The 116,180-nt window shown below is 54.9% G+C and overlaps 7 protein-coding genes across 11 annotated transcripts; 1 reads left to right on the top strand and 6 right to left on the bottom strand.

The window, feature by feature from the left end:
• Positions 1–1,563: 1,563 nt before the first annotated feature.
• On the bottom strand, positions 1,564–19,114 carry SLC41A1 (solute carrier family 41 member 1). 2 transcript variants are annotated; one of them, XM_038162263.1, is made up of 12 exons: positions 18,981–19,114; positions 18,451–18,599; positions 17,480–18,367; positions 13,727–13,834; positions 9,815–9,886; positions 8,247–8,391; positions 7,975–8,154; positions 7,211–7,358; positions 7,049–7,128; positions 5,445–5,579; positions 3,339–3,487; positions 1,564–1,990 (listed from the first exon to the last, which is right to left on the bottom strand). In XM_038162263.1, exons 3-12 carry the CDS (start codon positions 17,846–17,848, stop codon positions 1,805–1,807), a joined length of 1,572 nt encoding a protein of 523 aa, XP_038018191.1. In that variant the 5' UTR covers positions 17,849–18,367; positions 18,451–18,599; positions 18,981–19,114; the 3' UTR covers positions 1,564–1,804. The 2 variants fall into 2 exon arrangements, with proteins under 2 accessions (XP_038018191.1, XP_038018192.1); XM_038162264.1 differs by having other exon boundaries at positions 8,008–8,154; positions 17,480–18,599.
• Positions 19,115–25,971: 6,857 nt separating this feature from the next.
• Positions 25,972–38,778, bottom strand: PM20D1 (peptidase M20 domain containing 1). The gene is made up of 13 exons (XM_038162246.1): positions 38,468–38,778; positions 36,605–36,691; positions 35,836–36,068; positions 33,971–34,057; positions 33,108–33,241; positions 32,571–32,690; positions 31,737–31,812; positions 31,470–31,531; positions 31,147–31,225; positions 30,043–30,114; positions 29,378–29,546; positions 28,451–28,550; positions 25,972–27,741 (listed from the first exon to the last, which is right to left on the bottom strand). The coding sequence occupies exons 1-13, from the start codon at positions 38,730–38,732 to the stop codon at positions 27,612–27,614; spliced, it is 1,614 nt and encodes a 537-aa protein (XP_038018174.1). The 5' UTR covers positions 38,733–38,778; the 3' UTR covers positions 25,972–27,611.
• Positions 38,779–40,050: 1,272 nt separating this feature from the next.
• SLC26A9 (solute carrier family 26 member 9) lies at positions 40,051–60,976 on the bottom strand. 4 transcript variants are annotated; one of them, XM_038162221.1, is made up of 21 exons: positions 60,918–60,976; positions 54,049–54,175; positions 53,300–53,439; positions 53,017–53,127; positions 52,634–52,809; positions 51,692–51,856; positions 50,796–50,948; positions 50,374–50,456; positions 49,978–50,125; positions 49,200–49,313; positions 48,709–48,786; positions 48,121–48,216; positions 46,066–46,172; positions 45,488–45,557; positions 45,307–45,399; positions 44,767–44,883; positions 43,916–44,233; positions 43,224–43,278; positions 42,693–42,838; positions 41,858–41,935; positions 40,051–41,349 (listed from the first exon to the last, which is right to left on the bottom strand). In XM_038162221.1, the coding sequence occupies exons 2-21, from the start codon at positions 54,171–54,173 to the stop codon at positions 41,302–41,304; spliced, it is 2,421 nt and encodes an 806-aa protein (XP_038018149.1). In that variant the 5' UTR covers positions 54,174–54,175; positions 60,918–60,976; the 3' UTR covers positions 40,051–41,301. The 4 variants fall into 4 exon arrangements, with proteins under 4 accessions (XP_038018149.1, XP_038018151.1, XP_038018150.1 ...); XM_038162223.1 differs by lacking the exon at positions 60,918–60,976 and adding an exon at positions 58,039–58,803; XM_038162222.1 differs by lacking the exon at positions 60,918–60,976 and adding an exon at positions 54,263–54,309.
• Positions 60,977–71,912: 10,936 nt separating this feature from the next.
• On the bottom strand, positions 71,913–75,792 carry RAB7B (RAB7B, member RAS oncogene family). Its single transcript, XM_038162286.1, has 6 exons — positions 75,406–75,792; positions 74,452–74,513; positions 74,222–74,348; positions 73,663–73,878; positions 72,899–73,024; positions 71,913–72,523 (listed from the first exon to the last, which is right to left on the bottom strand). The coding sequence occupies exons 1-6, from the start codon at positions 75,553–75,555 to the stop codon at positions 72,443–72,445; spliced, it is 762 nt and encodes a 253-aa protein (XP_038018214.1). The 5' UTR covers positions 75,556–75,792; the 3' UTR covers positions 71,913–72,442.
• A 2,866-nt stretch (positions 75,793–78,658) lies between these two features.
• Positions 78,659–83,361, bottom strand: CTSE (cathepsin E). Its single transcript, XM_038162277.1, has 9 exons — positions 83,234–83,361; positions 81,890–82,043; positions 81,185–81,302; positions 80,300–80,418; positions 80,009–80,208; positions 79,677–79,799; positions 79,445–79,586; positions 79,244–79,342; positions 78,659–79,047 (listed from the first exon to the last, which is right to left on the bottom strand). Exons 1-9 carry the CDS (start codon positions 83,290–83,292, stop codon positions 78,883–78,885), a joined length of 1,179 nt encoding a protein of 392 aa, XP_038018205.1. The 5' UTR covers positions 83,293–83,361; the 3' UTR covers positions 78,659–78,882.
• A 3,118-nt stretch (positions 83,362–86,479) lies between these two features.
• Positions 86,480–92,147, top strand: RHEX (regulator of hemoglobinization and erythroid cell expansion). Its single transcript, XM_038162293.1, has 6 exons — positions 86,480–86,623; positions 88,274–88,343; positions 88,794–88,882; positions 89,876–90,034; positions 90,365–90,423; positions 90,889–92,147. Exons 2-6 carry the CDS (start codon positions 88,327–88,329, stop codon positions 91,093–91,095), a joined length of 531 nt encoding a protein of 176 aa, XP_038018221.1. The 5' UTR covers positions 86,480–86,623; positions 88,274–88,326; the 3' UTR covers positions 91,096–92,147.
• A 1,531-nt stretch (positions 92,148–93,678) lies between these two features.
• On the bottom strand, positions 93,679–95,621 carry AVPR1B (arginine vasopressin receptor 1B). Its single transcript, XM_038162275.1, has 2 exons — positions 94,667–95,621; positions 93,679–93,977 (listed from the first exon to the last, which is right to left on the bottom strand). Exons 1-2 carry the CDS (start codon positions 95,619–95,621, stop codon positions 93,679–93,681), a joined length of 1,254 nt encoding a protein of 417 aa, XP_038018203.1.
• Between the last annotated feature and the right edge of the window lie 20,559 nt (positions 95,622–116,180).

Genomic DNA, 116,180 nt, shown 5'->3' with positions numbered 1-116,180 from the left:
GGAGGATCAGAGCTGCTGCCACACACGGAGCACAGGAGGAGGGGGCCTGATGCTGGATTAGCAAGGGAAAAAAGGGGGAAATCACCTCAAAAATACAACACCTGCTCCTGGGAGGGGCTGAGGAGGAGCAGCCAGCTCTGCCTCCTGCTCACCTCCAGCAGCAGGGAAGGGTTTGCAGAGCTCAGAGAGGGCCTGGAGCAGCCAGGAGCTCATCTTGGCTCCGTCTGCTCCCTGGATTTCCAGAATTCCATCCTCACCCTCCTCTCCAACAATCCAGAACTCCTCCTTCCTCACCCTCCTTCCCAGCAGCATCACCTGGAGCCAGGCCCAGCTCTGCACCCAGACCCCGGCCTGGCACAATGAGCCTGGCCTAACTTTGGTCTTGCTCTGCCCCCCTGGCCAGCCTGGCCTAACTTTGGTCTTGCTCTGCCCCCCTGGCCAGCCTGGCCTAACTTTGGTCTTGCTCTGCCCCCCTGGCCAGCCTGGCCTAACTTTGGTCTTGCTCTGCCCCCCTGGCGAGCCTGGCCTAACTTTGGTCTTGCTCTGCCCCCCTGGCGAGCCTGGCCTAACTTTGGTCTTGCTTTGCCCCCTGGGTGCACGAGCTGTGGGCTTTTCCCAGCAAGCTGAGGGGAAGAGCAGGAACTCCACAGAAAGCAGCAGGGGAAGCAGCAGAGGGGGAGCCCTGCCCTGCCCTCCCAGCTGGGCTGAGCCCCGATCCCAGACTTCACACGAGGGCAGGGGGTTCCTGCTCCTGCTCCAAGAGCCAGGCCCCTGTGACCCTGCATTTCCAGCTGGCACAGAAATCCCGTGGCCATCCTTCCCCAACAGAGACCAGGAGCAAAATGTTCCAGCTGGGAGCACCCCGGGCTCAGCTGGGGAGCTGCTGGGCGGCTTTTCCTGCCTGCAAGGGGCCCCTCAGCAGCACCCGGCAGCCAAAAGCGAACCTGGGCACAAACCCCAGGAGCCGTTTGTCCGTCCAGCCCTCTGGGAACGCCAGCTGCACCGAGGAGAGGCAGGGAGATGGAGCAGCACCAGGAGACAGCGCCCCGGAGGGCTCCAGCAGAGACCCCCGGCAGTGGGATGGGGTGAGGGGTGGGCAGAGCCCCCAGCCCCTCCGGGTGAGGCTCAGGGCAGCTGAGCTCGGCTCACCGAGGCAGCAGCAGCGTGCTGTGGTCTGGGCTGGGCGGCCAAAGGGAGCCTGAAGCTGCCAGCAGAGCCCAGCCAGGGGCCCAAATGAGCTCACTCGCATTCCTGGGGTGAGCACAGGAGCCTTCCTCACCATCCTCCTCATCCCCCTCGCAGACACTCCCCGGTTTTGGATGTGGGCCAGGCTGGAGCTTCAGAGGGTACCCCGTGCCCTGAGCCGGGGGGTTGCGCTTGGCTGGAAGGTGCCAGCCCAGCTGAACAAGCCTGAGCTCCACATGCAGGGGTTAAAACGCTTATGAAGCGAAAAAAGCAGCCCTTCACCTGGAGAGAGGGGCAGGGGGGGCTCCCTGCACGACCTGACCGAGCAGGAGCTTCTCTGGAACCTTGGTTCAGACATAACTGCTACGAAAATTGCACTTAGTGATTGTCTCGTTACACTTTTTGTTTGTTTGTTTGTTTGTCCCTCCCAAAACTAGAGCAAAGATTTTTTTTTTTCTGTACAAACTCGGCTCGAAATATAAACCAGGTAAAATTCCCATTGAAAATAATGAGAATCCAGTATCAAAGGTGAAATCTTCCAGGGGGGTGGGCAGGAGGGGGAAGCAAAGAAACAACAAATGGAAGGAGGAGAGCTGTGGGAAGGGAGGAGCAGGGAGATTTAATCCCCAACATCAGAGTCCCGGTCACCGATGAGCCAGAGCACGTGGAAGCTGAGGGCCAGCAGCCCTGTCCCGATCAGGTCCCCCAGGGCTGTCAGGTACGGGATGGAGAAGTTGTCGGGGTCCAGGTGCCTGCCCCACATCCAGTGCACCATCCAGTCAGCGATGTAGAGCAGGATCAGCACCTGCGAGAGCCACGGCAGGCACAGCCCTGAGCCCTCAGCGCCACAGCAGCTCTGCCTGGCCCAGGGGGGCACGGCCCCGTGGGCACCGCCACCCCACGGGCACAACCACCCTGTGGGCACAACCACCACCCCACGGGCACAACCACCCTGTGGGCACAACCACCACCCCACGGGCACAACAACCACCCCACAGGAACAACCACCCCACGGGCACAACCACCCCACGGGCACAACAACCACCCTGTGGGCACAACAGCCACCCCACAGGAACAACCACCCCACAGGCACAACAACCACCCTGTGGGCACAACAACCACCCCACGGGCACAACCACCCCACGGGCACAACAACCACCCTGCGGGCACAACAACCCCAGAGGAACAACCACCCCACGGGCACAACAACCACCCCATGTGGGCACAACTATCCCATAGGAACAACAACCCTGTGGGCACAACCACCACCCTGTGGGCACAACAACCACCCCACAGGAACAACCACCCCACGGGCACAACCTCCACCCTGTGGGCACAACCTCCACCCTGTGGGCACAACAACCACCCTGTGGGCACAACAACCACCCCACGGGCACAACCACCACCCCATGGGCACAACCACCACCCCGAGGGCACAACCACCACCCCGAGGGCACAACCATCCCATAGGAACAACAACCCCACGGGCACAACAGCCACCCCGTGGGCACAACAGCCACCCCGTGGGCACAACCATCCCATGGGAACAACAACCCCGTGGGAACAACCACCCCGTGGGCACAACCACCCCGTGGGCACAACCATCCTGTGAGAACAACCACCCCACAGGAATCCCATGGCCACAATTAACCCCAGGGGTACAATTAACCCCATAGGCCACAACCCCGAGCCACAACAATCCCACGGGACAGAACAACCCCGTGGCCACAACCAAATCTGCCGTGGATCCTCTCAAGTGGATCCTCTGCCTTTGTGTGTCCCCCACAGCCCTGGGGGCTCCCCCAGCTCCAGGAAATGCCAGGGCAAAGGGCAGCACAGGGCACACACTCCCAAAATTCCACATCCTCTTTTCATCCCCAGGCCTTTTCCAATTGCCAGATCACCCCCCAGGACACATCAGGACACTTTGGCTACCAAAAGGACTTCAAAGAGACAAAAGGCAGATTATGCAGTTCCCAGGAATGGCAGGATGGAAGAACTGTGTGCACAGGTGACCACGAAGGAGCTCCTGAGGGACCCCTCTGGACAAGATCCCTTGGCAGGGACAGGGCGTCTCCATCCGAGCAGTCCCCACTGCAGGTGCCACCCGTGTCCCCTGAGCCAGCCCAGCCCCCTGAGGGCTCCCAGCTCACCTGGAGCAGCGCTGCCGTCATGTAGAACACGATGAAGATGAGGGTGAGCGTGGTGTGTCCCCCCTGCATGGAGTGGATGGTGTAGAGGAACACCAGGTGCCCGGGCACCACCAGCAGGAAGAGCACGCGGGCAGAGCGGGAGTTGACGTCTGCAAAGGGGACAGCAGGCCTGGCTCAGACCCTGGCAGTGCCCAAGACCAGCTCGGGCAGGGCTCGGGAGCAAGCTGGGCTGCTGGAAGGTGTCCTGCCCACGGCAGGGGGTGGCACTGGGTGAGATTTAAGGTCCCCTCCCACCCAAACCATTCTGTGATTCCACGGCTGCAGGCTGGCAGGGATTTTGGGGGGTCTGTGCAGGGCCAGGAGCTGCACTGGGTGATCCTGTGCGTCCCGTCTGGAACAGGGGGTTGGAAATTTGACTCGGGGTAGAGACCAATTTTGGATTTTTGGTTTAGTCTTTTAACTTGTGTACTCACAAAACAACCTACAGAGGGAGAACAAAGATGACTCAAAACTACTCAGAAAAGAATACTAAAAAGAGATGAAAAGAGGCCCCCCAATAACCCTGAGACTAAAACAAAGAGAAAAACTAAATCTGAACTGTAAACACCACATTACAGCTACAGGACTAAAAAACCTGCACAGGCCCATAGAATTCATAAAACAGTGTAATGCACATGCATGTGTCTTCTAAGCATCTGCAACAGGTCAGAAGATAAAGCAGACTCCAGAATTTTCAGGAGTGCACATGTCCTTGGGGAGCATGTGTCCAGCACTGAAACAAATCACACCAACTTTACAACTTTTACAAGTTGTGGAGTTTTTTTTCCTCTGTCCCAGATCGCAAGGCACTGTGTGTGCTCTGTCCCCACGTGTCACAGCTGGGGCAGGGACCTGCTGCTCCTTGGGCAGCTTTCTGTATCGCTTCCACAGCCAATCCTGCCTCCAGGAGACATCTGCTGCTCATGGGCCATTGATTGTTAATGATCTTCTGTTCATGGGCCATTGATTGTTAATGATCTTCTGTTCATGGGCCATTGATTGTTAATGATCTTCTGTTCATGGGCCATTGATTGTTAATGATCTTCTGTTCATGGCCAGTGAGTGTTCCTGCATGGCTGAGAAAATTCCATCATCCCATGGAGAGATGCTCCGCCCAGGGGAGGAGACAAGAATTCCTACTTGGATACAATCTGAGACTGCAAACATTCCTACCTGGATACAATCTGGGATTTCAAACATTCCTACCTGAATACAACCTGAGATTTCAAACATTCCTACCTGAATACAATCTGAGATTGCCAACATTCCAACATTCCTGCCTGGATACAATCTGAGATTGCAAACATTCCTAGCTGGATACAATCTGGGATTTCCAACATTCCTACCTGGACACAATCTGAGCTTTCAAACATTCCTACCTGGACACAATCTGAGATTTCAAGCATTCCTACTCGGATAGAATCTGACCCTGGGAACACCCCAGCAGCCTTTTCCCCCTGCATTCCCAGAGCAGCAGCTTTCTCCTCCCCTGCATTCCCAGAGGAACACCAGGCCCCTCTCCAGCAGCCCTGGAGCTTCAGAGGGAAACTCCCCCCTTGTGCAGGATCCCTGCTCCAGCAGAGCCACAGCTGGCCCTGCAGGAGGGCTGAGCCCCCATGGAATGGCACTGCTGCCACCACCCTGACCCACAGGGCTCAGCTCCTGCCCTGACTCTGGCAGGGTTGTTTTGTTTTATTGCATTGTTTATTTTATTTTTATTTTTATTTTCTTCCCTAATAAAGAGCTGTTATTCCTGCTCCCATACCTTTGCCTGAGAGCCCCTTAATTTCAAAATCATAACAATTCAGAGCAGGGGGTTTACATTTCCCATTTCAGGGGAGGCTCCTGCCTTCCTCAGCAGAACCTGGCTGTTCAAACCAAGCCATCCACAGATCCCCCTCCAGCTCAGGACACCCCACACCCACATTTCCCCCCAGCAGAGCCCTGGATGGGGCAGGGAAGCTCCAGCCTGACCCCGAGCAGGGCTGGGCCCCCTCTGCTGTGCCAAGGCTGTCCCCAGGCCCAGGGAGCCCAGCTGGCACCGAGCCCTGCCCTCCAGGGCTGTACCTGAGCTGAAGAAGGTGCTGCAGGGGCTGGGGCACTTCCGAGGGGCTGTGCCAGGGCTGTCTCCGGGCTCCCCACTCATGTGCAGGTAGGTGGAGATGCGGCTGGCCTGCACTGCCACCAGGTTGCCACCCACACCTGTGGAAGAGGTTTTACAGTGACTTCTGTGAGCCAGTTCGAGAAGAGGATGCATGGTTAGCCCTGGAAGAATTTCCCACCAAGGCTGTTGACATAGAAACCAAGAAAGAAAGGAGAAGAGAAGGGGGAAAAGGAGAAGAGAAGGGGGGAAAAGGAGAAGAGAAGGGGGGAAAAGGAGAAGAGAAGGGGGGAAAAGGAGAAGAGAAGGGGGGAAAGGAGAAGAGAAGGGGGGAAAAGGAGAAGAGAAGGGGGAAAAGGAGAGGAGAAGGGGGAAAAGGAGAAGAGAAGGGGGGAAAAGGAGAAGAGAAGGGGGGAAAAGGAGAAGAGAAGGGGGAAAAGGAGAAGAGAAGGGGGAAAAGGAGAAGAGAAGGGGGAAAGGACAAGGGGGGAAAAGGAGAAGAGAAGGGGGAAAAGGAGAAGAGAAGGGGGAAAAGAAGGAGAAGGGGGAAAAAAAGGAGAAGGGAGGGAAGGAGAATAGAAACCTGCAACTGCCTGCTCCAATGAGCACTTTATTTATCCTTCCTGACCAATGAGTAAGGTGTAAAATTAATGAGTTTTGTAAGAATGTATAAAAAGCATGCACGCTAGAATAAAACTGGGTTTGAAGCCTTCTGGAAATGGAGTGTTGCTCTGTATTGTGACCATCTCAACTACCACAGACACCTGCAGGGCACAAACTGCACTCAGGGGATGGCCCAGACACCTCCAGGAGCTCCTCTCAGGAGCCAGCAGGTCTGGAGTGCCAGGTGCTGGAATTATGTAGGACAGTCTGGTTTTGACCCCAATTCTACCTTTGCAGGATGTGAGGAGCTGGACAAAGCTGTGCCTTTTCCCCTCAGGCCCCTGAGCGGAACTGAAGCAGTTCTGTTACTGCAGCTCAGGGGGGAAGAAAAATGATGAGCCAGGCACCAAAACACACAGAGGAAGTTCACAGCTATGATTTTTCACATGAAACTGTGAAAGCCACCAGCACAGGATGCACTGGCTGAGAATTAACTCCACCTACTGCAAAAAAAAAAAAAATAAAAAAATTAAATGGTCTTTCCGGGTTCTTGAGGCAAAAAGGAAGTGAAAACTTTACACCAGAACCAATCAGATTTCCTGACTCCAAGGCAAAAACACAAATCTTTGAGTTGCCAGGTGCCACAAGGCAAATATTTTAGGAGATGGGGGTGTTCCACCAGACAGGAGGAATAAAGAAATGAAGAAGTCCCTGGAAATGTAGTTTTTCAGAAAATAGCCTCCCAGGCCTGTCACTTGAAAAAGTGGCACAGGGGCAGCCAGACCTGTGTGCCCTAAAAGAGAATGAGTGTCCTGAAATCCCAGACCATCCCAGTTTGCCAAGAGCAAAGGTGACAGGGTGGCACAGGGGAGCCAGACCTGTGTGCCCCCGTGGAGGAGGAGTGTCCTGAAGTCCCATACCATCCCAGTTTGCCAAGAGGTGCAGCCCAGGGCGGGGCAGGACTCACCATTGATGACCGGGGTGAAAACTGCCATCCCAGCAAAGTTGGGGTCCGACACCGTCCTGTCCAAAATCAGCCCCCCGACGCTGCAGGGGGAGAGGGAGAGGGGGAGGTCAGTGCTGGGGTGACCCCGGGGGGCTCCGGGGCCAGGGCCAGGGCCAGGCTCACCTGCTGATGGCCATGGCGACGATGACGGGCTCCCAGCCCGAGTAGAGCACCTCCCTGGTGGCAGAATTCCTCCTGGCAATGATGATCCAGATGGGCAGCAGCGACAGGAAGAAGGCGCACACCAAGGGGTTCACGTAGGCTTTGCTCTCTGGGCAGGGGGGACAAGGAGAAAAAGAAGCAGAAAAGTCAAGGCCACGTCCCTCAGGAGCTCCAGGAGGAGCAGGGAAAGTCCAGGCCTGGGCTCTGCAGGATGAGATGGTTCCTGTCACAGCAGAACCCTGTAAAACACTGGGATGTGTTTGCCAGCAGATCTGAGTGAGATCTCTGCAGTTCCAGCTCTCATCCCCACTGCCCACTCCTGGGCAGGGTCTCCCAGTGCTGCTTCCTTCAGCCCTGGATGAACCCGGCTGGGTCCCAGCCCCACGTCCCAGGGAAGGAAGGAGGAGGAGGAAGGAAGGAGGAAACTGGGAGACTCCAGCTGCAGCCCTGCCCCGAGGATCCCCAGCTGGAGCTGACAGCTCAGCAGATGGAACCCAAATCTGCCTTCTCCCACTGCTCCAGCCCCAGGCACGCCCCTGGAAGGGGCCAGCCCCCCCCTGAGCCCCTCACCTGGAGAGGAAGAGGGGTACAAGGCAGTGAAGGCTCCATCCCCTCCCCTACCCTGAACCAGCCCCACTGAGGGAGCTCCAGAGCAGGAACCCCACACCCCAAGGAAGATGATTCCAGAGGAAGAGGGTGAAAGGACAGGGACACACAGCACGGACCAGGCAGAGACTGAGCCTGTTGCTGCTCCTCACCCAGCTCCTTGTACAAGCCCCAGCTGATCCCTGAGAGCAGAGCCAGGGTGATGAGGTCCCCCAGGCTGGCAGCAATCGGCGTGGCCACGTTGTCAGGATTGATCCCCATCTTCCTGGAGCCAATGATCACCCCAATCATAATCATGCCTGCGGGCAGAAAGAGGCAAAAAAACACCAGGGTTAGGCCGAGGGAAGGTGGATATTTCAGGAGGAGGTGCACACAGAGGGGTGACTCTCACCCAGGACGAGGGAAGCAATGAAGGCAGTGGCCACGCTGCTGGCACACAGCAGGACAGCGTGGTCCATGCTGAAGTGCCCGTCTGGGATCCACCCGAACACCACGGCTGCAATCGAGGCCAGGAAGCCAACCACGGTGGCCTGGACCTGGAAATGGAAAGCACAGGGTCACCAAGACACCAGGACAGCGCCAGGGGTGGGGAGAGCTTGAGCACATCCAGACGGGACAACGAGGCTGGAGAACACAAACCCTGTGAGGAACCCTGAGGGAGCTGGGGGTGTTTATCCTGGAGAAAAGGAGACTCAGGGCTGCCCTCATCACTCTCACAGCTCCTGAAAGGTGCCTGTGCTCAGCTGGGGCTGGGCTCTGTCTCCAGGAGCTGACAGAACCAGAGCACACAGCCTCGAGCTGCACCGAGGCAAATACAGGCTGGAGAGCAGGGAAAAGCTTTTCACAGACAGAGTGATAAAGTTCTGGAATGTTCTGCCCGGGGAGGTGGTGCAGCCACCATCCCTGGGGGTGTTTAACAAAGCCTGGATGTGGCTCTGGGTGCCAGGGCTGAGCTGAGGTGCTGGGGCTGGGCTGCACTCGCTGATCCTGAAGGTCTCTCCCAGCCTGGTGATTCTGGGATTCTGTGAGAGGCTGCCCAGAGCAGCTGTGGCTGCCTCATCCCTGGCAGTGCCATGGCCAGGCTGGAGCAGCCTGGGACAGGGAAGGTGTCAGTGCCCATGGGGATTGGATGAGCTTGCTGGAGTTCTGCATGCTGAGATTTTAAACTTTCTGTGCTGACAGACTCTGACCCCCAGGAGAGCACTGCATTCGACCCGGGGCTGTGGAGAAGCTTCCAGAACTGATTGACAGCACTGGGATTGTGGGTGTGGGGTTGGTTAGAAGAGTGCAGTGTCACAGGGTGGAAAACTTAGAGTTTGGGGTTTTAGAATACAGTAACAAATACGAAGCAAGATGGGGGTTTAGGTTGTTTTTCTTTATCTTCTTCTTTCTTCTCCATGGGTTTGGGTGGTGTTTTATAATTAGACAAATAAGTCTGCACTATGGACTTCAAGGGATCAGTGATTGGGTTGTGAAAGTGAAAATAATCTCGGTGTCAGTGCTTAATTAAACAGTTTAGCCTTAAAAGACCTTGCAACAAGAGATAGCTGGCCATGTTGTGCCTTGTTAATGAAAGGCTGCAGAACTCACTGCTGTGGGATTGTAACACAGATAAAAACAATAAACACCTGAGTCTGAACATGAACTATCCCCTCAAGCACCTTCAATCCTGACCCCAACAGACGTGGAAAAAGGAAGCCAAAAACTGGCACGAGCTTTAAGGTCCCTTCTAAGCCAAACCACTCCATGATTTCATTCCATGATTCCAAGAGGAAAACCCCACCCAGGGGGATCAGAATCCAGCGTGGCATCACCCCGTCCACCCTGCAGGGCCACAGAGGTGCCACCTGCCTCCCCATCAGGCACAAACAGCAATTCCCAGGCATTTAAATTAAACCTCCCACACCTGCCACAGCTGGGCTTGCCCCAGCTGCCAATATTCCCCTTCCCTCTGCTCACCTGTATCAGAGCCATGTTCCCTGTAATCATCTTCCAGAGCTCTTTGGGCGTATCCATTTGGCCAATATTAGCCTGTCAGAGGAAATCAGACACCATGACATGTTGCTTTGATTTTTTACGTTTTTCTAAGCCTTCTGATGTTTTACATTTATGTAACGAGCTTTCTCACACACTTTCTGTAAATAACTCGTTGCTCTGCATTCTTTTATGGAAGAAGAGAAATCTGATGGACTGTTGGTTCGCCCAGTGTCATTGGAGAGGTGACACTTTCACCCTCCAACCCACTGTCACTTTTGGAAATCTATTAATGTTAAAGTCAGAAATTTAAAATTCCCTTTTTACCTTGAAAGAGCAGCGTGTCTGCGTCGTGTTCTTTCATATCCCACAGTAACAACTACAGCCTGGCAGCACTTCCCACTGCTAACACCAAACTCCTGCCTGCCAGGAGCAGGAGGGGACCTCAAACCCTCAGCTCTTACAGGAGAATAATTCAGCAGAAAAGGGAGTGAGAAGGGGAGTCATCACCAAGCAAAAATCCAAGCATTTTGGTGTCACCAACCAAAATTCTGATGGGAATGCTGCAAAATCAGCGAGGTCTCTGTGTGCCCCTGCACCACACTCTGCATGCTCTCACTCTGCCCTGGCTGCTGGGTCAGGCTGCCCCAGGGCAGGGGCAGAGCCCCAGGGCAGCCCGTGCCCCCCAGAGCAGCAGCACAGCTGGCAGCAAACCTCCTGCTCCTGGGAAACGCTGAGCAAACAGGGCTGGGGACACGTGGGGACACGGGGAGGAGCGGCAGCCCCGGCACAGGGGGCACCTGGCGCCAGGAGAGGCTGAGCAGGATGACCAGGATAAAAAATAACCCAGCGAAAATCACTGCGGGTGACACCAGCCAGGAGCAGGAGGTGGAAATCGCTTTAATTCCTGGTGTAACATCCAAAATAATCACTGCAGAGCATGAATTCTGCTCCTCCCTGCCACCTCCAGGGCCTTTATGGGAAGAATGGGTAAATTTACACCCAATTTGCAGCATTAGAAGCTGATGAACTCAGGAAACAAGGGAGAGGCTCAAACACTGGAGTGGGAAACGCACGTGGGGGTGCATTTTGAAGGAATGCATTTTGAATTTTGAAGGAGTTAGAGATGGGACCTCTGAGTCTTTCAGGTGATGGGGTTTATTTTCCTTATCCTCTACACAGACAGGAAGGGTGAGTTCAGCTCACATCCTCACTGCATGGCTCAAAAGGTCTCAAGACTGCTAGTTACAAGACTTTTTAAAGATTTATTGACCAATAAAACACTGCCAACAAGGATATTTATGTTTTTGACCCAATCTTTAAATACTTCACCTTATGGACTCATGCTACAGCGTAAGCTTTCTTAGCTCATCATGCTATGACACACAAACCTACAGCACTGCATCCTAAACCTCTTCCAACTTGTGCACAGCAGCAATCTCCTCCTCCCAAAAGAAAACAAGAAATCCAGAAATCATTGATGAATGAATCCCCCTGCTCTCCTCGCTGGATGTGCTCTACTGAAATGCTCCCGTCCCTGGGGCAAATCATTCTGGGCAGAGAGGAGGAAGAAAAGGGGGAAAACAGAAGGAAAGGGGGAAAACCAACAAAAAGTTGACTGGAGCAGCACATCCAGCAGGGGAATTCGAGCTCCACACGAAGCCTGACCTTAAAATTCCAGCCCCAGGGCAATGAGGCTGGGATTAGCATAACCTGCTGGAGTCCCTTAATCCTTTAACTAATGGGGGAGTTTTGCCTCTTAATTGAGAAAGGAATTTCTGAGGCGCCTTAAAGCAGCACTAATTAGAAACCCACAGGCTGAGAGAGCACTCCAGGCTGTGGAGAGAGCTTGGGTTCCGTGTTTGTGGGGTGGGAATGGTGAATCTGACTCCGTGCTCTCAGAAGGGAATTCATTCTTTTAATACTCTGTATTGTATTAAAGAGTGCTTTACTGAACTGTACTAAAGAATATAAAAAAGATATTTACAGAAGGTTAAAAAGATAATAATAAAAACTCGTGACTCTTTCCAGAGTCCAACACAGCTTGGCCCTGACTGGCCAAGAAGTCAAAACAATCCACACGAAAGCAACGAAACAATCACCTGCTAGATAAACTCCAAACACATTCTAAAGCAGCGAAACACAGAGAAAACAATGAAATCATTATTGTTTTCCTTTTTCTCTGAAGAGATTCTTTGGAATCCCTTCCAAAGAGATTTTTTTGGAAAATAGGAATGCAACACTTGGGACCCACCCCGGGGAGCCCCGGGCAGGGAGGAGCCCCCAACACACCTGGGACCAGAGATGCTGCTGTGCCACCAGGCACGGGGAGGCTCTTGGATGCTCCTGGAGGTGTTCACAGCCTTCACGAGCCCTGATTCCAGCATTTTACGGAGGCAAGGCAGAGGCCAAAGCTGCTGGGGGTCAGCTTGGGGACAGGACCTGCACTGGTGTCCCCGTGTCCCTCCTGCAGCCACCAGGGCAGATGGGGCCAAGTTCTGCATTCCTGGCTTGCCACAGTCTGGTTCCTCTGCCCAAGCCACCCCAAAGCTGCTCCTGCCAGCCCCAGGAGGGGACACCAAGTGTGCCCCTGTCCCAGGCACTCCCCCTGAGCAGCCCGTGGCCAGGGCCAGGAGGGGCAGGTCCCTGTGGCCAGGACAGCAGGGATCCAAGGATCCCAGCGATGGAGGGGGACTCGAACAAAGGGAATTGTTTGTTTGTTTGTCTCCCAGAGAGAAGGGACAAACAAAGCTCAGCCTCTGTCCCTGCAGGCTGGCCCTGGAGGAGAGGGGAGGAGAGAAGAGGAGAGGAGAGAGGAGAAGGGAGAGGAGAGGAGAGGAGAGGAGAGGAGAGGAGAGGAGAGGAGAGGAGAGGAGAGGAGAGGAGAGGAGAGGAGAGGAGAGGAGAGGAGAGGAGAAGGCAGAGGAGAAGGCAGAGGAGAAGGCAGAGGAGAAGGCAGAGGAGAAGGCAGAGGAGAAGGCAGAGGAGAAGGCAGAGGAGAAGGCAGAGGAGAAGGCAGAGGAGAAGGCAGAGGAGAAGGCAGAGGAGAAGGCAGAGGAGAAGGCAGAGGAGAAGGCAGAGGAGAAGGCAGAGGAGAAGGCAGAGGAGAAGGCAGAGGAGCTGCCAGAGATGCAGAGAGAGCCCTGTGCAGCTCTGCTGTGCCTTCTCCTGCAGCAAGGGCCAGGCTCAGAGGAAGGGAATGAGCCCAGCAGAATTGGGTTATGGGATTTGGCAGCCCCACACCAATAATTGTCACAATTGGGTATCGGCCACTCCTTGGCTGGCACTGGCACACCCCCCAGACAGGTCACAAAGGGTTTGTCTGGGCTCCCTTGGTTAAACACACGGTGTTGGAGCCTGTTGGCTTGGCTAAAGCGACCCCAACACTGATTTTTGGTTGATCTACAGGCACATCTGCACGGCAAGAGGAAGTAAATAAAACTAACAAGTGCTGACAGATCATCTGATTCAAGCCCAGATTTGATTCGATTCAAGCCCACATTTGATTCGATTCACCTCCCTGGCCAGAGTGAATTCCAGCAGGACAAAGCCCAGCTGTGAGCTCCATCCCCCTGCCAGCTCCCCAGCTGTCCCCCCTGCTGCCCTGGCTCCTGCCAGCCTGCTCTGGTGACACTCCAGTGACACTCCAGTGACACTCCTGGGGGAACAGCTGGATCCCAGCCAGCTGCCAGCCCCAGCACAGACCTGAGCTGGCAGCAAAGCTCCAGGACCATTAACCCTTCAAAGCCCATCAGCCAGCAGGGTGCAAACACCTTCCCAGCAGCTGAACCCCAGGCTCTGGTGCCTGGCGTCACTCACCCAGGGAAATTTGGGAGTTTTACCTGCCCAGCCACCCCCCAACACACACAACCCATCCCAAAGCTCCTGGGCACTCACAGCTGTGGACAGGCGAGATGCCAGGGTCATCTCCAGGTTCCCCTTCAGGCCCAGCAGAGCAGGAACCAAGATGAACACCTCAGTGACGTGTTTGAAGACGTCCCAGTGCTGCAAAATTAAAGCACATCCAATAAACCAGCAGATCTCACCAAAACACAGTGAATAAAACCAGATCTCACCAAAACACAGTGAATAAAACCAGATCTCACCAAAACACAGTGAATAAAACCAGATCTCACCACAGCACATCCAATGAACCAGCAGATCTCACCAAAACACAGTGAATAAAACCAGCAGATCTCACCACAGCACATCCAATAGACCAGCAAATCTCACCACAACACACTGAATAAATCCAGATCTCACTGAAGCACATCCAATAAAACCAGCAGATCTCACCAAAGCACACTGAATAAATCCAGCAGATCTCACCACAGCACATCCACTGGCCCAGCAGATCCATATATATATGTAATAATTATATAGTCTACAAATATAATATATATATTTGCAAGACACAGCAAAGGCTCGTAGCCTTTATTTTATAAAATATAATAATAATAACAATAACAACAACAACAACAATAATAATAATTTGGTCTTAATAATAATAATAATAATAATAATAATAATAATAATAATAATAATAATAATAATAATTTGTTTTTGATCCAAAACCCAGCCCCCTGAGGGCACCTTTCCCTGCTCCCTGAGCTAACTCAGGCATTCCCAACTCCTCTGCCCCTCCAGCTGCCCTGGGTGAGGGACAGAGGCAGCCACAGCTATTTAGGGAAAAACCCAAAGAACAATCCCAGGGTAAGCAGCCTTACAGGGGAGCACTGAGAGCACAAAACCACTCCCCTGGGAGCCACCCAAACCTCACTGCCCTGCTTTTATTGCTGGGCCCACATTATTTTCATATACTTTATATTAAAAACAAAGTTAAATATTTTAAATAAATATTAAATATTAATAAAATTATTTATTAAATTATTAAATAATATTAATAGAAATTAAGTATTTTGAATAAATTATTTATTTTTTTTATTGCTGTGCCCAAAATCTCTGCTGGTCCCCGCCCTGCCAGGAGGACCCAGAGCTCAGCAATGGCAGCTGGGGACAGGCTGGATGTCCCCTGCAGCTTTCTGCCTGCAAACGTCACCTGTGCAAATATCTACAGAAATTTATATATGTATTTATATATATATATATATATATATATACACAATATTTTATATATATATAGTTAATATTATTAAAATATATATATTATATATAAATATATAAAATATATATATATAATATATACATAAATATATATAAATATATAAAATATATGAACATATATAAAAATATAAAATATATAAAAATATATAAGTATATATATATAAATATATATAAATATATAGAGATATATAAATATAAAACAAAAAAATATAATCTTAGCTCTAGGGGCTGCTCCCGGAGAAAGGAAGAAAAGGCACCTTTGGGGAAGGAAAATGAGATTTCTGCAGAGCTCAGCAGCTTGCTGGCCGCAAGGAGCAGGACCTGTGGGGCTCCTGCAGCTTTCTGCATGTAAATGTTATCAAACTCTGGGAGGCTGTGGGGGCTCAGCCAGAGCCAGGCTGCTGGGGGAAGTCAGGAAAAAAACGAAACTAAAAAAGCAAAAAAAAAAACAACCTAAAAAGGCAAAAAAAACCACCCCAAAAACCAAAAAAAAGGGCAAAAAAACTCCAAAAAAGCTAAAAAAAGGCAAAAAAAAAAGCCCTAAAATAAAAACTAAAAAAGGGCAACCCCTCCCAAAAACTAAAAAAGGAAAAAAAAAAAAAAAGGAAAAAAACCCAAAAGACTAGAAAAGGAAAAATGAAAAAGGCTAAAAAATAACCCCACCAAAACCAAAGGCAAAAAAACCCCAAACCTAAGAGAGGCAAAAAAAATCCCCTAAAAAAAGCAAAAAAAAAAGCCTAAAAGAGGCAAAAAAAGAACCACTGAAAAAAGGCAAAGAAAAACTCCCATCAAAACCTAGAAAAGGCAGAAAAAGAAAACCAAACCAAAAAACCCCAAACTAAAAACGGCCAAAAAAAAAAAAAAAAAAAAAAAAGGAAAGAAGAGGAAACAAGCATTTCAGTTCAGGACACGGAGGTGTTAAAATCCCCGTAACAGCTGCTCTGAGAAGCACAGAAATAGGGAAATAAATTGGTTTTAGGGAGGCAAACACAGAAGGATCCTTCAGGATCTGCCCAGGATCCCAGGCAGCGCTGGGGGGTGAGCTGGGGGTTCGGGAAGAATCATCCCCTTCCCGGGCACGGTTTAGGGCCAAGGCTGAAGGGAGCGGGAGGCGCTGGCAGCACAGGCTGTGGGACGCAGGAATTACAAAGTTTTCTTCCTAAATCCTTTCTTCCAGGGAGGATCAGCAAGCAGGGCAGCAGGAGACAGGGCCCGGCCTGGCCGCAAAGGCTGAGCCTGCTCCAGGAAAAACTCAGCTGGGGCTGAAATCACTCCGGGGAACTTCCACAAGAGCCAGGCAGGGACCGTGTGAGGGGAAAACATGCTTGAAATGTCCTTATTTTTCAGAGAACGATTCCAGTAAAGCTCCCCCGGGTTGGTTTCCCGCGTCCAGCCTTTCCTGTTGGCGGTGGCTTCCCAGCTGTCGCGGCAGGTCCCACCAAGAGAGGCCACAGGCATGAGCAGAGCCCAAAGGCACGCGGGGAACCGCTGATCTGGGCAGCTCAGCACCCACAAACCCCAAAAAAAAAACCCTCTGCCTTCCTGGCACCGCGCTGGGCTGCTCCAGCTGCCAGCGCTGACACCGGAGCCTCTCCCTGTCCACATCAGCAGCGCTTGTTTACTCAGCCCAGCACACCCAGCTCGCCCACAGCTCCCGAAGGGCCCGAGTGGCCGTGTCCCCATCCCAGAGCCCACTTCTGTGCCCCGAGGATGGGAGGCTGTGCACAGCTCCCGAAGGGCCCGAGTGGCCATGTCCCCATCCCAGAGCCCGCTCCTGTCCCCTGGGCACGGGAGGCTGTGCCCAGCCTGGCGCTCGGGGCATGGCAGGAGCCGCCAGGCGCGCTTGGGGAAGGCGGTGGGGAGCAGCACAGGAGCCTCGAGGCAGCGTTCCCGCATGGAAACACAGCCAGGCTGGCACATTCCCACAGGGAACACCGCGGTTTTCACCCAGGGGCAACTGCCAGCTGCCTGCTGGCCTTTCCTGCAAGTCACCTCCACAGCCCTCCTGTCATCCAGAGCACCAGGAAGAGCTGCAGGAAGCAATGGAAGGAGCCACACGGGAACATCAACCTGCCTGGCACCAGCCTGGGCCAGCACAGCAAGCACCTGGGGTGGCAAAGGGACGAGAGGAGCCAGTCCCCGGGGCTGGGGGGTCACCAGGCAGCAGCAGGGAAGGGATTTGTCCCCAGCTGTCTCAGTTCCCTGGCTGTGCCCTCTCCTCCCTCCATTCCTCACACCTCTCCCATGTCCTTAAATTAACTGAGCTTTATAGAGCCATGGCTGGCACAGGGTGCTGGAGGGTTCCCCATCTCCCATCTCCCATCTCCCCCTCCCCTCCCAGCACACCAGGGGAAAACTGCTTCCCCCCTCCCTGCTGCTGAAGCAGCCCTGGCATTACCACACTGCCAGAACATTCTAAACCATAACATGCACACACATGGCACACACATCCACAACACATACAGCGTGACAGCACTGCTGCCCCCAGCCCTGCCCCGCAGCGGGCCGGGGCAGCACCAGCCCTACCTGCACGATGTCCAGCACCATCCCCGCAGCGACCGTGCCAAAGCCTGCCAGCAGGAAGGGGAACAGCACCTGCAGCCCGATGGAAAACGAGGTCTCCTTGAGGGGCGAGGGGGGCTCGGGGCCCCGCTCCGTGCTGGTGTCATCGCTCTCGTTGCTCTGGCTGCCGTTTTCCAGCAGGGCATCCTCCTCCCGCACCCCCTTGGCGTTGGCACGGGACTCCAGCACCACCACCTCCACCCCGGGGCCGTCGGGCCGCAGGAAGGGCTCGGGCCCCGCGGGCTGCCCGCAGCCCGGGCTGGCCAGGCAGTCCCCGGGCAGCACGGCCCCGTTGGCCTGGGGGCTCTCCCTGTGCTCCAGCGTGGAAGTCATGCTGCGGGACACGCTCTCCCGACCCTTGGCTCGCTGGGCCTACAGCCAGCAGCTGCTCCAGGAGGGATCTTCTGCCAGCAGCTTATCCACACGGCCTCTCCAGCATCCAGGAGGGAGCTGTGCCAGCCCTGCTCGGCCGCCCGGGAGTGCGGAGCCTGCTCCTGCAGCAGAGATCCCCATCCGGGGACAGGGGCACGGAGCACGGGGACACGGCAGGAGCTGGGAAGGGCAGCAATTCCCTCTGGCTCTGCTCCTCTCCAGCACCGAGGCAGGATCCGAGCTTTCCTCCCGAGATGTCTTAGTGCATCTTCTACCAGTTTTTTTTTCCAGCAGATGTGACGGGGCAGAGGGAAAACCAGACGAAGTAAAGGATGCAGAAGCTTTAAAGGAACACTGAAGGAGAGGACTGGCTTTTAGACATGATCCCACTCAGGCTCTTCTTGCTGCCAGGGCTTTGCCACTTCCTCCAGCGGCACCGTCCCTCTGCAGAATTCCACTCTGAAGGCTCCTGCGGGCTTCCTGCCAGAACAGCCAGCGATTCCAGCAGGCTTCGAGTCTCACTGCCGCCCTCCTCCTCCTCCTCCCCCAGCAGAATTTCTCACCCAGCAGCACGAGGCGATCTCAGTTCTTGCTCAGAGGAACAGCAGCTCCCCAGCGGGGGTTACTCGCGGCGCTGGGCAGGCTGCAGGCTGCGGGCTGGCATTCGCACAGCCTGGCACCTAACGCGCTTTTCCAAGAACTCGCCCGTCACCTGAAACACACGGGAGGAAAGCCGATATTCCGGGGCGCCCCGCGGCAGCCCGCACCAGCGGCTCCATCCGTTTCCTCCAACCTTCGCCGTACCCCCACCTCTCCCCCGGCTGCTCTCCCGCACCCCCGGGCACCCTCCGCGGCTGAGCCGGGGGCTGCGGGGGCACAGCCGCCCCCGGGAAGGGGCACCCGGGACGGACCCGCAGGGCGATCCCCGCGGCCGGGGCTCCTCCCGCCTCCCGCAGCGGCGGAGCAGCCGCAGAGCCCCGCGAGCCGCCAGCTCCAGAGCGGATCCCCTCCGCGGCGGGGATGCGCGCAGCGGAGCGGAGCGGGGCTGCCGCCCGGCCGGCGGCCCCGCCGAGTGCCGGTGTGCCCACGGTACCGCCGCTCGTGTCCCCGCGGTGCCGGAACGGTGTCCCCGCGGTGCCGGTAGCGCCCGGTGCCGCTCGCTCCGCTCCCGCTGCGCACCCGCGGCTCCTCCGCCGCCCCGCGCTCTGCCCCGCCGGGCCCCGCCCCGCGCCGCCCTGACATCACCGCCGGCCAATGGCGACCGCGCCCGCCCCGCCGCGCCGCGCTCCCATTGGTCCGGCTCGCGTGGCGTCACGTCTGGCCCCGCCCCCGGCGCGGAGAGCGTCCCCGGTGCGGCAGGCCACGCCCCTTTGGCGGCGCGGGGGCGGGGCCTGTGCGTCACGCGCGGCTGAGCCCGCGCCGGGCGGGAGCGGTCCGTGTGTCTGTCCGGGCCGCCCTGCCGGCCATCCATCCATCCATCCATCCATCCATCCATCCATCCATCCATCCATCCATCCATCCATCCATCCATCCATCCATCCATCCATCCATCCATCCATCCATCCATCCATCCATCCATCCTTCTGTGTGTCCATCTGGCCATCCCTCCATCCATCATCCATCCACAATCTGTCCCACATCCACCCACCCATCCATCATCCATGGATGATCCATCCATCCATCCATGGATCTATGGATCCATCCATCCATCCATCCATCCATCCATGGATCCATCTATCCATCCATCCACAATCTGTCCCACATGCACCTACCCATCCATCATCCATAGATGGATCCATCCATCCATCCATCCATCCATGGATCCATCCATCCATCCATCCACAATCTGTCCCACATCCACCCACCCATCCATCATCCATAGATGGATCCATCCACCCATCCACCCATAATCTGTCCCACATGCACCTACCCATCCATCATCCATCATCCCCCCATCCCTCCCTTCCTCTATCCATCCCTCCATCCATGGATCCATCCCCTGTCCATCCATCCCTCCCTCCCCCCGTGGCTTCCCCTGCTCTCACCTGGCCGTGCGGGGTTCCCTCGTGGGGATCCCTCGTTGTGCCCCCCTGGGGACAGGGAGCTCACCGATGGCCAGAGGTGCCCGGCGATGCCACCCCAGGGAAACACGGCTGGATCCAGGCCAAGGAGCACCAAGGTGGCACCCCCTGGATTTCAGGGCTCTGCCAGGCCGAGGCAGCTCTGAGCAGGAGCTCAGCAATATTGTCACGTACTCCGCCTCTATTTATGCCAAACTGTCCCACAACAAATAAATAAAGAGCACAAAAACTCCTGCTGCAGAGGTCGGCTCCTTGTTGCTCTGTAGAATTCTGTGTTCCTGAATGAACCAGCTCCTCTGATTCACGCTTTCCTTTTATTTCCCCTTTTTTTTTTTTTTTGTTTTGTTTTTTTTCTAGTCATGAGTGGAAATTTTGAGCAGTTGTTTTTCCTTCCTGCCTTTCCTTTCCTCCCAGGAAAGAGCCGGCAGCGAGTTATTGCTCAGGGTGATGATGTGAGCCCGGCTCCAGGCCTTGGAGACAGTGAGGGTGTGGGGGCAGGGGAGGGCCCATTCCCACCTGGATCCAGGGCCAGTAAGGGTGTGGGGGCAGGGAGGGCACATTCCCACCTGGATCCAGGGCCAGTAAGGGTGGGGGGGCAGGGAGGGCTCATTCCCACCTGGATCCAGGGCCAGTAAGGGTGGGGGGGCAGGGAGGGCCCATTCCCACCTGGATCCAGGGCCAGTAAGGGTGTGGGGGCAGGGAGGGCACATTCCCACCTGGATCCAGGGACCCAGGCCCGCCTGGAGCTGCTGACTTCGTTCATTCCTGAAGGAAACAGAAGCAGCGGCAGGCAGGGATCCATCGTGACCCTCTGCTGCTCCAGTCCTGTCTGCCCTGCCCAGAGCCGGGCACAGCGAGCTGCTCTGCTGCTCCCCCGGGAGATTTGCTGCTCTTGGGGAAGAGGATGAGAGGAACCTGTGGAGAACAGGACAGATGAGAGAGAGCAGCGCTGAAAAGGGGCTTTTGATAGGGCAGAGGGTGACAGGACAAGGGGGAATGGATTCCCACTGCCAGAGGGCAGGGATAGATGGGATTTGGGAAGGAATTCCTCCCTGGGAGGGTGGGCAGGCCCTGGCACAGGGTGCCCAGAGCAGCTGTGGCTGCCCCTGGATCCCTGGCAGTGCCCAAGGCCAGGCTGGATGGGGCTTGGAGCAGCCTGGGACAGTGGAAGGTGTCCCTGCCATGGCAGGGGGTGGCAGCGTCCAAGGCCAGGTTGGACAGGGCTTGGAGCAGCCTGGGACAGTGGAAGGTGTCCCTGCCATGGCAGGGGGTGGCAGTGTCCAAGGCCAGGTTGGACAGGGCTTGGAGCAGCCTGGGACAGTGGAAGGTGTCCCTGACACGGCAGGGGTGAGGCTGGTGATCATTAATGTCCCTTCCAGCCCAAACCATCCTGGGATTCTGGGATTTCAAGGGATGAGGAGCCTTTGGGGTCATTTCACTCATTCTCAGGACCTCCACCAGCAACGAAACCTCATGGAAAACTTGAGACATCCAGAGACACAACTCCAGCCACAGCCACCTCCCATGCTGGGACTGCAGCTCCAAACCCTGCCTGCAGCCCAGCCTCCATCCTCCTTTGTCCAAACAAACCTGGCTGCAAGGCTCTGCTTCCACCTTCATCTTTCCTTCCTGACTGGGAAAATCCATCCCTCCCCCGGGACGGAGCCTCCATTCTTCCCTCCCCTCCCCAGAAACAACGTGCACCCAAATGTGACCTCACTGCTCCCCAGCTGCAGGCTCAGGAAGCGTGGGGACAAAAGCTGCCTGAGACAAGAACACAGAAATAGATAAAAACCGCCACCGGCGAGGCTGAGATCAAAAAAGCAGAGGATGAAAGGGCAGGAAATTGGGTTTCCAATTGCAGGGAGCAGGTAGCAAAGGCAACAAAAAGGTTTGGAAAGGAAGGAGTTGGCCGCTGAGCCGTGCTGGATCGGGGAATGTCTGGTGGAATGTGGTGCCCATGTGTTTTACAGCAGCCAGTGATTCTGGCACTGCTGAGCTGCCCAGCTCTGGGCCAGCACTCAGGAACGGCCTCAGGGATTCACAGGAGGATCCAGCACGATGAAAGGGTTTGGCCAAAGTCACTCAAAAACTCCTGAGAGGTGCCTTTGCTCCCTGTCCTGGCTCCACCACTGCCTGTCACAACCGACACGGAGCCCCAGCCGCTCCTCAGCAAGGATCCTGAGGGAACTGGGGTCTCAATTCCTTGCAAGCAAGAATCTCAGCAGGAAAACGAACCTGAGCAGGTTATGGAGCAGGACTCGCCCCTTCAGGTGTCACCGCAGGGCACCAGCAGCTCACGAGGGCAGGCAGCAATGTCAGCAGCTGGCCCTGAGCCGGGGCAGAAATGCAGATCCAGGAAGTCCTGCTTTGCCAGCCTGGAAGCAAACAAACCCATCTCCATCCTTTTTTCCAAGGTCCCAGCTGTGTTCCTGCATCCCCCACGTGCTGGGCCTGCTGTGACAAACACAGGGCAGCCCCTGGCAGGTCCCTCCCTGGGGCTGGTGGCCACGTGAGAGCACCTGGGCCTGGCTTTCCTGTGTTGCACAAGGTCAGCGGATCCGGTGGGGCAGCAGGGACAGGGACACCTGTCATGGAGCCACTGGGGATGTGCCTCACAGGGCAGCTTTGTTCCAGTTATGGGCTGGGGGGGAATTCATTTATAGTCGGAATTAGGCTGAGGAAAACACCGATACCACAAAGCTGGCCAGACCAGAGACTGATGAGAAAAAAAATACACAATAATCTCTTAATTCCCCCCTATTTCCTGCTCCATGAAGACACTCTCACTTCCCAAAATCCCAAAGAGGATTTTGGATTAACACGTTCATATACAGCAAGGCAGTCCTGCAGTACCAACATTTAAAACTCCAAGTGGAAGGATATCAGATGCAGAATATCTGAGCCAGGCCTCTCCATGGGCTCATCTGTGTAGTGCAAGGCCAGGCACAATGTTCAAGTGATCTGAGTACTTAGAAGCTGCAACAAACCACACCATTGTGCTGGGTTAAAAACATAAATCAAAAGAGGTGTGAAAAGCCCCCTGGGAAAAGCTGCATGATTTGGATGTCACTTGTAAGACCCCCTGCCCTGTGAGCAACCCCTCGGCAAATCCCCGAGCGCCAAAGAGCATTCTCCCTTTGTCCCCTGCCCCCTGCTCTAACCACCCTTCCATGTGGTCATTTTCCTTCCTGCTGAGAAGTGACTGCAGCTTCCTCTGGGCCCCCCACCACAGCTCTGAGCTCAGCTCTGCAATCAGCAGAGGGATCTGCAGGGAGCAGGGCCCTCCCTTCCCCAGCACGCTGAGCCCTTTATCTCTGCCTGCCGCTGCCCCGGGAAGCTGTGGGAGCGGAAAGCCGAGCCAGGCCCCCGCTCCGCTGTCACACAGCCCTCCCCGAGCTGCCAGCCAGGAAAACCATCCCCCGGGCAGCGCCTCTGCAGCACCGCGGGCCCCGAGATGGTGGCACAGAGCTGCCAATGCCGCAGAGACCTGACGGCGGCACATCTCCAAAGCGCTGATCCAACAGCCTGGATTTGGGACTGAAGGGACAAAAATTCTGTAAAAGCTCCAGAGCACCAGCAAGGAGCGAGGAGATTGGCAAGAATTTGTGCAGGGTTCGAGCGGCAGCGTGAGGAGCACTGAAAACCAGAGAATTCAGGGCCACAGGCTGAGCTGCAGCTGAGGAATGCTCCTCCCAGCCTGCAGGTTCTCAGAAGATGGCTCACTCCACAGCACTGAGCCAGGGAAATTTTCACAGCACCTGCTGGAGAAGATGGATTGCAGCAGCTCCACGGAATATCAAATGAAACAGCAAAAGAGGAGCCAAGAATCCAAGTGTCAAATGCAAAGCTGGAGGAAACAACTCTGTAAACACCTTGTTCCTCCAGCTCTGAGCCTGAACTCCCCACGGCCACTTGGGGCTGAAAATAAACCAAGTTCAGTTGAAGAGAGCCCAGCAACAGAGCTTTCTTTAGAAAATGCAGGTGTGGGAGGTGACCTTTTCCCCAGGGTGCAGCAGCCCCAGCTCAGCTGGCCCACAGCAGCCTGACAAGTGCACCCAGCTCACTTGGAGTCAGTGAGAATATCACCGGCACGAGAATATCAACGGTGGAGACTTGGGGAACAGCAGGGCAAAAAGGATGAACCACATTATTGTAAAAATCACGGGTGACTTCGGGCCCCGGACGAGGGGAGAGAAAAATTATGAGGCATCTGACTCTCGCTGTGTCCCCCGAGATTGCCAGCAGACAATCTGGACACAGACACACTCTAGGCCTCGATTGGCCAAGGGAAGAAAACATTTTCACTTTGGGTAAACAATCTCCACATTCCATTCTACTCTGGCACAACACAGGCACAGCAAGTGCTAAGAACTGTGTTTCTCTGATGTTCAGAGAAGGTGAGTCCCAGCTATATTCCTGGGAAAAGCTGTGCCTTGCTTTTCTCCGTGAGGAGAAATGTGGTGACACCACACGCTGGAATTGGGCTAACACAGGGCTCCAATCGTATCTGTCAGCGTGGCTGAGTTACCTGAATCCAGAGCAGAAAATCAGGCTCTTCCTTCCTTCTCTGAGTCAGAGCTAATTGCTCTCCCTGCTCGAGGCACAGTGACTCACTGCAACACAAAAAGAATAGCTCCTGGAGTCATTAATCCGTGCTTTCCTCATGGGCTTGGCACTCTCCTGTAACTGCTCACACCATGCGAGCTGGAGGTGATCTTAACATCATTCATCTTGTTGTTGTTATTGATGTGAATTTCACACTCCACTCAGGAAAAGATGTTTTCAGAAACATCTCCTGGACAGGGAGATGGGGTGGGAAGGGACCTGCTCTGTCAGGAGGTGTGTGCAGACACCAAATATTGAGTGGCTCCCTGGAACTGTGTCACACAACCACGACCTGGCAGCAAATGCGATAAAAGAAAGAGGCTTGAGAGCACAAAGGCAAAGCTGCCCCAGGGAAAAAGCAGGGATAATCATCAGAGGGGACTGGGAAAATGGGTAAAGATGGGAATGTGCTGTTTCCCCAGCGGATCCTGCAGGACAGGCTCTGTCTAAAGCACTTCAGTGGCCCCTGAGGTCGCAGCAAAGCCCTGCTGAGCACGTCCCCAGTGCAGAGGCACCGCAGGATCCCAGGCCTGGCTGATGAGCTGCACTTAATGAGCTCTGCAAGGAGCTGCCCCGGCCAAATCTCGTGGCACACATTCACACAGGAGCTGCCAAACCCAGCCCTGCCTTCCCAGCACCCTCTGCCCTTCACTGCTCCTTCAGCAGCAAAATGAATTTTCTTCCTTTAAAGAAACAATCCTCACCAGGACAGAGGTGAGGGGCTTCTGCCTGGGGGAAGAGTACAGAATATAAAGGATGCTTTACATCTTTAGGACATATTTGCTGGTACAACAGGAAAGAAATCCCTCCTCCCACACCCCAACAGCGTGAACCAGGTCAGGATTTTCACAACCTGTGCTCTCTCATGAGATTTTTCCCCATTTTCTCCCTGTTTTCCCATTTTTCCAGTCCCCCTGACCGGCAGCACAACCATCAGCTGTTCAACAATATTGCCCCCCTAGAGCCACAGCCAAAGCAAAGGCTTTAAACTCACTTTAAAGAGATTTGCCAGAGAAAAAACAACAACAAATCCTTCTGTGCACCTCCCACTGCCAGGGCTGTGCTCCATTCAGAGCTGTGCCCTGACACATCACTTTTGCTGTGCTTGCACGCAGGAGCTCACAGGAGCAGTGACACCTCCACAAAAGAGCCACAGACACGTGCCTGAACGAATCACAAAGCGCAGCAAAGCAGAAAAGATGCAAACTATTTACTGCCCAACAATGCCCGGCCTGGGCGAGCTGATTTTGTGTAGGAAAGGCAGCAAAGATGAAAGCTGGCTGGAAAATAGGTGGGTTTGTTTTGATGGAAACGGAACGGATTGCTCAGGTGTGGAAATGACTTCACTGCAATTACACAGCTACATAAAAAGATTAAATAATCATCAGAAAAGAATTCACATTCCTCGTTTTATTAGATGAAACTGTCAGTTTTGTTTCAATTATTCAGTGATACAGTTGGAGCCCTCTGGCCACGGTGATAAGATCAGACCACAAATAAATAAGAGAACGGTGAACGGAAAAAATCGGGATCACAGTTCCATCAGTGTTTTTCAGGACACGTTTCAGGGTATTTCCTGTACATTCCAGCACATTTCACAGTATGAATTTAGAGCAGAACATCCACCCATTCCAGTGCATAATTCAAGCTCTGAAAAACAGGCACATGTGTGCAGCAGGAGGTGCTGCACTGGTCCCTGCAGCACAGACACCGCCACTGTCACACAGCAGCTTTCAGGCTTTTCTTTGGCTAACATCACTTTGTTAACTATTTATTGATAGAATTAATTCCATTAATAAATTAATGATTAAATAAATGATTCAATAAATTATTTGTCTAATTAATACTGGTAACCCCAACTGCCAAGGCCAAAAGAATGCTGATCCCTTTAGTGCTGTCACAGGGAGGCAAGAAGTGCAAGATGAAGCAGAGTCCACATCCATGGCCTGCCTTCCCCAGGATTCCCAAAAAACTGAGCAGGAAAGTGGGAATTGCTTGACTGGCAGTGAAGGAACAAACCTCGGAGCCCTCTGAACTGGGAAAACTGAAGGGCTTCACATCTTTCACAATCAGGTTCTCAGAAGAGCAAAGGGGAAGCACAAAGTGATTCAGTGAGAAAAGAGATGAGCAGACAACAGGGATTTAATTCCTCATTTAAAGCTGCAATCCCTGGTTCTGACACCCAGCTGAAAACACACCCCGAGCCACAACAGGAGTCAGGGAGGGCAAAAAATCATCACTAAAATGATGGGAAGGAAAGTTTTCAGCACCTCCTCAGTTACAACAACACAGAAGTTCTGGAGTACCTGAAAACAGAGTCGGGAATCAGTGCAGCCACGGGAGTGAACACCGAGCCTGGCTCAGAGTACCATGGACCAGCCCCTGGGAGCAGCCTGGGAGAATCCCCTGGGAGAGTCCCCTGGGAAGGAGCCTGGGAGAATCCCCTGGGAGAATCCCCCGGGAGAATCCCCTGGGAAGCAGCCTGGGAGAATCCCCTGGGAGAGTCCCCTGGGAGAGTCCCGGGAGAGTCCCCTGGGAGAATCCCCTGGGAAGCAGCAGTGCCCAGCAGCAGTGCAAGAACCTCTCAGTGTGGCTGTACTGGTGACAGGAACCCTTTCACCACACCACAAACCCTGCCCGTGAGCTTCTGGCAGAGTGCTCACCTGAGAAAGATCCATCCACCACAAAAAAAGGAGTTTGTCAGAAGCACACAGGATGAGGCACCTTCTAGTGGTGAGTGCGTGCGTGCTGATTACAGCTTAGATTTTTAGTGATTACCAATTTCAGAGGTTTAAAGTGCTGAAAAAAATTAGTGTCAGATTAATGGCTGCACATCAGCCCACGGAGAGCAGAAATCAGGGTTATTCGTTGGGTTTGGCCAGGTTCCTATCACACAACCAGCACTTTTCCCATCTGTATGTAAACCACAATATAAAAAACCCCAAATTCCAGCTGTAGCTCAATACACAAGACACAACTGCATCTTCAGCCCCCTGTCCCAGAGTCCACCTGCAGCTGCTCTTCCCAGAAGTCCCTCAGAGCTCGTGGGAGTTGGCGTGGGGCTCTGGAAGTGCCTCAATGTCACAGTTCTGGATCAGCTGAAAGAGGAACTCCACCTGTTTCTCGTAATTCTCAATGGAGATTCTCTCATTCAACCCATGGATCCTGAAAGAAAAAGGACATTTTTCAGGCCAGGGGGAATTTCTGACCCAACTGTACAAACCCAGCACCCTGCTGGGCTGTTGGCTTCATAAAGCAGTGCACAGCAGAAAAACACAGCAATATAGACCAAAACCTGCACTGTAACCAAGCCAAATGTACTGATCCAAAGGCTCAGAGCCCGACAGCTCAGTCTGGAAAAAATCTAAAAGCTTAATCTTGAAAAAATCCTGATTTCTTGGTCCGTTTCTTGGCCATTCCTTTACAGCCAGAACACTCAAACCCGGCATCATCTGCACCTCAATAAAATGAGAAATCTGAATAAGCAAACAATCCCTAGCATGATGATGATGTCATCACATAACTTCAGGAATTTTCAAATCAATTCAAAGTGCAAGTGTCCAGATGTGTGGATAAATCTGCAGGACAAGGCCAACTACCAGAACAGCACCTCTCCCACCCTGCAGCACACAAAGGACCCACTCAGCACCACAGAATCAAACACCTAAACGGGTCCTGCCTGCATTTGAGGGAACAAAGAGCCAGGACTGACACTGTCCCAGGCCGATTTCCATCCCCAGCACCCAAATCTGCAGGAAATGGTGGCCTGACAGTGTGGGAGGCCAAGGTACACACGGCTGGGTTTCCTTCTGCTCATGGATCTCCTCTTTCCCTGGGCTCACCCCAAGAGCTGCCCCCGTGCAGAGCTCAGTACCTGGGGAGATCATCCTGCTTCAGGAGCAGAGGGTTGAACCTGTAAATGGCCTTGGTGACGTTGGTGAAGTGCCTGCTGTCCGTGTTTCCAATGCACGTGCCTGGAAAACAAAGCTCAGGTTTGTTCTGCAGGAGAGGAACAAGTGAAGTTCAAAAAGTGCCCACCTCTCCACAGGAGAGAGGAAAAACAAGTGAGAACAGTCCTGCACTGCCTGCAGCAAGAGCATCACTGCAAACACCAACTGGGACGTGCTGGAGAACGTTCTAGGAGAAGGAAAAACAAATGAGAACAGTCCTGCACTGCCTGCAGCAAGAGCATCACTGCAAACACCGACTGGGACGTGCTGGAGAACATTCTCTGTCCAGGAACAGGAGCTGAACACTCAACCAAGAACAACCAAGAGCTGAACAACCCAACCCAAGAACAACCAAGAGCTGAACAACCCAACCCAAGAACAGCTTTGACACTCGGGCTCCCCACAAATTAAAGCTCCAAACTTCAACAACTGCAGAGTTAGGAAGGAGCTGCAAGAAAGGGAAGGGGCTGGGATCATAAGGAACAATACAGAAAAGCAGGAATGGCTTTGCCAGCCACGAAAACAATAAAAGAAGAACTAAAGCAAGAAGACCTCCTCCTCTCCCTCACAATTCCTTTCTTCCCTGAAGAGATTCCTTTGTATGTGCAGAGAGCCCAATTCAAGGCTCATTGTTTCTGTCAGCTTCCTGTTTGCTTTTTTACTTCCACTACTAAAAAACAACATGAAAACTTTGAAAGCATAAAGAGGGAACGGAATAAAAAGAGGAAAAAACAGCTGTTTCCAGCAGTTAACAGCTGGGGTGGAGGAGTACACAGCAAATGGAAACAAGGCAGTGCTGGAGGAGGGAAAAGCAGAGGAGGAAACAATAATCATCATGTGCCTGCTGTCACCTGGGACTACACTGTCCACATCTGGGAAAGTGTCCAGGATGGTTCTTTGAAAAATATGGACTGCAAATGTCTGCTCATCCCAAGGACTGATGGGCAGGGGGTCAAAGGCCTCCACCACATCAATCTTCACTCTGTCATCAGCAATGGTGCTCCTGACTGCCTCCAGCACCTGGGGGTGAAACACAGAGACAAAAGCAGCTCAAGAAACGAGAAAGCAGCCCTCAGAGACATCAGCAAATGTTCAGCTTTCCAGAAAACATCTGTCTGTGAGCTGTCAGTTGTGGCTGCACACACAGGCTGAAAGTGTGCCAGTCCCTCTTCTGAGTGCAGGGCTGACACTTCAGCTGAATTTTTTAACCAGATGCACATCTCTGTCTCAAGGTACTCCTGAACTGCTTCAGCCCTGGAAGGCAGGAGCTCAGCCTGCTGCTCTTGGAAACAACGGCATCTAAATAATCCAGAGAAAGCTTCCAGAGGAGAAACCTCCAGCAAAGCCTTGGGGAAGGAAGAGCTTTGTTTCACAGCTGCCCTGGGCTGGACAGGCCTGTCAGACCTCCTGGGGTGTGCAAGATTCCCAAACCCTCCCAGGGCACAAAGCCATTCCATATCCCAGAGGAGCCACGTGCTCTGTGGCACAACAGCTGAGGACATGGGACCGGGGCTACCTCAGCAGCTGTCTCAGCTGAGTGGATCCTGAAGTTCACCGTGGCTCTTGCAGAGGAGGGGATGACATTCACCTGGCAAAAAGGAAGGGCCAAAGTTTAAAGGGAAGGGAAAACCAGAATAAAATGCCAGCTGCAAACTCAGAACTGCTCAAACAACTGCAGGCCTCGGGTGCTCCCCTGTTCCCACCAAGTGTGATGTCTCTTTCTGTGTTAAAACACTGTAAATCCTATCTAAAATGCAGGTAAATACACAAAGAAATATTTATCAAATCACAAGAAATGAAGTCAGCTGTTACTTCTATAGAAGTTTTTATCTTGAGTTCTCTCCTTTCAGGAAATTTCTACTAAGAAATTCTGAAACTCTGGATTTTTTTAAGTGATATTTTTACCTCATTGTCACATTACATGCTTCATATTTGGGTAAATGTAAGTTGCTGAACAACTGATTTTTATTGAACGCATAACTCTTCTTATCTACAGGCTGGATATTTACAACTTTGTTACACAAAAACGTGCAATCTTTAGAAAAAACCCCAAGGAAGCAGGGTGTCACTTCCCTCCTGGCCACTCTGTGTCACTGTTCAGCCACTGCATCTTTTCCTGTCCAGGGATGCTTTTCAATCACAGATTTCTTCAGGGACACACCAAACACAGCCTGTTTGTTTGCCAGAGCTCCAGGATTTTTGGACAGCTCCACCTCCTTATCAGGGCAGGATCTGGCTGTTATCTCTCAGTCCAAGGTGCGCATTTAACACACTTCAGGCAAACCCCAGACCTACGCTGCAAACGTCTGGGTCAGGGAAGTGTTTGTGGCTGTGACAGTTTCAAATATTGCCTTTGATACTTTGTAGGATTATGCAGAAGCCACATTTTCTTGTCTATGCTGAAATATTAAGAATTTTAACAGTGGTTGACAGAGATCAGATACTTCTGAAAGAGATTTTCAACCGTGATTTTCAAATCCAAGCCATATCTGAGGTAAGAACGAGACTGTGGCACCACACAGGGCCCACGCTGATCTCAGAACTGGATTTAAATAGGTGGACATTAAATGTCCTAATTGTCTCATCATGGTTCCATGGAGGAAAACCCACATGAAAGCACCTTGATTCCTGCATTAAACAGCGTGACTGCGGTGGTCGTTCGGATCAAGGCGTTGGTGGAAGGTTTCCAGGCAAGGACTCTACAAAAATAGAAACAAACAAACACCATTTTTCAAATAAGTTGAATATTGCTGAAAAACAAGTACTATAATTCCACAGGCAATAAGCTGAATGATGGCTTATTCCATTAACAAAGTGCTTATTAACAGGAAACCACTGAATTATCTAAACTACAAAATAACTGATTTCTTGGGAGGATTAGAAATGGCTTCATCTTTTAAGGGTGAGAGGCTGGGGATGTTTATCAAGGATCTCTTTTCTTACCTGCTGACAATAGGTGAGAACAGCCACAAATTGCTCATGATGATGTTGAGAGGAAACTTGAACTAAGGGGAAGAAACAAAGCCACGAATCAGAAAGTTCTCATTTGTCAAGAGCGCGGGGGAGTCACTTGAATATGGACAAAACAATTCCAGCAGCAACAATAATCTGGGAGCAAAACCAGCTTTTTTTATCCTTTCTACTCAACTACATTCTTCACTGGGTTACTGGCATGGAAACTGGGGAATGAAATCCTGCCTGTCTCCTCACCTCTGCTGCGAGGTGCTCCATGGTCATGAGCTCCGGGCCGTAGCCAAACAGGTTGCGCAAGGGATTCTGCTCCAGCCTACAAAACAAATTGTTAATGTTTTCAACGCTGAAAAGGTTAAAAAACAACTCTCTGGCTGTTACTGCTCCAGAAGGATGTCAGGAATTTGATTTGTGAAATGTATCCCTGTTATTGGAGATGCAATCACACTCTGCTCTCCTGGTGACCGCAAGCACAGCTCCACAGATTTCTGGGCATTCCAGTCACGCGCAAAGATTTCCTTTGAGAAAGAGCAGAAAAAATCCCAAAGCCTGGCTGCTATAAATACATGGAAATCCAGAAAAATAGCACACAAATCCCACCAGGTCTGGACACACTCAGTTCTTCTAAAATATGTATTTCTTAGCCAGTTCGGGATCTACACAGAGAGATGATTTCTGCAGTCACACTATGACTCTGTTCCACGTTCGTTGGCTTGGAGAATTCCCAGCTGAGGTAGCAGGGATGTGCAGGAACAAATTCCAGAGAAATCCTGCCACCCAAACAAAGGAATCTCTGTTGCCACAGAGGAAATTAGGGCAGACGGCACTGGCCTTGCTTCTAAAGAATTGGCTGACACTTGGAACAGCTGAAGTGCACAGACTCTGCAGCCACCTGGCAATTGTTCCCTGACTGGGAGTTTCATTTCTGCCCTTCAAAGCGAGCCACAAACTGCAATTTCAAATACAGAACAGCAGTTTGAAAAAGACTCTAAACACAAATATTTAAAAAGCCACATAGCAGTGATTTAGAGGTTTTTGACTTTTTTTCACATGGGCTGACAGGGAAGCTCTCACCTGGACATGGCTGCTGCCAGAATGCCAATACTTGTCTCCTTAGGAGGAAAGGATGAATGCCCTGGCTCTTTTTCCACAGTGAAGTTCAGTGTCATTGAACCTTTTTCTGTGACAGCAATCCTGGACAATGATAAATTAATCAATTAATTAACAAATAAATGACTAATGTAATTCTAAACACACACACACACAGACTGTTGATAAAAATAACTACTCTGCATAGTTTTAGTATGACAAAAACCACCCAAGCAGCAACAACAAATCATTAACACGGTGTTTAGATCTCTGCAGGAGTGATGTCTGGGCTGCTTCTGCAGCACGGAATTAAAATGCTCAGGGGAACATTGTGCCTCTGTCAGCATGACTGTGACGGACAGCAGCAGAGGCTGAAGGTCCCTGCCTTGCACTTTGTGCCACTGCTGCAGCTCCAGCAGCACCAACGCTGCCACACGTCCTGAAAGCATTCTGCAGGGACATCAGCACTGTCATTTATCACTAATTAATGATAATGAATCACGTTCTGGCGGTCACTCTTACATAGCCACCGGCTTCTTCACCCCTGCAATGATGCCATCCAGCACGGCGCTCCCCTCGTCCAGCAGGAAGGAGAGCTTCACTCCTCGGGCTTCCAGCAGAGCTGCCATTTTCTTTGCTCCCTTCAGCCCAGACACCTGTGCAATGCAGGTGAGGAACCGATCAGATCCAGCCACGACACCGGGAGGGAAACTGGAAAGCACCTTGCTGTTGGCTCCAGCACAAAGAATGCCTGAAATCCCCTGGGGAACAGCTCCAGAGCAGCATAAAAGATTCTTCCAGGAAAATTAATTGGAGATCGTTAATGGCCTGATAGCAGATGAATTTATAGCCGTGATGAGGAGAGCTCTCATTGATGAGTCACTGACTGCTGCTTTCATTTTGATATCTCAGAGCTGTAAACTCCACAGATTAGCAACTGCAGACCTCTTTATTTCAACTATTAATAATTCTTGGTCTTTATATTTTGGCAGTGCCTAACCCAACCCACCTCCCCTGTCTCTCTGTACCGCTGGAACACATTTGCCAGCTCTTCCTGAATGTTTGGCACAACCACGTGAATCTCAACCCAGCTTTTCCTGTCTCCAAAATGAGATTCCTGCTGCACCTTCCTTGCAGAGAAGAATTTGAAGTGACACCCTCCAATGTTCTTTTCCCTTTGCTCATCACACCAAACCCTTTGTGAATGTCACTCCGAGCCAAACAATCAATCCATAACTGTGACCTGGGGCCTGACACGGTATCTCCCCACAGAACCAAGAAAAACAGGAAAGACCTTCCAGCTAAACAATGTTTCAAAATTAAGCCCCGTTACCTAGAGGAACAATGCAAACAGGCTGTTGTTGCAAGGAAAGGAAAGAAAATACCTCCTCATCGTGGCCAATGCCAACATAGAAGGAGCGGCGGGGTCTGTAATTCCTCCTCAGCAGGAATTCCAGAGCTTGCAGAATGCCCTGCAGGAAAAGCACAGCGTGCTGAACCATCCCCGCGTGGTGATCAGGATAAATGCAACAGAATGCAGCGTGCTGGAACAGAACTGGGACCTTTCCACAGCCCTGAGCTTCGATTCCTACAGCTCCCACTGAGGATAATGCCACTCCTTGGAAAAGGCACTGCAGTGGCTGTGATCAGTAATGCTGTGCCAGGGAGGGACATGAAACACAGAGCAGCTGCTCCAGGACAAACTGCACGGGGAGCCCCCAGAGCCAGAACCATGCAGGGATTCACTGCTCCCTCACAGCGCCTGGCACACGCCCAGACGGGCTCCTCTGGAGCTCCCAAAGCCAGGCAGGTCAAGGAGCTGCGTGTTTTGTACAACGAGTGCCAAGACGACAGAAACAGAACAAGAAAATTAATCTGGAGAATGAGAAATCAAAAAATCAAATCTGCCATTTGCTGTGGCAATATAGATATATAAAACAATACATCTGCTCTAGTATTCCATCTCTCTTTTTCAATTCAAACCACCTAATTTTTCACATCAGCACCCATTTTCTGCCATGTTCACTGAAATTGCTGATTTTTTGTTTGTTTTTGGCCGTTTGTGGAGTTACTTGTGCAGTTCACAGCAGAACGAAGCTCCAACCTGAACTTTCAAGTTTCAAGGCTTTGAAATTGATGATTAAACACCCTGAAACTTTCTAGGAGTGTGTCCTGTGTGACACTAAACATCTGTTCAAATTTAAATACAGGGCTGCCATGGAAGTCATCACCAAAGTCACAAAGGGACATTTTCCTTATTCATTTTTCCATCAACCTTTGCCCCATGAGAAATCTTTCCCAATCTTTTCTGAATCCATTCCTCCCAAATGTGTTCACTTCAACAGCTCTCTGTTCTGCCACAGGCTGAATAAAAGATGCAGGGTTGTTTGTCTGTCTAATTAAATAAACACCATTTCATTTGAAACTCAAGCCTTTTCAAAGGGCCAGTTTCAGCTCGGAGTGCCTCTGTGACACCTGGGGAAAAGGAAAAGCTCTATCCCTGCTTTCAAACACAGCATTTGACAGAGAATTATGGAATGGTTTGGGTTGGAAGGGACCTCATAGCTCATGCAGTGCCACAGGCAGGGAAACTTCCACTGTCCCAGCTGCTCCAACCTGGCCTTGGACACTCCCAGGGATGGGGCAGCCACGGATTCTCCGGCCACAGAACTTTCAGCTGGCATTTAACCAAATACATCTGCATCTGGGAATATGATTCTCCAGCTCCTCCAGGAGTTTGAACCCTCTTTTCTTCAGTAACAGTGAAGAACGAGTGTAAACACTCCATCTTTAGGAGAGGTCGGGAGAAAACTGCGGGACTTGGAATTGATCCAAACGAGGAATTGATCCAAATTAGGAATTGATCCAAATTGGGAATTGATACAAACTGGGAATTGATACAAACTGGGAATTGATACAAACTGGGAATTGATACAAACTGGGAATTGATACAAACTGGGAATTGATACAAACTGGGAATTGATACAAACTGGGAATTGATACAAATTGGGAATTGATACAAACTGGGAATTGATACAAACTGGGAATTGATACAAACTGGGAATTGATCCAAATTGGGAATTGATACAAACTGGGAATTGATACAAATTGGGAATTGATCCAAACTAGGAATTGATCCCCAGCAGACAGAGGGTGAGAGAGAGCACAGCGAGCCCCAGGAGGACGGGCTGCTGCCCCCTGCCCTTGCCAGGCTCTGGCTCTGGGGGAGGACATTACCAAGCACACGTACAATGGCAGAGTTTTTGTTATCCAGCGTTCCTCGTCCGTAGATGAAACCTTCGTGCTCTGCGGCTGAGAAGGGAGGGAAATGCCAGCCCTCGGGGGGAGCAGGCACCACATCCATGTGTGCCAGCAGCATATAGGGCAGCAGGCCAGGGGCAGAGCCCTGAACTCTAAACAGGTGGCTGTATTTGCCAACAATTTCATGTTGGATGAACTTTGATGAAAATACAGCCGGGAAGACTGTTAAGAAAAAAAATAAAATTAAAGAGACATGTAAAAGAAAAAATTAACACTAACGGCCGATTTTAGCATTATTCCATAGAGGTGTCAGCTAGGTGGCATCAGGGGGAGCTGTGAATAAGACTGGGCACAGCAGGGAACAGAAGTTCTCACTTGCACCAATCCATCTCACTCGGGATTTGAAAGTCTCCTAAACAAAACCAGAACCCGTGTTCAGCAGTGCTGCAGCTCTTTTGCAGGGAGAAATGATAGAACTGCCAAAAAATTAGGCTGAAGCAGCAGCAGCAGCCATCCTTTTTTTTTTTATGGCATTTAGCCATCTCAAGGACCAAAAACCAACACTGCAAAAAGTCCTTTGAACCCTTTGGGGCCATTGATACCACTGCTACAGAGGGGACACACGTGTGACATTTCTGACAGGCCTTTCTGCAGGAAAAATATAAAAATCTGTTCCCTTCTATTCAGGAATGATGCATGCTCTCTTCAATTTGTTTATGGAAATGAAAATAGAGCGGCAGAGACTGAAAGCCCAGTACCTTTCTGAATGTAAGTCCCAAATTCTGCCATGGCAGTTGTATTCAAATCCTCTGGAGACCTGGACACAGTTGGGATTTTAATGGCCCCTTCAAAGAAGCACAGAACAGAAATCACTCAGCACCAGAACCAAACAAAGCTCCGACTGCACGTCAAAAGTGGAAGTACATTTATGCTCCTGAGTGCTTTTCCAGGCTTTAAACATCATTTCACAGCACAGCACGAGCTGCCACGATCAAAAAAACACTGATGTGCTTCAGCTGGGCCGTGCACAGGCAGCCACCAGCATTTCCTAACAGCCCAGCCAAGGTACCTCTCCAGACAATCTGACTCCACTTTTCAAGCTGAAGTGTTGAATGATGTCCTTAGAAACGCTACTGGCCAGGAGCAGCTGCAATTTGCTTGGGTGATCTGATTCCCCAGGGCCAGAGGCTGCTCTGGCAGCTGAGCAGGCAGCTGAGCTGGCAGTCCAGGGCTCTTTCTCAAGAGTGAAGCAGGTTGTGATGGTTATTACACCTCCATACTGCTTTAGAAATTAACCCACACATAAACAGACAGGGTTTTGTTGGCCCTCTCGGTCTGCCCTGTCATTTAAACAGGCTCTCCAACATCCAGGCCCCGTCCTGCCGAAATGGGAGGAACTCAGCCCCAGCTGCCTTTCCAAACAGCAGCTGCCAGGAGAGGTTATGGATTCTTTTGAGGTCGTGTGATTCATGAATTCACACAAAAATCTATTGTGAGCCTTCATTTTCCCATTAAAAGAAGAATGCAAACACGACTTGTTAGGCAATAAATCCTACAAAGCAGCGAGGTATGAGGTTTGCACCTGGTGCCAGATTGTGGTTTCCTGCACGGTGCCAGCCCCACCGAGAGCTAAACCCCTCAAACCTTCTGCGTCAGCCAGCACAAAGAGCCCAGGACTGGGCACAGCAGTGGTGAGCAAGAACAAGAAAGGGAGAAAATCCCGACAGTGACTTATCCGGTGGACAAAGGGATGTCTGGAAACGCCTTCACGGGTGTCTGGCAAAATTCTGTGAGTACGAGCAGGAAACGGTGGGGAAAATCAACACAGGGCAAGGGTTGGCTCAGGAGAAGCACAGGATCGCTGAGGCTGGAAAATCCCTGTGGGATCATCGAGTCCAGGCTGAGCCTGATCTCCACCCTGAGCACTCAGTGCCACCTCCAGGTGACACCTCCAGGGAAGGGCACTCCAAACCCCCCTAGGCAGCCCCTTCCAGCCCTTTCCATGAGGAAATTCCTGCTGATCTCCAACCTGAGCCTCCCCAGCCCAGCCTGAGGCCGTTCCCTCTCCTCCTGTCCCTGTTCCCTGGGAGAAGATCCCAAATCCCCCCCGGCTGTGCCCTCCTGGCAGGGAGTTGTGCAGAGCCAGAAATTCCCCCTGAGCCTCCTCTGCTCCAGGCTGAGCCCCTTCCCAGCTCCCTCAGGACTCTGCAAACCCTTCCCAGCTCCCTCAGGACTCTGCAAACCCTTCCCAGCTCCCTCAAACTCTCTGAACCCTTCCCAGCTCCCTCAGGACTCTCCAGCCCCTTTCCCAGCTCCCTCAGGACTCTCCAGCCCCTTTCCCAGCTCCCTCAGGACTCTCCATTCCCCTCCCTGGACTCGCTCCAGTCCTTCCTGAACTGCAGCGCCCAGAACCGGACCCGGCGCTCGAGGCGTGGCCTCAGCAGCGCCCAGCACAGATTTTCAATCACTTCCTTAGCCCGGCTGGGAGCCAACACCCGCTTCCTTCCAGGGAAAGCACCCGGGGAGCGGCCGCCTCCACACCCGCCCCCCGTGCCCTGGGTCCCCCTCAGGAGGGGCCAGTCCCGGGGCGAGGGGGGCTCACAGCGCTCGGGCCCCCTCACCTCGCAGCGCCTCCTTGAGCTCCCGCCGCTCGCCGGCGCTGAAGGCGGCGGTGCCGGCGCTCCGTGCCCAGAGCCGCGGCACCCCGGCCGGGGCTCGCAGGACGAAGGCGCGGAGCAGGACGGCGGCCGCCAGCGCCAGCACCACCGAGCCCAGCGCCAGCAGCGCCGCCGTCACCGCCCGCCGCCCGCCCGCCATCACTGACCGCCGCGCCCCCGCAGCTGATGGGCGTGACCGGGAGCCAATCGCCACCCGCCTCGTCGGCATGGTGACCAATGGGATTGGAGCAGGGGCGGGCGATAATCCGCTCCTCTCGCGGGGGCTGCTGGGAGTTGTAGTTTGCCGCGGATGTGGCGGCGGCCGAGGGGAGCGCGGAGTTAGGGAATGGTTCGCGTTGGAAAGGATCTTAAATCCCATCCCATTCCACCCCTGCCGTGTCAGGGACACCTTCCACTGTCCCTGGCTGCTCCAAGCCCTTTCCAGCCTGGCCTTGGACAATTCCAGGGATGGGGCAGCCCCAGCTGCTCTGGGCATCCTGTGCCAGGGCCTGCCACCCTCACAGGGAAGGATTTCTTCCCGATATCTTGGGGTGCTGCTCCCAAAGGATGGGGACAAAAAGGGTTCCTGTGGGGAATAACCACCCCCAGGCTCATTGGGGCCACAAGGGAGGCAGAAGGATGCCAGGACTGGCCAAGGGACAGCCCAGGGAGTCTCTGGGTTCTGCGGCCCCACTCCTGACAGACTTTAAATCCACCTGCTTTTCAAAATATGTCACTTCTTTCCTTGATTCCACCAGGTAGCACGATGGAACACTTCTTATTCCCTTCTTTACAGCTGTTCTGAACGGAATGTGAAGATTTATCCCAGCTTCCCATGGCATAAACTGTCCCAGGATGCCAAAGCCCAGATGGGAACAGCCATGGTAATCCTGCCCCTGAGTCAGTAGAAGATGACAATGATTGTTCACACATTCTTTATTATCAAAAAAAAAGAAAAAAAAAAGAATGGAACCAACATTAAATTAAATAAATTACAAACATTTCTGAGCTGGTTATACATCATGCATTTACCAAGTTAAGGCTTCAGAGCCAAAACACACCAACCTCACTGTTACTTAAGAGCAATAAAAGGAATATCTTACTGGAAGTGAAAATATTTCACCAACGTGACTTTGAGCTCCCCTAATTCTCTGCCCAGGCACTTGGGAATTATGGCTTTGGCCACATTGTGCCTCCAGCAGTGCCATTTACCGGCTGATGTTACATTTATTGCCAGAACTGACCCAGAATTTGGCTACAGAAATGGGATTTCCTTCTGCCTGGGTCATGATTTGCAGGAGAGCCACCTCTGCTCTTTCCGAGCCATCTCCCGTGACATCCCATCCCATTTCTTGGAGGAAGTTCAGGAAATACAATCTGGTGTATGCCTCTGCTCTGAGGATTCCTGCATTTGGCCTGTCGGACCCCAGGCTGGGAAATCAACCTCCCGTAATGAGTCCTGAATGTAGAGCTGGGAACTGCAACTTCCCTCTTTTAATGTGATGCCACCTCAGAGACCCAAAAATATTGACCAGGGCAGTTTCTTGTAGCTCTGCCCCAATTTCATTGTTGCCTTTCTTTCCAAATTGGCACATTTTAAAAGGAGCACTCAGGCAGTACAAAAGGCCATGAGGAATCACCCTCAAAGATAGTTTAAGAGGCTTCATCTCTTGCTTTTACCTTGTAAAACAAGCTATACGTGGAGCTTTCTGGAGAAACCACTGTTGTCTAAGATTAAAATAAGTAACAGCCATCAGCTAGTGGGGTTTTCTGCCTCCTTTGGTTTTATTACTCTCCTGCACCACATAATCAGAAACTGAGGTAGAGAAATGGTGACTTGGTTATTGAGATGTTACATAAAACCAAACTGGCAGGCTGCTGCTGTTGTTTCCTTCAGTGACCGTCCAGCAAGGATGGTTCAGGAAGTTCTGTTTTCCTTAAAAATGAGACATCTGGGAGCTGCAGGAAAGCCCCAGGAAGCCTTCAGCAATCAGCTGAATAACCCCCGTGTGCTTCAAAACCATACACTAAAGCTTGCTTACATTTGTAGTATGTCAGAGTGTTAAAATAGAAATAGCAGTTTCAAATAGAATCTGTTTTCATGTACTCAACCCACAACGTGCACACAATTCTTATTTCTGAGTACAAGCCTGTCCTATTAGTAAGAAAAAAATAGATGTATTTCAGAATTGAGCCCTGCTGAGGGAGTCCTGAGGTCTTTGGGGTGTCAGAAATACAGCACTGGTGCGAGGCAGTGTTTTTTTGGGATGCTGGGACGCAGAAGAGGAGAGGCAGAGGCTGCAGAGACACGCAGGGAGCTTCGGGGGGCCGCAGTGCCACCCCCGGGTCAGTGCACATCAGAGAGCAGCAGCAGCTGGCAGAGCTGCCCTGCCACACCTCGTGAAGCGAGCCCCGGAAGGCTGTCAGTGTGTGCTTGTGTTTCACTTGCTGGGGGAAACGGGGAGCAGGGAAAGGCCAGGAGCAGGATGGCCAGGTGATGCAACTCCAGGTGAGGGACAAAGGGGTGGCTGAACGTCCCCCGAGTTCAGGTGCCTGCCTGCAGCTGAGAATCCGTGAGATGGCATCTCCTGAGCTCCTGCTGCCCCAGCTGGCCCTGCCTGCTCAGAGTCCTTTGCTCTGAGTGCCACGAGCAGAGCAGGGAGGAGGGAGGATCTGGCAGTTCTGGGGGTGATGGCCTCGTTGCAGACCTGTTGTGTCCCCAGGTAGAAGCAGAGCTCTCCACGGAGGGGTGGGAGAGAGGAGTCTCCTCTGGAGGGTCTGCCCGGTGCTCGCTGAGCTCACAGAGCTGTCTGGGTCTCTGAGTGGAACATGCTCCCAAACATCTCCTAAAGGGCACAGAGGATGAGCAGGGTCAGGGTTGGTGACACAGCTCAGTGTCATTGTCATCCAGCCCTCCTCTATGCTTCCAGCTGGGCATGGGCAGCACGGGGAAGGGCAGCCCTGGAGGGGAGCTCCTCCCCAGGCCCTCACGTGGGTGAAAATCGCTGCAGCATTTACAAAGCCTGTGCTGCAAATCTTCACTGACGACTCTTCTTTTGGGTGTGAACCAAACCTGGTTCTCCACGTTCCCCCCAGTGTGTGGAGACCACAGGTCGGGCTGAACCTGAGCTCTGTGGCCCAGAATGATTGAAGGACTCCTCTGTGGGGTGACCTGCTCCTCATCCAGGTGCCTTCCAGAGCTCCTCAAGACAGGCACTTAAAATTCTATTTGCAATTAACTTTCCGAAGTGCTGCAGTACTTCCAGATGATTTCCCATCCAATCAATCCCAGTTAGGAGTCCTGATTTCTGCCCCACACCCACGGCTGCAGTGACCCCTGGCACTACCACTCACCTCCTCCAGGTTCTTGTACTCTGCACTGCCCTCGTCCACAGACTCGTCATAGATGGAGAGCTCTGTCTGGGTCGGCCTCTGTGCGGGGAAGAGTTGATTCCACAAATTAGCAGAGTGCAGGGTCAAAAGGAGTGAAAACAGGGAGCAAGCCAGGCTAAAAGGTGACCCGTGCTCTGAGGGAAATGCCCAGGAGCAGGGCGCGGGAGGAGTCCTGCTCCAGGTGTTTATCTGCGCTTGCCTATCGCTCTGGTTTGACAGGAGAGGCCTTAACTCCTCCTGGGGAGGTAACTGGTGCTACTGGTGCCAACTCCAGCTGGCACACAATAAACCAACCCCTGTTTGGGGACAGAGCCTGTCTGACGCTGTGCCACCAGCACGGGCCACATTCCTGCCTCAGAGTTCCCCCTGTTCTCCTCCCACCGATGGAGCGCTCATGGACGCTGGGACTATTCCAGCTGCACGAGCTTTGCCTTCATTTCTTCATCACTGGGGGCCAAATTCTGCCTTTGCCTGTTCCAACCAGCACCAAACTGAGGGCACAGTGCTGGAACAGCTCTTCTGGCTCCTCCAGGCTGGCACAGCATTCATGGGTTTGTGTAAAACTTTGACGCTTCTGAATTCCCATGGAAATCCATTCCATCGCAAGGTGCTGGGCCCGTACACAACAACTGGGATATTACTTTGCTGGATTTAGGCCTTTACCACTTGAGATAACAAGAAGCTTCTTTAGGTGCTTTTGATATTTGATATTTTTGAAAAATTGATATTTTTCCACTGTGCTGACACAGCCTGGAAGCCAAACAGGAGAATCCTGTGGGCTGGGGAGCAAATTTACCTCTTCCAAGATGGGTGGGTGGACAAATTCTCTGATACTGGCCAGTGCAAACAAAACAGCATCATGGATGGTCAGGAAGATGTGACTTCGGTCCAGGCCTCCTTCCTCAAAGACTCCCCCTGTGCTGATGTCATTGTACACCTGGGCTGGAGAGAGGAGACAGCTGAACGAGGAGGAAAGCAGAGGAGGAACTCTGGAGGTGTGTGTGCCTGCTGGGGTCCTCTGAGCTAAGGCAAGGCTCAGAAGAAGCAGGTTTGCAGCAGAAATGAGTGTGGGGAGCTGTTTTCCTGCATGCTGAGTGTGGAGATGTCCCAGCCTTATCACTTCCCAAATGAAAGCACTGATTTCACACACAGAGAACAGTGATTCTCTTTCCTTCCTTCTGTTTTTTTCCTTTTATCCATTCCGGCCTGGTCCAGCAAAGGACTGACATCTCACAGTTTGAGTAAAGAACAGAAAAGGATCTGCTGTTTGTCAGCAGCTCAGAAATGGGGAAGATCCCATGGAAATGTGTTCTTTGGGGATTCTTACCATGCACATTTGCCAAGAACACTTTGATCCCAATCTTCTGGTAACTGGAACACAACTGGAAGGGATGAGATGGGAGAGAGAGGATTAAAACCACTGCTGCTCCAGCTTTGTGTTTATGAATAAAGACTTTTATCAGCACTGGTGCTGAAGGAGAAAATCAGAGATGCAGAGGAGGAAAAGACACACAATTGGAGCACAAGCCCTGTGGGGGAGTGACTGAGGGAGCTGGGGGTGTTTATCCTGGAGAAAAGGAGACTCAGGGCTGCCCTCATCACTCCCACAGCTCCTGAAAGGTACCTGTGCTCAGCTGGGGCTGGGCTCTGTCTCCAGGAGCTGACAGAACCAGAGCACACAGCCTCGAGCTGCACCAAGGCAAATACAGGCTGGAGAGCAGGGAAAAGCTTTTCACAGACAGAGTGATAAAGTTCTGGAATGTTCTGCCCGGGGAGGTGGTGCAGTCACCATCCCTGGGGGTGTTTAACAAAGCCTGGATGTGGCTCTGGGTGCCAGGGTTGAGCTGAGGTGTTGGGGCTGGGCTGGATTTAATGATCTTGAAGGTCTCTCCCAGCCTGGTGATTCTGTGAATTGAGGCACAGGTGTTTACATAAGGTGTCTACATAGAGGTGTTTCACCTTTGTGTGAGAGAGCAGGTGGTCCCTGCTGCCCAGCTGTGTTGGCAGCACAGAACTCACCTTGCTCAGCGCCTTTGTGCCCATCAGGTCCACAAAGCACACCCCGCTCATGTCCAGGATGATGGTGTGGAAGCTGATGTAGGGCGGTGCTGTCAGCACGGGGTCGGGGTTTGCCGTGGGCAGGACGCTGAGGGTGCTGCCCTGCAGGGTGCTGGTGCTGCCCAGCTCCCCAGGGCTCTGCCCTGGCCCAGCCCCGGGGGCCGGAGGGTGGAAGGTGATGTAGGAGATGCTGGCACCGTTGGCGGTGGTCTGGTTGTTGTTGGTGTCTGTTGGAGAGGCGCTCTCAAAGTCCTTCTGGAGCTCTTGCAAAGACAAGGTCTGCGGCAGAGCAGAGGTGCAGAGTCAGGGCAGGGCACAGGTGGGGTCCTGGCAGGTGACTGCACCTCTGCCCACTGATATGAAGGGTTTTAATCTGGACTAACTCCAGCCTGGCTGTCCCTTGGGGCTGGACTTAGGATAATTTACATGATTCATTTATTTCAAAACTGCTCAGCATTGCAAAGCAAATGGGGCTGGGGTGACTGAGAAATGGGCTTTGAAAGGGCACCTTGGGGCTGAACTGCATGCACAGCCCCAGAGGAAGAGGCCAAAGCTGCCTGGTTTCTGCAGATTGTTCCCCATGTTCCCATTCCAGCCTCCTCTCCAGCCTCCCAGCCATTCCCAGTTCTCCTGCACCTTCAGGTTTGGGGAGGAATGGAGACGAAGGTGGGGAGGAAAAGGGGATGAGAGGTGGGAAATGTGGCCAGGAAAACAGTGCAGGAAATCCCATGCCAAGAGGAGCTGTCTGAGGGGGACTTGGGGTCATACTCATGGACCCAGGGGCCTTTTTGGCAGCTCAGGAGCTGGGTTACCTTGTTCTCCTTCAGCAGGAATTTTGGGAGCTTTGCTGGCGCTTGTGCTGTGCCCTTCCCCTGCTGTTTCACAAATTTCCTCCTGGCCAAGTACACCTTGCCAGGATCCACCCCTGTCTGTGGGAAAGAGAGATTTTTCTCCTTAAAAAGTCTGTTCCACGAGTCAGGAGCTGCTGTTCCTTCCCTGGCATTTCCCAGCCTGGGGCACCAGCTGGGCACTGGAGTGGGGTGATCCTGATGGCATCCAAACATCTCCTGGAACTCAGGGAACTGCACATGCAGGGAGAGACTTGGAATAGCAGGATGCCCCTGTTTTGGCACATCTTGGAGGAGGAACCTGCCAGGATTTGGGCACAAACTCTAAAACGAGCTCTGCAAACCGCCCTGAGGATCAGGGAGAGGAGGACTGAGGAGCAGAGAGTGGATGTGACCATTGTCCATGATCACCCACAGCTTAATTACCCCTGTGTAGCAACACAGGAGAGAGCAAGGGTGGTTTGGGACTGGCTTCAGGCAGGGATTTGGTGAGGAGTTGCTCACCTTGGCTATGATTTTCTCCCGGAATATCTCCGAGTTGGCGAAATACAGCGGCGAGCAGTAGGTGATGATTTTAATCCCATTAACTTCATGGACCTGCACCAGAGACAGGAGCTCAGAGCAAGCCTGGGCAGCAGTGGCAAAGAACAGCATTTTCTCTGAGGGTGCTTTATCTGCAGCTCACCTTGTTGTAGGTTTTGGGGTTCTTGTAGATGTCAGTGGAAGCCACCTGGCCCAGGGCAGAGCCGTTGCGGCTGCAGAAAAGAAGGGATCAGCATTAGGGGAAAGAAAAACTGCTTCTGCTTCACATTCCATCCCAGGATTTGAACATTTGCGTTGTGAAAACTCTTACATTTCACCCCTGCAGAGTCTACAGGGCAAAAAAAAAAAAAAAAGTCAGTATTTTGAGATGCCAGACTGGGAACTATTAAGAAAGGGCTTTGACGGATTAAAAGTGGTGTGAACGCCTCACACCAGGGCCCTGCACGCAGCCAGGACTCGTTTTTTGTGAGAGCTGGGAACTGTGTGGGGTGAAGCAAATACCTTGAGGCTTCCCCTTGCCCTGGGATGTGCACGGGAGCGGGAATGCAGGCAGTAAATTGGCGCCTGCCATTCCTGTTTGCACATTCCGGGCAGGACACCTGCGCTCCCCGGGGCTCCTGGCGCGCGTTCCGCGGGCCAGAGGTCGCTCCTAAAAATCACCTGTCCCTCCTCCTGCCCCTGGCGGATCTCCCGTGGTTCTGGGGGCCATGAGGTACTCACAACTGGGTGTGGAAAACCACCACGAGCACGGAGAATCCCACGCCCACCGCCACGCCGTAGGGGAGGCTCAGGAAGAAAGCGGAGAGGAAGCTCACGAGCCAGACCAGCTGCAGGGAGAGAAGGGAGAGAAGGGATGAACCATGGGGACCTGGATGGAGATGGATGGGAAAATGGGTGGGAAAAAATGGGTGGGGAAGGGGATGGGAAAATGGATGGGAAAAAAATGGATGGGGAAAAAATGGACGGGGAAAAAAGGAGGGGGAAAACAGAGGGGGGAAAACAGAGGGGGGAAAACAGAGGGGGGAAAACGGATGGGGAATGGCTCTGTGCTGCTATCCTGGGCTCTCAGACCCTCCCAGCTCAACATGAATAGGCCAAACCCTGAATTCTGCAGCTGTCCTAATGCTGCAGTTGCTGCGTGTTTTAGAGTGAGCCGTCCTTGCTGGGAAGTTGCCAGGAGCCCCAGTTTCTTTTCAGCCGTAAAAGCAGCCGGGGCGTTTCTCCACGGCTGCTCGAGCGCCCGCTCCGCTCATTCCACCCAAAAAGGATGGGCCTGGCTCGTCAGGAGGGGCTCCTGCAGATCCCACCATCTGCTGCTCCCTGCTCCAGCCCCGAGCAGCTCCTGCTGTCAGCCAGAGCAGTTCAGAAAAAGTCAGAAATCATCTCTGAAAACTGCCTGAGCACCTGCTAGAACACAGAGAGGATTTGATGTGACAGAGGAGACCAAAACCTGCCCCACTCCAGCTCAGAGCTCTGCCATTTGTCATTTTTATGTGTTAGCACTCAAGCATCTCCCTCCACATGAGAGCAGTCCTGCCCTGCATTTAAACACCCCCTCTGAAAATCATTATCAGCTTGTTTTAATCCCATCCTCAAAATGAATAAAAACTAACTTTGACCTTGGATGAACAAGGGTGACTTTGATGACTTCAGTATCTTAATTTATATTAATTTTGTGCATAAATGGCATGGAAGAGCTTCCCTCCCTCCCTCCATCCACCCATCCTTCCATCCATCCATCCATCCATCATCCATCCATCCATCCATCCATCCATCCATCCCTCCATCCATCATTAGAATTAGTTGGAATTAGCTGTCCTGAGACACAACCAGCATTCAGGTGATGAACACCAATGCTCTGACATCACCCTGGAGTGGTGCTCCCCATGTTGGGCCAGGACACTGAATCCAGTTCAAATTCCAAGGAGATTAAGGTCAGGGGAATCCCGTTCACACCACTGGCATCTTCCAGGATGTTCCTCAGGCAGCACCATCCATCTCCACTCACTCCATGCTCAGGGCTCTGCCCAGGCTTTTGGGGTCTCTGAAGCCTGTGGGGTCCATCAGTGCTCTGGCACAGGGGCAGCAGCTGAGCTGCCAGAGCCCACAGACCTCTCTCTCACCCCACAGCAGCAGAACCCGTTCAGAGATGTGCCCAAATTGATAACCCAGCTCTCCTCCAGCGCTTGTTTGAGCAGGATTTTGGGACAGCTCTTCACGGCTCGGGCCAGCCCCTCTGGACTCCTGATTGCCCCGATAAGGGGGTTTGTTGGGCCCTGACAGGATATTGGCTCCGTGTCCACACACGGCACTCAGCCGTGGGAGTCCTGTTCAAACACTGTCTTTTTATGTCAGACATTTCCAAATTCCGTTCTCACTCCCCCGCCACCCCCTGCCTGGGTTTATACATCAACCAGTGCCTGGAGTCCTTATCACTCTGAAGGGCTCTCCTCACCCTGGAGGGCCATTGTGTGAGTTTTTAAGTCATGACTCCCAGATATTGAGCCGGGCCGGTTTGGCTAGTTCTGGGCAAACAGGCTCCGCACTTGATTGGCATTTAAACACAGCAGGTAAGAGTTCAGGCCTCTCTGATATGTGCTCTGAGCAGCAGCGTGCTCAGCTGGGCAGTTCAGGCAGCACCATCTCACCAAGAGAGCCGAACCCACCTCCTGCAAGGGACTCATACCCCCAAAACCCCACAAAAGACTTTTCTGGGTTCTGTCCTGCTCATCCAGCCCTGGCCAGGGGATGCCTCCCGCCAGCCCAGGCACTCACGCAGTCCAGCTTGCTCTTCTTCCACAGGTAGAAGGGGTCAGCCAGCTGCTTGAGGGAGTTTTTCAGGTTCACAGCGATGAGGGCTCCCAGCACGGACTGCGGAGGACAGGGAACGGTGTCAGCCACGCCGGGATGTGCCACGTTTGGTGTGGCTGCTTTCCTGCAGCATCTGCCTGCCTTGGGCCAGCCCCATCACAAGGGTGATGCTGACAAAGATCTCCCTTGGACCTGAGCAGGGTCATTTGGGTGATTCTTTCACTGTAACTTACACTTAGATTTGCACAGAGAAGCTGTGGCTGCCCCATCCCTGCCCAAGGCCAGCTTGGACAGGGCTTGGAGCAGCCTGGAACAGTGAAAGGTGTCACTGTCCGTGGCAGGGATGAGGTTTAAGGTCCCTTCCAACCCAAACCAGCCTGGAACTGTGTGACTGTGTGATTCCAGACAGCCCGTGCAGACGGGTCCCCAGGCCAGGAACAAACTGTCCCGTGCTGCTGTTTGCATCAGGGCTTTTTGGAGCGAGGTTGTGCCGTGTTTGGGTGTGGAGAGCGGGTGTTGCAATGGCTCTGCCTGCACAGATGTTTGTGTTACCTTTGGAAGAGGCTCGAGGTAGATTCCCAGGGACAGCATTGTCACCATGACCACCAGAGCCACAAAGAAACTTGCCACCTGCGAAGAGGAAAGAAAATCGCTTCTGCAAACATCAGGGCTTCTCAGAGCTCCCCTGGGTGTAGTCAGCGGCACAACTGGGCACTGCAGCATTTTATGGGAGAGGATGTTTGCCTCTGAAAACAGGCAGGCGTTTGCAGATCTCACAGATAACCCCAAATTTCCCCTACTGCCCAGTCCAGGGAGCCAAAGTGGGACTGCAGATTGAGAGCTCTGCTTCTGTGCCCAACCCAGAGACCAAAATGGGCTTGGGGAGGGAGGAAATTCTGCTTTGACAGCAGCAGCCTGAAGCACTTGTGTGTGAAGCTTCTCCAGGGCTGCACAGTCCGGCTGGCAGCATGTGGCAGCTACAGCACTTTGTGATCCAGAGGGAATGAGAGAGGACAGGAGGAGGAGGAGGAAGAGGAACTAACTTGGGATTTCGCTCCTGCCCCATCCACGGCGAGGGTGACAGAGAGAGCACAGCAGATCACGTGGATTTTGAAGAAGGATCCAAAGAAGTTGCTGCAGCCCAGGGCAAGCATTTCCTGTGGAGATGTGGAGAATGCCCATCAGAAAGGACAGCTGCCCTTCCTGCTGGCACAAGGCAACAGAGCAGGGGCCTGAGGCTGGTTTGTGTGGCCAGGGCAGGCTCTGGGTTCCCTGCAGTGCATCCCTGACTCTTTCCTTCCAGTAAGATCTGGGATAGGCCCTGGTGTAGCAGGGAAACCTGGAAGCACAATTCCACATAAACACCTTGTCATCTGTTGACACACTCAGGGCAGGGCTCCATGTGGTATGTGTGGCTGTTGTTGAAAGCTGCCACTGTGCCAGGGATGACAAAAGAGGATTATTTAATGTCCTGCCTCCCAGAGTATCTAGGTGACACACCAGGAATCCAGGTCCCTGAGAAGTGCACGCACCTCAGCGTGCTTCAGCGAGCTGCCAAAACACTGAGTCTGGAGGGGGAGCTAGGCAGAGAGCCCAGCCTAAAGCTCCTTCCCCTCTTCCAGCCTCTCTCCAGCCCACGGGACGGGGCTGTGCCTTGTCCTTTTGCCCCCCAAATGGCACAAAGCCACGGAGCCTCCTCGGGAGCAGCACGTCTGCTCCGAGCCCAGCACGTCTGAACGTCTTCCCTTCACGCCATGAGCTCTTCCCTTCACGCCTGAGAGCAAAGGCAGCAGCCCCTGGCTGCCCCAGCCCCAGCAATACCTGGTTGGGGTCCACGTTGTAGCCATGCTTGGCTGCCAGGGTCCTCCCCATGGCCAGGTTGATCACGTAGCCCACGATGGCGAGCGAGAAGGCCGTGCCCACCATGTCCTTCCACTTGCTCACCAGGGGCAGGGTGGGCTCTGGGAACCTGCGCTCAGAGCACAGGGGAGAAGCTGTGACAGGGCTGGCTGGGGGGCTGGGGGGTGGGTGAGGAGCTGGAGGGGTCAGGAGTGACACAGTCCCTGCCCACGCTGCAGAGGATGGGGGTGGTTGTGTCACGGGGCACCTGGCACTCCTGGAAGGGGTTGCAGGGAAGAGTGAGGTGTTTTCCAGGCTGGAGGAGGAGGAGGAAGGAAAACTGTCTGGGAGGTGAATCAGAGCTGCACAAGCTCTTACCCCATGCTGATTTTCCCCACTATTGGCATCCCGTACTTGTCGGGCATGTTGAAGCTGCCGGAGATTGCGGTGGCCACGATCACCTGCAAGGACAGGGAGTAAAGAGCCGTGAGCAGGAAGAGCTGGGCTGGCTCAGGACATTAACCCTGCCATGCTCCCAGAGCTGACAGAGTGACACCAGCACCAAGTTTGGGCTGGGGGAGGCGAGGACAGTCCCAGCAGGGGTTATTTTCTTCAGCCTCAGCATCAGCAGGATGCAGGGCAGCGATGAGCACGGGGCTGGCCCAGTTTCTGACCCCAAACCACGTGCGGGCTGTGTCACACACTGTGTAGGTGCTCTACATGGTGCCCTGCTGAGAGCAGCAGTGTCCCGGGGCTGTGAGGCCAGGGGAGGCTCCAGGGACAGCCCAGGTGTCACTTACGATGATGATCTCCATCGGGATGGGCAGCCGGATCTTCTTCATGTACTTCAGGTTGAGCTCCTTGACAACGATCAGGAGCACAGCGCTGACCAAGGCGTAGACCAGGGAGGCCAGGTTGGTTTGGGGCAGACCTTTACAAATGTCAATGAACGTCTGAAGGGGAGAGAACAGAAGGGGTCACGGCGAGCCAGACGCTCTGCACGACGTGGACAGAACAACGGACAGCACTTGTCACCACAATCAACACCCTGAGATGTGAGCAGTGCTAAAAACCCTCTGCTGAGGGATCAGCCCCCAGCCCTGGGCCTGGGCTGGTGATTTAATGCAGTTCTGGCTGCATCAGCACGGGATGCACCCATGGAAGCCACAGGAAACCCCAGGAATGACCAAACCTGCTCAGAGGAAACGTTCCTGCTGCTGACAACTCTGCAAGAGTCCTGCTGTAAATCAGCACAGCTCATGCACCCCCAGACCCCAGTCCTGTTCCATTGTTCCTCACTAGAAGCACGCAGGCAGGGCTCAGATAATGCTGCCCAGGGATCACAGAATTCACAGAATCGCAGAATCACAGAACCACCAGCTTGGAAGAGACCTTCAGGATCGAGTCCAACATATTCCCTGACACCTCAACTCAACCCTGGCACCCAGTGCCACATCCAGTCTGTTTTAAACACCCCCAGGGATGGTGACTCCACCACCTCCCCCGGGGCAGAACATTCCAGAACTTCACCACCCTTCCAGTACAAAACCTTTTTCCTAATATCCACCCCACGCTGCTGGGGCAGGGACTCCCTTTCCCCCCACCCTTTCCTGCTCTCCTGGGCCCCGTTTCCCGGGCAGGGGTGGCAGCGCTGCCGTGGTGGGGGGGAAGGTGGCCGTGCAGAGCCCCCACTTACGTAGACGATAGCTAAGGGCCCGGTGTAAGACGGGACTGTCACGCCGAAGACGTACTTGAGCACGGAGATGAGGATCTGCAGCCCCGCCGCCGTCATGAAGCCCCTGATGAAGGACTCGGACAGGTAGATGGCCACGAAGCCAAACTGCAGGAAGCCCAGGCACAGCTAGGAGGTGGGGCAAGCTGGTCAGAGCAGTGTGGGGCAGGGTGATCCTCTGGGAGAGCACACACGGCTCTGCCGTACACACAGGGGTGTCCCGGGGCAGGGCTGGGGACAGCAGGGCTGAGAGAGCCATTCTTGGATTGTCCACATGGAGAATTCCAGCCCAAAACAAAAAATCTCCACTTTGAGGCATTATCCACCTGCATTCAGGGCTAAGAGTGCCATTCTTGGATTGTCCACGTGGAGAATTCCACCCCAAGACCAAAAATGCCCAAAAATCTCTATTTTGAGTCATCATCCACCCCCCTCAGGGTTGAGAGCCATTCTTGGATTGTCCACATGGAGAATTCCAATCCAAGACCCCAAAACTAAAAATCTCTATTTTGAGGTATCATCCACCCCCACTCAGGGCTAAGAGTGCCATTCTTGGATTGTCCACGTGGAGAATTCCACCCCAAGACCAAAAACTCCCAAAATTCTCTAGTTTGAGCCATAATCTGCCCCCACTCAGGGCTAATGGATTATCCACATGGAGAATTCCACCCCAAGACCAAAAATCTCTATTTTGAGCCATCATTCACCCACACCCAGGGCTATGAGTGCCATTCTTGGGTTGTCCACATGAAGAATTCCACCCCAAGACCAAAAACTCCCAAAATTCTCAGTTTTGAGGCATCCTCCCCCCAGAAGCAGGGCCTCCTCGAGCATCTGCCACCACCACCTCTGCTCCAGGGAAAGCTTGGCTCTCGGTGAGGGTCGGGGACACAGCAGAGCCCTCACCTGTATGATGGCTGTCAGGCAGGCCAGGGTGGCAGAGATCTCCAGCCTGGCCGCCTCCAGGGCCGTGGTGTTCACTCTGGTCTCGTTGGTGGTGTGGTTGAAGTACTGGAAGTCCGACTCTGGGGCCAGCTCGTTGCAGATGTTGCCAACAATAATGCTGATGACAGCGAAAGTCCCTGCAGGCAGCGCGGGCAGGTCAGCAGCTCCCTCTGGGGAGAACCCTGTCCTGCAAGGGACAGCCCCTCCCCAGCCCCTCCCCAGCCCCACGGCGGGAGGTGGCACGGGGTCATCGGGGTGACATCAGGATCTGTGACCCCACAAACCCCTGGCTGAGTCTCTGGGACACACCGGCATTTTCCTGTCCTGTGCAGGCAATTCCTCACCTGGCACCATCTGATGGATGCCCCCCAGGAAGAAGTAGGTGACCAGGGGGAAGAAGGAGGAGTAGAGCCCGTTGACGGGAGGCAGATTGGCCAGCAGGGCGAAGGCCATCCCTGCAAAACACGAGGGACACACAGGGAAATACAGGGAGCTCCAGGCTGGAGGGAGAGCTTGGGGTCACCAGTAAAACCCCTCCCGAGTGGGCACCAGCATCACCTGCAGAGCTTTAACCCAGCTGGCAAAGTGTTATTCCCTCTTGGACACCCGGAGAGGGACGCCGCTCACCTTGTGGCACTTGGATTGTCCCTGCACTGAGCCCCCCGAGGACATCAGGCAGGATGTAGTCCTTGATTTTGTACTTGGGAAGCCACGCCAGTATGGGGAACAGGCGGAAGAGGGTGAGCTTGACCCTGGAAGCTGAACATCTAGGAGGGAGATAAAAAAATGAAAGCAAATTTGAAAGAGGGAAAATTTGGAAAATGAAAGAAGGGAGGAAGCAAATGAGCTGGAAGTAAGGAAGGATCTTCCTGGGAATGTCTCCACCTTTCTCCCTCACCAGATTCTGAGCCCTCTCTTTCCCCTATTTTTGCCTTCCTCCTCTGAGCAGTGGAGATAGATTTCCAAGGAAGTGATCAGCAGAGTTATTAACCTTTGTTTGCATAATTATAAGCCTTTCTTTAAGGTGGCATTGGTTTCAATCAGAAAGCTGAGAAAAGGAAATCTCAGCTGGAAAGTGTAAATAAAATAATCCACACATCCCTACATCACCAATTGTGCTTTTCCCACGATTAAAAACCCAGGGAAACAGGACCCCAAATCCCAAATGCACTCAGTGCAAACTGTTCTGCTGAGAAAAGAGCCACCAATTCCATTTTCTTCAGCCCAATTCGCATTTCTCCCATACCTCTCATCCATCAAACCCCTGAAGACCACGGCTCCCCAGGATAAAAATGCCGTCAGTATTCCTAGGTCTGAATTATACCCCTCCAATCCCTGACTAAATCTGGTTTACATTCTGCAGCCCTCCCTGTTACCTGAAAAGGTTTCTCAGCTTCTCCCCGACGGGGTAAGCTCTGGTTTTCTTCTCAAACTCCTCGTCGAAGAGGCTGACAGAGTAGGCAGGGCGTTCGATGGCATAGCGAGGCCTGGCCTGGCTCATCTCTGCATCATTTGGATTTAAAAAAAAAAATAAAAAAAATTAAGAAATAGAAAGAGCAAAGCCAAGAACGTGGCTGGAGTTGGCCCCACCTGCGCTATAGCAGAGCGGACACCTCCAGCGTCTGGAGCCCTCCCCGAGCTTCTCCACCCTAAATAGTTTCCCCGTGGCGGAGAGGCAGGTCCTGGGAGTGGCTTCTCCCAGCTCCCGGGGCTGCTGCTGCTCCCGGCCCCGCAGTTCTCCCGGCTCTTCGGAGGTGATGCTAATGAGCGATGCTAATGAGCGGGGCTAATGAGCGGTGCCGTGCCAAGGGACCCGAGCTCGGCCTGGATCGCCTGGCAGGCGGGCAGGGGTGTTAATCCCGGCTCCGGGAGTGCCTTTTTGCCTCGGGCGAGGCACTTGACCTTTCCCATGGCTCGGTTTCACCATCGGTGGCGTTGGCAAGGCTTTGCCAGGCTGGTTGATACCGGCACCGGGATGCTTGAGGGCTGGATCCCTTCCGCAGGAGGTGCTCCTGCCACAGTACCCAGCCTGTCCAGCATTCCAGAGCCTTCCCAATCCTCGCTGGCCGTGGGTGAGTGCCCGGGTTCCTCTAGGAAGTGATGCTCGGGGAGATAACTGTTGCTAACTCATGTCAGTGATGAAGATGCCCAAACATCCCGGCAGACCGGTCCTGCCCGGAATCTGGGTCTCACCGAAGGGATGATGAACTTCAGACATCCCTGATGTTACCCAGAGATGCCTGGGGAGAGGGGAGAATCAGCCCGGGCTGGGAGGGGAGGGAGGAAGTGGTCAGATATAAACCGAGCATCTCGGTAATGATTTGTGTTTTGGTGTGTATCTAAGTGGGTCATTGCCCAACACAGGAGGAGAAGAGGGGGTGGGAAAAGCTGGTGATTCAGGCAGGAGAATGCACCGAGCAGCAACATCCAGGTTGCTGAGAGTTTACGGAGTGATCTGGATGTGCCAGAGCCTCCCCTCCCCTCTCTGGGTGTTGCTGAAAGTCAGGGCGCAGCTGGACACCGGGATGAGCAAAATGTCCTTCCCCGGGACTGGCGAGAGCCCCGGAGATGCCTCGGGGGGGAGGACAGGAGGGGAGCAGGGCAGAGCAGGGCAGGAGGGAAAGCAGGATGCAGGGAGCCGAAACTTTGGGGAGAATTTAGGTCAACAGCATCATTATGCAAATAGCAGCTAATGGGTCTAGAAAGGGAGGTCATCAACCCTTTAGAGATCACAGGGGCCATCAAGAGCGCTCTGCTGTAAAACTGCCCCGGCCACGGGGTGTTTGCGATTCCAGCTCTGATCTGCACCCGCGGGGCTCGGGAGAGACCCCAGCCCACGGCTTTGGAGCAAAGGGGAGACCCGTCCCTCTTCCTGCAGTGCCAGGTGCCTGACCCAGTGCCCTCTGCAGGGCATCCTGCTGCTCCTTTTCCCCTGAAGATTCCCTTCCAAGAGCAAGGACAAGCTTTGCCTTTGGATATCAGCACTAACCAGTGTCCTGGGCTCTTCCCAGTCCCTCATGCCCAAAGCCTGTCTGATAAACAGTCATGGTTTTCCCATGTTCCCAGTGATCCTGCGGCTGTTCCCAGCCTTCTTCCCAGCCCCACAGCTCTGCTCAGAATTTCCAGTTCCCCTCGGTGAATATTTTGTAGGTCCAGACTCAGCAACAGCTTCTGAGGGCTGACAATCCCACCCCAGCTCCTGGTGGTCTTTCTGATCTCCACCCCTTCTGCCACCACACAGACCCAATCAAACCCCAGCTCTTCAATGGCATTCCGCCGCTGAGTGAAAGTGCTGGCAGGCAGGGAAAAATAATCAACAGAGCGGGCATAGAGGGGAAAATATCCCCATGATTAAATTCCATCTTAAACAAACAGGCTCGTGATGTCAGCGTCCCGGACAGAGTCAAGCTCTCGACTTGGCTTATCACAGCCTTGCCCTAGATCAAACAGCTGAAACCTCGGAGATTTGGGCATTAAAGAGCACGAGGAGCTGCGTGGCTGCTCCTTGAACAAATGAAAGACCTGTCCCCGTGAGGGTAATTTCCTTCTAGGACCTACACCTGAAGATAACTGAGGACATAACGCGGCCTGGAGTCGGGCTAACGGGCTGAGCCCTTCTTCAGGTCTACAGCTCAGAGGAGACCTGACTGCGACTGCTCAGGGAGGATGGGCATGCCCCAGCCCTGGCAGCCTTGAAGGCCAGGCCAGATAAGGACTTGAACTGCTCTAGTGGAAGGTGTCCCTGCTCAGAGCAGGGTTTGGATAATCCTTAGGGTCTTTTCCAGCTCCGAACATTCCGTGATCCTCCAGTGTCACCACCACTTCCCTGGGCAGCCTGTGCCAATGCCTGACAACTTCTCAGTAAATAATTGTTTCTTAATACCCAATCTAAACCTCCCCTGCTGCAACTTGAGGCCGTTTCTTCTTGTCCTGTCCCTGGCTGCCTCAGAGAACAAAAAGCAAATGCAGCTGGGCCTGGTGCTGGTGGGATGAGCCCAGGGCGAGCTGCAGAGCTGGTTTAAACCCTGCAGCTGGGGCAGGACCCCGGAGCAATTCCATGAGCGTGGAGGGGAGAGCAGAGTGCCACAGCTGCTGCATTGCAGGGACCAGGTTTTTCAAGATCTCTCTTCCAGACTGAGTGGAAATAAAGGACAAGGGCTGGGAGAAGAGCTCCAAGAGCTCGCAAGTTTTCAGGCAGCCCATCCCTGCAGTGGGTGATGCTCAGAAATGTAAGATTTGTCCTCGCTGAGTACACAAATGGGATGTGATACTCAGAGCAAACAGCACATGAGAGCAGAGCTGCTCTGCTCCAGCAACGTGATGTGGGTGACCAGCATTGTCCCAGCAGGTCACGAGCGTCCCCTTGGTCCAGACCTGGCTGATCCTAGCCCTGCCAGGCCCAGGCCAGGCTGTGCATGCCAGGCAGGACCTTTTCTCCCCGAGTTCATTCTGCAAACACACTCACTGAGCTCTTATCTGCTGCCCCGTGCTGGTGATAGCTGTGCTTGGGAAGAGGAAAGTCACATTGAGGTTCCTGGCTGGTGTTGATAGGAGCCACTGGCACAAAGCCACCTTCCTGCGCTGACGTAGGCACAGAACAGGAGCTCCAGTCCAAGGAATGAGTCAAAATTTGGTAGGAGAGCCACCTGACCCCTGCCTTAGGCGTGACACAAGGGCCCAAACTGAGCCCAGTGCTGGAGATGGACAAATGCCCCATTCAACCAGCTGCTTCTTAATTTTAGGGATTAAAAATCAGCCCTCTTGAAATAACACTTCCTCCTTTGCCTGCACCCTCTCCATCCCCCTTCTCCTTGCACAAGGCACACCCAGCCCTCCGTGCTGTTTGCTTCAGGACTGGGTTCAGAGGTCCAACCTCTGCCCAGCCCCGTGTGAATCTCCATCCAAAACACCCCCTCCCGGCCCCATTGCCCAAGAAAGGGCCATAAAAGCAGCTCCCCCCTGTCCCCCAGACCAGGTCTGCAGGGAGAGCACAGGCACAGGTGCAAGGGTTCGGTTGCAACACCAGGACAAGGTCTTGACTCCCGTGGCCCTGGACCGGTGCCTTCAGGTGCCACAGGAGCCCCGGGGCAGCGCGGTGAAAGGGCCCGGGCCCTGCAGGGGCAGCAGGGGAAACCTCAGGCCCTCCCTGAGACCTGCGTGGCACAGGGGCTGCGCTCTTGGTGCCAGCTTTGGCAGCGCCAGCTGTGGCAGTGCCAGCTGTGGCAGCCCCAGCTGTGGCAGTGCCAGCTGTGGCAGCGCCAGATGTGGCAGCGCCAGGTGCTCCCCAGGACTGAACTCTCCCGCACCCTCCTGCCACACCCCCCTCTCCTGTGCCTGAGGAGAAGGAGGTTGCTGCTGTCACTCACTCAGCTCCGGTATTCCAGCAGATGTTGGATAATTCACCTCTGCCGCCGGGCGCTGGCGGATCCGGCCCCGCGCTCCCCGGTCACTGCCTGCAACCTCCTGGCATTGGGAATGTGCCAGGACCGAGTCCAGCCGAGGACCACGCCGGGAACTGACCACCAAGGCACCCCAGAGTCTTCAGCTGGGCCACTTGGGCACAAACTCTTTTCCACACGGAGAATTTGGTGGATTTAGTTCTGTTTCACCTTTGGCTCTGGAGGGCCACAGGCCTCGCTACAAATGAACTGATGCAGGAAGAAAAGCTGCCAGGGATAGAGACACATCTACAGTCCCACATTTCTGGCATGAGTATTTGGGGGAAAAATCATTCCCAGTAATCTGGGGAGGGGGAGGAAGCAGGGGTTGTATTCAGGGGGTGGATGCCATGTGCTGGGCACACACATTTGTCCCTGGAGTTTAACCTTTTCTTTACCTTCACCCATTAGAAATAGAAGAAGAAGGCACCAGAAGAGCATATAAATCAGTTATGAGAAATATCCACACCTCAGAAAAGGCAAAATGCCAGAATCCATAAAGTTCAGTCAAAACTTTGCTGTTCCAGTCTGTTTTCCAGGAGAAACCACAGTGATGCCTGGTGGAATAAGAGCCAGGGGGAGAAGGGGGTGCAAGGAGGTGCTAAGGGGCTCTGATGGATCTTGGGCAGGGAACGGGTCCCGTGGCACAGTGCAGGGCTGGGAGGAGACATCTCTGCTTCCCTCCAGCTCCCACCTCCCATCCCACTGCCCTGGGCTGCCCCTGTCCCCCAGCACCCCCAGCCCATTCCCCACTCCTGCACCTTAAACAGCAGGCATTCAACCCGTGCTTTCTTTCTGCTCAGGTGCGAGATTTGGAGAGTTCAAAAGGTGATTTCCATCAGGCAGATGGTCCTTTCTGGCTGGGAGTGACCCAGCCCAGCGCAGGCAGCGGGCAGAGCTCTTGTGCTGCCGCTGCTGGGCCAGTGCCAATGTTTGATGTACCACTTCACACGAGTTTCTAACCAAACTCGCTCTGTGCCTGGTAACCAGAATAATAAAATCTGCAGGCATCTGCCAGCTCCTCAGGGTGAAGCCAAAGTGTTTGGCTCACAGGGTGTTTATTAAGTGAGATGTTTATACTCAGCAGCTCGGCTCCTGTGCTTTGCTGTGAGGGAGCAAACGCTGTGGGCACGGGGGATCTGCCCCGCACTGACAGCAGGGCAGCAGAGCCCAGGGTGGACCCGCTTTCCCTGGGATTTGTTTGAGTTACCCACTTGTTCCAACCCCACCCCAGCTCTCCATTGCTGGCAGAGCCCCATCAGCTCCATAGCTCTGCGAGGAAGGGCTGGGCTGGGGTGAGGCATCGGGCACACAGCCTGGGGTGCTGCTTTGGGATGTCCATCCCAAAATCTGTGTGTCCATACGGACATCCCAAAGCTTCCCTGCCCTGCCGTCCCCTCGAGCTGTCACCTGGCTGAGTGTGGCAGCGCAGTGCCTGACCCCAACAGCATCTCAGCCCAGGCCCTGGAAGTGCTGTCTCCATCCCCTCCCGTGGGAAAGGCAGCTGGGATGGGCAGGAGCGAACTGGGAAGGGCGTTGAAAGGAAGGAGAAGTGAGACTTTGCTGTCCCTCAGTGCCACAGTCTCTGTTCTTCACCTGTCTCTGACACAGACCCTTGAAGAGCAGGTGGGCAACGCAAATCCAAAGGAATTAGAAAGTCTGCAGCGTTCCCGCAGCTCCTGCCAGCACTGATCTGGGATGTCTGCTGGGAGCTCACTCCTCCGCATGCTCCCTCCCCTGTGGATCCACTCTGGGAGAAGGAAAAACGCCCCTGGGGTCACCCCGTCCATCCTGTCCCGGAGGTGGAGGATGGGACGGCGTTTCTGTGCTGGGAATCTCTGACCCGGGGCAGAAACTCTGCGTGACCAGGACAAATGTCACTGCAGGGACTTATCTCTGAGGGAAAGGAGGACAGGTCCCCAGCTCCAGGTTTCAGCCTGCTTACAAATAAGGTGTGGACAAATTTTATCAGGGCAGAGCAGAAAGCATCCCAGCTGTGGGAGCTGCAGGTTTCCACCATGGAGCAAGACTGAGGGGATATTTCCTCTTGCTTATGTGTGAAGGAGCCTGCCCAAACTGGAGCTGAACATCCCTTGAAAGGGCACTGGGAGGAGCTGGAGACCCTGCAGGGGTACACCTGTCACTGTGACAGGTCTCAGTCTGGCAGCACTCCTCATTCCCAGCTCTGTAATTCCCTGCTGACCTGACTGTGAGCACAGGATGCCCTGTCCGGCCAAATCCCCTTGCCTGGGCCGGATCCCAGTGCTCCCCAACCACTGCCCGCAGGCTCTGGGCTCCACATCCCTCCCCTCTATCCCGGGATTGCAACGCCCAGTTTGGGCTGCAGCATCCTCACTTTCCACAGTCCCATCACAGAAAGTTCTGGTCCTTGCAAGGGCCCAGAAACTGAGTATTTCTCATCAGCGTTGCCTGTCCTGTATCAGGCAAATCCCTCCACGCATCTCAGCAGGATCCAGGCAGGATAAGATGGCAGGATTTATTCCAGCAATAATTAATTCACATATTTGGCCCTTCCAGCCTCTCTCTTCATAATAAATCAAGCTGCTGAATGGTTGGGGTTGCTAATTCCTGAGTAAATCTGCTGCCGTAAATCCCCTTGGTGAAAGAAGGGAGGAAAAAAAGAAGGGAGGAAAAGAGAAGGGGAAAAAAGGAAGGAAAAAAAAAAAAGAGAGAAAAAAAAAGAAGTGCCAGTTCTCCAAATAGTGCGTCTCACACCCAGAGGCTGTGCAAGCGGAGTGTAAATCCCCCACGCCCACCCAGACAAAGAGCCCGATTGTTGGAGTTACCTGCGCCTCGGGAGGGCTCCGATGGCGCGGGGGTGCAGATGTGGCAGGAGAGGAGCTGTGCGCAGTCTGCGCTCCAGGAGCCAGTGAGTCATTTATAAATCACCCCAGTCAAGGGGACCGAGGGCTGTGCTCGGCGCCTGATTGGCTTGAGGAGGTAATTGCGAGCAGGTACACCCGGGCTAAGCCCAGGAGATAGCCGGGCGAGATAAGGGGAGATCTGAAGAGGCAGAAGAGCTTTTTTGGATGTCCCCCCTCACCCCCGCCCTTCCCGCTCCGGCCTGGGCTGTTTGATCCCCGCTGCGGGTCCCTCCGCGCTCTGGTGACAATAACCCACATTCACGTCCCCCCGGCCCCCTCCCTCGGCCGCCACGGGCCGGGGGCAGCAGGAGATGCTTTTGTGGGCAGCGCAGGAGATGCTTTTTGTGTGCCCGGCCTGCGAGCTCCGGCCGGCTCTCCGCCCCCGGCACGGACAATGGGGCGCTTTGTGCCCGCGCCCGGCCCCGGGGAGCGGGGTCTCGCTCGCTTCCAGCTTCAAAGGGATGAGAGCCCCGGGGACGAGAGGGGAAGAAGCCCCGGGCCCGAGGCTCCGGGGACGTGCGGGAGCTGCGCTGTCTGCCATCAGCCCGGCGGGAGCCGCAGCGGCCACGCGCGGCTCCGCGCAGGGTTTGACAGGTTCTTCTGACGCCCCTGGCGGGGACAGCGACGAGCAGGGAGGGGACGGGAGGGGCCGGCCCGGAGCTGCGGCTCGGGAGCCACCCCTGAGGTGCCGCTCGATCTCCCGGCGTGGGAGCCGGCAGGGTTTGGGGAGAGGCAGCGTTTGAAGCTGGAAAAGCTCCTGGGACGGGTCAGGGAGCAGGCAGCTCAGAGCAGGGGACACGGCTCATCGCGTGCTGCCATCGTGTCCAACCCGTGGCAGTTCAGAGCAGGGGACACGGCTCATCCCGTGCTGCCATCGTGTCCAACCCGTGGCAGCTCAGAGCAGGGGACACGGCTCATCCCGTGCTGCCATCGTGTCCAACCCGCGGCAGCACCACTGTGCTGAGCTGGGGCCAGGACCCTGATGCTCTTCTCCAGGATCCTGATCCCTCTTCTCCAGGATCCTGGACTCCTCTCTTCTATAGGATTCTGATCTCTCCTCTCCAGGATCCTGATCTCTTCTCCTCTCCAGGGTCCTTATCTCTCTTCTCTCCAGGATCCTGATCTCTCTTCTCTAAGATCCTGATCTCCTCTCCAGGATCCTGATCTCTCCTCTCCAGGATCCTGATCTCCTCTCCAGGCTCCTGGACTCCCCTCTTCTCGAGGATCCTAATCTCTCTTCTCCAGGATCCTGATCTCTCTTCTCTTGGATCCTGATCTCCTCTCCAGGCTCCTGGACTCCCCTCTTCTCTAGGATCCTAATCTCTCTTCTCCAGGATCCTGATCTCTCTTCTCTAAGATCCTGATCTCCTCTCAGGCTCCTGGACTCTCTTCTCCAGGATCCTGATCTCCTCTCTTTCATCTCCAGGCTCCTGGACTCCTCTCCTCTCCTCCCAGAGGGATTTGAGAGTGCAGGAGCCAGGTTCCAGCCAGGCTGCTGCAGGTGATGAGATGGACAGGGACATCAGCACGGAATGGGACGAGGAATGGGACAGGGACGTGTCCCCAAGGGAATTGGCCACCAGACGGGAGCTGCGGGGGGTTATTTGTAGTGAGGAATTGATCCCTCGTGTTCCCGTTGTCCCCAAGGGCAGCTTGGCCCGGGGCGCTCACGGGGGTGGCTCCGCTCCCTCCCTCCTCCGGCTGTCACCGGGACGTGCTGCCACCTCCGAGCGCTGGAGAGCGACAGGAAAAGGGAGCGGGGAGCGGGACAGAAGGGCAGGGAACGCTCGGCCGGGGCGAGGGGACGGGGGAAGGCAGCGGTGCGGGCTGTGCTCGCTCCCAGAGTGAAAATTCCTGGTGCCTTGTGCTCGCTCGAGGCATCGGCAGCTCCTGCCAAGAAACCTCATCGGATGGAGATCAATCATCGCGGCTGCAGAGGAACACCCTGCCGAGGGTGCCCGGGGGAAGGGGCTGATTCATTGCCATCTGACCGCCAGAGGCAATCGCTGCCGAGCAGTTATCCTGTAAATATCATTAATAACTCATATCGAGTGGGGATTTTTTACAGGACAGGCTGATACCACAGGAGCCCCGTGGGACAGGAACGCGTGGCACGGCAGCGGGGGCAGCCCACGAGTGTCCCCAGAGGCTCCTGTCACAGGCAGATCCCAGGAACACGGAGCTCCAGCATCCACAGGGATCCCGCACCGCGGAGAGAGGGGGAACAGCGTCCTAGATGATGCTAATTAACTTCCAGGGCTAATGTGCAGGGTTAATTAGCTGGGGCGTTCATGCCAACAGGGACTTTTGCCAGCAGTAAAGGGCATTTTTCCCAGCGAAGCTCCACTGGAGAAAGACAAAAGGTAAAATTCCAAAGCTGGCTCCCAGCTGCTGCTGCTCATCCTCGGAGCTGCTCTGTGCCTCAGGCACGGGGAGGGCCCAGCAAGATCCACGCCAGGTCCCTGGAATGCCACTGACCCCTGGCGCAGGCAGGAAAGTGCTGTCTGGGCACTCTGGGACACAAAACCACCCCACAGTGACTCAGCTGCACTTGCTGGGGCTTGGACTGGGATGCTGGCAGGGCTGGAGTCCAGCTTGTTGGATTTTTGTCCCCCCAGCACTCTCAAAACCCAGAGAAGTTCTCAGCCATGTGAGAGGAGGTTTTCCCACAGGGAATGATTCACACCAGACCTTCAGGCTCTCCCTGTCCCTTCCCAGCCCCGGTGTCCCTCCTGCACAGATGGATTCCCTTTAGTTTCCCGCTGCCTGTGGCAGGAGCTGCTATTCCAAAGTCCTGCTGGGTGTGATCAGGATCAAACGAGGTCTTGCCCTGCAAAGGACCCAGCCCTGTGCAGCCACCGATGGTCCTGGGGCATTTCTGGCGTGGGAGGCGCAGTCCTGGTCAAATTCCATTGTCAGTGATTATAAATACGACTCATTCTGCCTCTTTCTGCTCTGGCCAAACTCCCCACGCGTGGCCCGAGGATGTGACCACCAACAGAGCATCCAGGAGGGTGCGCAAGGTGTGGATGAGTGTCTGGGCAGAACAGGGAACCCAGGGAGCACTGGGACATGGAATGGCACCCCAGGGACTCCCCAGGTCAGCCTGGGGTGCACAGAGTGCTGAGCTGGTTATCTCCTGGGCTGATAGCAGCATTCCACATGCTGGAATGTGTGGATGTGTTTGCAGATGATTAATTTTAGCAGATATGTTGCACTTAACGGGGCAATAATTCAGTGGTAATAATTCAGTGGTAATAATTCAGTGGGAGGCCGAGCTGGGGGCAGCAGGGACAGGCAGCCGCGTCCTGGGGCAGAGGGGTTGGTGCTGGGAGATGATGGGACCTGCATGGAGCCTTCCTCCCTCCATCCCATCCCATCCCCATCCCATCCCATCCTATCCCCATCCCATCCCCATCCCCATCCCCATCCCCATCCCCATCCCCATCCCCATCCCCATCCCCATCCCCATCCCATCCCCATCCTCATCCCATCCCCATCCCATCCCCATCCCCATCCCCATCCCCATCCCCATCCCATCCCCATCCTCATCCCATCCCCATCCCATCCCCATCCCATCCCCATCCCCATCCCATCCCATCCCATCCCATCCCCATCCCATCCCACCCCATGGATCCCATCCCATCCCATCCCATCCCATCCCATCCCATCCCATCCCATCCCATCCCCATCCCCATCCCATCCCATCCCATCCCATCCCATCCCCATCCCATCCCATCCCCATCCCCATCCCCATCCCCATCCCCATCCCCATCCCCATCCCCAGTCCCATCCTATCCCATCCCATCCCATCCTATCCCATCCCATCCCATCCCATCCCATCCCATCCCATCCCATCCCATCCCATCCCATCCCATCCCATCCCATCCCATCCCCATCCCATCCCATCCCATCCTCATCCCCATCCCCTTCCCATCCCCTTCCCATCCCCATCCCATCCTCATCCCATCCCCATCCCATCCCCATCCCATCCTCATCCCCATCCCCTCCCATCCCATCCCATCCTCATCCCATCCCCATCCCATCCCCATCCCATCCCATCCCATCCCATCCCCATCCTCATCCCATCCCCATCCCCATCCCATCCCATCCCCATCCCCATCCCCATCCCCATCCCATCCCATCCCATCCCATCCCATCCCCGGCCCTGCAGCCAGAGCTGCTCCTCCCTTTCGGGTGGTTTTGCTGTGGGAACAGGGCTTGTGCAGGCTCGGGTGCGGGAGGGAGGCGGCTTTGGGATGGAGATGCTGCAGCTGGAGCGGGGCAGCCTCCGGGGAGGGAATCTGGGGCTTCCATGCGGATCTGGGAGGTGCTGGGCAGGCTGAGGGGTGCTGGGAGGTTGTTCCTCATGGCTGATGTGCTGCTCAGGCTGTGACACCGGCACAGGTGGGGTGTCCTGCTTCCCGTCTGTCTGTCTGTCCCTTCAGGAGCGTTTCAAACCCCTCAGGCAGGTGTGAAAGCAGAGATCTGGGCTGCCAAATTCCCACAGGAATGAGGTGGCCATTCCTGGAGCAGGTGATGGACGTGCCCAGAGCTGCAGGGAGGGCGGGCAGGGGCTGGCACTGCCGGTGTCACCACGGGCACCACGCAGAGCTGTGACATTCCCAGGCTGGTTATCACCGTTTCCTGCTCTCCCAGGAATGCAGGGCCCGGGCTGGGTGCCACCATCCCTGTGGCAGAGGTGGCCTGGCCGTTGGCTCCGTGGTGCCAGGGCTGGAGCCAGAGCTGCCACCTGAAAGGGACCGCTGGCGCTGCCACCCCCGCTCGGTGCCACCAGCTGGCACAGGGGCCTGATCCGGGCAGGAATGAGGAACACCACGTCCCAGGGGAGGCAGCAGGATTATTTACAGCACCAAAATGAAGGCTGGAATGCAGGAAGGCTTCGGGAGGTTCCAGCTGCCCCCGTGGCGCTGGGGCCCTTCAGCTCTCGGGGCTGGGAGAGGCTCTGGGGTTTTGGGGTTTATCTCTGGGGGTATTGCTGGGGCACAGCTGCTCGGGGCCTTCCCAGCCTGTCCCAGCCCTGTGGGGACATCTCCAGAGGCAAGGGAAGGGCCACCCTCCTGCTGGGACCGTGTCACCTGCGTGTGGCTGTGGGGACAGCCCTGTCACAGCCCCTATTGTTCACTGGGAGCTCCTCCCGGGGCTGCAGCAGCAGGGCTGGCACGGGCACATCCCCACACTGAAGGATTTGTGACCCTGGCTTGGGCAGCAGAGCACGTCCTGGTGGTCAGAGCCAAGCCCACCAACCCAAATTTCTGCCTGGAGCACCACAAAGACTTCCAGAGGAATTGTCACCCCCAAAAGACCCTGCCCAGCCGCAGAGAGCACCTGGCAGGGGCTGTGTGTCCTCACCTGGGACCGGCCCGTGCGCTCCGGACAGCCCTCAGGTCACCTTGAGCAAGGGCTGTTATCTTGTTTGTAAAATAGGTGTAAGATATCTGCCTTCTGCAGGGGAAATCCAAGGTCTGCCCAAGGCCTAGGGACACCAGCAGCTCCTGGGGCTGGGTGGGAGCATCCAAAATTCCTGCCCTTGGAGCAGCCCTGAAGCACCGGGGGCCCCCAGGGCAAGGGGTGCCAGTGGAGCATCCCATTATCCCATTCTCCCGGAATTCAGGCTGGGGGCTGCCTCCAGGCTCTGCCTCCCCCACCCCTCAAGGCTTTCTGCCCACCCTGACCCAGCAGAGTCAGCCCAAAGGAGGCCTTTTCACCCAAACCACTGAATTCCTGTGAAGGGAGGTTGCCCAATGTGAAAAAAAAAGAAAAAAAAAGAAAAGTGGGAAGGTGGGTGGAGGAGAACATGTGGCTTTCCTTGGGGGAAAGTGATTGTGGTCCCATCACTGCTGCTGTGTGCCCTTGGGCAACTCATTAAGGCCCAAACGTGTCGATGGCAGGGAGATAAGCCCTGAAATAAAGCTGAAATTGTTCAGGGCTCTGAGGTCAATGCCTGCAGAGGAGCTCAGGTGTTGGACGTGAGGAGCTGGAGCAGGAGGAGGCCCTGTCGCCCCTGGCCAGAGAGATCAGCAGGCAGATTTTAGATGAAAGCACTGCCTGCTTTGCCTTCTTGAGGAGTTTTAGGAGTGCTGGTGCTGCAGCCGTGCCATGAGGCCAGGGGGCCTGAAAGAGTCCTTGGTTAAAGGGTATTAAAGTTAAATAAAGCATTTGGGGCCAGAGGGATTCACTGCCCTGAGCCTCACCCAGGCCGGAGGGAGGCTCTGCTGCTGCCCTGGCTTCTGCTCTGGTGCAGCCCCATCCCCAGGGATGCTGTGATACCAAAACGGGCCAGAATCATCTCTCTAACACAGTTTGAAGTATTGAATCTTGAAACTCCATTCAGCAACTTCAGAAGAACGGAATTTTTCTATTCTCTGTGTTGTTTATCACTGATGGCCTCATGCAGACCTGGGCAAGCTCAGCCAGGACAGTGAGAGGAGGCAAACCCACACTTCCCCTGTGGTCAGCACGAGTGGAGCTGCAGATCACCGTTGTTTGTGTCTGCCCACACGCTGAGGAGCTGCTGCTTCACCCAGGAAACCTCAGTCTGGGGAATTTGGGACAGCCGGCTCCTCCCGGGCAGCAGGGACCCGCCAGCAGGAGGCTGAGCTGCTGCTGCTCCCCAGCTCCAGCTCGGCTGAATCCCTGGGAAGGCGGTGCCACCCCTGTGCCAAGGGCCGCCCCTCCCGTGGCAGCCCTGCTGTGGCTCGGTGCTGCCCCGGCCACCCCGGAGCTGCTGCCCGGCCCTTGGCACGGGGACCATGCCATCCCATCCCGACCAAACCAGTCCCTCAGGGCTTCCCCCGGCCGCTTGTGCCACCGCTGTCCCTGCTCCGGGCTCTGTCCCTCGGTGGGATCCTGTCCACAGCGCTCAGCACCTCCGGGGGGCTCCGCCAAGCCCAGAGGAGCGCAGGGAGGGCTGGGACAGTGGGGCAGCCCCGTGCCAGGCTGGCAGGGCCACCCTGCCCACCCCACATCCCGATCCTGATCCTGATCCCGATCCCGATCCTGATCCTGATCCTGATCCCGATCCCGATCCTGATCCTGATCCTGATCCTGATCCTGATCCTGATCCTGATCCTGATCTTGATCCCAATCCCGATCCTGATCCCAATCCTGATCCTGATCCTGATCCTGATCCTGATCCTGATCCTGATCTTGATCCCAATCCCGATCCTGATCCCGATCCTGATCCTAATCCCAGTCCTGATCCTGATCCTGATCCCAGTCCCGATCCTGCCCCTGGTCCTGCTGCTGGCCCCAGCTGCGGGGACGCCGCCTGAGGCTGGGGCTGGCTGCTGACTCCAGCGTGTCCCAGCGCTGGCTGCCGGCTGTCCCCAGCCCCTCACCCTCCCTGCGTGCTGGCTCTCAGCCCTGCCATGTCCCCAGAGCCCGCTGTCCCCAGCGCCGGGGCCAGGCACAGCCCTGTGGCCCCACACAGCGTGGGTGTCCTCTGGGGTGGGACACGGGGACAGCAGCTCCGTGGGCTGGGGTGGAGGAGAAGCACCAACCTTTTCTGTGGCTGCGTGGGCAGCGAGGCAGAGGGTGAGGGACGGCTGTGCTTCAAACCTGGGCTGCCTGTGTGTCCCTTTTGGGGACAGTCACACCTTGGGGGACAGCCGCACCAACCCCATCGGTGCCACCCCCTCACTGCGGGGTGCGATTGAGGAAAGGGACAACAATCACTCAGGTAATTCCCAGCACCGGGAGCGTTCTTGGAAAGAAATCCCCGTGTGCCACAGGCCAGGCCACCGCCCCGAGCCGTCACTGCCGGGTGACAGCGGCCAGGAGCGGCCCCGCGGCTGCGCTGACACCTCCGCAGGTGTTTACTGCCCTGCGGCCCGGTGGCACCACGGGGCAGAGATAAGGCTTTGCGTGATGCCCTGGCTGTGTTTGTCACGTCTGACGCCTTTGAAAGGTTACCTGGAACTTTGAACCCCTGGCGTTTATCAGGTCGGCTTTGAAGTGGCTGAAGCCACTGAGTAACCCTCGGTCCCAGCTCCGGGTTAATGGGGCTCCTGCTTCCAAACAGGAAAACTTGGTGGGTTGTGATTCTCTTTGCAGCTTTTGGAGGTATTTTCCAGTGCCTTTGTTTAAATTCTCACATTTCAGTAAAAGAATTTCATCCCACCCAGCTGCAGGTGCCACCGGCTGGGGTGGATGGACATTGAGGGACAGCATTTCATGGTGGGCTTGATGATCTCAGAGGGCTTTTCCAACCTCAATTATCGATCCTGTGATCCTTGGGCGCTGCTGCCTGTGCCGGGGGTGTGGCTGGGGAAGGAGCAGCGGAGGGGCCGCTCTCTGCCAGCCCTGCAGGGGCGTTCGTGATGCAAACCCACCCTCTCCAACCCCGCGGCCAGCCCTGGAACCAGCCCGGGCTCAGCAGGGCAGGCTCCACCCGGCAGCACAGAGCACAGGCTGGGCTCTCAGGGCAGGTGGGATGAGGGGTGGTGAAGAGCTCTCACGGGCAATTGAACCTCAGAACAACGAAACAAACTGGGAGCTGGGGAATTAGGGTGAGTGTTGGGTGCTAGTTCCTCAAATTCTGGGGGCAGATCTTCTGCAAGAGGGTTGGGATGGTCCCAGTTTGGTGACCAGCATCGGGGGGGGATTTTACTGATTTTTATTATTTCAATGGGCGAATGAAAACCCCTAGGGACAGCAGAGCAGCTGGGAAGTCTCTGGTTATTGAACTGTGGGCAGGAGAGCAGCAGGGCTCAGTTTGGCTCCTCAGCAGTGGCCACAGGCCGGGGTGAGCTCAGGAACTCAGGTGGCTGCTCAGGAACTCACTGAGTCACACAAGGCAAATATTTTCCCCTTTGATTTTCACCCTGAGAAAATCTTGAGCTGACCTTGTTAATCCCACGTGTTGCAAACCTCCCCCTGTCCTTTATCGGGTTTCGGCCGCGGGATAGTGTTACCAGCTTAGCACCTCTGGCTGCTCCTGCCAGCATCCTGCCTGGCACCGTGCCACCCCGCCCGCTCCGCTGGCCTTCCTGCCCGGCCCAGGGCTGCAGGACACCCTGCCCCGGAGGGATGGAGGGAGAAGAAAGGCTGGAGGGCTGTACTGGCCCCAGCACGGTGCTGGACGGGATTTCCACACGGTGGTGATGCCATTGGAGATCCTGCCAGCTCCCGAGGCTGCAGCATCCTTCACAGTCCCGATTCCCGCGTCTGGAATGATGCACAAAGTGCTGTAGCCCGGCTCAGTTTGAGCCCAGCCCCTCAGAGCCTGCCCAGGGGCTCTGCCGGCAGCTCCAGGTCTGACCCCCAGTCCGGGGGCTCCTGCCTGCCCTGTGCAGAGCATCCAGCCGCCCCTGAGCCCAGCCTGCAGCTCCCGCCTGGCTCCAGCTGCTGCCCCTCGCAGGCTCCGGCACCCACAGCAGCGCTGGGCTGCGCCAGAGGCTGCCCAGCCCCGGCTCAGGGATCTTCCCCTCCCCTTGGGGCGTTGGTGTGACCTGCTCAGCCCGCGGGGTCCAAGCTGCTGCGGGCCGGGCTAAAACAGAGCAGGTTCTTGTTCGCCAGCGCTGGGAGCTGCCGGGGGAAGGGTGCGATGAGAAACAGCCTCGCTGCTGGCACGGACAGGGCCCAGCCCCCGCGTCCCAACAGCCCCGGCGGGGGCCAGGAGGGGCTGGGGGATGCTGGGTGTGAGGGGGGCTCCGGGCAGGCGCAGGGTGGGGAAAGGGCGTCCGGAAGGTGGGGAGGAGACAGTTAATGCCCCTCTCCTCAAAACAGGAAGGGACAAATCCTCTCCCCGGCCCGGTGCCCAAATAAACAGGCGGAGCGTTGCGTAAGGACGAGGGTGGGAACTGTCCGTTCTCTCAGAACCAGCTCCAGCTCCAGCCCCATCTCCCCAGCCCCATCTCCAGCCTCACCTCCAGCCCCAGCCCCATCTCCAGCCCCAGCCCCATCTCCAGCCCCAGCCCCATCTCCAGCCCCATCTCCAGCCTCACCTCCAGCCCCAGCCCCATCTCCAGCCCCAGCCCCATCTCCAGCCCCAGCCCCATCTCCAGCTCTATTTCCAGCCCCAGCTCCATCTCCAGCCCCATCTCCAGACCCATCTCCACCTCCATCTCCATCTCCATCTCCAGACCCAGCCCCATCTCCAGCCCCATCTCCAGCCCCATCCCCAGCCCCATCTCCAGCCCCAGCCCCATCTCCATCTCCAGCCCCATCTCCAGCCCCATCTCCAGCCCCAGCCCCATCTCCAGCCCCAGCCCCATCTCCCTCCCCATCTCCGCAGCCCCCACGCCCCCCGTGCCCAGCCCTCGCTCAGCTTTCACCCTTCCTGAGCTCACCTGCCAGCCCTGCCACTGCCACCCCTGGCTGCTGTCCCCTTGGGCAGCCCGGGTGGTGCCAGGGCAGCCTCCGGGCAGCTCTGTGGCACCGCCGCAGTCAGTGGGGGGGTCTGGCAGGAGAGCAGGAGGTCCCTGGAGGCCTCCCTGGGGATCTGAGTCCCTCCACCCCGGCCAGGGGGATGCTGCAGCCCCCGGCGGCGCGGGGACAGGGGTGGAGTCCCCGGGCAGCCCCAGCTGCTGGAAGGTGCCCGGGATGGATGCAGGAGGGAAGCGGGAGCCGGGCTCTGCTCCCAGCGGGCTCCCTCTGCCGACAGCCGCCCCGGCCTGGCCCCACGCCACCTCTGCACGCCCACCTCGCACCTCCTCCTCCTCCCCTGACCCAAAATTTACACTGGAAAATAAAAATTAAAAAAAAAAAAAAAAAAAAGCCCAGACCCAAAAATCCGTCCCGCAGCTCTGAGAAGCTGAACAGGCTCAGGGAGGGAAGTCTGGAGCCCCCACCCCACCTTCCTGCTGAGGGACCTGGGCAGCGCTTTACAACACATAAATGTAAATAAAAATGAAATATTTAATTTCCTTAAAAAAAAAAAAAGAGTACCCCTGACAAAGTGCTTTTATGAGAATCCTCCCCAGTGAGGCGGGAGGGGGAAGGTGTTTGATGGGGGATATGCATGAGAGGAGGGGAAACTGAGGCACGGAATAGTTGCCTCCACAGTGGCAGGTCCCTGTGCCGAGGCCACCAGCCCCAACTGTCCCCCCAGGCCAGCCCGTACCACCCTGGGAGCCGCGGGGCCACCAGGCTGTGCTCTGGGAAGGGTCACCCGTGGTGCCAAGGTCTCTGGAGAGGCACCGGGAGCCCTGCCCGCATCCCTGGCACCGTCACCGCAGGGACATCGCCCGCTCGGGGAGGGGGACAGGGCCACCACCGTGACACTGCGGTGATTGGGAGGCTCGGGTGAGCAGCTCCAGAGCCGTGGCAAGCAGCAAATCCCGGGATGAGCAGGCAGCCGGCCCCGGCGTGTCCAGCGGTGCCCGTCCCGTGCCCTGGCGCGGCCAGTCCCCGTGGGCAGGCTGGGGTGGGCAGCGGGCACGGGCCCCCGGGCAGGGCTCCAGCCGTGGGCAGCGGCCCCGGGGTCAGCAGCAGCTCTGCTTGGGCTTGTCGTCGGGAGTGAGCTTGATGGAGTCGGTTAAATAACTCTCAAAAATCCCTTTATACTGGAAGAGAGGCGGAGAAGGGGAAGGATGAGGGAGCGCAGCTCCGAGCCGGCCTGAGCGCTGGGTTCAGCCCTGCCTTGGGACTGCCGGCAAAATCCAGGCAAAAGCCACCTAGCGCAGGGCTTGGGGACACCAGTGTCCCCGAGGCACGGCCGCTAGAGGACAGTGCTGGCGCGCTGTGGGCTCCCATCGCTGCGGGAAACGACACGGCAATTCCTATTGATCCTATTGATTTAGGATCAAGCACTGCTGCGTCTCCCATTCCCGGGCTCTCCCTTGCAGCAGGAGCTGTTCCACACGGGAGGATCTGTCTGACTAACCCCGGGTTTCCCCCGATTGCTCCCCCAGCACAGCTCGGAGCCGGAGGGTGCTCACCGTGCTCAGCGCCTGCTTCGCGAGGGTCTCGAAAGCCTCGGCCACGTTGATGTTGTTCTTGGCACTGACCTCGAAATACGGGATGTCCTTCTCCTTGCACCAGGCCGAGGCCGTTTCCTTGGGCACCTGAGGGATGGGAGGATGGAGCCAAAGCTCAGGGGTGGGACAGGGGACCCTCCTCACCCCTCCAGGCACTTCTGGGTGAGCCCCAGGTCAGGGCTGGGACAGGGGACTCTCCTCACCCATGCAGGCACTGCTGGGTGAGCCCCAGCTCAGGGCTGGGACAGGGGACCCTCCTCACCCATGCAGGCACTGCTGGGTGAGCCCCAGCTCAGGGCTGGGACAGGGGACTCTCCTCACCCATGCAGGCGCTGCTGGGTGAGGGGGTGCTGGCAGTGCCTGAGGTTGTCATTCCTGCTGCCTCTGGTGGGGACAGTCTGTGCCCCAAGGAGCAGCAGGAGGATGTTGCTCATCCCCTCCTGGAGTGCTGGGGGAGGTGGCAGCTCCTTGCCTGGAGCTCTGGTTTATGTGAGGATAGGGAACAGGCTGGTTCTGAGGTGAAGGATCAGCCCTCAAAACCATTGGGACCCTACAGCATCCCAATCATGGAATAGTTTAGGTTGGAAAAGACCCTTAAGATCAAGTCCAGCCATTAACCCAGCACTAAACCACGTCCCCAAGTGCCACATTTGTACAACTTTTAAATCCCTCCAGGGGTGGTGACCCCACCACTGCTTCTCCTGCTCTCCCTGCTCCACCCTTACCTGCCGGTCACTGAGGTCTATCTTGTTCCCCAGCACCACCATGGGGAAATCCTGTTCCCTGGGAATGACCTTCTCCAGGAAATCATCTCTCCAGTTGTCCAGGGCCTCAAAGGACTCCCTGTCTGTCACGTCGAAGGCCAGCACGCAGCCGTCTGAGCCTTTGTAGAAGGTTGACACCATGGACCGGAATCGCTCCTGTCCCCCTGTGTCCCAGATCTAGGGCAGAGGAGGGCACGTGACAGGAGCAGGGTGGGTGCTGCAGCCCAGAGGAGCAGCTTCAGGGGTGCTGAGGCCCCAGAATTCCTGCGGGATTCCAGTGTAGTTCATGGATGCTGAAAATTGGCTCTGAAAATCAGCTCTGAAAATCAGCTTGAAAATCAGGCTCCAAAAATCAGGCTCTGAAAATTTGGCTCTAAAACTCAGCTCTGAAACTCAGCTCTGAAAATTGGGCTCTGCGCCTCATGACCGCAGTGGCACTTGGGCACAGCGGGCCAGGCTGGGACACACGGAGCTGGGATCGGGGTGGGCACCGCAGGCAGTGCCAGCTCACCCCGCTCACCTGCAGCTTCAGGGGGGTGCTGTCCACGGCGAGGACCTTGGTGAGGATGCTGGCGCCCAGCGTGGTGCGGTAATCCTCGTAGAACGTCTTGTGCACGTACTGGTGCAGCAGGGAGGTCTTGCCCACGCTGGTGACGAGGAAAGGGGCACTGCTGAGGCTTTGCCCACGCTGGGGTGGGCAGGGGACACCCAGCACACGCAGGGGGCTTCCCTCCCTCGCCAGCTCCTTACCCCAGAGCTCCGATGATGATGATCTTCAGATCCACCTTCTTGCTGGCATCCATGGACAGGCCCTGGGGGCGAGAGGGGCTCACGGGGCTGTGCGGATGGCACCCGGGCTAGCCCTGGGGTCCTGTCCCTGCTGCCACCCCGGGATGTCGCTGTGCCCTCACCGTGCCAGCATCAGGCCCTTGCCATGTCGGCACTTGTGTCCCAGGCACGGTGGGGACAGAAACCCCCCCATGCCAAGCCCGGCCCACGTCCCCGCCCGCTCCCGAGGAGCCGCAGCACGCCCAGACTCGCCGGTTCATCACCATTCAAAGCTGCTGGGAGCCACTTCCCTGCTTCTCCCACCCCCTCTCCAGCGCAGTCCCTCCCCCTAGGCCTGGCACACACGCCTGGGGTCCTGGCGAAAATAAATTTATTAAAGAAGACGCCAGCCAGAAGGAATTCCTTGGTGCCTCGAGCACAGCCCAGGGAGCATCCCTGCCCAGGACGCCCCGAAATCTCCCCCCAGAATGTGTCCCCACTATGTCCCAGTGTCCCCACACACTCTGAGCCCGGCCAGGACCCCTGAAATCCCCTCCTCAGGTGGCCCCAGCATCCCCCAGCAGCTACAGCAGCCCCATCCTCACGGCAGCGTCCGACACCAGCGGCCAAGGCACGGGTGGAAACCCTGGCAGCCTCATCCCTGCATTTTTCCCTGATGCGCTGGCCAGCCCTGCGCCATTCCCCTCGGAACACCAGCGGGGATCTCCCCCCTGTGGGCTCCAGGCCCCCCTGCCCCCTCTGCCAGCCGTGCCCAGCCGCGGGCAGCATCCTGGGCACAGGCACAGCCTCGTGTCTCAGCACACACCAGCTTCCCTGTGCTTTCGCCAGCTTTGTGGGAGGCCAGATGTCTGTAAACTCGAAATGGAGTTTCCCCTCGCCGCTGCCCCGCGGGTCGCGGCTGCCCCCGGGACTCACCTGCAGAGCGCTCACCTGCCGGGCAGCCGCGGCTCCCGGCTCCGCTGCAGCCGGGCCGGGGAGGGGAGAGGCGAGAGAGGAGGATCCGGGAAGGGGCGGCCGATCCCTGCCCTCCCGGGGAAGGCGGCTGCGGGCCCCGCTCCGTGACATCAGCAGAAAGGGGCCGAGATGCCGGCGGGGCTGGAGGAGCCGGGGCGGGCGCTGGGATGTCCGTGGATTCGCGGCTCTGCCGAGTGTCCCCGGCTCGGGTCCGACGGGGAAGGACAACAAGATTCTCCTCCACTGCTGGAGTTTGGGATTGACTTTCGGCCTCTCCTCTGGCTCAGAATTCCCTCGGTTCCTTTCTGCCACCGCCCCGGGACCCTTTATCTGCGGCGCCGCTGGGCTGAGGACAAAAGCCGGGCGGGGCTGTGGCAGCATCCCTGGAGCCGTGCCGGACTTTGCTCTGAGATCGTGGGATGGGATAAGCGGATTTGGGAGCTGGGCACGGGTGAGGAGGGGCTGGGATCCCTCTGAGCAGCTCTTTGCGGCTTCGTCTCATTTTCCAGGCAGGAGAGGGGCAGGGTGGGGATCACGAGCATTTCCAGCCCCTCGGTGCCACATCCCCGCAGTCCCCAGCCCGCAGGGGTCCCACCCAGCACCCACAGGCAGCACGGGCACCCCAGAAACACCCAAAAAGAGGGAACAGAGCTGGTGACATCTGCAGGAGGACGTGTTCAATCAGTAAATGGGATTTTGGGGATCTCAGCTGCCCCCATGGAGCCATCCCAGCACCAGGCGGGTGCCCAGGGCTCTTTGGAGTGGGAAAACCTGCTTGGCCACGGCCGCGAAGGCAGAGCTCTGCTTCCCGACGTGCAAGGGCAGGTCCCGCGCCTTTGCCGAGCATTCTGCAGGATTTGGGCTTTGCGGTGGGAGCGGCATGTCCCCCATCCGTGAGCCCTCCCTCATCCTGAACCAGCAGCCCCCCAGCTGATGGTGGTCCCGTGCCCAGGTTTTGGGATCCCTCCAAGACCACTGGCTTTGGCTTTTTCACTTCCAATGTTTTTATAGATTTTTTTTCCCCTTGCAGACCCTGATGGGATCTCAGCAAGGATCACTGCACCTAGCAGGACAAACCTTCCTCCCCCTCTTCTCCAGGTGCAATTCTGGGACCTGTCTGGCCAGAAAAATCTGTTTTTCCCCCCAGAGGGCAGGCACTGGGAGGAGCTGGGCTGAGGCAGGAGAACCTGAGCCAGTTCTCACCAGTGGTGGGTAAAAGGCTGACATTTCCCTGGAGCAGCTCTCTCCTAATCCTGTTTTCAGCCCCTTTCCAACATCCTGCTTCACCTTTGCTCCTGCACAGAGAACTTCTTGTTCAACCTCCCCCCACAACAACTTCTGCCCCAGTTCCTCTCGCGTGTCCCTGGTGGGACAGGGGATTGCTCACCCCATCAGATGATCGAAGCCTCTCCATGCTGCTGGGGCTGGGGTTTGTGGTCAATCCCAAACTGCAGCTGATGCCCATGGCCACTTCTGCTTTTAGCCAGGGTGACTGCACCCACCAGGGCACATCAGCCTTATCTCTGGCATTTGTTTGATTTCACAGGAAAAGGGATTTCCCCAAAGCTGCTGCTCTCCTAATCCCCCCTGGGCTGAGGTTCTGCCTGGATGAAGGCAGTGGGAGCAGTGGTGGGGAGGAAGTGATGGCCGAGGCGTCGCTCAGCAGCTGCAGTGACCACAGCTTCAGTCCCGTCCTGGCTGCTCCCCCACGTCAGCATTCTGAGGAAAAGGCGTGGGGTTTGTGGCCTGTGACTCTGAGGACAGTGATGAAACCCAGGCTGGGGCTGACACAGCTGGGGGAAAGGCTGATGGGGACAAGGAGAGGACGGGCTGTGCCCTGCAGGGCCATGGGAGTGAGGGAAAGGGAAGGAAGCAAAGGGCATCCAAGTGTTCCCTGCCCTGCTCAGCCTCCTTGGGGGACAGGAGGGTCACTCTTTATTGGCATGCTCAGTTGTTCGAGCAGTTTCCCCCCCAAACCTGTCAAGAGGGCACAGAATGCCCTGAGATCCCAAAAACACAGCACCAGAGCAGTCCTGGGCAACTCCAGGCCAGGCCAGCTCTCGCTGCCAGCTGCTGTTTGGGGACACTGGGTGGCCCCTGTCATCCATCATCCCTGGATGCTCCCCTCCAGCCCCCGGGCTCGTGCTCAGCAGCACCTTGGCGTGCTAAGGGTTAAGATGGAAGAGGGACAGGAGACCTTTGTCCAGCAGCCCCAGCACCTTATCTGGGACTGCAGCAGGGGTGAAGTCAACACAGGAAACGTCACAGAGCCCACACTGGTCAGTGGCACAATCAGTGCCTCTGGGTAAGGCAGATATCTCCCTTTATTGCAATCCACAAGGCTCAGCCGCAAAGTTTACAACCAGATCTGGATATTCCAGAGCTCCCAGACCCAGCCCTGAAGGCTGCTCTGCTCTGGGAGGGATGGGGCAGCCACCGGGCTGGGCTGGGACATGGACACTCCAGCTCCCCGGCCTTGGCACTGCTGGCCTCGCTTCAGGGTCAGTGGGGAAAACAGAGCAAAGGCCTGGATAAAAATAACCAAATAACCTTTTTGTGCTTCCCTTTCTCGCCGCCTCAGGGTGCATCACTCGTGAGCCACTGCCACTCGTGCGTTGTCACTCTCCGTCAGTGAGTCACATGTGCCACGGTGACTCCCGGGGAACCCCATGGCCAGTGGCCCCTCTGCAGCCCCTCTGCAGCCCCCCACAGCCCCCACACTTCGAGCCAGCCCAGCCCAGGGCTCAGCAGCTTTGCCCTTTTAGCTTCAAGGACCCACCAAGCAGTTTGTTGTGAGTTCCCCAAGGGAATCAAAGCAAAATTCACCAGAAATCACCGGTGGCTCCGGGAGTTTCGTGGCACAGAAAGAGCCCCAGGGTCTTTCCTGTCTCCCTGTTACCTTCTTGTTTACCAGCCCCAGCTGAGGAAAGGTGCATTCCCAGTGCTCCCTCAGCCCCTGCCCTGCCCCTGGGATGGCCACAGCCACCTCCAGGGATTCCTGCTCTACCTGGGCAAAGCATCCCCTTCTTTCTGCCCCTGTGGAAATCCCGGGGAAGCTCCAGGCAGGCTGGGAGTGCAGCCCTGGCAGTGCCATGGATCCCCCAGGGAGGAGAGCAGGACATGGGCAAGGAGGATTTAACCCCCAGCGTAAACCTTTGAGATGTGCAGGATTTCTGCTGGGCTGCTGCTGACAGAAGCGTAAGAAGTTTGGGTTTATTGAAGTTTTTATTGGCTCAGGATTCAAAAAGAGAGAATGTGCAGAGCAGATCACAGAGCTGCCCGAGACATTTTTACATCACAGTGTCCTGGTGTGGACTGAACCTCTGCTGGACTCTTCACGGCACCCCTGGGTGTCTTCATCCCCCTGGGGACACCAAGGAGGACATGGTGACATCCTGCCAAGGCCCGTTCCTCTCCTGCCCCAGGGATGTCACAGCCCTAAGGGACAGCAGGGGCCAACCCCACCACGTTATTCCCACGGTCGAAGACGGAGTAGAACTGACGGATGAAAACATCTCCCAAAATCCAGAGGGGTCCTGTGGGAGGGGGGATGTCGCTGCCCTGGAAGCCGCTGGTGCAGAAGGCCATGCCATCAGCATACTCCTGGGGGAAGAGAAGGGGAAAGCTGGGGATGAAGCCGAGAGCCTCGTGCACATGCAAACACCCAGGAGCGGTGGCAAAGCAGAAACCGGCGGGGTTTGTCACCCTTGGGGACACACTGCCAGCTCCCGGCGTGGGGCTGGGCCACCTTTGCCACTGGAGCAGCTGGGATTTGGGGTTGGGGGAGGCACAGCCATACCACGAGGGTGTAAGCCTGGGCGCTGAGCGTGTAGGGCAGCCCGTTGATGGTGAAGGTCAGGTCAGGCATCACGCTGAGGTTGCTGCACTCCACGGCGTACTGGAACAGAGCCGGGGGCTCAGGGACTGCCCAGGGGGGTCCCTTCCAGCAGGGAAGGGTCCCCAAGGCTTTGTTCCCTCCTGTCCCCGCCCTGGCTCTCACCTCTCCGTCCACAGACACAGCCCCAATGAGGTTTTGCAGTTTTTTGATCTCCTTGGTGGGACCCACGATGAGCGACGTGCCGGTGTCCACGATGGCCTGGCAGCCGTTGGCACAGAAGGTCACTGTCCCACCCAGCTGGACGCTGGAAGAGGGGAGAAGGAGCAGGAGGGATTTGTCGTGCTCCGCCAGCCCAGCCCTGCCCTGCCCTTCCTCCCTGCCCAGCACCACTCACTTGTCCAGCTGGATCTGCCAGTAGCCCTGCTGGGTGACTGGCACCCAGTTCAGGGTGCCCGTGAAGCGGGAGGTGTCGTAGCCCCCAAAAAGCACCTCTCCTCCCTGGGGGGAGTCAGGGTTCCTGCAGGGAGGAGGAAGACACGAGGGATTTTTGTCCATTTAGCATGAATTTACCCCAACTTTCTCCCCACACATGCTGCAAGGCCAGAGCTCTGCGATGCTCAATCTGGTGCCAACCCCCCCTTCATTATCTGTATTTAAGCAGCCCCTCCTGCTCCCTAAAGCAATGCCAGACTCCAAGCAACATCCCGGAGCAAAGCCATGTCATACGAGCTCATGTAGACAGAGAAAATGGGCAGCTCCACCAAATTTTGGGCCATCATGTTGTCGAAGACAGGGGTGACCCCATCCACGGCCAGGGAGGGATAAGCCAGGCCCAGGATCCCATCGAACTCAGCATCCAGGAAGGCTTTTCCCGGCTCACTGATGCTCTCTGCAAACTGCTGGTTGCTCACGGCCAGACCCTCGACCTGCAGGGAGGAGGGGGTTCTGTGGGGGCCCGAGCCCATGGGCAAGTCCCAGGCACATTGTGCAGAGCGGGGCAACCCAAAGGTCACTCACGGCTACTTGGTCGGATCCGATGATCCCCGTCAGGCTCCCGGTGCCGTACTGGATGGAGAAGGGGGTCCCTATCACCTGGTAGGTGCTGGACTGGGTTGGCTGGAACCTGGTGTGCTCAGCTGGGGAAGGAGATGGGATCTGTCACCAGAAATGTCGTTTTTTTGGCATTGCCACAGCTGCCAGGAGCCCCCAGTGAGGTGAAATGATGGCGCAGCGTGGTGTCACCAAAACTCCTGGTTATGGGGGCTCTGCAGAGGGACCTGCTGGGGTTTTGAGAGGGGAGAAAACCTCTCCTGTTTCAGTCTGATGAAGGGTGCAAGGGCTGTTAGGGGGAGCAGGATCAGCAGCATTTAATGAGTCCTGAGATGAGCACTGCTGTCCCTGGTTACAGCCAGCAGCAGCCCCATGGCGCTGTGGGATCCAGTCCCCTTCCCCAATTCCCTGTAGGATCCAGTCCCCTTCCCCAATTCCCTGCAGGATCCAGTCCCATTCCCCAATTCCCTGAAGGATCCAGTCCCCTTCCCCAATTCCCTGTGAGATCCAGTCCCCTTCCCCAATTCCCTGAAGGATCCAGTCCCCTTCCCCAATTCCCTGTGAGATCCAGTCCCCTTCCCCAGTTCCCTGCAGGATCCAGTCCCATTCCCCAACTCCATTTGGGATCCAGTCCCATTCCCCATTTCCTGCTGGGCTCGGGGATGCTCTGGTCCCTCTGGGCTCTCTGAGGCGGGCTGATCACTGACAGCCCCAAAAAGCCACGTTTGTCCCCTGCTGAGCTGTCACCCCCTGCTTTCACCCCTGGATTTCTGTCACCTCTGTTAGGAGAGTCCCCAGGGCCTTGGGGCTGGTGGCCTGTGGCCTCTCTGGTGTCAGGGGCCCCCCACTCACCACAGGCTTTGCTGACACAGTAGATAGAAGGCACCCAGAGGTTGGAGGAGCCCGTGTCGAACACCACGGTGAAATTCTGGGGGGGTGTCCCGATGGAGATCTGCCCAAAATACTCCATCTGCCAAAGAGGGGGGCAGAGAGCACCCTGAGCCACCAGCACGGCCAGAAATGCCAGCAGAACAGAGCGTGGGGTGTCTGCAGGGCACGGATGGGGCTCAGTGTTTGATCTGTGCCGTGCCAGGTGGAATAAAGGAGACAAATATTTAAGGAACAACAACGGGGACTGAGGCAAAAGGCGGCACGTTGGGTACAGGCCTCTGCCTCTTCCTGGCAAGGCTGGGCCCTGAGGGGACCCTCGTCACCAGGCAGGGCTTTGGGGACGGGGGAATTGGGGCACGGGATTGTCCTGGGGATCTCCCTCCACCTCTGCGGGGGGCTCTGCCCTGAATAACTTGAATTTTGGAGCGAGCCTGTCCCCAGGGGGGCGGGCAGAGCGCGGCAGGGAGGGAAGGGGCTGGCAGTGCCTGCCATGAATGCCCTCCCTTGTCCTCCTCCTGACATCCCGGGGACAAAGGGCCGGGCAGGGAGCGAGCCCTGGCACGCCGGGCACTGCCTGGAGCCGCGGGGTTTGTGGGCAGCGCTTGGGCTCGGGCGCTGCTCGAGCAGACTGAGGGTGCCCCCGGGCCGCGGTGCCTCCCTGCTCACGTCCAGGTAGTTGATGAGGGGCTCGTTGGTCTCCGAGAAGGCGGCGCAGTCCTCGCTGCTCGCGTCCGGCCCGGCCCGGGCCCTCCAGAGGTGCGAGAGCTGCCCCCGCTCCCGCAGCAGCTTCCGCAGCGAGCGGCGCCGGCTCAGGGGCACCCTGCGGGGAAGGGCCCGGTCACTGCGGGGTGCTGTGCCACCCTGAGGGGGCTGTGCCACCCTGAGGGGGCTGTGCCACCCTGAGGACACTGTGCCACCCTGAGGGGGCTGTGCCACCCTGAGGGTGCTGTGCCACCCTGAGGGGGCTGTGCCACCCTGAGGGGACGGTGCCACCCTGAGGGTGCTGTGCCACCCTGAGGACACTGTGCCACCCTGAGGGTGCTGTGCCACCCTGAGGGTGCTGGGCCCTACCGAGGGTGCTGTGCCACTCTGAGGGTGCTGTGCCACCATGAGGGTGCTGGGCACTACTGAGGGTGCTGTGCCTACCCTGAAGGTGCTGTGCCCACCCTGAGGGTGCTGTGCCCACCCTGAGGGTGCTGTGCCCACTCTGAGGGCCCTGGGCACTGCTGTGGGTGCTGCCCTATGTCCTGTGCCCATCCTGAGGGTGCTGGGCACTCCCATGGGTGCTCCCATGGGTGCTGCCCATGAGGGTTCTAGTCACTCATGGAGGTGCTGCCCGTGTTCTGAGCCCACCCTGAGGGTCCTGGTCACTCATGGAGGTGCTGCCCTATGTCCTGTGCCCACCCTGAGGGTTCTGGTCACTCCCATGGGTGCTGCCCGCATCCTGTGCCCACCCTGAGGGTTCTGGTCACTCCCATGGGTGCTGCCCATGTCCTGTGCCCACCCTGAGGGTCCTAGTCACTCAGGGAGGTGCTGCCCATGTCCTGTGCCCACCCTGTGGGTCCTGGCACTGCCAGGATGGAGGTTCAGAGCCCACATTTCCCCCTGCAACATTTTCCAGCCAAGGCACAGCAGAAGAGGGGCACTGGATGTGGTTTAGGGCCCAGGAAATCAAGGCCAGAGCTGGCAGGAGAGCGTCCTGGCAGTGACAGCACAGGCTGTCACTGTCCCGGTGCCACCGAGGGGAAGGCCCTTGGGGCTGGGCAGGGCGAGCAGGTCCAAGGGGGATCCAGATCCAGGCTGTTTTTTTCTGCCCTCCCTGCTTGCACAAACCCCTTTGCAGCCCCTCCTGCTGCTGCCGGGCTCTGGCCAGAGGGACGGAGCAGAAATCCCAGCGTGGTGCCACTGCTCCGGCACAGGCTGAGCTCTGCCACCCGTCACAGCCCTGGCAGTGAACCCCCCAGACCCTGGGGACCCTGGGGACCCTGGGGACCCTGGGGACCCCCTTACCTCCTCAGGGCGCCGGCCAGGGCCAGGCAGAGCGCGGCGAGGAGCAGCAGGCGCCTCATGGTGTGGATGGTGGCTGTGGCCGCCGCGGTGCCGCTCTTATAGCCACGGTGCCAAGCTCGATAACGGCCCTGCCAGAGTCAACACCGGGCCCAGGCACCCGCAATGAATCACTGGCCACGGCCCAGGCGAGGCTGAGCGGGCACTCCGGGGTCACGTTTGCTTTTCTGGGTGAGGACGGCGCTGGGGGGCCTGTGGGAGCTGAGTAGGGGCGGGTTTGGCTGATTTTGGGGCAGCGGAGATCCCACAGAGGGAGCAGAACGGGGTCTCCATCCCAGCAGCGTGCCACATCCCAGCACCAGCTCCTCATCCACTGGTGGAAACCCCCCGAAATGCTTTGGAGGAGCACTTCCCTTCTCCTTCACCCCACAGCCCCACCCCAGGGAGCTGCCCGTGGCCGTGGGGTGCCCCAAAGCCCGGCAGCTGCAGGGAGGTGCAGGAAAGAAATGTGTTGGTACCACAGACCTGATTTTAAAAGGCAAAGACTAATTAGTGGTGATGAACGGCTCGGGAATCCTCCACTTTCCCTTGCAAAGGCCGGGGAGGAGCAGCTTTCCAGGGGAGACAGCTCCCCGCTGCTCTGCAGGCGTTAACGGGCTCGTCCTCTGGGAGTTTTGTTTTACCCAGGACTCAGTCTCGTTCAAGCCTCAGCGAGCGCAAACAGAAAATGCTGATGAACAAATAAAGCCTTCACACATGGGGGGAGTGAGTGAGGGCAGGCAAGGTTTTTCCTGCTGCCACCATCTCCCAGGCCCTTATTTCCCATGCTGTCCTTATTTTCCATGGTTTGGGCATGGTTTTGGGAGCTAAAGGGGGTGTTCTGCTCAGCGAGCCCCATTCACATGATTAACAGGCTTTAGCACCGTGCTAATCAATTTTTTGTTTGTCCCAGCGAGCCTGTTTTATCTAATTAAATTTTATCTAATTAAAGCCCTCGCCCAGGAAATTAAAGTCCTCATCTGTGAGGCACAGGTACCGAGGGTGGCTGGGGACAGCTGAGTCACGTCCTGCTGTCACCGGGATCTTGTGTCCCCATCCCTGGAGATGCTGCCAGGCGCCTCCTCTCCCCAGCTTTGTGGGCAGATTAAGCTTTGAAAAATCCATCAAATATTTCTTGATGTGAGCAGGAAAATGTTTGGCACAGCACAGTTGATGCCGATGGCAAATGCAGCTGTTTTTTCAAAACAAATAAAAATTCCTTGCATTCCCCCACGCTGCAATATTTTTTTTAACAAGTGGCTTTTATACAAATTTATTCTCTATTTCCCCTTTTGAGAGGCAGTTTAATGTACCAGCCTCCTTCCTTGTCCTAATCACATATTCATGGATTAGAAAGAAACTTCCTAAAACAAAAGCAGCTGCAGCAAGTGCCAGATAAGCTGAAAACAGCAAGTGGATTGTTCCAGACATGGTTTATAACCCGAAAATCCTATCAGAAAACCCAGCCTGAAGGGTCACTGGGCTTTGGAGATAAACGTGAGGGTGAGCAGCAGCACAGACACGCCAAACACTTTCAGTGAAATAGTTTATTTTGTGCAAAAGATCCCCCAATTGGATCATCATAATCTGCAAACTCCTGGCAGCGGATTCAGCATTAAAATAGGAAGATGAAAGTCATAATGAGGCCAGAACCTTTCATTTAGACATTTTTGCAGCTAAGCAAATCTATTTCGACTTTTGAGTTATTTTAGAAGCGATTTTAAAAGCTCAACTCTTAGGAGCACTTCAAAATTGCGATTTCAAGTAGAACAAAGTGTTTTTTTTTTTTTTTCCTCTATGTTTTGGGAGCAACTGGGCTGGATTTGCACAGAAAATGGTGTCCAAAAGGCTTTGTTTCTACACATTCCAGCTGTACCTCAGTGTGTGGAATGCAGAGGGAGGAGATGCCCAATTTCAAAGCCTTGGTGTCCCTCATCTTGGCAGGGCCAGCCTGTCTGGAGAAACTGAGGAAAGGTGACCCCAGCTCCTGCAACATCCCAGTCTGGTAAGAAAGGAACCTCTGCCTGGCAGGGGCTGTCCCCAGCTGTGTCCCACTCCTCCAGGGCCACACAGTTTGATCAGAAATAGGTTTTGCCCTTTGGGTAGAAAAAATACCTCTCACCAGCTCTGTGTGAAGCACTTTCCTTGTTTAAAACCCTGTTCTTAGGCTAAAAACGTGTTATCTGTGTTCCTTCTTACACATTTCCTTTAGTGGAGCCACTGCCCGGGCTGATTCACACCGTGCCCCAGCAGCGTTTTGTAAAAAACCCCTTTTTTCCTGCCTTTATCAGACACTTCTCCCACCTGTTAATCTGTTTATCCACCACCGAGCACTTGAAAGCGCTGCAGCAGCAAACTCTCACCTGAAAAAAAATCAACAAACAAGCAAGTTTCAGTTAAATAAACCCCAAAATATTTACCTGGGGTGCAGCAGCTGTGAGGAGAGCAGGACTGACATCTGAGGATGGAGCTGGTGGATGGTGGGAGCAGTGCCAGGGATGAAGGGGAATTTGGGAAGTGACCCCAACTTGTGATGCAGCTCCAGGGGTAGGTGATGCGTTTTGAAATCTTCTTTTTGCTTTTAGATAATCCAGGGGGATTCTTTGGGATGTTGTATCCCTGGGACAGGGTTGCTGTGGGCTGATGGAGATGTTGAAAGGTGAGCAGGCACCTTAAAAAAAAAGGGAATTTCTTGTTCCTTTCTGCCAGGGCACCTCCAGAGCTACAAACCCCACAGTTCCTACGAACCAGCAGCCAGCACTCCCCAGACCTCCTGGGAACTCTCAGGATGGGATCGGCCAGGCTGCTGCTTGCACCCCAAAGCTTGCAGAACGTTCTCCAGAGTGTGGGCAGGTGGAGGCCCAGCCACCCCCAGCAGCCATGGAGCCAGGTGGTGCAAAATGCTTCATCCCTGTGGAAAATGTTGGCTTGGAAGCTCCCAGAGCTCGTTTTGGGTGGCAGCTGAGTTGAGCTGGGCACAGCTCCCCCAGCACCGCTTGGCTCCAAGGAAGCTCAGCTGAACGTTGGGACAAAGCTGCTGGAAGACAGAGAATTGATGGAGGGGTGCAGCAGCAAAAGAGCTGCAGAACAGCAGAGAAACACCCCAATATATTTAAATGAGGCTGCTGACAGAGGGGAGGTGTCATGGGACTCGCGTGGGCTCCTTGGTGCCTCTGACCTGGGGGGTAGAGCGTGACCGCATCCGGCACCGCCGCGCTGCCAGACCCCGCTCTGCACCCAAATCCTGCTGCAAAGGCCCCAAATCCTGCTGAAACGGCCCCAAATCCTGCTGCCTGCAGGGCCCCAGCTGCCCCGAGCCGTGGGGCAGGCAAGGTTGGCAAGCTCTGAGCCCAGGTAAGCCCGCGCTGGGCACCGCGCTCCGCGTGCGACGGCGCGGGAAGCAGAGGGTGGGACAGAGCTGGGCTGGGAATCCCCCTGGGCACGTCTTGGTGCCATCTTGAGCTCCAGTGAGCCAGCTGGGCCTGGCTCAAGTGGGATTAAAATAATTTGGGGCGTTCTGGAGCTTTCACTCCCGTTTGGCTGAGTGCAGATGCCTCAGGCTGACCCTCGCTGCCCAGCCGAGGAGCAGCTCCCTGCAAACCTTGATTTCAGCATTTTCCTGAGAAAGGCTTGAACTCCTGGAGGCTGCAGGCTCACAGATGTTCCCTGAGGCCCCCCCAAAAAGCACATTTGGTGCCAGGCTCTCACCGGCTGCTGCCTAAAGTCAGATTTTTCGATACCCACCCGATATCGGTGCCTCCATCTCGCTGTACCCACCTCGGCACAGAAGCTGCTGATAGTTGGATTTGGGGCTTATTTTGCAATTTCCTTTTGAACAGCTCATTTTTCAGATCCTTATCTGCTGCTGCAGCAGCGTCTCCTGCCCCACAGTAGGAAATGAGCCTTTCAAGAGTGGCAGCCCTTTGAGAAGGATATCTGGGGACAGATTTATTCAGTAAGGGAGGGGGAAAATTTCTGCAAAAAAATGAACTTTCAGCTTGGCAGTCATCAGACTGTTTGCATGAGTGGAATTTTGCAGGAGATTGGTGGTTATCAGGAAAGCTTTTGATGAATTAGGCTCAGAAATGTGTCACAGAGGGAATGATGGAATCTGCTCCACAGGATGGATAATGCCTTTGCTCTATCAATTTATCCATCAGCCTATCAATCAAATTATCATGGCTGCTTTAATCACTGTATCAAAGCCTCAGCTGAAGATCTCTCCCCATCAGCCGTTTATAAATAGCAAGTGTGTAACACTGAGGGAGGATTTCAAGTGCTTTTTTGCAAATGAAAGCTCACAAAAGGAACAGCCCACTGCTATTTTTACAGAATGAACACCCCTATCTTTATTATAAATCCCTCGAGTGTTATGGCCACAAGTCCCAAGCCAAGGGGCCCAGCCCAGGCATTGGTGTTTTCTGATTTTCTGCCTTAAACCCTCTTAACCTCAGCAGGATTGAGGCTCTCACAGTATTAAATCCGAGGTGTTTCAGACACTGAGGTGTTAGAAGGCCTCTGATATTTCTGTCTGGACCTTGACTGATGCAAGGGTCTCACTCCAACCTATGACCTTCCTTTGGTTACGTTTTCCATGGATTTTTTTTCTTCATCTTGTAGTTTTCTTCCTTTTTTCCTTTTTTTTTTTTTTTTTCTTTTCTGTGGATTAAAAAGAGAAAGAGAAAATAAAACAGAACGAACCATGAGAGAGGATTAAAGCAAGAAGAACAAATTTCAGTTCTGTTGTGGTGGGACCCAGAAAGTCCAGACAAGTCTCAGATATGAGCATGTATAAAGCCATTAATTCAGAGATAAGGGACAGCCTGTGGCTCTGTGAGGGTGTGAACCACAGGGATTCTCACAGGGGGAGGGCTGGGATAAAATAAAACCCCCTTTATTTCACGTCTGCAACACCCAACCACTGCTTCCAAGTGCCCAGCCTGATCTCCAGCTCGTGTGGGGCAGCATGAGGCTCAATGGGACCATTTTTTTGGTTGCCACCAGGTCCTGCTGCCTGTCTGTGTCCCCCCAGGCCCTGGAGACGCCTCAGCAGGAGGATGAACCCTTGTTCATGGTGAGTGCAGCACCCTGGGGCACAGAGCCCTTCACAGCACCCCTGGGACCACCCCAGGCCAGGCTGGACGGGGCTCTGAGCAACCTGGTCTGGCTGAAAATGTCCCTGCTCATGGCAGGGGGTGACCTTCAAAGGTCCCAACCCATTCCATCATTCCAAATTCTATAATTCCATCATATCTGTCATGTCTCTCTCCCCTCCAGCACCACATTCCCCCCCGGAGGCTTTTGAAAACCCTTCTGGGGACAGGCCCCAAAAACGAGGGGCAAGGAACTCAAATCATTCTTGAAAACGCAGCCCCTCATTTTGGGCCACATCACCCCCAAACCAAAAAGCAAAACCGAAAGCTGCCAGCAAACCTGAGTCTAAAATGTGCCTTGAAGCCATGGGGGGATTGATTGAGAAGAATTTGGCTATTTCAGTGAGACTGAATGGTTTTCTCTCGTTCAGCTGGATTCCTGCTGTCACCTCACTTATCACCTTGGTACTCTACCCTCTCCTCTTGCTGGCCCTTTACACCAAGCTCAGCAGGACAATTGGTAATTAAAAAATGGCTTTCCCTGGTGATTTCCTGGTTTGGGGTGGGGGTGGGATGGGAAAGGGGCAGGGCAGGGCTGGGCTGGGCTGGGCTGGCTGTTAGCTGTGGTGACATGGGTGACATGGTTGTACACATCAGTGAGGGTTGTACAACCTTTTGTTGCTTCAAAACCATTTTCTTTTATTGCTCTTTTAGTGAAGTGCAAGAATCAGCTCACAGAGTATGAATTCAGATGAAGCTGCAATTTCTAGCAGCGAATTCTTTCACACCAACTGCTGCTCACATTTGCACAGACCCCAGCTCTGCTTTGGGTCAAAATCATTCCAAACTTGCAAGAGAGGCCCTGACACTGTCATTTGTCACTGCAGCCTCTCCTGGCGGGAGAACAGGGCCCTGGATCATCTCAGTAATTGAGTTGATGGATATGAGCCTGCTCCAGAGCACAGCAATCATTATTTTCACAGAATCACAGAATCACAGAGTTTCTAGGTTGGAAGAGACCTTTAAGATCGAGTCCAACCCATGTTCCAACACCTCAACCAGATCATGGCACCCAGTGCCACATCCAGGCTTTTTTAAACACATCCAGGGATGGTGACTCCATCACCTCCCTGGGCAGATGATTCCAGTGTTTGCCCACTCTTTCTGTGAAAAACTTCCTCCTCAATCCCAGCCTGGCTCTCCCTTGGCGCAGCTCGAGACTGCGTCCTCTTGTTCTGTCAGTGCTGCCCGGAGAAAGAGAGCGACCCCAGCTGAGCACAGCCCCCCTTCAGGAGCTGCAGAGAGTGACAAGGTCACCTCTGAGTCTCCTTTTCTCCAGGCTGAGCACCCCCAGCTGCCTCAGCTGTTCTTCACACGGCTTGTGTTCCAAGCCCCTCAGCAGCCTCGTGCTCTCCTCTGGACACGCTCAAGCATATTTTGGGGTGGGCTGGTTTGCACTGGGGCTGCTGGAGCAGGGTGCAGGGACCAGGGCTCACTCTCCTCTTGCTCACAGCCCAGCATTCCTGCAGGATGCAGGTGAGCAGCAGCCCTGGGGAGCATCCCAGCCCTCAGCCCACCCCAGCTCCAGCCTCGGCACCAGGAGGGGACACGGCACAAAAACCTGGGGCACAAAAACAACCTGGGGCACAAAACCCATCAGCAGCCTATGCAGGTAAGGGGCTCTGCAGCAATGGGGCGTTGTCCTGGCACAGGGATGGGAATTTTTGGGTGGCATTAGTGTGGTGTCTCTTCCTTATGAGCTCTGCACACCCTGGGGTGGGAGAAGGGCCAAGCAGGAGCTGCCTCCTGTCCCCATTGCTCCCACCCAGCTGGGCTCTCCCTGCCCCATTTCTCCCAGGGAAGTTCGGCTCAGAGGGATCAAACTGATGCTTTGTGGATCAGAATTTTCACTTCTGAGCATGTTTGCTTTTTCTCCCTTGATCCTTTTCTCCCTGTAACCCTCTGGGAAGTGCTGCGGTGGTAAATGTTTCCTGTTTTTAAGGGAGCAGTGACACATCCTCAGATACCTCGGAGGACTCTGACAACCCTTCCTGCCCTCAGGTACCACGGGAAAATCATCCCCAGCCCCCTGGTGCTGTGTCCAGCTCTGGAGCAAATCCATCAAACCACATTGAAATTCCATAGATAAGGGCTGGGGTGGTTGTCGTCCCCTGTCACATGCAGTGTTCCAGTGTCCCCCATTCAGAGGGAAGCATCCCTGGGCACTGTAGGAAAATTAGGAAACAAAATCTTCTCTCTCAGGGTGGGCAGGCCCTGGCACAGGGTGCCCAGAGCAGCTGTGGCTGCCCCTGGATCCCTGGCAGTGCCCAAGGCCAGGATGGACGGGGCTTGGAGCAGCCTGGGACAGTGGAAGATGTCCCTGCCATGGCAGGGGGAATGGCACGGGCATAAAGTCCCTTCCAACCCAACCCATTCCACGATTCCCTGAATTGGTACATGGGCTTGAGGGCAAAGGCTCCTGGGTGGGTGCTGGGGCCTGACCTGGGCTTCATTTTGCTCCTGCAGGGCCGTGGCTCAGAGGAGAACATCAATTACACATCCCTGGTGTTCCCAGGGAAAGGTCCCGAGCCAGGCTCTGCCCAGGACTACGAGAACGTGAAGACTGGGATGGATTATGTCAACGTGGACCCAAAGAAGAGGAAAACACATTTCTGGCCCTTCTCCAGCCCCAGGGCATCCAAGGGTGTGGAGTACACCGAGGTGAAGCTGTGACACTGATGTGTAGCTGTGGCACTGATGTGTAGCTGTCACCAGGGTGTAGCTGTCACCAGGGTGAAGCTGGCACACCAGGGTGTAGCTGGCACACCAGCGTGCTGCTGCTCAGAGGTGCCCAGAGCCCCCAGGAGCTGCACAGCTGGCATTGTCCCCTTCCCCTGGGGCACTGCCTGGCACGGGCTGCAGCTCTTGTACCACCCCGACCCGCAGGCACAGCTTCCTTGGCTTTTCCTTAAAGGCTCCACTGTTCCCGAGGGCTGCGGGGTGGGGCAGGGCGAGGCTCCTCCCAGCCAGGCTGGAATCAGCTCTCCACCTCTCTGTCATGGCCCTTCTCCCCCTCATTTCATGAAAGCCAAAGAAACATCCCCCCCTCACCTCCCAAAATGGGCACTTCAGGGAGGGAGATGCAGTGATCCTCAAACCTGCCCTGAGCCAGCTGGCAGCTCCTCTCAGTGATGTTGTTTTGCTCATCCGCCTCATAAGATCCTTTTAAATACAATTGTTCCACTGGCTTTTCCCTCTCCCTGTCTCCCACCTTTTGCTTTCTCTGCTTTGTCCCCACTCCAGGTGCTGGGGTTGGTCTGTCCCCACCTGGGCCACGTCCCTGCTCCTCCCTCAGCATTTTGTTACTTCTGAATTTTCCAGAAATAAACTTCCAAAGTGCCTGGGAATGGGAACGGTGCCCCAGTGGGAGCTCTGGGAGGGGGATGGAGCTGCTGCCTCTCAGCACAGGGGGGGATGGAGCTGCTGCCTCCCCTTCCTCAGGGCTGGAGCTGCCCCAAGTGTGTTTTAAATGGGCTCAGTAATGTTGGGATTTAATGAAAGGTTGTGAGAGCATTGATTTGGGATTGATCAGTGGCAGGGGCAGCCAGGCACTCCTGCTTTCATGACCTTGTGGTGCAGATCTGGCCCAGCTCGAAGGGCACGTGAAGGAAAATGTTCCAAAAACCCCAACAATTCCTGGGTAACGTTGGAAAACCCAGGAGAGGTGTGTTTGTGGGACTGGAGGTGAGGCCAAAACCAGTGAGAGGAAGCTTCTGAGAGATCTGATTCAAATGCCTGGCAATTAAAAAGTGAAAATATTGAAGATTTCAAAATATTTTACTCTTAATGTTTTATTTTTACAGCTTTAGCCTGTGATAGTGGATGGAATGATGCCCATGGCTCACAGGGAATTTGGAACCCTCACTGGGGCACCTGTACATCACCCTCAGCAGCTCTTGAGCTCAACTGAGCTCATGGATGCTCTTTCCTGCCTCATCCATGATTTATTCCTGCACAAAACAGCTCCTGGCAGCAGGGCAGGGGCCAGGCTGGGGCTGCAGGGGAAGCGAGTTCCCTGCTCCCCGAGCCCCGGGCGGCTTTGGGCCCTGACCCTGCAAAATCAGCCGAAAGCAGCAGCAGCAGCAGCAGGGTGAGAGCAGCTCCCTGGCGTGCAGCAGCTGTTGAGCACAGGACGGGGCTGGGAGCAGAGCTGATGGGAAGAGGGCACGGGGGGAGTCGGGATGTGCCCGGCTGAGCTGGAGCAGGGCCAGGGCCGCTCCCAGCAGCTCCTCGGGGGTGCCAGTGCCACATTTGGGGCGCTCCAGCGGGCACAGCGTGGTGCAGGACAGCTGTGCCCAGCACCAGGGGATGCGACAGCCTCGTCCCTGGCCCGGGGGAGGTGGCAGGGGGGCAGTTCCAGGCCAGAGGAGCTCTGCAGCCCCGCGGGGGGACAGCTCTGTCCCCGCTGTCTGCTCGGCCAGCAACGCCCCGAGGGTGCGAGAGGAGGAAGCGGCGGCGACTCTGGAGCAGATGGAGCCGCGTTGCCGCCTGCCGTGCTCCGGCTGCTTCGCTGGCAGCTGGGAACGCAAAACCCCGGCCCCTCCAGGAGGATTTTGGGGATGCAGCATCCCCTGATTCTGAAGGATGCAGCATCCCCTGATCCCGAAGGATGCAGCATCCCCTGATCCCGAAGGATGCAGGATCCCCTGATCCCGAAGGATGCAGGATCCCTGGCAGTGTCCAAGGCCAGGCTGGACGGGGCTTGGAGCAGCCTGGGACAGTGGAAGGTGTCCCTGCCATGGCAGGGGGAATGGCATGGGCATAAAGTCCCTTCCCACCCAACCCATTCCTGAAGGTTGCAGGATCTCCTGATCCCGAAGGATGCAGGATCCCTCTGCGGAGGTGGCAGGATCCCTTCCCGGAGGTTGCAGGATCCCTTCCTGGAGGTTGCAGGATCCCCTGATCCCGAAGATTGCAGGATCCCTTCCCGGAGGTTGCAGGATCCCTCCGCGGAGGTTGCAGGATCCCCTGATCCCGAAGGATGGAGGATTCCTCCCCGGAGGTTGCAGGATCCCTCCCCGGGGAGAGCAGCCAGAGGTTTCCCCAAGCACGGGTAGGGGTGGATGCTGCGGTCCGGCAGCGGCCGGAGGGGCTCTGTCCATCCCCCGGCAGCGAGGACGTTTCTGGGTGAAACGTTCCGATTTCAGCAAAACGCGGTGCCACCCGCTGGGGAGAGCCGCGCTCTGCAGCGACAGCGGGAGGTGTCGCACCTGGCGGTGTCGCACCTGGTGGTGTCGCACCTGCCACCGCCTCAGCCTAGAGCGTGCCCGACTCCGTCACGGCCTCGTCGCAGGGCGGGTACAGCTCCCTGGCGCTGTCCCCGTGCAGGGGCACCCCGGCCTGGTGGCTGTGGCTCAGGATCGTGGTTTTCCTGCTGCACAGGCTCCCCGTGGAGTTGGGTCTGCGCAGCCCGGCCCGGGGGCGGCCCCAGCAGCCCCGGCAGCGCCCGGCGTCCTGCAGGAGGTGCCCGCTGAAGAACAGGTAGATCCAGGGGTTGCAGCAGCTGCTGAGGCTGGCCAGCAGCATGGTGATGCTGAAAGCCACATTGGTGGACTCTGGCGAGGCAAGAGAGAGAGGTGAAACGTCCCCAGGGGCTGGGCAGGGTCGGGGTGGGCAGTGGGCAGGAGCTGGGGGCTCTCCTGGCTCACACTCCCGTCCCGCTGGCATTCCTGGGGGATGGAAAGCTGGCAGAGCCAGAGCCCTCCAGGTTCTGCAGTGCCTATGTGCTGGAGCACATCCTCTGAGAGGTGAGACCCAGCAGCTTCTGGGCTTTCCTTCAGCCTCTCTGCTGCCCAAAGCATCTCCCAGAGGACTTTCAATCTTGGATGAAGTCCCCTCTACTGTTAGGAAAGCTACTGTGGATTTACAGGGGAAAAGAATTCAATATATGAACTCAGAAATCCGCTTCTGAAACCTCTGAAAATTCCTGGAGGAGAGGAAAGACACACACGGCAGAGATGTCTTTGCACATCCCTGTGGATGATGGCCAGAAATCGCCACTTCTCAGTGCTTTTTCCTGAAAGGAATGATCTGACTCTGGAAATTGTATTTTATACATTTACAGGAGGAAACCTGTATTGTATTTTATACATTTACAGGGGAGGGAATTTTCTGTGTTACAGAGGAGGAAGCCTGTAGCCTTCCCCGTGATTTTTATTTTTAAATGACAAGACGACAGACAGCTCTTATTTGTTAAAGACCCAGCTGCACTCCTGGCGTTCCCAGAGCTCTGTGCCCCACTCACCATCATCGGGAGCGTCCCGGTCCCACACCGACCACATCTGCACGCTGAAGAAGGGCGCCCAGCAGGTGACATAGGCGGCCACGATGACGAAGGTCATCTTCACCGTGCGGATCTTGGCGCGGGAGATGGTGCGCACGCTGCTCACCCGCGAGGGCTGCCCGCCCTTCCCCGCGGGGCCGGGGCCGCCAGGGGCACCCGCCCCGGCTCCCCCCGTGCCAGGGGCACCGCTCTGGGTCTTGCCCTTGAGGTTCTTGCAGATCTCGTGGCAGATGAGGCTGTAGCAGACGCTGAGGACGCCCACGGGCAGCACGAAGACGCACAGCGTGGTCCAGGTGACGTAGGCGCGCGCTCCCCACGGGTACCCGAAATCCGCCCAGCAGTCCAGCACCCCCGAGCCCGGGCGCACCTCCCGCAGCGAGAAGATGAACACCTGGGGCAGGCTGAGCAGGCAGCTGAGCAGCCAGGTGGCCCCGATCATGGCGTAAGCCTGGCGGCTGGGCTGCTGCAGCGACTGCAGCGGGTGGCACACGGCCAGGTAGCGGTCCAGGGTCATCACCAGCAGCATGTAGGTGGAGGCGAACATGCTGAGCACCTGCAGGTACTTGACGGCCCTGCAGAGGGGGTCGGGCCCCAGGAAGCGGTAGGTGACCTTCCAGAGGAGCTGCGGCAGCACCTGGAACACGGCCACGCCCAGGTCGCTGAGCCCCAGGTGCAGGATGAAGAGGTGCATGCGGCTCATCTTCCTCCTCAGCCGGTACATGGCCAGCAGCACGCCCAGGTTGCCCACGGTGGCCACGGCCAGGATGGTGCCCAGCACCCCGACCTCAGCCTTGGCCAGCTCCTCGTCCCGGGTGTGCAGCACCGTCAGGTTGGGGTCCCCCGGCAGGCTCAGCAGCCCCTGGCCATGCCCAGGTGGGCTCTGCTGGGAGCTGTTCCAGCCCCAGCCGGGCTCCATCCCTCTGGGAGGCTCTGCAGGAGCACAGAGCTCCACGGCTCCTCTCTGATGTCCTGTTGTCCCCTTCCCTGTTTCTCCTGAGCTCCAGCTCCTCTGCCCCTGGCTGGGGGGCTGGGTGAGCCTTCTCCAGCAGTCCCCAACACCAGGGCAGCTTGTCACCTGTCACACTAACCCTGCGTTAGGCAGCTGCAACTCCCTCTCTGCCTGGGCTGAAAATATTCCTGTGGAGCAGAGAGGTGCAAGAACCCCTGGTTCAACCCTTGATGCTTCTCTTCACTAAACATTCCCAAATCCCTGGTTCAGTCCTTGATAGTTCTCTTCACTGAACGTTCCCAAATCCCTGGTTCAGTCCTTGATAGTTCTCTTCACTGAACATTCCCAAATCCCTGGTTCAGCCCTTGATGCTTCTCTTCACTAAACATTCCCAAATCCCTGGTTCAGCCCTTGATACTTCTCTTGTTTCCACAAAACCTTCCCAAATCCCTGTTTCTCCCTGCACCGCTCACCTCGTGCATTCCCTGTGCAGGTAAATCTGAGGGGAAAGAGAAATTCTCCTTCAAAGCAGAAGAAAACTCTACAGAGGCTGCATCCCTTTGGCTTTTCATCCCAAGGAGAGCAGCCAGGTGAGCGTGTCCCAGCCCTGTCTCTTGGTGTCCCCGGCTCTGGGCTTTATAGCCCGGCAGGTCCCTCCCCAGTGTCCCCGTGTGTGAGAAGAGTCCCCGGGCTGGGTTTTACCCCCGCAAGTCCCTCCCCGATGTATCCAAGCTGGGTTTTTTACTCTGCCAGGTCCCTCCCAGTGTCCCCAGGCTGGGTTTTACCCCCGCCAGGTCCCTCCCGGTGTCCCCAGGCTGGGTTTTACCCCCGCCAGGTCCCTCCCGGTGTCCCCAGGCTGGGTTTTTTACTCTGCCAGGTCCCTCCCGGTGTCCCCAGGCTGGGTTTTACCCCTGCCAGGTCCCTCCCGGTGTCCCCAGGCTGGGTTTTTTACTCTGCCAGGTCCCTCCCAGTGTCCCCAGGCTGGGTTTTTTACTCTGCCAGGTCCCTCCCGGTGTCCCCAGGCTGGGTTTTTTACTCTGCCAGGTCCCTCCCGGTGTCCCCAGGCTGGGTTTTACCCCTGCCAGGTCCCTCCCGGTGTCCCCAGGCTGGGTTTTTTACTCTGCCAGGTCCCTCCCGGTGTCCCCAGGCTGGGTTTTACCCCTGCCAGGTCCCTCCCGGTGTCCCCAGGCTGGGTTTTACCTCCGCAGGTCCCTCCCGGTGTCCCCAGGCTGGGTTTTTCACTCTGCCAGGTCCCTCCCGGTGTCCCCAGGCTGGGTTTTACCTCCGCAGGTCCCTCCCGGTGTTCCCGGCTCTGCTGCCCAGCGCTCCCGGCCAGGTGAGTTCTGATGCCCCCGGAGCTCTCCCGGAGCTGCCCCCCCTGGGTTTGGGGGGGCAGCTCCGGGAGCTGGTGGGGAGAGAGGAGCTGGAGGTGTGCCAGGTTCTGTGCAAGGCTGGCTGGGGGCTGAGGGGAAGGGGCTGGACAGTGGGGTGAGGGCAAATAGTGTAAAAAAGTTGGATTTATTTTTTTTTCCCAATGGGGATTTTTTGATTTTCCAGAGGGGAATTTTCCAGTAGGGAAAATCCGGGTGAGTTTGGAGCTGAAGACTCTTGGATCTCACCTTCCTGAGATTTGGGCATCTCCTCACCTTCCCTTCTGTGCACACAATTCCACTTCTGTTTGGCAACATCCAGCCTTTGTTTGCCCTGCTGGTTTCTAAATTATGGCAAGAAGAAGTGAAATTAAATTATTTTCAACCCTTTTTTTTCCTTTCTCTGTGGGGAAAAGATGATCCAAAAATCACCTGGTGTGGGTTTTGTCCCACCTGGTGCGTGCTGGACACGGCTCTGCTGCTCTGGCTGCTGCTATTCCACGGAAATTCCCTGTCCAAAAAGCTGTTATTTGCTGAACAAATTTGCAGATCACCTCTAATAACCCTAAATGAGCTCAGTTTGTGTCTAATTAAAAGACATTCGTCCTTAGGAGGCCCTGTGGATATCAAGTGCCCGTCAGAGAGTGCCTGCTGGAGGTGCTGGGGGTGGGAAGGGCTTTGGGGGATAATTTGATTTTCTGTGTTTGGGATCAGCTGGCTGATTTTCAGGAAGATTAATAGAGGGCAATGTGGGAAAAAAAAACCTTACAAAGCTGAGATGAAGGCAGAGAGGGAAGGGCAGAGAAGAGAGAAAGAAACACTGAGAGGGTTTTGAGGGCAAAGTTGGGGGTTTTTTTCTGGCAGCATTTTGGTTTGGGAGCAATTCCCGTGCAGTCAGAGCTTTTACTCCAGATTTTCCTGAGTTTAGTTACAAGGAGAATTCTCTTCCAAGGGTGTTTAGAGGAAAATTCACACCTAAATTGGAGCTGATTCACAACTAAACCACCCCCTTGGAACCTGGAAATTCGATTTTCTTTAGGAGAAGAGAAGTCACCGCAGTAGAGAATTTTTTTTTTCTTTTTGAGCAGATGGAATGGAAAATAAACTCATTTTCATTTGCGGGTTTGCTGAACATTTTGAGGCAGCAGCAGCAGCAGCTCCTGGGCTTCAGCAGCACCAGGGCTGGGATTTCCAGCACGGAATTGCTCCGGGTGAGAGATGGCCCAGCACAGCCTGGGCAGCCCAGGTTGGGCCGTGCCCCCTAAGCCAGGCCTTGGCAGCAGAGCCTGGAGGAGCTGTGGCAGGAGGAGAAACCCTGCAGGTTTTGGGCAATGCCTTTTTCATGGCCAGGGAGAGCACCTGGGCAGGGTTGGGGTAAATTCCAGCCCTGTGCTCCTGGATATTCCCACTGGGAGCCCTCTCGTCCCCTTGGGAGAGGCTCAGGGGCCACATGGCTGCATTTCTCAGCTCCTAAATTTGGTTTATCAGCATAGCAGTGCATTGCACCGCTCATTTTGGCAGCTGTAGAGCCCAGCACAGCAAATGCTGCTGCTGCTGCAGCCCGTGCTCCTCGTGGGCAGCCCGGGCAGGGGTTTTGTGACTGCTAAATCACTTGGCACAGCACCTGGTGACTTTGTTTTGTGGGCAGCTTGCTGGTTAAATAAATAAAATGTGCTGGCTGGGGTTTATGTGCTGCTCTGGCTGCCTTCTCAACAGAAATATTTCATTTGTGGTATGCGATGCTGTTAAATTTTATTGCTGACAGCACGGAGAAGGCTTGGGCTGTCTTTAGCATTTAATCACTGCAATGTTTTCTGTGGTCCAGGTCAGGAGAAGCCAGATTTGGTCATTTTCTGCTGCTTCAGATGCCATAAAATTAATGGTGTTGCGACTGCTTCAGAGCATGCTGGGCCTGTCTCCTTGGAAGGGCTGAGGGCAGTAATGAGGGCTGGGAATTCCTGCTATCTCCTCTTGTATTAAACGCCAGTTTCTGTCAAAATGAAGCCATGAATGGGCTCCCCCTCCACCTCCTGAAAACATAAACTGCTGAATCTTCAAAGCCCAGCCTGCTCCTGCTCTTGACCTGCCTTTTGTCCTTTTTTTCCCCTCTCAAATTTGGACAATCTGGATGCTGAAAACCTGATGTAATTCTGATTTTTGCTTGTGGCTCGCAGTGTTTGTGAAGTCCCGAAAGTCACTCTGGGGTGTCTGCCTGGGAAAACAAATCTCATGGACCAGGGAAGGTGAGACTTGGGGCTCTAAAAGGGTTCAAACCACTCCTGGTCCATCCTCAAACCTCAGGAATTGCCCCAAAAATGTGAAATTGTCTCTAAATGTTCACCTGGGACTGAAGAGGAGCTTCTAGCACTTAAAGCCAGAAGTGAAACCTTTTCCAGCCTCCCCCTTTCCAGCCTCCCCCTGTTGCCTCATTCAGATTTGGGTTTTTTTCCACTTAATTAAAACCCCTGCTCCTTATTAATATATTAGAGAGCATAAATAAATCTGCTGAGCACGTGGGGAGTGCCCCAGAGCGGGGCCTGCTGGGCAGAAGGAGAATTTTCATGGAAAATCCATGGGAAGCTGTGAAAATTGGCAAGCAGAGCAACAAAAGCTGGCAGGGTTGTGCCAAAAATTGCATTTTAAAGGATCGGGGCCCAAAATGTTGCCTTGAACATCAGCTGAGCTGGAGGGGCTGTGTCCAAGCTGGGGGTTTAAAACATCCCTCCCCTCATCCTGCCTGCTGCTCCTGATGTTTGGGACAGCCCTGGCCACCCAAACACCCCAAATCACCCCCAAAATCACAGCTGAAACCCCACAGAGGCCAATTCTGGCCCATTCAAACCAGTCCTGGTCCATTCTAAAACCTCAGAAAATGGTGGATTTAAAACCTCCTCCCCTCATCCTGCCTGCTGCTCCTGCTGTTCCTGATGTTTGGGAGAGTCCTGGCCACCTAAACACCCCAAATCTCCCCAGATCATCCCCAAAATCACAGGTGAAACCGACAGAGGCCAATTCTGGCCCATTCAAACCAGTCCTGGTCCATTCAAACCAGTCCTGGTCCATTCAAACCAATCCTGGCCCATTCAAACCAGTCCTGGTCCATTCTGAAACCTCAGAAAATGATGGATTTAAAACATCCTTCCCTCATCCTGATGTTTGGGACAGCCCTGGCCACCCAAACCTTACAAATCACCCCCAAAATCAGAGGTGAAACCCACAGAGGCCAGTCCTGGCCCATTCTAAACTTCAGGAAATGGGGATTTAATACATCCTCCCCTCATCCTGATGTTTGGGAGAACTCCAAACCTCCCCAAATCACCCCCAGGATCACAGGTGCAACCCCACAGAGGCCAGTCCTGGCCCATTCAAACCAGTCCTGGCCCATTCTAAACCTCAGAAAATGGTGGATTTAAAACATCCCTCCCTCATCCTGATGTTTGGAACAACCCCAAATCTCCCCAGATCACCCCCAAAATCACAGGTGGAACCCACAGAGGCCAGTCCTGGCCCATTCTAAACCTCAGAAAATGGTGGATTTAAAACATCCCTCCCTCATCCTGATGTTTGGAACAACCCCAAATCTCCCCAGATCACCCCCAGGATCACAGGTGGAACCCCACGGACCCCACTGACCCCACAGCAGTGGGTTTGGAGCCTCCTGTGCCTGGCACAGTCTGTGATGATCCAGAAAATCCTCCCAGGCTGGTGAAGAGCATCAGGAGCTTCCTGCTGAATAAACCAAATCCAATCCTGGGCTGTTACTGCAGCTGATAATAAATATAACATAATAATAATAATAATAATAATAATAATAATAATAATAATAATAATAATAATAATAATAATAATAATAATAATAATAATAATAATAATAATAATCCACAGAGTTCACCTTTTCCTTCTTGTTTTGCTGGGTATTTTCATTTTGACCCACATGTGGGGAAAGCTGCTTAAAGAGAGGCAACTGCCAGAGGTAAAATTGAAGCTACAGGCGTCCAAGATAGCAAATTACTTGTTTATCATCCTTAAGCTCTCCCTGTTGGTTTCCTTCTGTAGCCGGGGATGTTTAGAGACTTTGGTAGCTGTGAAATGCTTCAATTTCCTGCCCTGCTCCCTCATCTCCTTTCGCTGTTACTGTCATTAGCATTTAAAAACCAGACACGGCTTTACAACCTTAAAATCAATAATGAAAATAAAAAAAAGAGAGAGCAACAACCAAAATTACATTTCAAGGCTGGAAATAAATGGCTTTTTCCTGTCCTCTGCTGTGGGGGTGATTTGTGTGTGTGTTAGCTGTGGTGAGGACAGACCGAGGGGAAAGGAGGATTCACCTGGGCCAGAATTCCCACCCAGGTACAGTGGCCAGGCTGGAAAAGCTGTTTAGGACCTGTAAATTGCAGGTAAATCCGAGGGGAAAGAGAAATTCTCCTTAAAAGCAGCAGAAAACTCTACATCCCTTTGGCTTTTCATCCCGAGGAGAGCAGCCAGGTGAGCGTGTCCCAGGCCTGTCCCTCAGTGTCCCCTGGGCTGGGTTTGATACCCCAGCGGGTGTGAAAATGTGCAGTGAAAATCTGATTTGTGCATGAGATGTTCAGTTTCAGTGAAAATCTGCTCTGTGCATGAGATGTTCAGGCCCTGCAGCCTGGAGAGATGGATTGTTTGTGATTTTTTTTTAAAAAGAAATTCCTGCTAGGAAATCTGAGTTGGTGGCAGGGAGGACTCCCTGTCCTGAGTGTGGGGGTGGGTTTGGCAGAGCTGAGCCCCAGGGACAGCTCGGAGCAGGGTGGGAGCTTGGGGTGCTTCAGGGATCAGCACCTGCAGCTGGAATTGGGGCTGGGATCATCCCACTGGGGTCTGGAGGGCTCTGGAGTGGGAGCAGAACCTCCCTCCCCTTCGTGCAGACACAGGAGGGCACAGGAGTTAAAATCTGAATTAATTGAATATCTCAGTACAGGGGGGGTGAATTAAACTCCTCCCAAATCTGAATGAGGGAACAGGGGGAGGCTGGAAAAGGGGAGGCTGGAAGAGGGGAGGCTGGAAAAGGTGAGGCTGGAAAAGGTGAGGCTGGAAAAGGTTTCACTTCTGGCTTTAAGTGCTAGAAGCTCCTCTTCAGCCCCAGGTGAACATTTAGAGGCAATTTCACATTTTTGGGGCAATTCCTGAGGTTTGAGGATGGACCAGGAGTGGTTTGAACCCTTTTAGAGCCCCAAGTCTCACCTTCCCTGGTCCATGAGATTTGTTTTCCCAGGCAGACACCCCAGAGTGACTTTCGGGACTTCACAAACACTGCGAGCCACAAGCAAAAATCAGAATTACATCAGGTTTTCAGCATCCAGATTGTCCAAATTTGAGAGGGAAAAAAGGACAAAAGACAGGTCAAGAGCAAGAGCAAGACTTGCCGTGACCCCGGCTCTGCTCTGCCTCCCCTTCCCCTCCTTCCCTGATGGAAATCCCGTGGTTATTCCGATCCCATCACCCTGCAGGAAGCAGAGGCATCAATCAGGGCTGGGAGAGGAGAGGAGCAGCTGCTTGGAGCAGTGGATTCGGGGATGATGGATGGTGGGGAAAGCCTCTGCAGGAATCTGGGCTCGCCCTGGCACGGCAGAGTTCAAGGCTCATGGATGAGAGGTTGTTTGTCACATCCACATTTGCTGAACAAAACTCTTCACCAGGATTTCTCTCCTGGGAGGCTGAGAGGCCTCAGAGAAAAGGAAAACAATTCTCATCCATTTGCTTCTCCTGTGTGGTGCTCACGTGTGGAATGTGTTTGGGGATTGTTCACCCACAGGTGATTGTGTCATTGGGTTCTGGGAGTTGTTTTCACTCTTTGGCCAGTCAGGGCCAAGCTGTGTCAGACTCTGGAGAGAGTCACGAGTTTCATTATTATCTTTTTAGCCCTCTGTCTGTATCCTTTCTGTGTTCTTTAGCACAGTTTAGTGTGGCATTCTTTAATATAATACAGATCATAAAATAATAAATCAGCCTTCTGAGAACACAGAGTCAGGTTCATCACTCCTGCCCTGAGGAACCTGCAAATACAAGAGTTGTTTTGTCTCTTCGAGGCTCGAGCCCAGAGAAAACACAGCCAAACTTGGCAGGGCCTGTGCAGCTCCCCAGTGAGGGGGTAAATAATTAAAACACTGGGAATTCCACACCTGCCCTGATATTTTTACCCTGGAAGCCTTTGGCGTGCCAAGCTAAGGGACCTCAGGGTGCAGAGAGACAAATTCACAGAATCAAGGCTTGGTCACTGAAGTGCTGCTTCCCTCCAGGCATTTGAGCTTTGCTTTTCTCACTGCCTTTTTTAAAATACAAAAAATAAGTTATTACAAATAAATCATATTGATTATACAAATATGTATTGGTATTTATTATATTAATTCTAAAATACTTATTAAAATTATTAATAATTATAAATCACACATTAAATTTATATTAATACTTATTAACAATACATATATACAAGTATTCTTATATATATGAAGTATATTGTCATATACTTGAAATAATATATTAATACTTATCAAATAATACTTATTATAATAATTTAAAATCATAAAATATAAATGAATGAATTCAAAATTTATTCATTAAAAGAAATATTGAAATTATTAAAAATAATACTGAAAATAAGCTGTTATTTGTCACAATAAGCCAAACCAACACTCATTATTGTAGTTCCCCTCGCAGTTTAGCTCGCTGTGCTCAACAGAGAAGAAGCGCCAGCGGAATTGTTACCTTCAGGAAATGTGTTGGGAATTTTTTTTCTTTTTTCCTCCCCATCAGAGCGCGTGAAAATCTCCTTGGAAACAGAGCCCTGCTGGGGCTGGGCTTGCTGCGAGCGCAGCAGAAAGCGGCGGCCTCGGTGAATGCCGCGGGCAGGAGGGGCTGGCACCGGGCATGGGGCGGTGGCACCGGGATCTCCCCCGGGTCTGGGATTCCCGGCTCCCCGCGGCTCATTCCCGTGCTCTGATGGCGCTGGGGACTGCCGGGTGGAGGTTCCAGATGTGGAGCAGCACAGCTGTGCCCCCCAGAAATGCCACATGTGTTCCGGGGGGGGGCAGATCCCCAGATGTGTTCTAGGGGAGCAGACCCCCAGATGTGTTCTGGTGGATCAGATCCCCAGATGTGTTTTGGGGAGCAGAACTCCAGATGTGTTTTGGGGGAGCAGAACTCAGGTGTGTGCTGGTGGATCAGATCCCCAGATGTGTTTTAGGGAGCAGACCCCCAGATGTGTTTTAGGGAGCAGAACTCCAGGTGTGTTCTAGAGGAGCAGAACTCCAGGTGTGTTCTGGGGGAGCAGATCCCCAGATGTGTTTTAGGGAGCAGATCCCCAGATGTGTTTTGGGGAGCAGATCCCCAGGTGTGTTCTAGAGGAGCAGAACTCCAGGTGTGTTCTAGAGGAGCAGAACTCCAGGTGTGTTCTGGGGGAGCAGATCCTCAGGTGCGTTCTGGGGAGCAGATCTCCCTGGAGGGAACCAGGAGAACCCGCTTCTCAGCTCTGGAGAACCCCTGTGGTTTTGGGGACAGGTGACACCTCCCCAGAAGTCCTCCCGGCCCCACCACGCTGCTGTGCCAGGTTCTGTTTGGAAACGGGCCCCAGCTCCAGGGAGCCCTTCCCTGCTGCCATCGCCCCCCGCACCCCTCCCTGTCCCTCGGGGAGCGAGAGGCGCTAATCCTCAGTCTGCTCCCGTCTGGGCTGGCTGGCCGGCGGAACGAGGGGCTGGGAGCCTCGGCGGGGGCAGTTAATGCTCCTTAATCCCCTGCCCGGCTGAGGTGTCTGGGGAGAAGGTGACAAAGTACAGCGGTGGCACAGCGCGTCCTGCGGGGCTGCGGGGGCGCTGGGCCAGCTGCGCTGGGGACAGGGACAGGAACGTGTGGCAGCAGCTCTGGGGAAAGGAAAAGGGTTAGGAGCGTGTGGCAGCAGCCCTGGGGAAAGGAAAGGGGTTAGGAGCATGTGGGACCAGTTCTGGGGAAAAGGAAGGGGTTAGGGACATGTGGGACCAGCCCTGGGAAGGGGTTAGGAACCTGTAGGGCGAGGCCTGGAGAAAGAAAAAGTGTTAGGAACATGTGGGATCAGTCCTGAGGAAAGGGAAGGGGCAGGAATCTGTAGGGTCAGGGGCAGGAACCTGTGGGAGCAGCTCTGGGAAAAGAAAAGGGGTTAGGAACATGTGGAACAAAGGGGTTAGGAACATGTGGGAGCAGCCCTGGGGATGGATTCTGCCTGGCTCCAAGCTCTGCTGTCCCTGCCCCATCCTGGGCACCCTGAAGTCCCCCTGGACACCATTCCCACCGTCTGGGATGCTGAGGGGGCTCCGCAGGAGTTTGGGACAATTCCCGCTCCTGTCCGTTGGACAGGCGGGGATCCCCCAGCTCGGGTGAGCTCCAGTGCCCAGCTCTGAGGGAAATCAGGTTTAAAACTCCCGACAGCTGAATAAACTTCTCATCTCCATCTTTAACTTTTCCTTGTGAGGCTGAAGGTCTGGTTTCTTTTGGTATTTTATCACGAAGCAGATTGTCCGAGGAGCCTCTTGCACAGCGGGATTTCTCTGCTGGGAGAAGAGGGATTGGTGACTTTGATGGCAAAGAGCTCTGATAAAAGCAAATCCTTTCACCTCATCCTCATTGTCCGCCGAGGAATTCCAGCAGCACGGAGCAGGAGTGCTGAATCCTCCTCAAAATCTGATTTTAACGACCTGGCTGGTGCCTCTAAGTGCCTGATAGCGCTGAACCAAGGGGAGTGCAACCCCTATTTTCCAGGCAGATCACAGATGAGAGGATTCTTTTAGCCAAAGGCTGCATCAGGCTGTGGCAGTTGGTTTTGTGCCTCAAAAAAAAAAAAAAATCGTTTAACTCCGCCAGACAAAGGCTTTGTCTCTCGGTGTTAATTGCTGAGCAGCTCTCGGAGCGATTTCCGTGCGCATTTGCTCAGCCCATCTGAGAGGCAGCGGGATGTGTTTAGCACTGCTGCAAGCCGGAACTGTCACCCCGTGTGGCAGAAAAATGGCATTTTGGAGCCTGCCGAGTGCACGGGTCTGTCACCTGTGGCTCAGCTGGGCTGAGATCCCTGGGCTCCTCTGGTCACCTCTGGGCAACCTTGGCCTCCAGACGCCTTTGCCAGATGTCTCAGCCACAGCTGGAGGTGCAGAGCAGCTCTTGGGGGGAATTCAAAGGAATTATTATCAGCTTGCCCGGAGAAGCTGTGGCTGCCCCATCCCTGGAAGTGCCCACACTGCACTGGTGGCTGTGATGGAGCATCCCTCCCTCTGCCCAGCCCAAGGATTCCTCGCAATCCTCAAAGGAACAAAATCCTCACACAGGGGGGTATGCCCGGGTGATTTGTCCCTGGATGTGGGGATTGTGGCCCAGCTCCCTTCACAGAGAGCACCAGGCATGGCTTCTCCAAGGATTTTTCTAGGGAAGGCAGTGAGAAGCTCAAAGAAGAGAAAACAATTCTGATCTCGACTCGCTGCTCCTGGTGTTTGGCACATGTGGAATGTGTGGTGGGGATTGTTTGTGGCACATGTGGAATGTGTTGTGGGGATTGTTTATGGCACTTGTGGAATGTGTTGTGGGGATTGTTATGGCACTTGTGGAATGTGTTGTGGGGATTGTTTATGGCACATGTGGAATGTGTTGTGGGGATTGTTTATGGCACATGTGGAACGTGTTGTGGGGATTGTTTATGCACATGTGGAATGTGTGACGGGGATTGTTTATGGTACATGTGGAATGTGTTGTGGGGATTGTTTGTGGCACGTGTGGAATGTGTGACGGGGATTGTTTGTGGCACGTGTGGAGTGTGTTGTGGGGATTGTTTATGGCACATATGGAATGTGTTGTGGGGATTGTTTATGGCACATATGGAACGTGTTGTGGGGATTGTTTGTGGCACATGTGGAGTGTGTTGTGGGGATTGTTTATGGTGCATGTGGAATGTGTGGCAGGGATTGTTTATGGCACGTGTGGAGTGTGTTGTGGGGATTGTTTATGGCACATGTGGAACGTGTTGTGGGGATTGTTTATGGCACATGTGGAACGTGTTGTGGGGATTGTTTGTGGCACATGTGGAATGTGTTGTGGGGATTGTTTGTGGCACACGTGGAACGTGTTGTGGGGATTGTTTGTGGCACGTGTGGAATGTGTGACGGGGATTGTTTATGGCACGTGTGGAATGTGTGATGGGGATTGTTTACCCAAAGGGATTCGTTAATTGGATTCTGCTGATGGTTGTTTGGATTGGCCAACTGGGTCAAAGCTGTGTCCTGAGTGTCTCCAGACAGTCACAGGTTTTTCTGTAGTATCTCTTTAGTATAGTTATAGTATAGTATTAGTGTGATATATTAGTGTAATATTAGTGTAATAACCTACCTTAATAAAGCAATTGTTCACCCCCTGAACCATGGAGTCAGAGCGCATTACTCCCTGGCTGGGGGATCTCCTGTGTCTACAGAAGGGGATTGCTGCGGGAGCAGCAAAGTCGGGGTTTCTGCAGCCTGGGCTCCTCCTGGAGTGGAGAGTGTGGGGAGTCCCAGCCTGGTTTAGCAGGGTATGGCACAGAGAGATGCCTGGGGGGGTCTGTGCCTTGAGGTTTTATGTGTGTTTGAGGTTTTACACAGGTTTATTGGCAAAGGAACAAAAACCAAACAACCAAACAACCAAACATAAAACCAAAAAAAAAAAAAAAAAAACCACCAAAAAAATCCCCCCAAAAACACACACAAACACACAAAAAACAACAACAAAAAACCCCACCAACCCCCCCCCCCCCCAAAAAAAAAAAAAAAAAAAAACCAAACTCAGAGAGCCCATACTCTGATCAGAGCTCTGCTTCCAGGTTGGATGGGGTTTCGTGTGTGGTTCTGCCTCGGCCCATTCACATCCCTGGTTTTGGTGGGTGTTCTGTGCCTGGCTCTCTCTGGGGAGCTCGGCCCTTCCTAACAAGCCCCAGAGAGCTCAGCCCCGAGCCTGGGACAGCTCCTGGAGCTGCTGCTGTTCCTCACAGACAATTCCCATCGATCCAGGGCATCAAATCCCACGCTGGGGCTAATGAACCCTGCTGCTGTCACACCGAGGTGAGAGCCATCCCTGCCCTGGTGTGGGGCAGATTTACAGCTCAGTGTTGGAGTAAGATGAGATGTGAAAATCACTGCTGAGCCCCTCAGTTCAGCCAGGAGAGGCTCCAGCAACCCCCAGCTCCAGGGCTGTGATCGTTGGCCTCCAAGGGGAGACTTAAAAATAATTAAATTAATTCTTAAATCCTCAACAGCTAATTGGGACAGGATTATCCCAGGAGGAAACCAGAGATGCTGGGGACAAGGGACCGTTCCCTGGAGTGACCTGTGCTGGGGGATGAGCCAGATGCTGTTTTCCCTCCTGGAAACAGGGATCCAGCTCAGAGATCCCTGGGCTTCTCTGGTCACCTCTGGGGAGCCTTGGCCTCCAGACGCCTTTGCCAGATGTCTCAGCCACAGCTGGAGGTGCAGAGCAGCTCTTTGGGGGGAATTCAAAGGAATTATTATCAGCTTGCCCGGAGAAGCTGTGGCTGCCCCATCCCTGGAAGCTGTGGCTGCCCCATCCCAACAAAGGCCAGGTTGGACAATCTGGGACAGCGGGAGGTGTCCTTGCCCTTGGCAGGGGGTGGAACTGGATGAGCTTTAAGGTCCCTTCCAACCCAAACCATTCTGGAATTCTAGAATTTTATAATGCTGGGGGTTTTCTGCAGCATCTGTTGATATCTGACCTAATCTGTGTATAATTTTGCAAACGTGCATTTCTCCAAGTGTGGGAGCGGCCCCTCTGCCTTTATCAGGAGCCAGCACAGCCCTCTGCTCCTCCAGGGATAATTCTGCCATTCCTGAACCGTTCCCTGCGGGGAGCCACCGCTTCCCTTCCCTCCCACCCCACTTAAAAAGCCACATCCAGAATATCAGAGCACCAGGATTTGCTTGGGAAGTTAAAGGTCCCCAGAGCCCTGAGCAACCCCATCCAGTGTTAAACATCCCAACTTTTGACAACCAATATCCACTGTCCTGCCCCCAAACTAATTAATTTTCTGCATGATTGAGTTGAACACCATCGTTTAGCTCTGTCTGCTGGCAGAGCCTTTGAAGTGCAAACCGATTATGCAGGGAACAAGCTGGGAGCTGGTTAATAAGTCCCAGCAAAGCGTGCACTGCTGGGAGCCTGTGTTAGGCTCCGTGTAGGATTTTATTGTTGTTTTGTCTTGGACTTGAGCTCGGAGACAGTGGAGCAGCAGAGTCTGTCAGCAGAGAGAGAGAGCAGCAACGGCACTGCTGGGAGATGTTTAAAGCTCCCCAAGTGTTAATGAACAGGAGCTGCCTCTGCTGCCTCTGCAAATCTCCTCCTTGCCCTCCTTTGCCTGGTTTTGCCTGGCTTCAGGCAGGCTGGGAGGATTCAGAGGCATCAGCTCAGTTCTGCCCTGTGGGGCTGGCTGGAGGGAGGGAGTGCAGCCCCTGAGGCCCTGCAGTCTCAGAGCGCTGCAGATTTAAATCCTGTTAAAATCTGAGCGCTGCTTTGGGGTGCTCCAAACCCCGGTGCCCGTGATTGTCTCTGCTAAAGGCCCTTCCCCTGGGTGACCCCTCAAGAGCTGTTCCTTCCTTTTTCTATGGAGCCAGGTAGGAAAGGAGCTCTGTAATTGCATTTTACAATTACAGGCTGGAATTGAGGAGGAAGTTTTTCACAGAAAGAGTGGTCAAACACTGGAATCATCTGCCCAGGGAGGTGGTGGAGTCACCATCCCTGGATGTGTTTAAAGAAAGCCTGGATGTGGCACTGGGTGCCATGATCTGGTTGAGGTGTTAGAACATGGGTTGGACTCGATGATCTTAAAGGTCTCTTCCAACCTAGAAACTCTGTGATTCTGTGATTTTAATGGCCTTTCTTTACCTTTTATCCCCTTCTGCAGGAAACAGGCCTGTAAGCATCCACTGAGCTCCAGCACAAGTGCCAAGGGCAGAGCTTTGCCAATGGGAAATGGGAAGCCAAATTCCAGGGATTGGGTTCTCCAGGGCTTGTCTCAGTTTGGCCACTGATGGACAGATAACGGCACTTTTAGAGTATTTTAAATCTGTTTTGGTGAAGGATTTTCTGCAGCCACAAAGTTCAAACACAGCTGCAAAAAGCTTTGTAAACTCAGTGAAAATCCCAACCAGAAAACTCCAGCAAAGGCTTTAAACGAGCCATTTCTGGTGCTCTGCCGGTTATTTTCCTCCTGATTTTCTAGTTCACTAATGGGGAATGACCTCGGAAGGGCTCGAGCCGCAATGCAGGGGGAAAGGGAGATGGAAATCCCAAACTGCCTGATGGGATGGGCTGAGCAGCATCAGAGGACGGGCCGTGTTTTGTGCAGAAATCCAGCTGGAATGTGGGACCCGGCCCTGCTTGCGCCACACCTCGTAGGAAAAAATACGCAACCCCCCCAAACCAAACCAAACCAAACCCGCCGGAAAGGAAAGGAAACAAAGGGGAAAAAATAAAAATGGAAAATTCGAGGAGGCTCCAGCGAGGCTGTGCTGCCCAGCGGGGCCGGCAGGGGGCGCTGCGGCTGCGGCCGCGCCGGGCGGGGGACACGGGGACAACGGGGGGACAACGGGGAGAACTGGGGGGACACGGGGAGAATTGGAGACACGGGGAGAACTGGGGGGGACACGGGGACAACGGGGGGACAACGGGGAGAACTGGGGGGGACACGGGGACAATGGGAGGACAACGGGGAGAACTGGGGGGGACGCGGGGAGAACTGGGGGGGACAGGGAGAACTGGGGACATGGGGAGAACGGGGGGACACGGCGACAATTGGGGGATATGGGGACAACTGGGGACACGGGGGTAACTGGGGGGGACAGGGACAAATGGGCGGGACATGGGGAGAATTGGGGGGACACGGGGACAACTGGGGACCACGGGGATAACTGGGGGACATGGGGACAACTAGGGGGACACGGGGACAATTGGGGGGCACGGCTAGAATTGGGGGCACGGGGACAACTAGGGGGGACAGGGACAGCTGGGAACACGGGGACAACTGGGGGGGACTTGGGTCAATTGGGGGAACAGGGAGAACTGGGGGACACAGGGACAACTGGAGGACATGGTGAGAATTGGGGGGGGACAGGGGGACAGTTAGGGGGACAGGGACAACTGGGAGCATGGGGACAATTAGAGGACATGGGGACAACTGGGGGACACAGAGAGAATTGGGGCGCATGGGGACAACTGGGGGGACACGGGGACAACTGGGGACATGGCGGGAATGGGGGGGCACAGGCAGTGCTGGGCTCTGGGAGTGCTTGGGGAGGGGGGGCAAGGGCAGTTTGGGGGGCATTGATGGGATTGGGGCAGTGCTGGGCTCTGGCAGTGGGTGAGGAGGGGGCACGGGCAGTGCTGGAGTCCAGGCAGTGTTTGGGGGGGCACTGACAGGATTTGGGGTCTGGCAGTGTTTGGGGGGGCACAGGCAGTGATGGAGTCCAGGCAGTGTTTGGGGGGGCACAGGCAGTTTGGGGGGCACTGACAGGATTTGGGGTCTGGCAGTGGGTGAAGAGGGGGGCACGGGCAGTGCTGGAGTCCAGGCAGTGTTTGGGGGGCACTGACAGGATTTGGGGTCTGGCAGTGTTTGGGGGGGCACGGGCAGTCTGGGGGGCACTGACAGGATTTGGGGTCTGGCAGTGTTTGGGGGCACTGACAGGATTTGGGGTCTGGCAGTGTTTGGGGGGCACGGGCAGTCTGGGGGCCAGCAGGGATGGGGAGGGGGCCCCCCTTGTGCCTGAGGTCACCCTCAGGTGGGCTCCAGGCCTCGCTGCCGGGGGGTGTGTGCCAGCCAGGCGTGTCCCAGCAGGGGCAGTGGCTGTCACTGCTGTCCCCTGGCAATCTCGGGGGCCAGCAGTGGCCAGGCCTCTGTAAGCTGCTTCACTTTGGGGTTTTTATGGAGTCAGCCATCCGCAGCCTTCAGGGGAAGGGGACTTTCCTCTTGGGAACAGGTGACATTCCCCTCTGCAGGGCCACGAGCAAAGCTGTGCCCGGGCACTGGCTCTGTCCCCACCCTGTCCCATCTGCTGCCAGCTCCCAAGCCCTCCTGTGTCTGACGCCACCAGAGGGGGGTTTGGGGTAAATGGCACTCACTGATGTCTCTGCTGCTGCTTTTCCCTGGCCAGAGCCCCTGTGGCCGAGGTCTTTGTCCCCACCATTCCTGCCATGACATCCTTCTGGCCATGCAAAGCCAGCCAGACATTTTGGAATCAGTTGGGAAATTTTCACCAGTTTAAAAATGAGGTTTTTACCAGCTTTTTTTTTTTTTTTTGGTGGGGATGGTTTTATTCCTGACATGCGAAATGTCTGGATTTTTTCCCCTGTGTCTGGCAGGATTTCTGCACTTTGAGAATATTCATGCACTGATCTTGCTGCCTTTCCTCAAGCTGTTTTTATTCCTACCACCACTCTAGCCATACATTGCTTTTTCCCCCCCTCCCTGCTCAGACTAAGACAAGAATAATCTCTTCCATGCCCCAGACTACGAGCAGAGTGGGTTGCTTCATTTTTGTGGCTGACTGGGCACGATATGCAGATGCTGCCCTGATGCCTGCAGCCGCCGTGCCCACAAGATGCCAGCTTGATTTTGTTCTTTTTTCCCCTTTTCCTGAAGGTTCTGACAGGGCCCGTGGCTGCAGGGGGACGGAGGCACGAGGAGCAGCAAAATGAGCATTTTCTGGAGCTCTCTCCTCGTGTGGGGTTTGATGTGGTGTGTGCCTCGGGAGCGACTCCAGGCCTGCAGAGCCCGTTTGGCACTGGGAGGGCAGCTGATGGTTTTGGCTGCTCGGAACTTCTGATAAAAGCTGGCACATCTGATTTATTGTCTGACTCTGTTCCCAAGGAGACCACGTACGGAGCAGCCTGAGATAAGCTGCTTATAACCTAAAGGTGAATGCCTGAAAATATCAGTGTCCCTCTCTGTCCCCGTTGATAGTGAGCTCCTGCTTCCCCTCCTGCTGTCTTTATTTCTCTGCTGGCAGGGAATGAAACGCTCTGGGTTCTGTCTGGACCTCTCTGTCCTGAGGTTCTCAATCCAGCTGGGTTTCCTGTTGCCATTCCTGATGCAGATTTCTTGAGCACAGTGTCTCTTATTCCATGGCGTGGTTCAGCTGAGCTCCAGAAACGCTGGATCTGCCCAGGTTTGGGAGAACCTGGGATTGTTGTAGGTTTTTAACGGATATTTTACTTGAAGCTGTATCTTCCTCATGTCTCTTATTCCATGGCCTGGTTCAGCCCAGCTCCAGAAACGCTGGATCTGCCCAGGTTTGGAAGAACCTGGGATAGTTTTATGTTTTTATGGATCTTTTTCTACAGGCTGTATCCTGCTGGTGTCTCTCACTCCATGGCAGCTCCTGGGCTCACACCTGGAGCTGGAAGGTGCAGGATCCCCATGCAATGTGCACAGGAGTGGGGGTGCTGCACCCCCAGCCCCTTTTGGGGGGCTTCCCCCTCCTCCTGCCTTGGATAGGTGGAGGTCTCCTGCTCACAGACAGCTGCAGAATGGTTTTGGGTTGGAAAAATCATCTTAAAAATCATCTCATCCCACCCCTGCCATGGCCAGGGACACCTCCCATGCCAAAGCCATCAGTGCCCACTGCAATTAATGCCAAAGCCACCAGCACCCAGCCCTGAGCCCCTGGCAGGAGCAGGAGCAGGAGCAGGAGCAGGAGCAGGAGCAGGAGCAGGCTCTGGTGCTGCAGGAGGTGCTCTCACAGCACCTGATGCTCTCCAAAAGCTGCTGCTGATGAAACCCCGTGGGGTTTGGGGCTGCCTTGCGGCTCAGCTTGCTGGGAAGGGTTTTGTGCTGCCAGGGGGTGCAAAGGAAAGCAGCAATTCGGGCTCGTGCATCACTGGCATGTTTGTATCAAAGCAAAATTCGATCCAGTTAATCAAGTAGAAAGGGTTCTTATCAAGGCCAGTGCCAGCTGCTTTTAAGCAGTTTTTAAATTTTGATTTCCCATAAGGACTGGAATTAAAAAATTGGACATATTCTGCTGAACAAAGACTTCCTGCCACTTAGGAATGCTGCCTTCTGCTAGCAGGAGAGAGGAAAAAATGTATTCATCTGAATTTTAAATTCTCAGCTACACAGAAAGCAATTTAGACTCTGGGTAAAATTTGAAGCAGGGTAAAATCCACTGTACAGAGTAAAATTCACATCCAGCCCGGGGTCCAAGACAGAATGGAGCAACGTTGTGGAAAGTCTTGTGGTGGGCTTTGCACAAGAGCAGATTGCTTCATTTTTCCCAACATTTTAGGCTCTCATCGAACATGAGACTGAATCTGCAGGAGCTTTCACAACCTCCCCTCAGCTGGGACTGTGCCATTCCATCTGCATTTTTAACCAAACAATTCTCTCATCCTGTTGGCTTTGGGGAGCACCCTGGGAGAAAAATCATGGCAGCTTTGGTGTTGTGGGGGTCCAAACCCATCCACTGCTCTGTGCCCACCTGCAAGAGAATCAACGAATTGCTCAAAGCTCTGAAGAGATTTAAACATTTTAATAATTGTAAGGATTTTGTGTTTAGCAGAGCAGCTGGACACGCACTTTTGATGGAATATGTGGGGTTTGGAGGCGCATCCTTAGCCCTGGTTTGGGAATAGATCCCAAATATAGATCCTGTGCTGTCTCCAAGTGCTTTGGGTGTTTTTTCTGCTGTTCCTAACGTGCCCAGGGAGGGCTGGCACCGCTCACATCCGAGGCAGCTTGTGGCACACGAGCTCCCCGCTCTTCCCTTGCCAGCCTTGCTGGAGGAGCTTTCTGGGTGCATTCTGCAAGCACAGCAGGAATCCCAGAGCACACTCGTTCCTGCCGGAGCCTGGCCAGCCTCAGAGTGAAATCTGTGCTTTCTAAACTGGAACAAACGGGTGGTGAAGGAACAGCTCTGGCGAAACCCCCAAAACAAAAGGGGTGGGAGCTTTGTACCCTTGTGGTTTGGTCCTAAAACCCCTCTGCTGCTGGAGTGTGGTGTTGGCTCTGAGAGCAAGACAGATGATGAGGCAAAATCAGTGAATCTCTTTAAAATTAACTCTGATTAACGTGCCTTTGTGTCAGGAGCTGTGGGACGTGCAGAGCAGAACCAGGACCAGCTTTTCCTTGGGGAGTTTGGGGTGAGGGCCCCGGAACACCTGCATTTGTGCTGTTATCTCCTGTTCTAGTGGAAATTTCCCCTTCCAAAGCAGGCCATATGCTGGAGAGGGATGAACTAATCAGCTCCTGCCACGGCCCAGCAGGGAGGGATCCCAGCGTGGCCGCGATGCCACGTTTTAATTAGCACTTCCCTCCAGGAAAGTGGATGAGATCCACTTTCACAGAAATGCAGGAGATCAGGACTTCTCAAACCCAGCCTGGCTCCCCGCGAGGCTGCACAAAGCCGTGCCCAGGCTGCCGTGCAGATGGCAGTGCTGCAGAGCACCCTGGGGCTCATTTCCCCCGGGTGCCATCGCCCTGAGCCACCAAGCTGGCGGCACTCGGGTGGCATCACGAGTGAGGCACCAGAGATTTGAGCCAGCTTGTGTTTGCTCCCTCTCGGTTCTTTGGGGTTTTTCAGGTGGCATCACGAGTGAGGCACCAGAGATTTGATAGATTTGATAGATACAGCCAGATAGCTTTTGTGTTTGCTCCCTCTTGGTTCTTTGGGGTTTTTCAGGTGGCATCACAAGTGAGGCACCAGAGATTTGATAGATTTGATAGATTTGATAGATACAGGCAGATAGCTGGCTTGTGTTTGCTCCCTCCTGGTTTTTTGTTGTTTTTTTCCCTCCTTGTCTTGCATTTGCAGGGTTCCCAGATGAAGGAAGGAATGATGAATGCGACTCCATGTCCTTAGAAGGATAATTTACTATTTTATTATACTAATTTATTTAATATAAAATTTTATTTTATTATGCTAATTTATTTATTTATTATTTTATGATACTATATTATATTAAAGAGTGCTACACTAAACTGTACTAAAGAATACAGAAAGGATACAGGCAGAAGGCTAAAAAGATACCAAATGCAACTCAAGACTCTCTCCAGAGTCTGACACAGCTTGGCCCCCGTTGGCCAAGAAGTCAAAAACAATTCACATGAAACCAATAAAACTTTCTCCTGCTGGATAAA

The sequence above is a fragment of the Motacilla alba genome, chromosome 26, assembly GCF_015832195.1.
Source record: "Motacilla alba alba isolate MOTALB_02 chromosome 26, Motacilla_alba_V1.0_pri, whole genome shotgun sequence".
NCBI classification, from domain to species: domain Eukaryota; kingdom Metazoa; phylum Chordata; class Aves; order Passeriformes; family Motacillidae; genus Motacilla; species Motacilla alba.
This window is presented reverse-complemented; position numbering and strand designations above follow the sequence as displayed.

What these genes read in the sequence shown, in the direction of transcription:
- SLC41A1 (XM_038162263.1), bottom strand. Translation starts at nt 17,848, where the DNA reads ATGACTTCCACGCTGGAGCACAGGGAGAGCCCCCAGGCCAACGGGGCC. An exon ending in TGGTGCTGGACATCGTGCAG is followed by an intron (nt 13,835 to 17,479) that starts GTAGGGCTGGTG and finishes TTAATTTTGCAG; the next exon opens with CACTGGGACGTCTTCAAACA. An exon ending in CATTGCTTCCCTCGTCCTGG is followed by an intron (nt 8,155 to 8,246) that starts GTGAGAGTCACC and finishes TTCTGCCCGCAG; the next exon opens with GCATGATTATGATTGGGGTG.
- PM20D1 (XM_038162246.1), bottom strand. Translation starts at nt 38,732, where the DNA reads ATGCCGACGAGGCGGGTGGCGATTGGCTCCCGGTCACGCCCATCAGCT. An exon ending in GCTCAAGGAGGCGCTGCGAG is followed by an intron (nt 36,692 to 38,467) that starts GTGAGGGGGCCC and finishes GCTTCTTTGAAG; the next exon opens with GGGCCATTAAAATCCCAACT. An exon ending in TGTGGACAGTGTAGTCCCAG is followed by an intron (nt 28,551 to 29,377) that starts GTGACAGCAGGC and finishes TTTGTTTTCCAG; the next exon opens with GCACGTGCATTGGAAACACG.
- SLC26A9 (XM_038162221.1), bottom strand. Translation starts at nt 54,173, where the DNA reads ATGAGCCAGGCCAGGCCTCGCTATGCCATCGAACGCCCTGCCTACTCT. An exon ending in TCCTGCTGAAGGAGAACAAG is followed by an intron (nt 44,234 to 44,766) that starts GTAACCCAGCTC and finishes GCTCTGCCGCAG; the next exon opens with ACCTTGTCTTTGCAAGAGCT. An exon ending in GTTCTTGGCAAATGTGCATG is followed by an intron (nt 42,839 to 43,223) that starts GTAAGAATCCCC and finishes TCCTCTCTCCAG; the next exon opens with CCCAGGTGTACAATGACATC.
- RAB7B (XM_038162286.1), bottom strand. Translation starts at nt 75,555, where the DNA reads ATGTCACGGAGCGGGGCCCGCAGCCGCCTTCCCCGGGAGGGCAGGGAT. An exon ending in ATCATCATCGGAGCTCTGGG is followed by an intron (nt 74,349 to 74,451) that starts GTAAGGAGCTGG and finishes CCTCGTCACCAG; the next exon opens with CGTGGGCAAGACCTCCCTGC. An exon ending in TAGACCTCAGTGACCGGCAG is followed by an intron (nt 73,025 to 73,662) that starts GTAAGGGTGGAG and finishes CCCATCCCTCAG; the next exon opens with GTGCCCAAGGAAACGGCCTC.
- CTSE (XM_038162277.1), bottom strand. Translation starts at nt 83,292, where the DNA reads ATGAGGCGCCTGCTGCTCCTCGCCGCGCTCTGCCTGGCCCTGGCCGGC. An exon ending in CTGTGTCAGCAAAGCCTGTG is followed by an intron (nt 80,419 to 81,184) that starts GTGAGTGGGGGG and finishes CTCCTTCCCCAG; the next exon opens with CTGAGCACACCAGGTTCCAG. An exon ending in TCGGATCCGACCAAGTAGCC is followed by an intron (nt 80,209 to 80,299) that starts GTGAGTGACCTT and finishes TCCTCCCTGCAG; the next exon opens with GTCGAGGGTCTGGCCGTGAG.
- RHEX (XM_038162293.1), top strand. An exon ending in CAAGCTCAGCAGGACAATTG is followed by an intron (nt 88,883 to 89,875) that starts GTAATTAAAAAA and finishes TCTTGCTCACAG; the next exon opens with CCCAGCATTCCTGCAGGATG. An exon ending in ACAACCCTTCCTGCCCTCAG is followed by an intron (nt 90,424 to 90,888) that starts GTACCACGGGAA and finishes TTGCTCCTGCAG; the next exon opens with GGCCGTGGCTCAGAGGAGAA.
- AVPR1B (XM_038162275.1), bottom strand. Translation starts at nt 95,621, where the DNA reads ATGGAGCCCGGCTGGGGCTGGAACAGCTCCCAGCAGAGCCCACCTGGG. An exon ending in CCGGGACGCTCCCGATGATG is followed by an intron (nt 93,978 to 94,666) that starts GTGAGTGGGGCA and finishes TTGCCTCGCCAG; the next exon opens with AGTCCACCAATGTGGCTTTC.